Here is a 144,179-nt window from a genome sequence, read left to right on the forward strand (position 1 = left end):
ATGGGTGGAATGAGGTGTGGAAAGAGATGTGGAATGATGTGTGGAATGAGCTGTGGAATGAGGTGTGGAATGAGATGTGGAATGAAGCCTGGAATGATGCGTGGAATGATAAGTGGAATGAGGTGTGGAATGATATTTGGAATGCTGTGTGGAATGATTTGTGCAATGATGTGTGGAATAATGTGTGCAGTGCTTGTGGCATGATGTATTGAATGATGTGTGGAATGATGTGTGGCATGAGGTGAGGAATTATGTGTGAAATGAAGTGTGGAGTGATGTGTGGAATGTTGTGTGGAATGATGTGTGGAATGTTATGTGGAATGAGGTGTGGAATGATGTTTGGAATGATGTGTGGCATGATGTGTGGAAAGATGTGTGGAATGAGGTGTGGAATGAGGTATGGAATGATGTGTGGAATGATGTGTAGAATGATGTGTGGAATATTGAGGAATGTTGTGGAATGATGTGTGGGATGATGTGTGGAATGATGCGTGGAATGATATGTGGATTGATGTGTGGAATGAGGTTTGGAATGATGCGTGGAATGATCCGTGGAATGTGATGTGGAATGATGTTTGGAATGAAGTGTGGAAAGATGTGTGAAATGATGTGTCGAATGACATCTGGAATGATGTATGTAATGATGTGTGGAACGATGTTTGGAATGATGTGTGGAATGATGTGTGGAATGATGCGTGGAATGATGCGTGGAATGTGATGTGGAATGATGTTTGGAATGATGTGTGGAATGATGAGTGGAATGATGTGTGGAATGATTTGTGGAATGATGTGTGGAATGAGGTGTGGAATGAGGTGTGGAATGGTGTGTGGAATGATGTGTGGCGTGATGTGTGGAATGAGTTGTTCAATGAAGTGTGGAATGAGGGATGAAATGATGTGTGGATTGATGTGTGGAATGATGTGTTGAATGTTGTGGAATGATATGTGGAATGAGGTGTGGAATGGGGTGTGGAATGACGTGTGGAATGATGTGTTGAATGAGGTGTTCAATGAGGTGTGGAATGAGGGATAGAATGATGTGTGGATTAATGTGCGGAATGATGTGTTGAATGTTGTGGAATGATACGTGGAATGAGGTGTGGAATGGTGTGTGGAATGATGTCTGGATTGATATGTGCAATGATGTATGCAATGTTGTGTGGAATGAGGAGTGGAATGAGGGATGGAATGATGTGTCGAATGATGTGTGGAATAATATGTGGAATGATGTGTGGAATGATGTATTCAATGATGTGTGGAATGATGCATGGAATGATATGTGGAATGAGGTGTGGAATGATGTTTGGAATAATATGTGGAATGATGTGTGGAATGATGTGTGGAATGATGTGTGGAATGATGTGTTGGATGAGCTGTGGAATGAGCTGTGGACTGATGCGTGGAATGATGAGTGGAATGAGGTGTTTAAATGATGTGTGGAATGACGTGTGCAATGATGTGTTGAATGATTTGTGGAATGAGGTGTGGAATGATGTGTGGAATGAGATGTGGAATGTTATGAGGAATGAGGATTGGATGATATTTGGAATGTTGTGTGGAATGATGTGTGGAATACTGTTTGGAATGAGGTGTGGAATGAGGTGTGGAATGAGGTGTGGAATGATGTGTGCAATGATGTGTGGAATGCTGTGTGGAATTATGTGTGGAATGAGATGTGGAATGAAATATGGAATGCTGTGTGGAATGATGTGTGGAATGATGTGTGGAATGAGGTGTGGAATGAGGTGTGGAATGAAATTTGGAATGCTGTGTGGAATGATGTGTGGAATCACGTGTGGAATGAGGTGTGGAATGATGCGTGGAATGATCCGTGGAATGTGATGTGGAATGATGTTTGGAATGATGTGTGGAATGATGAGTGGAATGATGTGTGGAATGATTTGTGGAATGATGTGTGGAATGAGTTGTTCAATGAAGTGTGGAATGAGGGATGAAATGATGTGTGGATTGATGTGTGGAATGATGTGTTGAATGTTGTGGAATGATATGTGGAATGAGGTGTAGAATGGGGTGTGGAATGACGTGTGGAATGATGTGTGGAATGAGGTGTTTAATGAGGTGTGCAATGAGGGATAGAATGATGTGTGGATTAATGTGCGGAATGATGTGTTGAATGTTGTGGAATGCTACGTGGAATGAGGTGTGGAATGGTGTGTGGAATGATGTCTGGAATGATATGTGCTATGATGTATGCAATGCTGTGTGGAATGAGGTGTGGAATGAGGAGTGGAATGAGGGATGGAATGATGTGTCGAATGATGTGTGGCATAATATGTGGAATGATGTGCGGAATGATGTATTCAATGATGTGTGGAATGATGCATGGAATGATATGTGGAATGAGGTGTGGAATGATGTTTGGAATAATGTGTGGAATGATGTGTGGAATGATGTGTGGAATGATGAGTGGAATGAGGTGTTTAAATGATGTGTGGAATGACGTGTGCAATGATGTGTTGAATGATTTGTGGAATGAGGTGTGGAATGATGCGTGGAATGAGATGTGGAATGTTATGAGGAATGAGGATTGGATGATATTTGGAATGTTGTGTGGAATGATGTGTGGAATACTGTGTGGAATGATGTGTGGAATGAGGTGTGGAATGAGGTGTGGAATGATGTGTGCAATGATGTGTGGAATGCTGTGTGGAATTACGTGTGGAATGAGATGTGGAATGAAATTTGGAATGCTGTGTGGAATGATGTGTGGAATGATGTGTGGAATGAGGTGTGGAATGAGGTGTGGAATGAAATTTGGAATGCTGTGTGGAATGATGTGTGGAATCACGTGTGGAATGAGGTGTGGAATGAGGTGTAGAATGATGTGTGGAATGATGTGTGGAATGAGATGTGGAATGAGGTGTGGAATGATGTGTGGAATGATGTGTGGAATGAGATGTGGAATGATGCGTGGAATGATATGAGGAATGAGGTGTGGAATGATGTGTGGAATGATGTGTGGAATGATGTGTAGTATGATGTGTGGAATGATGTGTGGAATGATGTGTTGAATGATGTGTGGAAAGATGTGTGGAAAGATGTGTGGAATGATGTGTGGAAAGATGTGTGGAATGATGTGTGGAAAGAGATGTGGAATGATGTGTGGAATGATTTGTGGAATGAGGTGTGGAATGAAGTGTGGAGTGAGATGTGGAATGATGCGTGGAATGATGCGTGGAATGATATGTGGAATGAGGTGTGGAATGATATTTGGAATGCTGTGTGGAATGATGTGTGCAATGATGTGTGGAATGATGTATTGAATGATGTGTGGAATGATGTGTGGAATGTTATGTGGAATGAGGTGTGGAATGATGTTTGGAATGATGTGTGGCATGATGTGTGGAATGATGTGTGGACTGAGGTGTGGAATGAGGTATGGACTGATGTGTGGAATGATGTGTGCAATGATGTGTGGAATGTTGTGGAATGATGTGTGGAATGATCTGTGGAATGATGGGTGGAATGAGGTGTGGAATGAGGTGTGGAATGATGTTTGGAATGGTGTTTGGAATGATGTGTGGAATGATGTGTGGAATGATGTGGAATGTGATGTGGAATGATGTTTGGAATGATGTGTGGAATGATGTGTGGAATGATTTGTGGAATGAGGTGTGGAATGATGTGTGGAATGATGTGTGGAATGATGTGTGGAATGTTGTGGAATGTTGTGGAATGATGTGTGGAATGATGTGTGGAAAGATGGGTGGAATGAGGTGTGGAATGAGGTGTGGAATGAGCTGTGGAATGATGTGTGGAATGATGTGTGAAATGATGTGTGGAATGATGGATGTAGTGATGTTTGGAATGCTGTGTGGAATGATGCATGGATTATGGTGTGGAATGATCTGTGAAATGATGATTGGAATGATGTGTGGAATCATGTGTGGAATGATGTGTGGAATGAGGTGTGGAATGAGGTATGGACTGATGTATGGAATGATGTGTGGAATGAGGTGTGGAATGAGGTGTGGAATGATGTGTTGCATGATGTGTGGCATGATGTGTGGAATGAGTTGTTCAATGACGTGTGGAATGAGGGATGGAATGATGTGTGTATTGATGTGTGGAATGATGTGTTGAATGTTGTGGAATTATATGTGGAATGATGTGTGGAATGGTGGATGGAATGATGCGTGGAATGATTAGTGCAATGATGTATGCAATGTTGTGTGGAATGAGGTGTGGAATGAGGGATGGAATGATGTGTCGAATGATGAGTGGAATGATATGTGGAATGATGGCTGGAATGATGTGTGGAATGATGCGTGGAATGATATGTGGAATGAGGTGTGGAATGATGTTTGGAATAATGTGTGGAATGATGAGTGGAATGATGTGTGGAATGATGTGTGGAATGATGTGTGGAATGAGGTGTGGAATGAGTTGTGGAATGAGATGTGGAATGATGCATGGAATGATGCGTGGAATGATGTGTGGAATGATGCGTGGAATATGGTGTGGAATGAGGTGTTTAAATGACGTGTGGAATGATTTGTGGAATGATATTTGGAATGATATATCGAATGAGGTGTGGGACGAGGTGTCGAATGAGGTGTGGAATGACGTGTGGAATGATATTTGGAATGCTGTGTGGAATGATGTGTAGAATGATGTGTGGAATCACGTGTGGAATGAGGTGTGGAATGAAGTGTGGATTGAGGTGTGGAATGAGGTGTGTAATGATGTGTGAATTGATGTGAAGAATGATGTGTGTAATGCTGTGTGGATTGACGCGTTTAATTACGTGTGGAATGTGGTGTGGAATGAGGTGTGGAATGAGGTGTGGAATGGTATTTGGAATGCTGTGTGGAATGATGTGTGGAATGATGTGTGGAATGACGTGTGGAATGAGGTGTGGAATGATGTGTGGAATGATGTGTGGAATGAGATGTGGAATGATGAGTGGAATTATGTGTGGAATGATGTGTGGAATGACGTGTGGAATGATATGTGGAATGAGGTGTGGAATGATGTTTGGAATGATGTGTGGCATGATGTGTGGAATGATGTGTGGACTGAGGTGTGGAATGAGGTATGGACTGATGTGTGGAATGATGTGTGCAATGATGTGTGGAATGTTGTGGAATGATGTGTGGAATGATCTGTGGAATGATGGGTGGAATGAGGTGTGGAATGAGGTGTGGAATGATGTTTGGAATGGTGTTTGGAATGATGTGTGGAATGATGTGTGGAATGATGTGGAATGTGATGTGGAATGATGTTTGGAATGATGTGTGGAATGATGTGTGGAATGATTTGTGGAATGAGGTGTGGAATGATGTGTGGAATGATGTGTGGAATGATGTGTGGAATGTTGTGGAATGTTGTGGAATGATGTATGGAATGATGTGTGGAAAGATGGGTGGAATGAGGTGTGGAATGAGGTGTGGAATGAGGTGTGGAATGATGTTTGGAATGATGTGTGGAATGGGGTGTTCAATGAGTTGTGCAATGAGGGATGGAATGATGTGTGGATTAATGTATGGAATGATGTGTTGAATGTTGTGGAATGATACATGCAATAAGGTGTGGAATGGTGTGTGGAATGATGTGTGGAATGATTTGTGCAATGATGTATGCAATGTTGTGTGGAATGAGGTGTGGAATGAGGTGTGGAATGAGGGATGGAATGATGTGTCGAATGATGTGTGGAATGATATGTGGATTGATGTGTGCAATGATGTGTGGAATGAGGTGTGGAATGATGCGTGGAATGATATGTGGAATGAGGAGTGGAATGATGTTTGGAATAATGTGTGGAATGATGTGTGGAATGATGTATGGAATGATGTGTGGAATGATGTGTGGAATGAGGTGTGGAATGTGTTGTATAATTAGATGTGGAATGATGCATGGAATGATGCGTGGAATGATGCGTGGAATGATGACTGGAATGAGGTGTTTAAATGACGTGTGGAATGATTTGTGGAATGATGTGTGGAATGATGTTTGGAATTAAGTGTGCAATGATGTGTGGAATGAGGTGTGGAATGAGGTGTGTAATGAGGTGTGAATTGATGTGAAGAATGATGTGTGTAATGCTGTGTGGAATGCCGCGCTTAATTACATGTGGAATGTGGTGTGGAATGAGGTGTGGAATGAGGTGTGGAATGGTATTTGGAATGCTGTGTGGAATGATTTGTGGAATGATGTGTGGAATGACGTGTGGAATGAGGTGTGGAATGATGTGTGGAATGATGTGTGGAATGATATGTGGAATGATGCGTGGAATTATGTGTGCAATGATGTGTGGAATGATGTGTGCAATGATATGTGGAATGATGTATTGAATGAGGTGTGGAATGAAGTGTGGAATGAGGTGTGGAATGATGTGTGGAGTGATGTACGGAATGAGATGCGGAATGATGCGTGGAATGATATGAGGAATGAGTATTGGATGATATTTGGAATTTTGTGTGCAATGATGTGTGGAATGAGGCGTGGAATGATGTGTGGAATGATGTGTTGAATGATGTGTGGAAAGATGTGTGGAATGACGTAAGGAAAGATGTGTGGAATGATGTGTGGAAAGAGATGTGGAATGATGTGTGGAATGAGGTGTGGAATGATGTGTGGAATGTCGTGTGCAATGATGTGTGGAATGCTGTGTGGAATGATATGTGGAATGATGTATGGAATGACGTGCGGAATGACGTGTGGAATGAGGTGTGGATTGATGTGTGGAATGATGTGTGGAATTATGTGTGGAATGATGTGTGGAATGAGATGTGGAATGATGCGTGGAATGATATGTGGAATGAGGTGCGGAATGATATTTGGAATGCTGTGTGGAATGATGTGTGCAATGATGTGTGGAATGATGTGTGGAATGAGGTGTGGAATGATGTGTGGAATGATGTGTGGAATGATGTGTGGAATGTTGTGGAATGTTGTGGAATGATGTGTGGAATGATGTGTGGAAAGATGGGTGGAATGAGGTGTGGAATGAGGTGTGGAATGAGCTGTGGAATGATGTGTGGAATGATGTGTGAAATGATGTGTGGAATGATGGATGTAGTGATGTTTGGAATGCTGTGTGGAATGATGCATGGATTATGGTGTGGAATGATCTGTGAAATGATGATTGGAATGATGTGTGGAATCATGTGTGGAATGATGTGTGGAATGAGGTGTGGAATGAGGTATGGACTGATGTATGGAATGATGTGTGGAATGAGGTGTGGAATGAGGTGTGGAATGATGTGTTGCATGATGTGTGGCATGATGTGTGGAATGAGTTGTTCAATGACGTGTGGAATGAGGGATGGAATGATGTGTGGATTGATGTGTGGAATGATGTGTTGAATGTTGTGGAATTATATGTGGAATGATGTGTGGAATGGTGGATGGAATGATGCGTGGAATGATTAGTGCAATGATGTATGCAATGTTGTGTGGAATGAGGTGTGGAATGAGGGATGGAATGATGTGTCGAATGATGAGTGGAATGATATGTGGAATGATGGCTGGAATGATGTGTGGAATGATGCGTGGAATGATATGTGGAATGAGGTGTGGAATGATGTTTGGAATAATGTGTGGAATGATGAGTGGAATGATGTGTGGAATGATGTGTGGAATGATGTGTGGAATGAGGTGTGGAATGAGTTGTGGAATGAGATGTGGAATGATGCATGGAATGATGCGTGGAATGATGTGTGGAATGATGCGTGGAATATGGTGTGGAATGAGGTGTTTAAATGACGTGTGGAATGATTTGTGGAATGATATTTGGAATGATATATCGAATGAGGTGTGGGACGAGGTGTCGAATGAGGTGTGGAATGACGTGTGGAATGATATTTGGAATGCTGTGTGGAATGATGTGTAGAATGATGTGTGGAATCACGTGTGGAATGAGGTGTGGAATGAAGTGTGGATTGAGGTGTGGAATGAGGTGTGTAATGATGTGTGAATTGATGTGAAGAATGATGTGTGTAATGCTGTGTGGATTGACGCGTTTAATTACGTGTGGAATGTGGTGTGGAATGAGGTGTGGAATGAGGTGTGGAATGGTATTTGGAATGCTGTGTGGAATGATGTGTGGAATGATGTGTGGAATGACGTGTGGAATGAGGTGTGGAATGATGTGTGGAATGATGTGTGGAATGAGATGTGGAATGATGAGTGGAATTATGTGTGGAATGATGTGTGGAATGACGTGTGGAATGATATGTGGAATGAGGTGTGGAATGATGTTTGGAATGATGTGTGGCATGATGTGTGGAATGATGTGTGGACTGAGGTGTGGAATGAGGTATGGACTGATGTGTGGAATGATGTGTGCAATGATGTGTGGAATGTTGTGGAATGATGTGTGGAATGATCTGTGGAATGATGGGTGGAATGAGGTGTGGAATGAGGTGTGGAATGATGTTTGGAATGGTGTTTGGAATGATGTGTGGAATGATGTGTGGAATGATGTGGAATGTGATGTGGAATGATGTTTGGAATGATGTGTGGAATGATGTGTGGAATGATTTGTGGAATGAGGTGTGGAATGATGTGTGGAATGATGTGTGGAATGATGTGTGGAATGTTGTGGAATGTTGTGGAATGATGTATGGAATGATGTGTGGAAAGATGGGTGGAATGAGGTGTGGAATGAGGTGTGGAATGAGGTGTGGAATGATGTTTGGAATGATGTGTGGAATGGGGTGTTCAATGAGTTGTGCAATGAGGGATGGAATGATGTGTGGATTAATGTATGGAATGATGTGTTGAATGTTGTGGAATGATACATGCAATAAGGTGTGGAATGGTGTGTGGAATGATGTGTGGAATGATTTGTGCAATGATGTATGCAATGTTGTGTGGAATGAGGTGTGGAATGAGGTGTGGAATGAGGGATGGAATGATGTGTCGAATGATGTGTGGAATGATATGTGGATTGATGTGTGCAATGATGTGTGGAATGAGGTGTGGAATGATGCGTGGAATGATATGTGGAATGAGGAGTGGAATGATGTTTGGAATAATGTGTGGAATGATGTGTGGAATGATGTATGGAATGATGTGTGGAATGATGTGTGGAATGAGGTGTGGAATGTGTTGTATAATTAGATGTGGAATGATGCATGGAATGATGCGTGGAATGATGCGTGGAATGATGACTGGAATGAGGTGTTTAAATGACGTGTGGAATGATTTGTGGAATGATGTGTGGAATGATGTTTGGAATTAAGTGTGCAATGATGTGTGGAATGAGGTGTGGAATGAGGTGTGTAATGAGGTGTGAATTGATGTGAAGAATGATGTGTGTAATGCTGTGTGGAATGCCGCGCTTAATTACATGTGGAATGTGGTGTGGAATGAGGTGTGGAATGAGGTGTGGAATGGTATTTGGAATGCTGTGTGGAATGATTTGTGGAATGATGTGTGGAATGACGTGTGGAATGAGGTGTGGAATGATGTGTGGAATGATGTGTGGAATGATATGTGGAATGATGCGTGGAATTATGTGTGCAATGATGTGTGGAATGATGTGTGCAATGATATGTGGAATGATGTATTGAATGAGGTGTGGAATGAAGTGTGGAATGAGGTGTGGAATGATGTGTGGAGTGATGTACGGAATGAGATGCGGAATGATGCGTGGAATGATATGAGGAATGAGTATTGGATGATATTTGGAATTTTGTGTGCAATGATGTGTGGAATGAGGCGTGGAATGATGTGTGGAATGATGTGTTGAATGATGTGTGGAAAGATGTGTGGAATGACGTAAGGAAAGATGTGTGGAATGATGTGTGGAATGATGCGTGGAATGATATGTGGAATGAGGTGCGGAATGATATTTGGAATGCTGTGTGGAATGATGTGTGCAATGATGTGTGGAATGATGTGTGGAATGAGGTGTGGAATGATGTGTGGAATGATGTGTGGAATGATGTGTGGAATGTTGTGGAATGTTGTGGAATGATGTGTGGAATGATGTGTGGAAAGATGGGTGGAATGAGGTGTGGAATGAGGTGTGGAATGAGGTGTTTGGAATGATGTGTGTAATGATGTGTGGAATAATGCGTGGAATGAGGTGTGGAATGAGGTGTGGAATGAGCTGTGGAATGATGTGTGGAATGATGTGTGAAATGATGTGTGGAATGATGGATGTAATGATGTTTGGAATGCTGTGTGGAATGATGCATGGATTATGGTGTGGAATGATCTGTGAAATGATGATTGGAATGATGTGTGGAATCATGTGTGGAATGATGTGTGGAATGAGGTGTGGAATGAGGTATGGACTGATGTATGGAATGATGTGTGGAATGAGGTGTGGAATGAGGTGTGGAATGATGTGTTGCATGATGTGTGGCATGATGTGTGGAATGAGTTGTTCAATGACGTGTGGAATGAGGGATGGAATGATGTGTGGATTGATGTGTGGAATGATGTGTTGAATGTTGTGGAATTATATGTGGAATGATGTGTGGAATGGTGGATGGAATGATGCGTGGAATGATTAGTGCAATGATGTATGCAATGTTGTGTGGAATGAGGTGTGGAATGAGGGATGGAATGATGTGTCGAATGATGAGTGGAATGATATGTGGAATGATGGCTGGAATGATGTGTGGAATGATGCGTGGAATGATATGTGGAATGAGGTGTGGAATGATGTTTGGAATAATGTGTGGAATGATGAGTGGAATGATGTGTGGAATGATGTGTGGAATGATGTGTGGAATGAGGTGTGGAATGAGTTGTGGAATGAGATGTGGAATGATGCATGGAATGATGCGTGGAATGATGTGTGGAATGATGTGTGGAATATGGTGTGGAATGAGGTGTTTAAATGACGTGTGGAATGATTTGTGGAATGATATTTGGAATGATATATCGAATGAGGTGTGGGACGAGGTGTCGAATGAGGTGTGGAATGACGTGTGGAATGATATTTGGAATGCTGTGTGGAATGATGTGTAGAATGATGTGTGGAATCACGTGTGGAATGAGGTGTGGAATGAAGTGTGGATTGAGGTGTGGAATGAGGTGTGTAATGATGTGTGAATTGATGTGAAGAATGATGTGTGTAATGCTGTGTGGATTGACGCGTTTAATTACGTGTGGAATGTGGTGTGGAATGAGGTGTGGAATGAGGTGTGGAATGGTATTTGGAATGCTGTGTGGAATGATGTGTGGAATGATGTGTGGAATGACGTGTGGAATGAGGTGTGGAATGAGGTGTGGAATGATGTGTGGAATGAGATGTGGAATGATGAGTGGAATTATGTGTGGAATGATGTGTGGAATGACGTGTGGAATGATATGTGGAATGATGTATTGAATGAGGTGTGGAACGAGGTGTGGAATGAGGTGTGGAATGAGGTGCGGAATGATATTTGGAATGCTGTATGGAATGATGTGTAGAATGATGTGTGGAATCACGTGTGGAATAAGGTGTGGAATGATTTGTGGAATGATGTATGGAATGAGATGTGGAATGATGCGTGGAATGATATGAGGAGTGAGGATTGGATGATATTTGGAATGTTGTGTGGAATGATGTGTGGAATGAGGCGTGGAATGATGTGTTGAATGATGTGTTGAATGATGTGTGGAAAGATGTGTGGAATGATGTGTGGAAAGATGTGTGGAATGATGTGTGAAATGAGGTGTGGAATGATGTGTGGAATGTTGTGTGTAATGATGTGTGGAATGCTGTGTGGACTGATGTGTGGAAAGCTGTGTGGAATGATGTGTGGAATGATGTATTGAATGACGTGCGCAATGACGTGTGGAATGAGGTGTGGAATGCGGTGTGGAATGATGTGTGGAATGAAGTGTGCAATGATGTGTGGAATTCTTGTGGAATGATATGTGGAATGATGTGTGGAATGATGTGTGGAATGATATGTGGAATGATGTGTGGCATGATGTGTGGAATGATGTGTTGAATGAGGTGTGGAATGAGGTATGGAATGATGTGTGGAATGATGTGTGGAATGATGTGTGGAATGTTGATGAATGTTGTGGAATGATGTGTGGATTGATGTGTGGAATGAGGTGTGGAATGAGGTGTGGAATGGTGTGTGGAATGATGTGTGGCATGATGTGTGGAATGAGTTGTTCAATGAAGTGTGGAATGAGGGATGAAATGATGTGTGGATTGATGTGTGGAATGATGTGTTGAATGTTGTGGAATGATATGTGGAATGAGGTGTGGAATGGGGTGTGGAATGACGTGTGGAATGATGTGTTGAATGAGGTGTTCAATGAGGTGTGGAATGAGGGATAGAATGATGTGTGGATTAATGTGCGGAATGATGTGTTGAATGTTGTGGAATGATACGTGGAATGAGGTGTGGAATGGTGTGTGGAATGATGTCTGGATTGATATGTGCAATGATGTATGCAATGTTGTGTGGAATGAGGAGTGGAATGAGGGATGGAATGATGTGTCGAATGATGTGTGGAATAATATGTGGAATGATGTGTGGAATGATGTATTCAATGATGTGTGGAATGATGCATGGAATGATATGTGGAATGAGGTGTGGAATGATGTTTGGAATAATGTGTGGAATGATGTGTGGAATGATGTGTGGAATGATGTGTGGAATGATGTGTTGGATGAGCTGTGGAATGAGCTGTGGACTGATGCGTGGAATGATGAGTGGAATGAAGTGTGGAATGATTTGTGGAATGAGGTGTGGAATGATGTGTGGAATGATGTGTGGAATGATGTGTGGAATGATGTGTTGGATGAGCTGTGGAATGAGCTGTGGACTGATGCGTGGAATGATGAGTGGAATGAGGTGTTTAAATGATGTGTGGAATGACGTGTGCAATGATGTGTTGAATGATTTGTGGAATGAGGTGTGGAATGATGTGTGGAATGAGATGTGGAATGTTATGAGGAATGAGGATTGGATGATATTTGGGAATGTTGTGTGGAATGATGTGTGGAATACTGTTTGGAATGGGGTGTGGAATGAGGTGTGGAATGAGGTGTGGAATGATGTGTGCAATGATGTGTGGAATGCTGTGTGGAATTATGTGTGGAATGAGATGTGGAATGAAATATGGAATGCTGTGTGGAATGATGTGTGGAATGATGTGTGGAATAAGGTGTGGAATGAGGTGTGGAATGAAATTTGGAATGCTGTGTGGAATGATGTGTGGAATCACGTGTGGAATGAGGTGTGGAATGATGCGTGGAATGATCCGTGGAATGCGATGTGGAATGATGTTTGGAATGATGTGTGGAATGATGAGTGGAATGATGTGTGGAATTATTTGTGGAATGATGTGTGGAATGAGGTGTGGAATGAGGTGTGGAATAGTGTGTGGAATGATGTGTGGCATGATGTGTGGAATGAGTTGTTCAATGAAGTGTGGAATGAGGGATGAAATGATGTGTGGATTGATGTGTGGAATGATGTGTTGAATGTTGTGGAATGATATGTGGAATGAGGTGTAGAATGGGGTGTGGAATGACGTGTGGAATGATGTGTGGAATGAGGTGTTTAATGAGGTGTGCAATGAGGGATAGAATGATGTGTGGATTAATGTGCGGAATGATGTGTTGAATGTTGTGGAATGGTACGTGGAATGAGGTGTGGAATGGTGTGTGGAATGATGTGTGGAATGATGTGTGGAATGATATGTGGAACGATGAGTGGAATGAGGTGTTTAAATGATGTGTGGAATGACGTGTGCAATGATGTGTTGAATGATTTGTGGAATGAGGTGTGGAATGATGTGTGGAATGAGATGTGGAATGTTATGAGGAATGAGGATTGGATGATATTTGGAATGTTGTGTGGAATGATTTGTGGAATACTGTGTGGAATGATGTGTGGAATGAGGTGTGGAATGAGGTGTGGAATGATGTGTGCAATGATGTGTGGAATGCTGTGTGGAATTACGTGTGGAATGAGATGTGGAATGAAATTTGGAATGCTGTGTGGAATGATGTGTGGAATGATGTGTGGAATGAGGTGTGGAATGAGGTGTGGAATGAAATTTGGAATGCTGTGTGGAATGATGTGTGGAATTACGTGTGGAATGAGGTGTGGAATGAGGTGTGGAATGATGTGTGGAATGAGATGTGGAATGATGCGTGGAATGATATGAGGAATGAGGATTGGATGATATTTGGAATGCTGTGTGGAATGTAGTGTGGAATGAGGTGTGGAATGATGTGTGGAATGATGTGTGGAATGATGTGTAGTATGATGTGTGGAATGATGTGTGGAATGATGTGTTGAATGATGTGTGGAAAGATGTGTGGAAAGATGTGTGGAATGATGTGTGGAATGATGTGTGGAATGATGTGTGGAAAGAGATGTGGAATGATGTGTGGAATGATTTGTGGAATGAGGTGTGGAATGAAGTGTGGAATGAGATGTGGAATGGTGCGTGGAATGATGCGTGGAATGATATGTGGAATGAGGTGTGGAATGATATTTGGAATGATGTGTGGACTGAGGTGTGGAATGAGGTATGGACTGATGTGTGGAATGATGTGTGCAATGATATGTGGAATGTTGTGGAATGATGTGTGGAAAGATCTGTGGAATGATGGGTGGAATGAGGTGTGGAATGAGGTGTGGAATGATGTTTGGAATGGTGTTTGGAATGATGTGTGGAATGATGTGTGGAATGATGTGGAATGTGATGTGGAATGATGTTTGGGATGATGTGTGGAATGATGTGTGGAATGATTTGTGGAATGAGGTGTGGAATGATGTGTGGAATGATGTGTGGAATGATGTGTGGAATGTTGTGGAATGTTGTGGAATGATGTGTGGAATGATGTGTGGAAAGATGGGTGGAATTAGGTGTGGAATGAGGTGTGGAATGAGGTTTGGAATGATGTTTGGAATGATGTGTGGAATGGGGTGTTCAATGAGTTGTGCAATGAGGGATGGAATGATGTGTGGATTAATGTATGGAATGATGTGTTGAATGTTGTGGAATGATACATGCAATAAGGTGTGGAATGGTGTGTGGAATGATGTGTGGAATGATTTGTGCAATGATGTATGCAATGTTGTGTGGAATGAGGTGTGGAATGAGGTGTGGAATGAGGGATGGAATGATGTGTCGAATGATGTGTGGAATGATATGTGGATTGATGTGTGCAATGATGTGTGCAATGATGTGTGGAATGATGCGTGGAATGATATGTGGAATGAGGAGTGGAATGATGTTTGGAATAATGTGTGGAATGATGTGTGGAATGATGTATGGAATGATGTGTGGAATGATGTGTGGAATGAGGTGTCGAATGTGTTGTATAATGAGATGTGGAATGATGCATGGAATGATGCGTGGAATGATGCGTGGAATGAGGACTGGAATGAGGTGTGTAAATGACGTGTGGAATGATTTGTGGAATGATGTGTGGAATGATGTTTGGAATTAAGTCTGCAATGATGTGTGGAATGAGGTGTGGAATGAGGTGTGTAATGAGGTGTGAATTGATGTGAAGAATGATGTGTGTAATGCTGTGTGGAATACCGCGCTTAATTACATGTGGAATGTGGTGTGGAATGAGGTGTGGAATGAGGTGTGGAATGGTATTTGGAATGCTGTGTGGAATGATTTGTGGAATGATGTGTGGAATGACGTGTGGAATGAGGTGTGGAATGATGTGTGGAATGATGTGTGGAATGAGATGTGGAATGATGCGTGGAATTATGTGTGCAATGATGTGTGGAATGATGTGTGCAATGATATGTGGAATGATGTATTGAATGAGGTGTGGAATGAAGTGTGGAATGAGGTGTGGAATGATGTGTGGAGTGATGTATGGAATGATGTGTGGAAAGAGATGTGGAATGATGTGTGGAATGAGGTGTGGAATGATGTGTGGAATGTTGTGTGCAATGATGTGTGGAATGCTGTGTGGAATGATGTGTTGAATGATGTATGGAATGACGTGCGGAATGACGTGTGGAATGAGGTGTGGATTGATGTGTGGAATGATGTGTGGAATGATGTGTGGAATGATGTGTGGAATGAGATGTGGAATGATGCGTGGAATGATATGTGGAATGAGGTGTGGAATGATGTTTGGAATGATGTGTGGCATGATGTGTGGAATGATGTGTGGACTGAGGTGTGGAATGAGGTATGGACTGATGTGTGGAATGATGTGTGCAATGATGTGTGGAATGTTGTGGAATGATGTGTGGAATGATCTGTGGAATGATGGGTGGAATGAGGTGTGGAATGAGGTGTGGAATGATGTTTGGAATGGTGTTTGGAATGATGTGTGGAATGATGTGTGGAATGATGTGGAATGTGATGTGGAAAGATGTTTGGAATGATGTGTGGAATGATGTGTGGAATGATTTGTGGAATGAGGTGTGGAATGATGTGTGGAATGATGTGTGGAATGATGTGTGGAATGTTGTGGAATGTTGTGGAATGATGTATGGAATGATGTGTGGAAAGATGGGTGGAATGAGGTGTGGAATGAGGTGTGGAATGAGGTGTGGAATGATGTTTGGAATGATGTGTGGAATGGGGTGTTCAATGAGTTGTGCAATGAGGGATGGAATGATGTGTGGATTAATGTATGGAATGATGTGTTGAATGTTGTGGAATGATACATGCAATAAGGTGTGGAATGGTGTGTGGAATGATGTGTGGAATGATTTGTGCAATGATGTATGCAATGTTGTGTGGAATGAGGTGTGGAATGAGGTGTGGAATGAGGGATGGAATGATGTGTCGAATGATGTGTGGAATGATATGTGGATTGATGTGTGCAATGATGTGTGGAATGAGGTGTGGAATGATGCGTGGAATGATATGTGGAATGAGGAGTGGAATGATGTTTGGAATAATGTGTGGAATGATGTGTGGAATGATGTATGGAATGATGTGTGGAATGATGTGTGGAATGAGGTGTGGAATGTGTTGTATAATTAGATGTGGAATGATGCATGGAATGATGCGTGGAATGATGCGTGGAATGATGACTGGAATGAGGTGTTTAAATGACGTGTGGAATGATTTGTGGAATGATGTGTGGAATGATGTTTGGAATTAAGTGTGCAATGATGTGTGGAATGAGGTGTGGAATGAGGTGTGTAATGAGGTGTGAATTGATGTGAAGAATGATGTGTGTAATGCTGTGTGGAATGCCGCGCTTAATTACATGTGGAATGTGGTGTGGAATGAGGTGTGGAATGAGGTGTGGAATGGTATTTGGAATGCTGTGTGGAATGATTTGTGGAATGATGTGTGGAATGACGTGTGGAATGAGGTGTGGAATGATGTGTGGAATGATGTGTGGAATGATATGTGGAATGATGCGTGGAATTATGTGTGCAATGATGTGTGGAATGATGTGTGCAATGATATGTGGAATGATGTATTGAATGAGGTGTGGAATGAAGTGTGGAATGAGGTGTGGAATGATGTGTGGAGTGATGTACGGAATGAGATGCGGAATGATGCGTGGAATGATATGAGGAATGAGTATTGGATGATATTTGGAATTTTGTGTGCAATGATGTGTGGAATGAGGCGTGGAATGATGTGTGGAATGATGTGTTGAATGATGTGTGGAAAGATGTGTGGAATGACGTAAGGAAAGATGTGTGGAATGATGTGTGGAATGATGCGTGGAATGATATGTGGAATGAGGTGCGGAATGATATTTGGAATGCTGTGTGGAATGATGTGTGCAATGATGTGTGGAATGATGTGTGGAATGAGGTGTGGAATGATGTGTGGAATGATGTGTGGAATGATGTGTGGAATGTTGTGGAATGTTGTGGAATGATGTGTGGAATGATGTGTGGAAAGATGGGTGGAATGAGGTGTGGAATGAGGTGTGGAATGAGGTGTTTGGAATGATGTGTGTAATGATGTGTGGAATAATGCGTGGAATGAGGTGTGGAATGAGGTGTGGAATGAGCTGTGGAATGATGTGTGGAATGATGTGTGAAATGATGTGTGGAATGATGGATGTAATGATGTTTGGAATGCTGTGTGGAATGATGCATGGATTATGGTGTGGAATGATCTGTGAAATGATGATTGGAATGATGTGTGGAATCATGTGTGGAATGATGTGTGGAATGAGGTGTGGAATGAGGTATGGACTGATGTATGGAATGATGTGTGGAATGAGGTGTGGAATGAGGTGTGGAATGATGTGTTGCATGATGTGTGGCATGATGTGTGGAATGAGTTGTTCAATGACGTGTGGAATGAGGGATGGAATGATGTGTGGATTGATGTGTGGAATGATGTGTTGAATGTTGTGGAATTATATGTGGAATGATGTGTGGAATGGTGGATGGAATGATGCGTGGAATGATTAGTGCAATGATGTATGCAATGTTGTGTGGAATGAGGTGTGGAATGAGGGATGGAATGATGTGTCGAATGATGAGTGGAATGATATGTGGAATGATGGCTGGAATGATGTGTGGAATGATGCGTGGAATGATATGTGGAATGAGGTGTGGAATGATGTTTGGAATAATGTGTGGAATGATGAGTGGAATGATGTGTGGAATGATGTGTGGAATGATGTGTGGAATGAGGTGTGGAATGAGTTGTGGAATGAGATGTGGAATGATGCATGGAATGATGCGTGGAATGATGTGTGGAATGATGCGTGGAATATGGTGTGGAATGAGGTGTTTAAATGACGTGTGGAATGATTTGTGGAATGATATTTGGAATGATATATCGAATGAGGTGTGGGACGAGGTGTCGAATGAGGTGTGGAATGACGTGTGGAATGATATTTGGAATGCTGTGTGGAATGATGAGTAGAATGATGTGTGGAATCACGTGTGGAATAAGGTGTGGAATGAAGTGTGGATTGAGGTGTGGAATGAGGTGTGTAATGATGTGTGAATTGATGTGAAGAATGATGTGTGTAATGCTGTGTGGATTGACGCGTTTAATTACGTGTGGAATGTGGTGTGGAATGAGGTGTGGAATGAGGTGTGGAATGGTATTTGGAATGCTGTGTGGAATGATGTGTGGAATGATGTGTGGAATGACGTGTGGAATGAGGTGTGGAATGAGGTGTGGAATGATGTGTGGAATGAGATGTGGAATGATGAGTGGAATTATGTGTGGAATGATGTGTGGAATGACGTGTGGAATGATATGTGGAATGATGTATTGAATGAGGTGTGGAACGAGGTGTGGAATGAGGTGTGGAATGAGGTGCGGAATGATATTTGGAATGCTGTATGGAATGATGTGTAGAATGATGTGTGGAATCACGTGTGGAATAAGGTGTGGAATGATTTGTGGAATGATGTATGGAATGAGATGTGGAATGATGCGTGGAATGATATGAGGAGTGAGGATTGGATGATATTTGGAATGTTGTGTGGAATGATGTGTGGAATGAGGCGTGGAATGATGTGTTGAATGATGTGTTGAATGATGTGTGGAAAGATGTGTGGAATGATGTGTGGAAAGATGTGTGGAATGATGTGTGAAATGAGGTGTGGAATGATGTGTGGAATGTTGTGTGTAATGATGTGTGGAATGCTGTGTGGACTGATGTGTGGAAAGCTGTGTGGAATGATGTGTGGAATGATGTATTGAATGACGTGCGCAATGACGTGTGGAATGAGGTGTGGAATGCGGTGTGGAATGATGTGTGGAATGAAGTGTGCAATGATGTGTGGAATTCTTGTGGAATGATATGTGGAATGATGTGTGGAATGATGTGTGGAATGATATGTGGAATGATGTGTGGCATGATGTGTGGAATGATGTGTTGAATGAGGTGTGGAATGAGGTATGGAATGATGTGTGGAATGATGTGTGGAATGATGTGTGGAATGTTGATGAATGTTGTGGAATGATGTGTGGATTGATGTGTGGAATGATGTGTGGAATGAGGTGTGGAATGGTGTGTGGAATGATGTGTGGCATGATGTGTGGAATGAGTTGTTCAATGAAGTGTGGAATGAGGGATGAAATGATGTGTGGATTGATGTGTGGAATGATGTGTTGAATGTTGTGGAATGATATGTGGAATGAGGTGTGGAATGGGGTGTGGAATGACGTGTGGAATGATGTGTTGAATGAGGTGTTCAATGAGGTGTGGAATGAGGGATAGAATGATGTGTGGATTAATGTGCGGAATGATGTGTTGAATGTTGTGGAATGATACGTGGAATGAGGTGTGGAATGGTGTGTGGAATGATGTCTGGATTGATATGTGCAATGATGTATGCAATGTTGTGTGGAATGAGGAGTGGAATGAGGGATGGAATGATGTGTCGAATGATGTGTGGAATAATATGTGGAATGATGTGTGGAATGATGTATTCAATGATGTGTGGAATGATGCATGGAATGATATGTGGAATGAGGTGTGGAATGATGTTTGGAATAATGTGTGGAATGATGTGTGGAATGATGTGTGGAATGATGTGTGGAATGATGTGTTGGATGAGCTGTGGAATGAGCTGTGGACTGATGCGTGGAATGATGAGTGGAATGAAGTGTGGAATGATTTGTGGAATGAGGTGTGGAATGATGTGTGGAATGATGTGTGGAATGATGTGTGGAATGATGTGTTGGATGAGCTGTGGAATGAGCTGTGGACTGATGCGTGGAATGATGAGTGGAATGAGGTGTTTAAATGATGTGTGGAATGACGTGTGCAATGATGTGTTGAATGATTTGTGGAATGAGGTGTGGAATGATGTGTGGAATGAGATGTGGAATGTTATGAGGAATGAGGATTGGATGATATTTGGGAATGTTGTGTGGAATGATGTGTGGAATACTGTTTGGAATGGGGTGTGGAATGAGGTGTGGAATGAGGTGTGGAATGATGTGTGCAATGATGTGTGGAATGCTGTGTGGAATTATGTGTGGAATGAGATGTGGAATGAAATATGGAATGCTGTGTGGAATGATGTGTGGAATGATGTGTGGAATAAGGTGTGGAATGAGGTGTGGAATGAAATTTGGAATGCTGTGTGGAATGATGTGTGGAATCACGTGTGGAATGAGGTGTGGAATGATGCGTGGAATGATCAGTGGAATGCGATGTGGAATGATGTTTGGAATGATGTGTGGAATGATGAGTGGAATGATGTGTGGAATGATTTGTGGAATGATGTGTGGAATGAGGTGTGGAATGAGGTGTGGAATAGTGTGTGGAATGATGTGTGGCATGATGTGTGGAATGAGTTGTTCAATGAAGTGTGGAATGAGGGATGAAATGATGTGTGGATTGATGTGTGGAATGATGTGTTGAATGTTGTGGAATGATATGTGGAATGAGGTGTAGAATGGGGTGTGGAATGACGTGTGGAATGATGTGTGGAATGAGGTGTTTAATGAGGTGTGCAATGAGGGATAGAATGATGTGTGGATTAATGTGCGGAATGATGTGTTGAATGTTGTGGAATGGTACGTGGAATGAGGTGTGGAATGGTGTGTGGAATGATGTGTGGAATGATGTGTGGAATGATATGTGGAACGATGAGTGGAATGAGGTGTTTAAATGATGTGTGGAATGACGTGTGCAATGATGTGTTGAATGATTTGTGGAATGAGGTGTGGAATGATGTGTGGAATGAGATGTGGAATGTTATGAGGAATGAGGATTGGATGATATTTGGAATGTTGTGTGGAATGATGTGTGGAATACTGTGTGGAATGATGTGTGGAATGAGGTGTGGAATGAGGTGTGGAATGATGTGTGCAATGATGTGTGGAATGCTGTGTGGAATTACGTGTGGAATGAGATGTGGAATGAAATTTGGAATGCTGTGTGGAATGATGTGTGGAATGATGTGTGGAATGAGGTGTGGAATGAGGTGTGGAATGAAATTTGGAATGCTGTGTGGAATGATGTGTGGAATTACGTGTGGAATGAGGTGTGGAATGAGGTGTGGAATGATGTGTGGAATGAGATGTGGAATGATGCGTGGAATGATATGAGGAATGAGGATTGGATGATATTTGGAATGCTGTGTGGAATGTAGTGTGGAATGAGGTGTGGAATGATGTGTGGAATGATGTGTGGAATGATGTGTAGTATGATGTGTGGAATGATGTGTGGAATGATGTGTTGAATGATGTGTGGAAAGATGTGTGGAAAGATGTGTGGAATGATGTGTGGAATGATGTGTGGAATGATGTGTGGAAAGAGATGTGGAATGATGTGTGGAATGATTTGTGGAATGAGGTGTGGAATGAAGTGTGGAATGAGATGTGGAATGGTGCGTGGAATGATGCGTGGAATGATATGTGGAATGAGGTGTGGAATGATATTTGGAATGATGTGTGGACTGAGGTGTGGAATGAGGTATGGACTGATGTGTGGAATGATGTGTGCAATGATATGTGGAATGTTGTGGAATGATGTGTGGAAAGATCTGTGGAATGATGGGTGGAATGAGGTGTGGAATGAGGTGTGGAATGATGTTTGGAATGGTGTTTGGAATGATGTGTGGAATGATGTGTGGAATGATGTGGAATGTGATGTGGAATGATGTTTGGGATGATGTGTGGAATGATGTGTGGAATGATTTGTGGAATGAGGTGTGGAATGATGTGTGGAATGATGTGTGGAATGATGTGTGGAATGTTGTGGAATGTTGTGGAATGATGTGTGGAATGATGTGTGGAAAGATGGGTGGAATTAGGTGTGGAATGAGGTGTGGAATGAGGTTTGGAATGATGTTTGGAATGATGTGTGGAATGGGGTGTTCAATGAGTTGTGCAATGAGGGATGGAATGATGTGTGGATTAATGTATGGAATGATGTGTTGAATGTTGTGGAATGATACATGCAATAAGGTGTGGAATGGTGTGTGGAATGATGTGTGGAATGATTTGTGCAATGATGTATGCAATGTTGTGTGGAATGAGGTGTGGAATGAGGTGTGGAATGAGGGATGGAATGATGTGTCGAATGATGTGTGGAATGATATGTGGATTGATGTGTGCAATGATGTGTGCAATGATGTGTGGAATGATGCGTGGAATGATATGTGGAATGAGGAGTGGAATGATGTTTGGAATAATGTGTGGAATGATGTGTGGAATGATGTATGGAATGATGTGTGGAATGATGTGTGGAATGAGGTGTCGAATGTGTTGTATAATGAGATGTGGAATGATGCATGGAATGATGCGTGGAATGATGCGTGGAATGAGGACTGGAATGAGGTGTGTAAATGACGTGTGGAATGATTTGTGGAATGATGTGTGGAATGATGTTTGGAATTAAGTCTGCAATGATGTGTGGAATGAGGTGTGGAATGAGGTGTGTAATGAGGTGTGAATTGATGTGAAGAATGATGTGTGTAATGCTGTGTGGAATACCGCGCTTAATTACATGTGGAATGTGGTGTGGAATGAGGTGTGGAATGAGGTGTGGAATGGTATTTGGAATGCTGTGTGGAATGATTTGTGGAATGATGTGTGGAATGACGTGTGGAATGAGGTGTGGAATGATGTGTGGAAATGATGTGTGGAATGAGATGTGGAATGATGCGTGGAATTATGTGTGCAATGATGTGTGGAATGATGTGTGCAATGATATGTGGAATGATGTATTGAATGAGGTGTGGAATGAAGTGTGGAATGAGGTGTGGAATGATGTGTGGAGTGATGTATGGAATGATGTGTGGAAAGAGATGTGGAATGATGTGTGGAATGAGGTGTGGAATGATGTGTGGAATGTTGTGTGCAATGATGTGTGGAATGCTGTGTGGAATGATGTGTGGAATGATGTATGGAATGACGTGCGGAATGACGTGTGGAATGAGGTGTGGATTGATGTGTGGAATGATGTGTGGAATGATGTGTGGAATGATGTGTGGAATGAGATGTGGAATGATGCGTGGAATGATATGTGGAATGAGGTGTGGAATGATGTTTGGAATGATGTGTGGCATTATGTGTGGAATGATGTGTGGACTGAGGTGTGGAATGAGGTATGGACTGATGTGTGGAATGATGTGTGCAATGATGTGTGGAATGTTGTGGAATGATGTGTGGAATGATCTGTGGAATGATGGGTGGAATGAGGTGTGGAATGAGGTGTGGAATGATGTTTGGAATGGTGTTTGGAATGATGTGTGGAATGATGTGTGGAATGATGTGGAATGTGATGTGGAAAGATGTTTGGAATGATGTGTGGAATGATGTGTGGAATGATTTGTGGAATGAGGTGTGGAATGATGTGTGGAATGATGTGTGGAATGATGTGTGGAATGTTGTGGAATGTTGTGGAATGATGTATGGAATGATGTGTGGAAAGATGGGTGGAATGAGGTGTGGAATGAGGTGTGGAATGAGGTGTGGAATGATGTTTGGAATGATGTGTGGAATGGGGTGTTCAATGAGTTGTGCAATGAGGGATGGAATGATGTGTGGATTAATGTATGGAATGATGTGTTGAATGTTGTGGAATGATACATGCAATAAGGTGTGGAATGGTGTGTGGAATGATGTGTGGAATGATTTGTGCAATGATGTATGCAATGTTGTGTGGAATGAGGTGTGGAATGAGGTGTGGAATGAGGGATGGAATGATGTGTCGAATGATGTGTGGAATGATATGTGGATTGATGTGTGCAATGATGTGTGGAATGAGGTGTGGAATGATGCGTGGAATGATATGTGGAATGAGGAGTGGAATGATGTTTGGAATAATGTGTGGAATGATGTGTGGAATGATGTATGGAATGATGTGTGGAATGATGTGTGGAATGAGGTGTGGAATGTGTTGTATAATTAGATGTGGAATGATGCATGGAATGATGCGTGGAATGATGCGTGGAATGATGACTGGAATGAGGTGTTTAAATGACGTGTGGAATGATTTGTGGAATGATGTGTGGAATGATGTTTGGAATTAAGTGTGCAATGATGTGTGGAATGAGGTGTGGAATGAGGTGTGTAATGAGGTGTGAATTGATGTGAAGAATGATGTGTGTAATGCTGTGTGGAATGCCGCGCTTAATTACATGTGGAATGTGGTGTGGAATGAGGTGTGGAATGAGGTGTGGAATGGTATTTGGAATGCTGTGTGGAATGATTTGTGGAATGATGTGTGGAATGACGTGTGGAATGAGGTGTGGAATGATGTGTGGAATGATGTGTGGAATGATATGTGGAATGATGCGTGGAATTATGTGTGCAATGATGTGTGGAATGATGTGTGCAATGATATGTGGAATGATGTATTGAATGAGGTGTGGAATGAAGTGTGGAATGAGGTGTGGAATGATGTGTGGAGTGATGTACGGAATGAGATGCGGAATGATGCGTGGAATGATATGAGGAATGAGTATTGGATGATATTTGGAATTTTGTGTGCAATGATGTGTGGAATGAGGCGTGGAATGATGTGTGGAATGATGTGTTGAATGATGTGTGGAAAGATGTGTGGAATGACGTAAGGAAAGATGTGTGGAATGATGTGTGGAATGATGCGTGGAATGATATGTGGAATGAGGTGCGGAATGATATTTGGAATGCTGTGTGGAATGATGTGTGCAATGATGTGTGGAATGATGTGTGGAATGAGGTGTGGAATGATGTGTGGAATGATGTGTGGAATGATGTGTGGAATGTTGTGGAATGTTGTGGAATGATGTGTGGAATGATGTGTGGAAAGATGGGTGGAATGAGGTGTGGAATGAGGTGTGGAATGAGGTGTTTGGAATGATGTGTGTAATGATGTGTGGAATAATGCGTGGAATGAGGTGTGGAATGAGGTGTGGAATGAGCTGTGGAATGATGTGTGGAATGATGTGTGAAATGATGTGTGGAATGATGGATGTAATGATGTTTGGAATGCTGTGTGGAATGATGCATGGATTATGGTGTGGAATGATCTGTGAAATGATGATTGGAATGATGTGTGGAATCATGTGTGGAATGATGTGTGGAATGAGGTGTGGAATGAGGTATGGACTGATGTATGGAATGATGTGTGGAATGAGGTGTGGAATGAGGTGTGGAATGATGTGTTGCATGATGTGTGGCATGATGTGTGGAATGAGTTGTTCAATGACGTGTGGAATGAGGGATGGAATGATGTGTGGATTGATGTGTGGAATGATGTGTTGAATGTTGTGGAATTATATGTGGAATGATGTGTGGAATGGTGGATGGAATGATGCGTGGAATGATTAGTGCAATGATGTATGCAATGTTGTGTGGAATGACGTGTGGAATGAGGGATGGAATGATGTGTCGAATGATGAGTGGAATGATATGTGGAATGATGGCTGGAATGATGTGTGGAATGATGCGTGGAATGATATGTGGAATGAGGTGTGGAATGATGTTTGGAATAATGTGTGGAATGATGAGTGGAATGATGTGTGGAATGATGTGTGGAATGATGTGTGGAATGAGGTGTGGAATGAGTTGTGGAATGAGATGTGGAATGATGCATGGAATGATGCGTGGAATGATGTGTGGAATGATGCGTGGAATATGGTGTGGAATGAGGTGTTTAAATGACGTGTGGAATGATTTGTGGAATGATATTTGGAATGATATATCGAATGAGGTGTGGGACGAGGTGTCGAATGAGGTGTGGAATGACGTGTGGAATGATATTTGGAATGCTGTGTGGAATGATGTGTAGAATGATGTGTGGAATCACGTGTGGAATGAGGTGTGGAATGAAGTGTGGATTGAGGTGTGGAATGAGGTGTGTAATGATGTGTGAATTGATGTGAAGAATGATGTGTGTAATGCTGTGTGGATTGACGCGTTTAATTACGTGTGGAATGTGGTGTGGAATGAGGTGTGGAATGAGGTGTGGAATGGTATTTGGAATGCTGTGTGGAATGATGTGTGGAATGATGTGTGGAATGACGTGTGGAATGAGGTGTGGAATGATGTGTGGAATGATGTGTGGAATGAGATGTGGAATGATGAGTGGAATTATGTGTGGAATGATGTGCGGAATGACGTGTGGAATGATATGTGGAATGATGTATTGAATGAGGTGTGGAACGAGGTGTGGAATGAGGTGTGGAATGAGGTGCGGAATGATATTTGGAATGCTGTATGGAATGATGTGTAGAATGATGTGTGGAATCACGTGTGGAATAAGGTGTGGAATGATTTGTGGAATGATGTATGGAATGAGATGTGGAATGATGCGTGGAATGATATGAGGAGTGAGGATTGGATGATATTTGGAATGTTGTGTGGAATGATGTGTGGAATGAGGCGTGGAATGATGTGTTGAATGATGTGTTGAATGATGTGTGGAAAGATGTGTGGAATGATGTGTGGAAAGATGTGTGGAATGATGTGTGAAATGAGGTGTGGAATGATGTGTGGAATGTTGTGTGTAATGATGTGTGGAATGCTGTGTGGACTGATGTGTGGAAAGCTGTGTGGAATGATGTGTGGAATGATGTATTGAATGACGTGCGCAATGACGTGTGGAATGAGGTGTGGAATGCGGTGTGGAATGATGTGTGGAATGAAGTGTGCAATGATGTGTGGAATTCTTGTGGAATGATATGTGGAATGATGTGTGGAATGATGTGTGGAATGATATGTGGAATGATGTGTGGCATGATGTGTGGAATGATGTGTTGAATGAGGTGTGGAATGAGGTATGGAATGATGTGTGGAATGATGTGTGGAATGATGTGTGGAATGTTGATGAATGTTGTGGAATGATGTGTGGATTGATGTTTGGAATGAGGTGTGGAATGAGGTGTGGAATGGTGTGTGGAATGATGTGTGGCATGATGTGTGGAATGAGTTGTTCAATGAAGTGTGGAATGAGGGATGAAATGATGTGTGGATTGATGTGTGGAATGATGTGTTGAATGTTGTGGAATGATATGTGGAATGAGGTGTGGAATGGGGTGTGGAATGACGTGTGGAATGATGTGTTGAATGAGGTGTTCAATGAGGTGTGGAATGAGGGATAGAATGATGTGTGGATTAATGTGCGGAATGATGTGTTGAATGTTGTGGAATGATACGTGGAATGAGGTGTGGAATGGTGTGTGGAATGATGTCTGGAATGATATGTGCAATGATGTATGCAATGTTGTGTGGAATGAGGAGTGGAATGAGGGATGGAATGATGTGTCGAATGATGTGTGGAATAATATGTGGAATGATGTGTGGAATGATGTATTCAATGATGTGTGGAATGATGCATGGAATGATATGTGGAATGAGGTGTGGAATGATGTTTGGAATAATGTGTGGAATGATGTGTGGAATGATGTGTGGAATGATGTGTGGAATGATGTGTTGGATGAGCTGTGGAATGAGCTGTGGACTGATGCGTGGAATGATGAGTGGAATGATGTGTGGAATGATTTGTGGAATGAGGTGTGGAATGATGTGTGGAATGACGTGTGGAATGATGTGTGGAATGATGTGTTGGATGAGCTGTGGAATGAGCTGTGGACTGATGCGTGGAATGATGAGTGGAATGAGGTGTTTAAATGATGTGTGGAATGACGTGTGCAATGATGTGTTGAATGATTTGTGGAATGAGGTGTGGAATGATGTGTGGAATGAGATGTGGAATGTTATGAGGAATGAGGATTGGATGATATTTGGGAATGTTGTGTGGAATGATGTGTGGAATACTGTTTGGAATGGGGTATGGAATGAGGTGTGGAATGAGGTGTGGAATGATGTGTGCAATGATGTGTGGAATGCTGTGTGGAATTATGTGTGGAATGAGATGTGGAATGAAATATGGAATGCTGTGTGGAATGATGTGTGGAATGATGTGTGGAATAAGGTGTGGAATGAGGTGTGGAATGAAATTTGGAATGCTGTGTGGAATGATGTGTGGAATCACGTGTGGAATGAGGTGTGGAATGATGCGTGGAATGATCCGTGGAATGCGATGTGGAATGATGTTTGGAATGATGTGTGGAATGATGAGTGGAATGATGTGTGGAATGATTTGTGGAATGATGTGTGGAATGAGGTGTGGAATGAGGTGTGGAATAGTGTGTGGAATGATGTGTGGCATGATGTGTGGAATGAGTTGTTCAATGAAGTGTGGAATGAGGGATGAAATGATGTGTGGATTGATGTGTGGAATGATGTGTTGAATGTTGTGGAATGATATGTGGAATGAGGTGTAGAATGGGGTGTGGAATGACGTGTGGAATGATGTGTGGAATGAGGTGTTTAATGAGGTGTGCAATGAGGGATAGAATGATGTGTGGATTAATGTGCAGAATGATGTGTTGAATGTTGTGGAATGGTACGTGGAATGAGGTGTGGAATGGTGTGTGGAATGATGTGTGGAATGATGTGTGGAATGATATGTGGAACGATGAGTGGAATGAGGTGTTTAAATGATGTGTGGAATGACGTGTGCAATGATGTGTTGAATGATTTGTGGAATGAGGTGTGGAATGATGTGTGGAATGAGATGTGGAATGTTATGAGGAATGAGGATTGGATGATATTTGGAATGTTGTGTGGAATGATGTGTGGAATACTGTGTGGAATGATGTGTGGAATGAGGTGTGGAATGAGGTGTGGAATGATGTGTGCAATGATGTGTGGAATGCTGTGTGGAATTACGTGTGGAATGAGATGTGGAATGAAATTTGGAATGCTGTGTGGAATGATGTGTGGAATGATGTGTGGAATGAGGTGTGGAATGAGGTGTGGAATGAAATTTGGAATGCTGTGTGGAATGATGTGTGGAATTACGTGTGGAATGAGGTGTGGAATGAGGTGTGGAATGATGTGTGGAATGAGATGTGGAATGATGCGTGGAATGATATGAGGAATGAGGATTGGATGATATTTGGAATGCTGTGTGGAATGTAGTGTGGAATGAGGTGTGGAATGATGTGTGGAATGATGTGTGGAATGATGTGTAGTATGATGTGTGGAATGATGTGTGGAATGATGTGTTGAATGATGTGTGGAAAGATGTGTGGAAAGATGTGTGGAATGATGTGTGGAAAGATGTGTGGAATGATGTGTGGAAAGAGATGTGGAATGATGTGTGGAATGATTTGTGGAATGAGGTGTGGAATGAAGTGTGGAATGAGATGTGGAATGGTGCGTGGAATGATGCGTGGAATGATATGTGGAATGAGGTGTGGAATGATATTTGGAATGCTGCGTGGAATGATGTGTGCAATGATGTGTGGAATGATGTATTGAATGATGTGTGGAATGATGTGTGGAATGAGATGAGGAATTATGTGTGAAATGAAGTGTGGAATGATGTGTGGAATGATGTGTGGAATGATGTGTGGAATGTTATGTGGAATGATGTGTGGAATGATGTTTGGAATGATGTGTGGCATGATGTGTGGAATGATGTGTGGACTGAGGTGTGGAATGAGGTATGGACTGATGTGTGGAATGATGTGTGCAATGATATGTGGAATGTTGTGGAATGATGTGTGGAAAGATCTGTGGAATGATGGGTGGAATGAGGTGTGGAATGAGGTGTGGAATGATGTTTGGAATGGTGTTTGGAATGATGTGTGGAATGATGTGTGGAATGATGTGGAATGTGATGTGGAATGATGTTTGGGATGATGTGTGGAATGATGTGTGGAATGATTTGTGGAATGAGGTGTGGAATGATGTGTGGAATGATGTGTGGAATGATGTGTGGAATGTTGTGGAATGTTGTGGAATGATGTGTGGAATGATGTGTGGAAAGATGGGTGGAATTAGGTGTGGAATGAGGTGTGGAATGAGGTTTGGAATGATGTTTGGAATGATGTGTGGAATGGGGTGTTCAATGAGTTGTGCAATGAGGGATGGAATGATGTGTGGATTAATGTATGGAATGATGTGTTGAATGTTGTGGAATGATACATGCAATAAGGTGTGGAATGGTGTGTGGAATGATGTGTGGAATGATTTGTGCAATGATGTATGCAATGTTGTGTGGAATGAGGTGTGGAATGAGGTGTGGAATGAGGGATGGAATGATGTGTCGAATGATGTGTGGAATGATATGTGGATTGATGTGTGCAATGATGTGTGCAATGATGTGTGGAATGATGCGTGGAATGATATGTGGAATGAGGAGTGGAATGATGTTTGGAATAATGTGTGGAATGATGTGTGGAATGATGTATGGAATGATGTGTGGAATGATGTGTGGAATGAGGTGTCGAATGTGTTGTATAATGAGATGTGGAATGATGCATGGAATGATGCGTGGAATGATGCGTGGAATGAGGACTGGAATGAGGTGTGTAAATGACGTGTGGAATGATTTGTGGAATGATGTGTGGAATGATGTTTGGAATTAAGTCTGCAATGATGTGTGGAATGAGGTGTGGAATGAGGTGTGTAATGAGGTGTGAATTGATGTGAAGAATGATGTGTGTAATGCTGTGTGGAATACCGCGCTTAATTACATGTGGAATGTGGTGTGGAATGAGGTGTGGAATGAGGTGTGGAATGGTATTTGGAATGCTGTGTGGAATGATTTGTGGAATGATGTGTGGAATGACGTGTGGAATGAGGTGTGGAATGATGTGTGGAATGATGTGTGGAATGAGATGTGGAATGATGCGTGGAATTATGTGTGCAATGATGTGTGGAATGATGTGTGCAATGATATGTGGAATGATGTATTGAATGAGGTGTGGAATGAAGTGTGGAATGAGGTGTGGAATGATGTGTGGAGTGATGTATGGAATGATGTGTGGAAAGAGATGTGGAATGATGTGTGGAATGAGGTGTGGAATGACGTGTGGAATGTTGTGTGCAATGATGTGTGGAATGCTGTGTGGAATGATGTGTGGAATGATGTATGGAATGACGTGCGGAATGACGTGTGGAATGAGGTGTGGATTGATGTGTGGAATGATGTGTGGAATGATGTGTGGAATGATGTGTGGAATGAGATGTGGAATGATGCGTGGAATGATATGTGGAATGAGGTGCGGAATGATATTTGGAATGCTGTGTGGAATGATGTGTGCAATGATGTGTGGAATGATGTGTGGAATGAGGTGTGGAATGATGTGTGGAATGATGTGTGGAATGATGTGTGGAATGTTGTGGAATGTTGTGGAATGATGTGTGGAATGATGTGTGGAAAGATGGGTGGAATGAGGTGTGGAATGAGGTGTGGAATGAGGTGTTTGGAATGATGTGTGTAATGATGTGTGGAATAATGCGTGGAATGAGGTGTGGAATGAGGTGTGGAATGAGCTGTGGAATGATGTGTGGAATGATGTGTGAAATGATGTGTGGAATGATGGATGTAATGATGTTTGGAATGATGTGTGGAATGATGCATGGATTATGGTGTGGAATGATCTGTGAAATGATGATTGGAATGATGTGTGGAATCATGTGTGGAATGATGTGTGGAATGAGGTGTGGAATGAGGTATGGACTGATGTATGGAATGATATGTGGAATGAGGTGTGGAATGAGGTGTGGAATGATGTGTTGCATGATGTGTGGCATGATGTGTGGAATGAGTTGTTCAATGACGTGTGGAATGAGGGATGGAATGATGTGTGGATTGATGTGTGCAATGATGTGTTGAATGTTGTGGAATTGTATGTGGAATGATGTGTGGAATGGTGTGTGGAATGATGCGTGGAATGATTAGTGCAATGATGTATGCAATGTTGTGTGGAATGAGGTGTGGAATGAGGGATGGAATGATGTGTCGAATGATGTGTGGAATGATATGTGGAATGATGGCTGGAATGATGTGTGGAATGATGCTTGGAATGATATGTGGAATGAGGTGTGGAATGATGTTTGGAATAATGTGTGGAATGATGTGTGGAATGATGTGTGGAATGATGTGTGGAATGATGTGTGGAATGAGGTGTGGAATGAGTTGTGGAATGAGATGTGGAATGATGCATGGAATGATGCGTGGAATGATGCGTGGAATGATGCGTGGAATGATGAGTGGAATGAGGTGTTTAAATGACGTGTGGAATGATTTGTGGAATGATATTTGGAATGATATATCGAATGAGGTGTGGGACGAGGTGTCGAATGAGGTGTGGAATGACGTGTGGAATGATATTTGGAATGCTGTGTGGAATGATGTGTAGAATGATGTGTGGAATCACGTGTGGAATGAGGTGTGGAATGAAGTGTGGATTGAGGTGTGGAATGAGGTGTGTAATGATGTGTGAATTGATGTGAAGAATGATGTGTGTAATGCTGTGTGGATTGACGCGTTTAATTACGTGTGGAATGTGGTGTGGAATGAGGTGTGGAATGAGGTGTGGAATGAGATGTGGAATGATGAGTGGAATGAGATGTGGAATGAGATGTGGAATGATGAGTGGAATTATGTGTGGAATGATGTGTGGAATGACGTGTGGAATGAGGTGTGGAATGATGTGTGGAATGATGTGTGGAATGAGATGTGGAATGATGAGTGGAATTATGTGTGGAATGAGGTGCGGAATGATATTTGGAATGCTGTGTGGAATGATGTGTAGAATGATGTGTGGAATCACGTGTGGAATAAGGTGTGGAATGATGTGTGGAATGATGTGTGGAATGAGGTGTGGAATGAGTTGTGGAATGAGATGTGGAATGATGCATGGAATGATGTGTGGAATGAGGCGTGGAATGATGTGTTGAATGATGTGTTGAATGATGTGTGGAAAGATGTGTGGAATGATGTGTGGAAAGATGTGTGGAATGATGTGTGGAAAGAGATGTGGAATGATGTGTGGAATGAGGTGTGGAATGATGTGTGGAATGTTGTGTGTAATGATGTGTGGAATGCTGTGTGGACTGATGTGTGGAAAGCTGTGTGGAATGATGTGTGGAATGATGTATGGAATGACGTGCGCAATGACGTGTGGAATGAGGTGTGGAATGCGGTGTGGAATGATGTGTGGAATGAAGTGTGCAATGATGTGTGAAATTCTTGTGGAATGATATGTGGAATGATGTGTGGAATGATGTGTGGAATGATATGTGGAATGATGTGTGGCATGATGTGTGGAATGATGTGTTGAATGAGGTGTGGAATGAGGTATGGAATGATGTGTGGAATGATGTGTGGAATGATGTGTGGAATGTTGAGGAATGTTGTGGAATGATGTGTGGAATGATGTGTGGAATGAGGTGTGGAATGAGGTGTGGAATGATGTGTGAAATGCTGTGTGGAATAATGTGTGGAATGATGGATGTAATGATGTTTGGAATGATGTGTGGAATGATGCGTGGAATGATGTGTGGAATGATGTGTGGAATGATGTGTGGAATGATGTGGAATGTGATGTGGAATGATGTTTGGAATTATGTGTGGAATGATGTGTGGAATGAGGTGTGGAATGATGTGTGGAATGTTGTGGAATGTTGTGGAATGATGTGTGGAATGATGTTTCGAATGATGGGTGAAATGAGGTGTGGAATGAGATGTGGAATGAGGTGTGGAATGATATTTGGAATGATGTGTGTAATGATCTGTGAAATGATGCGTGGAATGATGTGTGGAATGATATTTGGAATGAGGTGTGGAATGAGGTGTGGAATGAGGTGTGGAATGACGTGTGGAATGATGTGTGAAATGCTGTGTGGAATGATGTGTGGAATGATGTATGTAATGATATTTGGAATGATGTGTGGAATGATGCATGGAATATGGTGTGGAATGATGTGTGGAATGAGGTGGAATGTGATGTGGAATGATGTTTGGAATGTTGTGTGGAATGATGTTTGGAATGGTATGTGGAATGATATATTGAATGATGTCGGGAATGAGGTGAGGAACGATATGTGGAATGAAGTGTGGAAAGATGTGTGGAATGATGTGTCGGATGCAATCTGGAATGGTGTATGGAATGATGTGTTGAATGATGTTTGGAATGATGTGTGGAATGATGCGTGGAATGTTATGTGGAATGTGATGTGGAATGATGTTTGGAATGATGTGTGGAATGATGTGTGGAATGATGTGTGGAATGAGGTGTGGAATTAGGTATGGACTGATGTGTGGAATGATGTGTATAATGATGTGTGGAATGAGGTGTGGAATGGTGTGTGGAATGATGTGTGGCATGATGTGTGGAATGAGTTGTTCAATGACGTGTGGAATGAGGGATGTAATGATATGTGGATTGATGTGTGGAATGATGTGTTGAATGTTGTGGAATGATATGTGGAATGAGGTGTGGAATTGGGTGTGGAATGATGTGTATAATGATGTGTGGAATGAGGGATGGAATTATGTTTGGTTAATGTGTGGAATGATGTGTTGAATGTTGAGGAATGATACGTGGAATGAGGTGTGGAATGGTGTGTGGAATGAGGTGTGGAATGATATGTGAAATGAGGTGTGGAATAATGTTTGGAATAATATGTGGAATAATGTGTGGAATGCTGTGTGGAATGAGGTGTGGAATGAAGTGTGGAATGATGTGAGCAAAGTTGTGTGAAATGCTGTGTGGAAATATGTGTGGAATGATGTGTGGAATGATATGTGGAATGATGTATTGAATGATGTGTGGAATGATGTGTGGAATGAGGTGAGGCATGATGTGTGCAATGATGTGTCGAATAATATCTGGAAGATGTGTGGAATAATGTGTGGACTGATGTTTGGAATGATGTGTGGAATGATGTGTGGAATGAGGTGTGGAATGTGTTGTGCAATGAGGTGTGGAATGGGGTGTGGAATGATGTGTGGCATGATGTGTGGAATGATGTGTGGAATGAGGTGTGGAATGATATGTGGAATGATGTATTGAATGATGTGTGGAAAGATGTGTGGAATGATGTGTGGAAAGATGTGTGGAATGATGTGTGGAATGAGATGTGGAATGATGTGTGGAATGAGGTGTGGAATGATGTGTGTAATGTTGTGTGCAATGATGTGTGGAATGCTGTGTGGACTGATGTGTGGAAAGCTGTGTGGAATGATGTGTGGAATGATGTATGGACTGACGTGCGGAATGACGTGTGGAATGACGTGTGGAATGCGGTGTGGAATGATGTGTGGAATGATGTGTGCAATGATGTGTGGAATGCTTGTGGAATGATATGTGGAATGATTTGTGGAATGATGTGTGGAATGCTATGTGGAATGATGTATTGAATGATGTGGAATGATGTGTAGAATGATGTGTGGAATGCTTGTGGAATGATATGTGGAATGAGGTGAGGAATGATGTGTGAAATGAAGTGTGGAATGATGTGTGGAATGATGTGTGGAATGTTCTGTGGAATGAGGTGTGGAATGATGTTTGGAATGATGTGTGGCATGATGTATGGAATGATGTGTTGAATGAGGTGTGGAATGAGGTAAGGGCTGATGTGTGGAATGATGTGTGGAATGATGTGTGGAATGTTGAGGAATGTTGTGGACTAATGTGTGGAATGATGTGTCAATGATGTGTGGAATGATGTGTGGAATGATGAGTGGAATATTATGGAATGATGTGTGGAATGAGGTATGGAATGATGTGTCAATGATGTGTGGAATGATGTGCGGAATGATGTGTGGAATGATGTGTGGAATAATGCGTGGAATGATGTGTGCAATGATGTTTGGAATGATGTGTGGTATGATAGTAGGAATGATGTGTGGATTGATTTGTGTAATGATGTGTGGAATGTTATGGAATGATGTGTGGAATGATGTGTGGAATGATGTTTGGAATGATGTGTGGTATGATAGTAGGAATGATGTGTGGATTGATGTGTGTAATGATGTGTGGAATGCTATGGAATGATGTGTGGAATGAGGTGTGAAATGAGGTGTCATTGATGTGTGGAATGATTTGGGGAATGATGTGTGGAATGATTTGTGGAGTTAGGTGTGGATTGATGTGTGGAATGATGTGTGGAATGAGGTGTGGAATGATGTGTGGAATGATGTGTAGTATGATGTGTGGAATGATGTGTGGAATGATGTGTGGAAAGATGTGTGGAATGATGTGTGGAATGCTGTGTGGAATGATGAGTGGAATGATGTATGGAATATGGTGTGGAATGATGCGTGGAATATGGTGTGGAATGATGTGTGGAATGATGTGTGGAATGATGTTTGGAATGATGTGTGGTATGATAGTAGGAATGATGTGTGGATTGATGTGTGTAATGATGTGTGGAATGCTATGGAATGATGTGTGGAATGAGGTGTGAAATGAGGTGTCATTGATGTGTGGAATGATTTGGGGAATGATGTGTGGAATGATTTGTGGAGTTAGGTGTGGATTGATGTGTGGAATGATGTGTGGAATGAGGTGTGGAATGATGTGTGGAATGATGTGTAGTATGATGTGTGGAATGATGTGTGGAATGATGTGTGGAAAGATGTGTGGAATGATGTGTGGAATGCTGTGTGGAATGATGAGTGGAATGATGTATGGAATATGGTGTGGAATGATGCGTGGAATATGGTGTGGAATGATGTGTGGAATGATGTGTGGAATGATGTGTGGAATGAAGTGTGGAAAGATTTGTGGAATGATGTGTGGAATGACATCTGGAATGATGTATGGAATGATGGGTTGAATGATGTTTGGAATAATGTGTGGAATGATGCGTGGAATGTTATGTGGAATGTGATGTGGAATGATGTTTGGAATAATGTGTGGACTGATGTGTGGAATGATGTGTGGAACGATGTGTGGAATGAAGTGTGGAATGAGATGTGGGATGTTGCGTGGAATGATATGTGGAATGAGGAGTGGATGATATTTGGAATGTTGCGTGGAATGATATGTGGAATGAGGAGTGGATGATATTTGGAAAGTTGTGTGGACTGTTGTGTTGAATGATGTGTGGAATGAGGTGTGGAATGAGGTGTGGAATGATGTGTGCAATTTTGTGTGCAATGTTGTGTGGAATGATGTGTGGAATGATGTGTGGAACGGTATGTGTAATGATGTATTGAATGATGTGTGGAATGAGGTGAGGTAAGATGTGTGGAATAAAGTGTGGAAAGATCTGTGGAATAATGTGTCGAATGACATCTGGAATGATGTATGGAATGATGTGTGGAATGACGTTTGGAATGAGTTGTTCAATAACATGTGGAATGAGGGATGGAATGATGTGTGGATTGATGTGTGGAATGATGTGTTGAATGTTGTGGAATGATATGTGGAATGCGGTGTGGAATGGGGTGTGGAATGAAGTGTGGAATGAGGTGTTCAATGAGGTGTGGAATGAGGTGTGGAATGAGGGATAGAATGATGTGTGGATTAATGTGTGGAATGATGTGTTGAATGTTGTGGAATGATACGAGGAATGAGGTGTGGAATGGTGTGTGGAATGATGTGTGGAATGATATGTGCAATGATGTATGCAATGTTGTGTGGAATGAGGTGTGGAATGAGGTGTGGAATGAGGGATGGAATGATGTGTCGAATCATGTGTGGAATGATATGTGGAATGATGTGTGGAATGATGTGTGGATTGATGTGTGGAATGATGCGTGGAATGATATGTGGAATGAGGTGTGGAATGATGTTTGGAATAATGTGTGGAATTATGTGTGGAATAATGTGTGCAATGATGTGTGGAATGATGTGTTGATTGAGTTGTGGAATGAGGTGTGGAATGAGGGATGGAATGATGTGTCGAATCATGTGTGGAATGATATGTGGAATGATGTGTGGAATGATGTGTGGATTGATGTGTGGAATGATGCGTGGAATGATATGTGGAATGAGGTGTGGAATGATGTTTGGAATAATGTGTGGAATGATGTGTGGAATAATGTGTGCAATGATGTGTGGAATGATGTGTTGATTGAGTTGTGGAATGAGGTGTGGAATGAGTTGTTGAATGATGCGTGGAATGATAGGAGGAATGAGGATTGGATGATAATAGGAATGTTGTGTGGAATGATGTGTGGAATGAGGTGTTGAATGAAGCGTGGAATGATGTGTGGAATGATGTGTAGTATGATGTGTGGAATGATGTGCGTAAAGATGTGTGGAATGATGCTTGGAAAGAGATGTGGAATGAAGTGTGGAATGAGGTGTGGAATGATGTGTGGAATGAGAGGTGGAATGTTGCGTGGAATGATATGTGAAATGAGGTGTGGAATGATATTTGGAATGCTGTGTGCAATGATGTGTGGAATGATGTGTGGAATGCGGTGTGAAATGATGTGTGGAATGATGTGTGCAATGCTTGTGCAATGCTTGTGGAATGATGTGTGGAATGATGTGTGGAATGATGAGTGGAATGAGGTGTGGAATGAGGTGTGGCATGAGGGATTGAATGATGTGTCGAATCATGTGTGGAATGATATGTGGAATGATGCGTGGAATGATATGTGGAATGAGGTGTGGAATGATGTTTGGACTAATGTGTGGAATGATGTGTGGAATGATGTGTGGAATGATGTGTGGAATGATGTGTGGAATGATGTGTTGATTGAGTTGTGGAATGAGGTGTGGAATAATGCGTGGAATGATGAGTGGAATGATATGAGGAATGAGGATTGGATGATATTTGGAATGTTGTGTGGAATGATGTGTGGAATGCTGTGTGGAATGATGTGTGGAATGAGGTGTGGAATGAGGTGTGGAATGATGTGTGGAATGATGTGTGCAATGATGTGTGGAATGATGTGTTGATTGAGTTGTGGAATGAGGTGTGGAATGATGCGTGGAATGATGAGTGGAATGATATGAGGTTTGAGGATTGGATGATATTTGGAATGTTGTGTGGAATGATGTGTTGAATGCTGTGCGGAATGATATGTGGAATGAGGTGTGGAATGAGGTGTGGAATGATGTGTGCAATGATGTGTGGAATGCTGTGTGGAATTATGTGTGGAATGATGTGTGGAATGAGATGTGGAATGATGTGTTGAATGATGTTTGGAATGATGTGTGGAAAGAGGCGTGGAATGATGCGTGGAATGATATTTGGAATGCTGTGTGGAATGATGTGTGGAATCACGTGTGGAATGAGGTGTGGAATGATGTGTGGAATGATGTGTGGAATGAGATGTGGAATGATGCGTGGAATGATATGAGGAATGAGGATTGGATGATAATAGGAATGTTGTGTGGAATGATGTGTGGAATGATGTGTGGAATGAAGCGTGGAATGATGTGTGGAATGATATGTAGTATGATGTGTGGAATAATGTGCGGAAAGATTTGTGGAATGATGCGTGGAAAGAGATGTGGAATGAAGTGTGGAATGAGGTGTGGAATGATGTGTGGAATGAGATGTGGAATGATGCGTGGAATGATATGTGGAATGAGGTGTGGAATGATATTTGGAATGCTGTGTGCAATGATGTGTGGAATGCGGTGTGGAATGATGTGTGGAATGATGTGTGCAATGCTTGCGGAATGATGTGTGGAATGATGTGTGGAATGATGTGTGGAATGATATGTGGAATGATGTATTGATTGAGTTGTGGAATGATGTGTGGAATGATGCCTGGAATGATGAGTGGAATGATATGAGGAATGAGGATTGGATGATATTTGGAATGTTGTGTGGAATGATGTGTGGAATGCTGTGTGGAATGATGTGTGGAATGAGGTGTGGAATGAGGTGTGGAATGATGTGTGCAATGATGTGTGGAATGCTGTGTGGAATTATGTGTGGAATGATGTGTGGAATGAGATGTGGAATGATGTGTCGAATGATATTTGGAATGCTGTGTGGAATGATGTGTGGAATCACGTGTGGAATGAGGTGTAGAATGATGTGTGGAATGATGTGTGTAATGAGATGTGGACTGATGCGTGGAATGATATGAGGAATGAGGATTGGATGATAATAGGAATGTTGTGTGGAATGATGTGTGGTATGATGTGTGGAATGATGTGTAGTATGATGTTTGTAATGATGTGCGGAAAGATGTGTGGAATGATGCGTGGAAAGAGATGTGGAATGATGTGTGGAATGAGGTGTGGAATGATGTATGGAATGATGTGTGGAATGAGGTGTGGAATGAGGTATGGACTGATATGTGGAATGTTGTGTGGAATGAGGTGTGGAATGAGGTGTGGAATGAGGGTTGGAATGGTGTGTGGAATGATGTGTGGCATGATGTGTGGAATGAGTTGTTCAATGTCGTGTGGAATGCTGGATGGAATGATGTGTGGATTGAGGTGTGGAATGGGGTGAGGAATGATGTGTGGAATGATGTGTGGAATGAGGTGTTCAATGATGTTTGGAATGAGGGATAGAATGATGTGTGGATTAATGTATGGAATGATGTGTTTAATGTGGAATGATACGTGGAATGAGGTGTGGAATGGTGTGAGGAATGATGTGTGGAATGATATGTGCAATGATGTATGCAATGTTGTGTGGAATGAGGTGTGGAATGAGGTGTGGAATGAGGGATGGAATGATGTGTCGAATCATGTGTGGAATGATATGTGGAATGATGTGTGGAATGATGTGTGGAATGATGTGTGGAATGATGTGTGGAATGATGCGTGGAATGATATGTGGAATGAGGTGTGGAATGATGTTTGGAATAATGTGTGGAATGATGTGTGGAATGATGTGTTGATTGAGTTGTGGAATGAGGTGTGGAATGAGGGATGGAATGATGTGTCGAATCATGTGTGGAATGATATGTGGAATGATGTGTGGAATGATGTGTGGATTGATGTGTGGAATGATGCGTGGAATGATATGTGGAATGAGGTGTGGAATGATGTTTGGAATAATGTGTGGAATGATGTGTGGAATCACGTGTGGAATGAGGTGTGGAATGATGTGTGGAATGATGTGTGGAATGAGATGTGGAATGATGCGTGGAATGATATGAGGAATGAGGATTGGATGATAATAGGAATGTTATGTGAATGATGTGTGGAATGATGTGTGGAATGAAGCGTGGAATGATGTGTGGAATGATATGTAGTATGATGTGTGGAATAATGTGCGGAAAGATTTGTGGAATGATGCGTGGAAAGAGATGTGGAATGAAGTGTGGAATGAGGTGTGGAATGATGTGTGGAATGAGATGTGGATTGATGCGTGGAATGATATGTGGAATGAGGTGTGGAATGATATTTGGAATGCTGTGTGCAATGATGTGTGGAATGCGGTGTGGAATGATGTGTGGAATGATGTGTGCAATGCTTGCGGAATGATGTGTGGAATGATGTGTGGAATGATGTGTGGAATGATATGTGGAATGATGTATTGATTGAGTTGTGGAATGATGTGTGGAATGATGCCGGGAATGATGAGTGGAATGATATGAGGAATGAGGATTGGATGATATTTGGAATGTTGTGTGGAATGATGTGTGGAATGCTGTGTGGAATGATGTGTGGAATGAGGTGTGGAATGAGGTGTGGAATGATGTGTGCAATGATGTGTGGAATGCTGTGTGGAATTATGTGTGGAATGATGTGTGGAATGAGATGTGGAATGATGTGTCGAATGATATTTGGAATGCTGTGTGGAATGATGTGTGGAATCACGTGTGGAATGAGGTGTAGAATGATGTGTGGAATGATGTGTGGAATGAGATGTGGACTGATGCGTGGAATGATATGAGGAATGAGGATTGGATGATAATAGGAATGTTGTGTGGAATGATGTGTGGTATGATGTGTGGAATGATGTGTAGTATGATGTTTGTAATGATGTGCGGAAAGATGTGTGGAATGATGCGTGTAAAGAGATGTGGAATGATGTGTGGAATGAGGTGTGGAATGATGTATGGAATGATGTGTGGAATGAGGTGTGGAATGAGGTATGGACTGATATGTGGAATGTTGTGTGGAATGAGGTGTGGAATGAGGTGTGGAATGAGGGTTGGACTGGTGTGTGGAATGATGTGTGGCATGATGTGTGGAATGAGTTGTTCAATGTCGTGTGGAATGATGGATGGAATGATGTGTGGATTGAGGTTTGAAATGGGGTGAGGAATGATGTGTGGAATGATGTGTGGAATGAGGTGTTCAATGATGTTTGGAATGAGGGATAGAATGATGTGTGGATTAATGTATGGAATGATGTGTTTAATGTGGAATGATACGTGGAATGAGGTGTGGAATGGTGTGAGGAATGATGTGTGGAATGATATGTGCAATGATGTATGCAATGTTGTGTGGAATGAGGTGTGGAATGAGGTGTGGAATGAGGGATGGAATGATGTGTCGAATCATGTGTGGAATGATATGTGGAATGATGTGTGGAATGATGTGTGGAATGATGTGTGGAATGATGTGTGGAATGATGCGTGGAATGATATGTGGAATGAGGTGTGGAATGATGTTTGGAATAATGTGTGGAATGATGTGTGGAATGATGTGTTGATTGAGTTGTGGAATGAGGTGTGGAATGAGGGATGGAATGATGTGTCGAATCATGTGTGGAATGATATGTGGAATGATGTGTGGAATGATGTGTGGATTGATGTGTGGAATGATGCGTGGAATGATATGTGGAATGAGGTGTGGAATGATGTTTGGAATAATGTGTGGAATGATGTGTGGAATCACGTGTGGAATGAGGTGTGGAATGATGTGTGGAATGATGTGTGGAATGAGATGTGGAATGATGCGTGGAATGATATGAGGAATGAGGATTGGATGATAATAGGAATGTTGTGTGAATGATGTGTGGAATGATGTGTGGAATGAAGCGTGGAATGATGTGTGGAATGATATGTAGTATGATGTGTGGAATAATGTGCGGAAAGATTTGTGGAATGATGCGTGGAAAGAGATGTGGAATGAAGTGTGGAATGAGGTGTGGAATGATGTGTGGAATGAGATGTGGATTGATGCGTGGAATGATATGTGGAATGAGGTGTGGAATGATATTTGGAATGCTGTGTGCAATGATGTGTGGAATGCGGTGTGGAATGATGTGTGGAATGATGTGTGCAATGCTTGCGGAATGATGTGTGGAATGATGTGTGGAATGATGTGTGGAATGATATGTGGAATGATGTATTGATTGAGTTGTGGAATGATGTGTGGAATGATGCCGGGAATGATGAGTGGAATGATATGAGGAATGAGGATTGGATGATATTTGGAATGTTGTGTGGAATGATGTGTGGAATGCTGTGTGGAATGATGTGTGGAATGAGGTGTGGAATGAGGTGTGGAATGATGTGTGCAATGATGTGTGGAATGCTGTGTGGAATTATGTGTGGAATGATGTGTGGAATGAGATGTGGAATGATGTGTCGAATGATATTTGGAATGCTGTGTGGAATGATGTGTGGAATCACGTGTGGAATGAGGTGTAGAATGATGTGTGGAATGATGTGTGGAATGAGATGTGGACTGATGCGTGGAATGATATGAGGAATGAGGATTGGATGATAATAGGAATGTTGTGTGGAATGATGTGTGGTATGATGTGTGGAATGATGTGTAGTATGATGTTTGTAATGATGTGCGGAAAGATGTGTGGAATGATGCGTGTAAAGAGATGTGGAATGATGTGTGGAATGAGGTGTGGAATGATGTATGGAATGATGTGTGGAATGAGGTGTGGAATGAGGTATGGACTGATATGTGGAATGTTGTGTGGAATGAGGTGTGGAATGAGGTGTGGAATGAGGGTTGGACTGGTGTGTGGAATGATGTGTGGCATGATGTGTGGAATGAGTTGTTCAATGTCGTGTGGAATGATGGATGGAATGATGTGTGGATTGAGGTTTGAAATGGGGTGAGGAATGATGTGTGGAATGATGTGTGGAATGAGGTGTTCAATGATGTTTGGAATGAGGGATAGAATGATGTGTGGATTAATGTATGGAATGATGTGTTTAATGTGGAATGATACGTGGAATGAGGTGTGGAATGGTGTGAGGAATGATGTGTGGAATGATATGTGCAATGATGTATGCAATGTTGTGTGGAATGAGGTGTGGAATGAGGTGTGGAATGAGGGATGGAATGATGTGTCGAATCATGTGTGGAATGATATGTGGAATGATGTGTGGAATGATGTGTGGAATGATGTGTGGAATGATGTGTGGAATGATGCGTGGAATGATATGTGGAATGAGGTGTGGAATGATGTTTGGAATAATGTGTGGAATGATGTGTGGAATGTAGTGTGGAATGTTGAGGAATGTTGTGGAATGATGTGTAGAATGATGTGTGGATTGATGGGTGGAATGAGGTGTGGAATGAGGTGTGGAATGAGGTGTGGAATGGTGTTGAGAATGATGTGTGGCATGATGTGTGGAATGAGTTGTTCAATAACATGTGGAATGAGGGATGGAATGATGTGTGGATTGATGTGTGGAATGATGTGTTGAATGTTGTGGAATGATATGTGGAATGCGGTGTGGAATGGGGTGTGGAATGAAGTGTGGAATGAGGTGTTCAATGAGGTGTGGAATGAGGTGTGGAATGAGGGATAGAATGATGTGTGGATTAATGTGTGGAATGTTGTGTTTAATGTTGTGGAATGATACGAGGAATGAGGTGTGGAATGGTGTGTGGAATGATGTGTGGAATGATATGTGCAATGATGTATGCAATGTTGTGTGGAATGAGGTGTGGAATGAGGTGTGGAATGAGGGATGGAATGATGTGTCGAATCATGTGTGGACTGATATGTGGAATGATGTGTGGAATGATGTGTGGATTGATGTGTGGAATGATGCGTGGAATGATATGTGGAATGAGGTGTGGAATGATGTTTGGAATAATGTGTGGAATGATGTGTGGAATAATGTGTGCAATGATGTATGGAATGATGTGTTGATTGAGTTGTGGAATGAGGTGTGGAATGATGCGTGGAATGATGAGTGGAATGGTATGAGGAATGAGGATTGGATGATATTTGGAATGTTGTATGGAATGATGTGTGGAATGCTGTGTGGAATGATGTGTGGAATGAGGTGTGGAATGAGGTGTGGAATGATGTGTGCAATGATGTGTGGAATGCTGTGTGGAATTATGTGTGGAATGATGTGTGGAATGAGATGTGGAATGATGTGTTGAATGATGTGTGGAATGATGTGTGGAATGAGGTGTGGAATGATGTGTGGAATTATATTTGGAAAGCTGTGTGGAATGATGTGTGGAATCACGTGTCGAATGAGGTGTGGAATGATGTGTGGAATGATGTGTGGAATGAGTTGTGGAATGATGCGTGGAATGATAGGAGGAATGAGGATTGGATGATAATAGGAATGTTGTGTGGAATGATGTGTGGAATGAGGTGTTGAATGAAGCGTGGAATGATGTGTGGAATGATGTGTAGTATGATGTGTAGAATGATGTGCGTAAAGATGTGTGGAATGATGCGTGGAAAGAGATGTGGAATGAAGTGTGGAATGAGGTGTGGAATGATGTGTGGAATGAGATGTGGAATGTTGCGTGGAATGATATGTGAAATGAGGTGTGGAATGATATTTGGAATGCTGTGTGCAATGATGTGTGGAATGATGTGTGGAATGCGGTGTGAAATGATGTGTGGAATGATGTGTGCAATGCTTGTGGAATGATGTGTGGAATGCTGTGTGGAATGATGAGTGGAATGATATGTGGAATGATGTATTGATTGATGTATGCAATGTTGTGTGGAATGAGGTGTGGAATGAGGTGTGGCATGAGGGATGGAATGATGTGTCGAATCATGTGTGGAATGATATGTGGAATGATGCGTGGAATGATATGTGGAATGAGGTGTGGAATGATGTTTGGACTAATGTGTGGAATGATGTGTGGAATGATGTGTGGAATGATGTGTGGAATGATGTGTTGATTGAGTTGTGGAATGAGGTGTGGAATGATGCGTGGAATGATGAGTGGAATGATATGAGGAATGAGGATTGGATGATATTTGGAATGTTGTGTGGAATGGTGTGTGGAATGCTGTGTGGAATGATGTGTGGAATGAGGTGTGGAATGAGGTGTGGAATGATGTGTGCAATGATGTGTGGAATGCTGTGTGGAATTATGTGAGGAATGATGTGTGGAATGAAATGTGGAATGATGTGTTGAATGATGTGTGGAATGATGTGTGGAATGAGGTGTGGAATGTGGTGTCGAATGATATTTGGAATGCTGTGTGGAATGTTATGTGGAATCACGTGTGGAATGAGGTGTAGAATGATGTGTGGAATGATGTGTGGAATTAGATGTGGAATGATGCGTGGAATGATATGTGGAATTAGGATTGGATGATAATAGGAATGTTGTGTGGAATGATGTGTGGTATGATGTGTGGAATGATGTGTAGTATGATGTGTGGAATGATGTGCGGAAAGATGTGTGGAATGATGCGTGGAAAGAGATGTGGAATGATGTGTGGAATGAGGTGTGGAATGATGCGTGGAATGATATGTGGAATGAGGTGTGGATGGTATTTGGAATGCTGTGTGGAATGATGTGAGCAATGATGTGTGGAATGATGTGTGGAATGATGTGTGCAATGCTTGTGGCATGTTGTGTGGAATGATGTGTGGAATGATGTGTGGAATGATATGTGGAATGAAGTTTTGATTGATGTGTGGAATGATGTTTGGAATGAGGTGAGGAATGATGTGTGAAATGAAGTGTGGAATGATGTGTGGAATGATGTGTGGAATGATATGTGGAATGTTATGTGTAATGAGGTGTGGAATGATGTTTGGAATGATGTGTGGCATGATGTGTGGAATGATTTGTGGAATGAGGTGTGGAATGAGGTATGGACTAATGTGTGGAATGATGTGTGGAATGTAGTGTGGAATGTTGAGGAATGTTGTGGAATGATGTGTAGAATGATGTGTGGATTGATGGGTGGAATGAGGTGTGGAATGAGGTGTGGAATGAGGTGTGGAATGGTGTGTGGAATGATGTGTGGCATGATGTGTGGAATGAGTTGTTCAATGACATGTGGAATGAGGGATGGAATGATGTGTGGATTGATGTGTGGAATGATGTGTTGACTGTTGTGGAATGATATGTGGAATGAGTTGTGTAATGGGGTGTGGAATGATGTGTGGAATGAGGTGTTCAATGAGGTGTGGAATGAGGTGTGGAATGAGGGATAGAATGATGTGTGGATTCATGTGTGGAATGATGTGTTGAATGTTGTGAAATGATACGAGGAATGAGGTGTGGAATGGTGTGTGGAATGATGTGTGGAATGATATGTGCAATGATGTATGCAATGTTGTGTGGAATGAGGTGTGGAATGAGGTGTGGAATGAGGGATGGAATGATGTGTCGAATCATGTGTGGAATGATATGTGGAATGATGTGTGGAATGATGTGTGGATTGATGTGTGGAATGATGCGTGGAATGATATGTGGAATGAGGTGTGGAATGATGTTTGGAATAATGTGTGGAATGATGTGTGGCATAATGTGTGCAATGATGTGTGGAATGATGTGTTGATTGAGTTGTGGAATGAGGTGTGGAATGATGCGTGGAATGATGAGTGGAATGATATGAGGTATGAGGATTGGATGATATTTGGAATGTTGTGTGGAATGATGTGTTGAATGCTGTGTGGAATGATGTGTGGAATGAGGTGTGGAATGAGGTGTGGAATGATGTGTGCAATGATGTGTGGAATGCTGTGTGGAATTATGCGTGGAATGATGTGTGGAATGAGATGTGGAATGATGTGTTGAATGATGTGTGGAATGATGTGTGGAATGAGGTGTGGAATGATGTGTGGAATGATATTTGGAATGCTGTGTGGAATGATGTGTGGAATCACGTGTGGAATGAGGTGTGGAATGATGTGTGGAATGATGTGTGGAATGAGATGTGGAATGATGCGTGGAATGATATGAGGAATGAGGATTGGATGATAATAGGAATGTTGTGTGGAATGATGTGTGGAATGAGGTGTGGAATGAAGCGTGGAATGACGTGTGGAATGATGTGTAGTATGATGTGTGGAAGGTTGTGCGGAAAGATGTGTGGAATGATGCGTGGAAAGAGATGTGGAATGAAGTGTGGAATGAGGTGTGGAATGATGTGTGGAATGCGATGTGGAATGATGCGTGGAATAATATGTGGAATGAGGTGTGGAATGATATTTGGAATGCTGTGTGCAATGATGTGTGGAATGATGTGTGGAATGCGGTGTGGAATGATGTGTGGAATGATGTGTGCAATGCTTGTGGAATGATGTGTGGAATGATGTGTGGAATGATGTATGGAATGATGTGTGAAATGATATGTGGAATGATGTATTGATTGATGTGTGGAATGATGTGTGGAATGAGGTGAGGAAAGATTTGTGAAATGTAGTGTTGAATGATGTGTGGAATGATGTGTGGAATGATATGTGGAATGTTATGTGGAATGAGGTGTGGAATTATGTTTGGAATGATGTGTGGCATGATGTGTGGAAAGATGTGTGGCATGAGGTGTGGAATGAGGTATGGACTGATGTGTGGAATGATGTGTGGAATGATGTCTGGAATGGTGAGGAATGTTGTGGAATGATGTGTGGAATGATGTTTGGAATGATGGGTGGAATGAGGTGTGGAATGAGGTGTGGAATGATGTTTGGAATGATGTGTGGAATGATGTGTGGAAAGATGCGTGGAATGGTGTATGTAATGATGTTTGGAATGATGTATGGAAAGATGCGTGGAATATGGTGTGGAATGATGTGTGGAATGATGTGGAATGTGATCTGGAATTATGTTTGGAATTATGTTTGGAATGATGTGTGGAATGATGTTTGGAATGAGGTGAGGAATGATGTGTGGAATGAAGTGTGGAGGGTTGTGTGGAATGATGTGTCGATTGACATCTGGAATGATGTATGGAATGATGTGTGGAATGATGTTTGGAATGATGTGTGGAATGATGCGTGGAATGTTATGTGGAATGTGATGTGGAATGAAGTTTGGAATGATCTGTGGACTGATGTGTGGAATGATGTGTGGAATGATGGGTGGAATGAAGTGTGGAATGAGGTGTGGAATGAGGTATTGTCTGATGTGTGGAATAATGTGTGGAATGATGTGTGGAATGAGATGTGGAATGGTATGTGGAATGATGCGTGGAATGATATGTGGAATGATGTGTGGAATGAGGAGTTGATGATATTTTGAATATTGTGTGGAATGATGTGTTGAATGATGTGTGGAATGAGGTGTGGAATGAGGTGTGGAATGATGTGTGCAATGATGTGTGGAATGAAGTGTGGAAAGATGTGTGGAATGATGTGTCGAATGACATCTGGATTGATGTATGGAATGATGTGTGGAAAGATGTTTGGAATGATGTGTGGAATGGTGTGTGGAATGATGTTTGGAATAATGTGTGGAATGTGGTGTGGAATGATGTGTGGAATGATGTGTGGAATGGTATGTGGAATGATGTATTGAATGATGTGTGGAATGAGGTGTGGAATGAGGTGTGGAATGATGTGTGCAATGATGTGTGGAATGTGGTGTGGAATGATGTGTGGAATGATGGGTGGAATGAAGTGTGGAATGAGGTGTGGAATGAGGTATTGTCTGATGTGTGGAATAATGTGTGGAATGATGTGTGGAATGAGATGTGGAATGGTATGTGGAATGATGCGTGGAATGATATGTGGAATGATGTGTGGAATGAGGAGTTGATGATATTTTGAATATTGTGTGGAATGATGTGTTGAATGATGTGTGGAATGAGGTGTGGAATGAGGTGTGGAATGATGTGTGCAATGATGTGTGGAATGAAGTGTGGAAAGATGTGTGGAATGATGTGTCGAATGACATCTGGATTGATGTATGGAATGATGTGTGGAAAGATGTTTGGAATGATGTGTGGAATGGTGTGTGGAATGATGTTTGGAATAATGTGTGGAATGTGGTGTGGAATGATGTGTGGAATGATGTGTGGAATGGTATGTGGAATGATGTATTGAATGATGTGTGGAATGAGGTGTGGAATGAGGTGTGGAATGATGTGTGCAATGATGTGTGGAATGTGGTGTGGAATGATGTGTGGAATGATGTGTGGAATGGTGTGTGGAATGATGTATTGAATGATATGTGGAATGAGCTGAGGAATGATGTGTGGAAAGAAGTGTGGAAAGATGTGTGGAATGATGTGTCGAATGACATCTGGAATGATGTATGGAATTATGTGTGGAATGATGTTTGGAATGATTTGTGGAATGATGCGTGGAATGTGATTTGGAATGATGTTTGGAATGATGTGTTGAATGATGAGTGGAATGATGTGTGGAATGATGTGTGGAATGATGTGTGGAATGAGGTGTGGAATGAGGTATGGACAGAACTGTGGAATGATGTGTGGAATGAGGTGTGGAATGAGATGTGGAATGATGTGTGGCATGATGTGTGGCATGAGTTGTTCAATGACGTGTGAAATGAGGGATGGAATGATGTGTGGATTGATGTGCGGAATGATGTGTTGAATGTTGTGGAATGATATGTGGAATGATGTGTGGAATGGGGTGTGGAATGATGTGTGGAATGATGTGTTTAATGATGTGTGGAATGAGGTTTTCAATGAGGTGTGGAATGAGGGATGGACTGATATGTGGAATGATCTGTGGAATGAGGTGTGGATTGAGGTGTGGAATGATGTGTGGCATGACGTGTGGCATGATGTGTGTAATGAGTTGTTCAATGACGTGTGGAATGAGGGATGGAATGATGTGTGGATTGATGTGTGGAATGATGTGTTGAATGTTGTGGAATGATATGTGGAATGAGGTGTGGAATGGGGTGTGGAATGGTGTGTGGATTGATGTGTGGAATGATGTGTTGAATGTTGTGGAATGATATGTGGAATGAGGTGTGGAATGGGGTGTGGAATGGTGTGTGGAATGATGTGTTGAATGTTGTGCAATGATACGTGGAATGAGGTGTGGAATGTCGGATGGAATGATGTGTCGAATGATGTGTGGAATGATATGTGGATTGATGTGTGGAATGATGTGTGGAATGATGTGTGGAATGATGCGTAGAATTATATGTGGAATGAGGTGTGGAATAATGTTTGGCATGATGTGTGGAATGATGTTTGGAATGATGTGTTGAATGATGCGTGGAATGATGCGTGGAATGATGAGTGGAATGAGGTGTTTAAATGACGTTTGTAATGACTTGTGCAATGATGTGTGGAATGATGTTTGGAATTAAGTGTGCAATGATGTGTGGAATGATGTGTGGAATGAGGAACGGAATGAGGTGTGTAATGAGGTGTGAATTGATGTGAAAAATTATGTGTGTAATGATGTGTGGAATGACGTGTGTAATTACGTGTGGAATGTGGTGTGGAATGAGGTGTGGAATGAGGTGTGGAATGGTATTTGGAATGCTGTTTGGAATGATGTGTGGAATGATGTGTGGAATGACGTGTGGAATGAGGTGTGGAATGATGTGTGGAATGATGTGTGGAATGAGATGTGGAATGATGCGTGGAATGATATGAGGAATGAGGATTGGATGATATTTGGAATGCTGTGTGGAATGATGTGTGGAATGATGTTTGGAATCACGTGTGGAATGAGGTGTGGAATGATGTGTGGAATGATGTTTGTAATGAGATGTGGAATGATGCGTGGAATGATATGAGGAATGAGGATTGGTTGATATTTGGAATGTTGTGTGGAATGATGTGTGGAATGAGGTGTGGAATGATGTGAGGAATGATGTGTAGTATGATGTGTGGAAAGATGTGTGGAAAGATGTGTGGAAAGATGTGTGGAATGAAGTGTGGAAAGAGTTGTGGAATGATGTGTGGAATGAGGTCTGGAATGATGTGTGGAATGTTGTGTGCAATTATGTGTGGAATGCTGTTTGGAATTATGTGTGGAAAGCTGTGTTGAATGATTTGTGGAATGATGTATGAAATGACGTGCGGAATGACGTGTGGAATGAGGTGTGGAATGATGTGTGGAATGATGTGTGGAATGAGATTTGGAATGATGCATGGAATGATATGTGGAATGAGGTGTGGAATGATATTTGGAATGCCGAGTGGAATGATGTGTGCAATGATGTGTGGAATGATGTGTGGAATGCGGTGTGGAATGATGTGTGGAATGATGTGTGGAATGCTTGTGGAATGATATGTGGAATGATGTGTGGAATGATGTGTGGAATGATATGTGGAATGATGTATTGAATGATGTGTGGAATGATGTGTGGAATGAGGTGAGGAATGGTTTGTGAAATGCAGTGTGGAATGATGTGTGGAATGATGTGTGGAATGTTATGTGGAATGAGGTGTGGAATGATGTTTGGAATGATGTGTGGCATGATGTGTGGAATGATGTGTGGAATGAGGAGTGGAATGTTGAGGAATGTTGTGGAATGATGTGTGGAATGATGTGTGGAATGATGGGTGGAATGAGGTGTGGAATGAGGTGTGGAATGATGTGTGGAATGATGTTTGGAATGATGTGTGGAATGATGTGTGGAATGATGCGTGGAATGATGTGTGGAATGAGGTGTGGAATGATGTGTGAAATGATGTTTGTAATGATGTGTGGAATGATGGATGTAATGATGTTTGGAATGATGTGTGAAATGATGCGTGGAATTATTTGTGGAATGATGTGTGGAATTATGTGTGGTATGATGTGGAATGTGATGTGGAATGATGTTTGTAATGATGTGTGGAATGATGTGTGGAATGAGGTATGGACTGATGTGTGGAATGATGTGTGGAATGATGTGTGGAATGTTGTGGAATGTTGTGGAATGATGTGTGGAATGATGTGTGTAAAGATGGGTGGAATGATGTGTGAAATGATGTGTCGAATAATGCGTGGAATGATATGTGGATTGAGGTGTGGAATGAGGTGTGGAATGAGGTGTGGAATGATGTGTGTAATAATGTGTGAAATGCTGTGTGGAATGATGTGTGGAATGATGGATGTAATGATGTTTGGAATGATGTGAGGAACGATGCATGGAATATGGTGTGGAATGATGTGTGGAATGATGTGGAATGTGAAGAGGAATGATGTTTGGAATGATGTGTGGAATGATGTGTGGAATGTTGTGTGGAATGATGTGTGGAATGAGGTGCGGAATGAGGTATGGACTGATGTGTGGACTGATATGTGGAATGATGTGTGGAACGATGTGTGGAATGTTGTGGAATGTTGTGGAATGATGTGTGGAAAGCTGTGTGGAATGATCGTTGGAATGAGGTGTGGAATGAGGTGTGCAATGAGGTGTGGAATGATGTTTGGAATGATGTGTGGAATGTTGTGTGGAATGTTGCGTGGCATGATGCGGGGAATGATATTTGGAATGAGGTGTGGAATGAGGTGTGGACTGATGTGTGAAATGCTGTGTGGAATGAGATTTGCAATGATGCGTGGAATGATATGTGGAATGAGGAGTGGATGATATTTGGAATATTGTGTGGAATGATGTGTTGAATGATGTGTGGAATGAGGTGTGGAATGATGTGTGCAATGATGTGTGGAATGTTTTGTGGAATGATGTGTGGAATGATGTGTGGAATGGTATGTGGAATGATGTATTGAATGATGTGTCGAATGAGGTGAGGAATGATGTGTGGAATGAAGTGTGGAAAGATGTGTGGAATGATGTGTCGAATGACATTTGGAATGATATATGGAATGATGTGTGGAATGATGTTTGGAATGATGTGTGGAATGATGCGTGGAATGATGTGTGGAATGACGTGTGGAATGAGGTGTGGAATGAGGTGTGGACTGATGTGTGGAATGATGTGTGTCATGATGTGTGGCATGATGTGTGAAATGAGTTGTTCAATGACGTGTGGAATGAGGGATGGAATGATGTGTGGATTGATGTGTGGAATGATGTGTTGAATGTTGTGGAATGATTTGTGGAATGAGGTGTGGAATCAGGTGTGGAATGATGTGTGTAATGATGTGTGCAATGAGGTTTTCAAGGAGGTGTTGAATGAGGGGTGGAATGAAGTTTGGATTGATGTGTGGAATTATGTGTTGAATGTTGTGGAATGATACGTGGAATGAGGTGTGGAATGGCGTGTGGAATGATGTGTGGAATGAAATGTGCAATGATGTATGCAATGATGTATGGAATGAGGTGTGGAATGAGGTGTGGAATGAGGTGTGGAATGAGGTGTGGAATGAGGGATGGACTGATGTGTGGAATGAAATGTGGAATGATATGTGGAATGATGTGTGGAATGATGTGTGGAATGATGTGTGGAATGATGCGTGGAATGATATGTGGAATGAGGTGTGGAATGATGTTTGGAATAATGTGTGGAATGATGTGTGGAATGGTGTGTGGACTGATGTGTGGAATGATGTGTTGAATGAGTTGTGGAATGAGGTGTGGAATGATTCGTGGAATGATGAGTGGAATGAGGTTTTAAATGACGTGTGGAATGATTTGTGGAATGATGTATGGAATGATGTTTGGAATGATGTGTGCAATGATGTGTGGAATGAAGTGTGGAATGAGGTGTGGAATGAGGTGTGGAATGAGGTGTGAATTGATGTGAAGAATGATGTGTGTAATGCTGTGTGGAATGACGCGTGGAATTACGTGTGGAAGGATGTGTGGAATGAGGTGTGGAATGAGGTGTGGAATGATATTTGGAATGCTGTGTGGAATGATGTGTGGAATTATGTGTGGAATGACCTGTGGAATGAGGTGTGGAATGATGTGTGGAATGATGTGTGGAATGAGATGTGGAATGATGCGTGGAATGATATGAGGAATGAGGATTGGATGATATTTGGAATGTTGTGTGTAATGATGTGTGGAATGTTATGGAATGATGTGTGGAATGAGGTGTGGAATGATGTGTGGAATGATGTGTGGAATGAGGTGTGGAATGAGGTGTGGAATGATGTGTGCAATAATGTGTGGAATGCTGTGTGGAATTATGTGTGGAATGATGCGTGGAATGATGTGTGGAATGATATGTGAATTATGTATTGAATGATGTGAGGAATGATGTGTGGAAAGAGGTGTGGAATGATGTGTGGAATGATGTGTGGAATGATGTGTGGATTGAAGTGTGGAATGATGTGTGAAATGTTGTGGGATGATGTGTGGAATGAGGTGTGAAATGATGTGTGGAATGATGTGTGGAATGATGGGTGGAATGATGTCTCAATGATGTGTGGAATAATGTGTGGAATGTTGAGTGGAATGTTATGGAATGATGTGTGGAATGAGGTATGCAATGATGTGTCAATGATGTGTGGAATGATGTGTTGAATGATGTATGAAATGATGTGTGGAATAATGTGTGGAATGATGTGTGGCATGGTGTGTGGAATGATGTTTGGAATGAGGTATGGAATGATGGGTCAATGATGTGTGGAATGATGTGTGTAATGATGTGTGTAATGTGATGGAATGATGTGTGGAATGAGGTGTGGAATGATGTGTGGAATGGGGTGAAGAATGAGGTATGGACTGATGTGTGGAATGAAGTGTGGAATGTTGTGGAATGATGTGTGGAATGTTGTTTGGAATGATGTGTTGAATGATGTGTGGAAGGAGGTGTGGAATAATGTGTGCAATGATGTGTGTAATGATGTGTGGAATGATATGTGGAATGGTGAATTGAATGATTTGTGGAATGATGTGTGGAATGATGTTTGGAATGATGTGTGGAATGATGTCTGGAATGAAGTATTGAATGATGTGTGGAATGATGTGTGGCATGATGTTTGGAATGATGTGTGGAATGCTGTGTGGAATGATGTGTGGAATGAGGTGTGAATTGTTATGGAATGATGTCTGGAATAAGGTATGGAATGATGTGTCAATGATGTGTGGAATGATGTGTGTAATGATGTGTGGAATGTTATGGAATAATGTGTGGAATGAGGTGTGGAATGATGTATCAATGATGTGTGGAATGATTTGTGGAATGATGTGTGGAATGATTTGTGGAATGATTTGTGGAATGAGGTGTGGAATGATGTGTGGAATGATGTGTGGAATGAGGTGTGGAATTATGTGTGGAAAGAGATGTAGAATGATGTGTGGAATGATGTGTGGAATGCTATGTGGAATGATGTGTGGAATGCTGTGTGGAATGATGTGTGGAATGATGTATGGAATGACGTAAGGAATGATGTGTGGAATGCTGTGTGGAATGAGATGTGGAATGATGCGTGGAATGATATGTGGAATGAGGTGTGGAAAGATATTTGGAATGCTGTTTGGAATGATGTGTGCAATGATGTGTGGAATGATGTGTGAAGTGCGGTGTGGAATGATGTGTGGAACGATGTGTGCAATGCTGTGTGGAATGCTTGTGGAATGATGTGTGGAATGATGTGTGGAATGATATGTGGAATGATGTATTGAATGATGTGTGGAATGATGTGTGGAATGAGGTGAGGAATGGTGTGTGAAATGAAGTGTGGAATAATGTGTGGAATGATGTGTGGAATGTTATGTGGAATGAGGTGTGGAATGATATTTGGAATGAAGTTTGGAATGATGTGTGGAATGATGTGTGGAATGATGTGTGGAATGATGTTTGGAATGATGTGTGGAATGAGGTGAAGAATGAGGTATGGACTGATGTGTGGAATGAAGTGTGGAATGTTGTGGAATGATGTGTGGAATGATGTGTGGAATGAGGTGTGGAATGAGGTGTGGAATGATGTGTGGAATGATGTGTGGAATGATGCGTGGAATGAGGTGTGGAATGATATGTGGAATGAGGTGTGGAATGATGTGTGGACTGATGTGTGAAATGCTGTGTGGAATGAGATTTGGAATGATGCGTGGAATGAGGTGTGGAATGATGTTTGGAATGATGTGTGGAATGATGCGTGAAATGTTATGTGGAATGTGATGTAGAATGAAAATTGGAATGATGTGTGGAATGATGTGTGGAATGATGTGTGGAATGATGTGTCGAATGACATTTGGAATGATATATGGAATGATGTGTGGAATGATGTTTGGAATGATGTGTGGAATGATGCGTGAAATGTTATGTGGAATGTGATGTAGAATGAAAATTGGAATGATGTGTGGAATGATGTGTGGAATGATGTGTGGAATGATGTGTGGAATGAGGTGTGGAATTTGGTGTGGAATGAGGTTTGGAATGACGTGTGGAATGATTTGTGGAATGATGTGTGGCATGATGTGTGGAATGAGTTGTTCAATGATGTGTGGAATGAGGGAAGGAATGATGTGTCGATTGACGTGTGGAATGAGGTGTGGAATTATGTGTGGAAAGAGATGTGGAATGATGTGTGGAATGAGGTGTGGAATGATGTGTGGAATGTTGTGTGCAATGATGTGTGGAATGCTGTGTGGAATGATGTGTGGAATGCTGTGTGGAATGATGTGTGGAATGATGTATGGAATGACGTGCGGACTGATGTGTGGAATGATGTGTGGAATGAGATGTGGAATGATGCGTGGAAGATATGTGGAATGAGGTGTGGAAAGTTATTTGGAATGCTGTGTGGAATGATGTGTGCAATGATGTGTGGAATGATGTGTGAAATGTGGTGTGGAATGATGTGTGGAATGATGTGTGCAATGCTGTGTGGAATGCTTGTGGAATGATGTGTGGAATGATGTGTGGAATGATATGTGGAATGATGTTTTGAATGATGTGTGGAATGATGTGTGGAATGAGTTGAGGAATGGTGTGTGAAATGAAGTGTGGAATGATGTGTGGAATGATGTGTGGAATGTTATGTGGAATGAGGTGTGTAATGATATTTGGAATGAAGTTTGGAATGATGTTTGGAATGATGTGTGGAATGATGTGTGGAATGAGGTGTGGACTGATGTGTGGAATGATGTGTGGAATGATGTTTGGCATGATGTGTGGAATGATGTGTGGAATGATGCGTGGAATGATATGTGGATTGAGGTGTGGAATGAGGCGTGGAATGAGGTGTGGAATGATGTGTGGAATGATGTGTGGAATGATGTGTGGAATGAAGGATGTAATGATGTTTGGAATGATGTGTGGAATGATGCGTGGAATATGGTGTGGAATGATGTGGAATGTAATGTGTAATGACGTTTGGAATGATGTGTGGAATGATTTGTGGAATGAGGTGTGGAATGGGGTGTGGAATGATGTGTGGAATGATGTGTGTAATGAGGTTTTCTAGGAGGTGTGGAATGAGGGGTGGAATGAAGTTTGGATTGATGTGTGGAATTATGTGTTCAATGTTGTGGAATGATACGTGGAATGAGGTGTGCAATGAGGTCTGGAATGAGGTGTGGAATGAGGGATGGACTGATGTGTGGAATGATATGTGGAATGATATGTGGAATGATGTGTGGAATGATGTGTGGAATGATGTGTGGAATGATGCGTGGAATGATGTGTGGAATGATGTGCGGAATGATGTGTTGAATGTGTTGTGGAATGAGGTGTGGAACGATGCGTGGAATGATGAGTAGAATGAGGTGTTTAAATGACGTGTGTAATGATTTGTGGAATGATGTATGGAATGATGTTTGGAATGATGTGTGCAATGATGTGTGGAATGATGTGTGGAATGAGGTGTGGAATGAGGTGTGGAATGTGGTGTAAATTGATGTGAAGAATGATGTGTGTAATGCTGTGTGGAATGACGCGTGGAATTACGTGTGGAATGATGTGTGGAATGAGGTGTGGAATGAGGTGTGGAATGATATTTGGAATGCTGTGTGGAATGATGTATGGAATGATGTGTGGAATGACGTGTGGAATGAGGTGTGGAATGATGCGTGGAATGATGTGTGGAATGAGATGTGGAATGATGCGTGGAATGATATGAGGAATGAGGATTGGATGATATTTGGAATGTTGCGTGGAATGATGTGTGGAATGTTGTGTGGAATGATGTGTGGAATGAGGTGTGGAATGAGGTGTGGAATGATGTGTGCAATGATGTGTGGAATGCTGTGTGGAATTATGTGTGGAATGATGTGTGGAATGATGTGTGGAATGATATGTGGAATGATGAATTGAATGATGTGTGGAATGATGTGTGGAATGAGGTGTGGAATGATGTGTGGAATGATGTGTGGAATGATGTGTGGATTCATGTGTGGAATGATGTTTGGCATGAAGTGTGGAATGATGTGTGGAATGATGCGTGGAATGATATGTGGATTGAGGTGTGGAATGAGGCGTGGAATGAAGTGTGGATTGATGTGTGGAATGATGTGTGGAATGATGAATGTAATGATGTTTGGAATGATGTGTGGAATGATGCGTGGAATATGGTGTGGATAGATGTGGAATGTAATGTGGAATGACGTTTGGAATGATGTGTGGAATGATGTGTGGAATGATGTGAAGAATGAGGTATGGACTGATGTGTGGAATGAATTGTGCAATGTTGTGGAATGATGTGTGGAATGATGTTTGGAATGAGGTGTGGAATGAGGTGTGGAATGAGGTGTGGAATGAAGTGTGGAATGAGGTGTGGAATGATGTGTGGAATGATGTGTGGAATGATGCGTGGAATGAGGTGTGGAATGATATGAGGAATGAGGTGTGGAATGATGTGTGGACTGATGTGTGAAATGCTGTGTGGAATGAGATTTGGAATGATGCGTGGAATGATATGTGGAATGAGGAGTGGATGATATTTGGAATGTTGTGTGGAATGATGTGTTGAATGATGTGTGGAATGAGGTGTGGAATGATGTGTGCAATGATGTGTGGAATGTTGTGTGGAATGATGTGTGGAATGATGTGTGGAATGGTATGTGGAATGATATATTGAATGATGTGTGGAATGAGGTGAGGAATGATGTGTGGAATGAAGTGTGGAAAGATGTGTGGAATGATGTGTCGAATGACATTTGGAATGATATATGGAATGATGTGTGGAATGATGTTTGGAATGATGTGTGGAATGATGCGTGGAACGTTATGTGGAATGTGATGTCGAATGAACATTGGAATGATGTGTGGAATGACGTGTGGAATGATGTGTGGAATGATGTGTGGAATGATGTGTGGAATGAGTTGTTCAATGACGTGTGGAATGAGGGATGGACTGATGTGTGGAATGAAGTGTGGCATGGTGTGTGGCATGATGTGTGGAATGAGTTGTTCAATGATGTGTGGACTGAGGGATGGAATGATGTGTGGATTGATGTGTGGTATGAGGTGTGGAATAATGTGTGGAAAGAGATGTGGAATGATGTGTGGAATGAGGTGTGGAATGATGTGTGGAATGTTGTGTGCAATGATGTGTGGAATGCTGTGTGGAATAATGTGTGGAATGCTGTGTGGAATGATGTGTGGAATGATGTATGGAATGACGTGCGGACTGATGTGTGGAATGATGTGAGGAATGAGATGTGGAATGATGCGTGGAATGATATGTGGAATGAGGTGTGGAAAGATATTTGGAATGCTGTGTGGAATGATGTGTGCAATGATGTGTGGAATGATGTGTGAAATGCGGTGTGGAATGATCTGTGGAATAATGTGTGCAATGCTGTGTGGAATGCTTGTGGAATGATGTGTGGAATGATGTGTGGAATGATATGTGGAATGATGTATTGAATGATGTGTGGAATGATGTGTGGAATGAGGTGAGGAATGGTGTGTGAAATGAAGTGTGGAATGATGTGTGGAATGATGTGTGGAATGTTATGTGGAATGAGGTGTGGAATGATATTTGGAATGAAGTTTGGAATGATGTGTGGAATGATGTGTGGATTCATGTGTGGAATGATGTTTGGCATGATGTGTGGAATGATGTGTGGAATGATGCGTGGAATGATATGTGGATTGAGGTGTGGAATGAGGCGTGGAATGAGGTGTGGAATGATGTGTGGAATGATGTGTGGAATGATGAATGTAATGATGTTTGGAATGATGTGTGGAATGATGCGTGGAATATGGTGTGGATAGATGTGGAATGTAATGTGGAATGACGTTTGGAATGATGTGTGGAATGATGTGTGGAATGATGTGAAGAATGAGGTATGGACTGATGTGTGGAATGAATTGTGCAATGTTGTGGAATGATGTGTGGAATGATGTTTGGAATGAGGTGTGGAATGAGGTGTGGAATGAGGTGTGGAATGAAGTGTGGAATGAGGTGTGGAATGATGTGTGGAATGATGTGTGGAATGATGCGTGGAATGAGGTGTGGAATGATATGAGGAATGAGGTTTGGAATGATGTGTGGACTGATGTGTGAAATGCTGTGTGGAATGAGATTTGGAATGATGCGTGGAATGATAAGTGGAATGAGGAGTGGATGATATTTGGAATGTTGTGTGGAATGATGTGTTGAATGATGTGTGGAATGAGGTGTGGAATGATGTGTGCAATGATGTGTGGAATGTTGTGTGGAATGATGTGTGGAATGATGTGTGGAATGGTATGTGGAATGATATATTGAATGATGTGTGGAATGAGGTGAGGAATGATGTGTGGAATGAAGTGTGGAAAGATGTGTGGAATGATGTGTCGAATGACATTTGGAATGATATATGGAATGATGTGTGGAATGATGTTTGGAATGATGTGTGGAATGATGCGTGGAATGTTATGTGGAATGTGATGTCGAATGAAAATTGGAATGATGTGTGGAATGATGTGTGGAATGATGTGTGGAATGATGTGTGGAATGATGTGTGGAATGAGTTGTTCAATGACGTGTGGAATGAGGGATGGACTGATGTGTGGAATGAAGTGTGGCATGGTGTGTGGCATGATGTGTGGAATGAGTTGTTCAATGATGTGTGGACTGAGGGATGGAATGATGTGTGGATTGATGTGTGGTATGAGGTGTGGAATAATGTGTGGAAAGAGATGTGGAATGATGTGTGGAATGAGGTGTGGAATGATGTGTGGAATGTTGTGTGCAATGATGTGTGGAATGCTGTGTGGAATAATGTGTGGAATGCTGTGTGGAATAATGTGTGGAATGATGTATGGAATGACGTGCGGACTGATGTGTGGAATGATGTGAGGAATGAGATGTGGAATGATGCGTGGAATGATATGTGGAATGAGGTGTGGAAAGATATTTGGAATGCTGTGTGGAATGATGTGTGCAATGATGTGTGGAATGATGTGTGAAATGCGGTGTGGAATGATCTGTGGAATAATGTGTGCAATGCTGTGTGGAATGCTTGTGGAATGATGTGTGGAATGATGTGTGGAATGATATGTGGAATGATGTATTGAATGATGTGTGGAATGATGTGTGGAATGAAGTGAGGAATGGTGTGTGAAATGAAGTGTGGAATGATGTGTGGAATGATGTGTGGAATGTTATGTGGAATGAGGTGTGGAATCATATTTGGAATGAAGTTTGGAATGATGTGTGGAATGATGTGTGGAATGATGTGTGGAATGATGTGTGGAATAATGTGTGGAATGATGTGTGGAATGTTGAGGAATGTTGTGGAATGATGACTGGAATGAAGTGTGGAATGATGGGTGGAATGACGTGTGGAATGATGTGTGGAATGATGTTTGGCATGATATGTGGAATGATGTGTGGAATGATGCGTGGAATGGTATGTGGATTGAGGTGTGGAATGAGGTGTGGAATGAGGTGTGGAATGATGTGTGGAATGATGTGTGGAATGATGGATGTAATGATGTTTGGAATGATGTGTGGAATGATGCGTGGAATATGGTGTGGAATGATGTGGAATGTAATGTGGAATGATGTTTGGAATGATGTGTGGAATGATTTGTGGAATGAGGTGTGGAATGATGTTTGGAATGATGTGTGGAATGATATTTGGAATGCTGTGTGGAATGATGTGTGGAATGATGTGTGGAATGACGTGTGGAATGAGGTGTGGAATGATGTGTGGAATGATGTGTGGAATGAGATGTGGAATGATCCGTGGAATGATATGAGGAATGAGCATTGTATGATATTTGGAATGTTGTGTGGAATGATGTGTGGAATGCTGTGTGGAATGATGTGTGGAATGATGCGTGGAATGAGGTGTGGAATGATATGTGGAATGAGGTGTGGAATGATGTGTGGACTGATGTGTGAAATGCTGTGTGGAATGAGATTTGAAATGATGCGTGGAATGATATGTGGAATGAGGAGTGGATGATATTTGGAATGATGTGTGGAATGATGTGTTGAATGATGTGTGGAATGAGGTGTGGAATGATGTGTGCAATAATGTGTGGAATGTTGTGTGGAATGATGTGTGGAATGATGTGTGGAATGGTATGTGGAATGATATATTGAATGATGTGTGGAATGAGGTGTGGAAAGATGTGTGGAATGATGTGTCGAATGACATTTGGAATGATATATGGAATGATGTGTGGAATGATGTTTGGAATGATGTGTGGAATGATGCGTGGAATGTTATGTGGAATGTGATGTAGAATGAAAATTGGAATGATGTGTGGAATGATGTGTGGAATGATGTGTGGAATGAGGTGTGGAATGAGGTTTGGAATGATGTGTGGAATGATGTGTGGAATGAGTTGTTCAATGACGTGTGGAATGAGGGATGGACTGATGTGTGGAATGAAGTGTGGCATGGTGTGTGGCATGATGTGTGGAATGAGTTGTTCAATGATGTGTGGACTGAGGGATGGAATGATGTGTGGATTGATGTGTGGAATGAGGTGTGGAATTATGTGTGGAAAGAGAAGTGGAATGATGTGTGGAATGAGGTGTGGAATGATGTGTGGAATGTTGTGTGCAATGTGTGGAATGCTGTGTGGAATAATGTGTGGAATGCTGTGTGGAATGATGTGTGGCATGATGTATGGAATGACGTGCGGACTGATGTGTGGAATGATGTGAGGAATGAGATGTGGAATGATGCGTGGAATGCTATGTGGAATGAGGTGTGGAAAGATATTTGGAATGCAGTGTGGAATGATGTGTGCAATGATGTGTGGAATGATGTGTGAAATGCGGTGTGGAATGATCTGTGGAATAATGTGTGCAATGCTGTGTGGAATGCTTGTGGAATGATGTTTGGAATGATGTGTGGAATGATATGTGGAATGATGTATTGAATGATGTGTGGAATGATGTGTGGAATGAGGTGAGGAATGGTGTGTGAAATGAAGTGTGGAATGATGTGTGGAATGATATGTGGAATGTTATGTGGAATGAGGTGTGGAATGATATTTGGAATGAAGTTTGGAATGATGTGTGGAATGATGTGTGGAATGATGTGTGGAATGAAGGATGTAATGATGTTTGGAATGATGTGTGGAATGATGCGTGGAATATGGTGTGGAATGATGTGGAATGTAATGTGTAATGACGTTTGGAATGATGTGTGGAATGATTTGTGGAATGAGGTGTGGAATGGGGTGTGGAATGATGTGTGGAATGATGTGTGTAATGAGGTTTTCAAGGAGGTGTGGAATGAGGGGTGGAATGAAGTTTGGATTGATGTGTGGAATTATGTGTTCAATGTTGTGGAATGATACGTGGAATGAGGTGTGCAATGAGGTTTGGAATGAGGTGTGGAATGAGGGATGGACTGATGTGTGGAATGATATGTGGAATGATATGTGGAATGATGTGTGGAATGATGTGTGGAATGATGTGTGGAATGATGCGTGGAATGATGTGTGGAATGATGTGCGGAATGATGTGTTGAATGTGTTGTGGAATGAGGTGTGGAACGATGCGTGGAATGATGAGTAGAATGAGGTTTTTAAATGACGTGTGTAATGATTTGTGGAATGATGTATGGAATGATGTTTGGAATGATGTGTGCAATGATGTGTGGAATGATGTGTGGAATGAGGTGTGGAATGAGGTGTGGAATGTGGTGTAAATTGATGTGAAGAATGATGTGTGTAATGCTGTGTGGAATGACGCGTGGAATTACGTGTGGAATGATGTGTGGAATGAGGTGTGGAATGAGGTGTGGAATGATATTTGGAATGCTGTGTGGAATGATGTATGGAATGATGTGTGGAATGACGTGTGGAATGAGGTGTGGAATGATGCGTGGAATGATGTGTGGAATGAGATGTGGAATGATGCGTGGAATGATATGAGGAATGAGGATTGGATGATATTTGGAATGTTGCGTGGAATGATGTGTGGAATGTTGTGTGGAATGATGTGTGGAATGAGGTGTGGAATGAGGTGTGGAATGATGTGTGCAATGATGTGTGGAATGCTGTGTGGAATTATGTGTGGAATGATGTGTGGAATGATGTGTGGAATGATATGTGGAATGATGAATTGAATGATGTGTGGAATGATGTGTGGAATGAGGTGTGGAATGATGTGTGGAATGATGTGTGGAATGATGTGTGGATTCATGTGTGGAATGATGTTTGGCATGAAGTGTGGAATGATGTGTGGAATGATGCGTGGAATGATATGTGGATTGAGGTGTGGAATGAGGCGTGGAATGAAGTGTGGATTGATGTGTGGAATGATGTGTGGAATGATGAATGTAATGATGTTTGGAATGATGTGTGGAATGATGCGTGGAATATGGTGTGGATAGATGTGGAATGTAATGTGGAATGACGTTTGGAATGATGTGTGGAATGATGTGTGGAATGATGTGAAGAATGAGGTATGGACTGATGTGTGGAATGAATTGTGCAATGTTGTGGAATGATGTGTGGAATGATGTTTGGAATGAGGTGTGGAATGAGGTGTGGAATGAGGTGTGGAATGAAGTGTGGAATGAGGTGTGGAATGATGTGTGGAATGATGTGTGGAATGATGCGTGGAATGAGGTGTGGAATGATATGAGGAATGAGGTGTGGAATGATGTGTGGACTGATGTGTGAAATGCTGTGTGGAATGAGATTTGGAATGATGCGTGGAATGATATGTGGAATGAGGAGTGGATGATATTTGGAATGTTGTGTGGAATGATGTGTTGAATGATGTGTGGAATGAGGTGTGGAATGATGTGTGCAATGATGTGTGGAATGTTGTGTGGAATGATGTGTGGAATGATGTGTGGAATGGTATGTGCAATGATGTGTGGAATGATGTGTGGAATGAGGTGTGGAATGAGGTGTGGAATGTGGTGTAAATTGATGTGAAGAATGATGTGTGTAATGCTGTGTGGAATGACGCGTGGAATTACGTGTGGAATGATGTGTGGAATGAGGTGTGGAATGAGGTGTGGAATGATATTTGGAATGCTGTGTGGAATGATGTATGGAATGATGTGTGGAATGACGTGTGGAATGAGGTGTGGAATGATGCGTGGAATGATGTGTGGAATGAGATGTGGAATGATGCGTGGAATGATATGAGGAATGAGGATTGGATGATATTTGGAATGTTGCGTGGAATGATGTGTGGAATGTTGTGTGGAATGATGTGTGGAATGAGGTGTGGAATGAGGTGTGGAATGATGTGTGCAATGATGTGTGGAATGCTGTGTGGAATTATGTGTGGAATGATGTGTGGAATGATGTGTGGAATGATATGTGGAATGATGAATTGAATGATGTGTGGAATGATGTGTGGAATGAGGTGTGGAATGATGTGTGGAATGATGTGTGGAATGATGTGTGGATTCATGTGTGGAATGATGTTTGGCATGAAGTGTGGAATGATGTGTGGAATGATGCGTGGAATGATATGTGGATTGAGGTGTGGAATGAGGCGTGGAATGAAGTGTGGATTGATGTGTGGAATGATGTGTGGAATGATGAATGTAATGATGTTTGGAATGATGTGTGGAATGATGCGTGGAATATGGTGTGGATAGATGTGGAATGTAATGTGGAATGACGTTTGGAATGATGTGTGGAATGATGTGTGGAATGATGTGAAGAATGAGGTATGGACTGATGTGTGGAATGAATTGTGCAATGTTGTGGAATGATGTGTGGAATGATGTTTGGAATGAGGTGTGGAATGAGGTGTGGAATGAGGTGTGGAATGAAGTGTGGAATGAGGTGTGGAATGATGTGTGGAATGATGTGTGGAATGATGCGTGGAATGAGGTGTGGAATGATATGAGGAATGAGGTGTGGAATGATGTGTGGACTGATGTGTGAAATGCTGTGTGGAATGAGATTTGGAATGATGCGTGGAATGATATGTGGAATGAGGAGTGGATGATATTTGGAATGTTGTGTGGAATGATGTGTTGAATGATGTGTGGAATGAGGTGTGGAATGATGTGTGCAATGATGTGTGGAATGTTGTGTGGAATGATGTGTGGAATGATGTGTGGAATGGTATGTGGAATGATATATTGAATGATGTGTGGAATGAGGTGAGGAATGATGTGTGGAATGAAGTGTGGAAAGATGTGTGGAATGATGTGTCGAATGACATTTGGAATGATATATGGAATGATGTGTGGAATGATGTTTGGAATGATGTGTGGAATGATGCGTGGAACGTTATGTGGAATGTGATGTCGAATGAAAATTGGAATGATGTGTGGAATGACGTGTGGAATGATGTGTGGAATGATGTGTGGAATGATGTGTGGAATGAGTTGTTCAATGACGTGTGGAATGAGGGATGGACTGATGTGTGGAATGAAGTGTGGCATGGTGTGTGGCATGATGTGTGGAATGAGTTGTTCAATGATGTGTGGACTGAGGGATGGAATGATGTGTGGATTGATGTGTGGTATGAGGTGTGGAATAATGTGTGGAAAGAGATGTGGAATGATGTGTGGAATGAGGTGTGGAATGATGTGTGGAATGTTGTGTGCAATGATGTGTGGAATGCTGTGTGGAATAATGTGTGGAATGCTGTGTGGAATGATGTGTGGAATGATGTATGGAATGACGTGCGGACTGATGTGTGGAATGATGTGAGGAATGAGATGTGGAATGATGCGTGGAATGATATGTGGAATGAGGTGTGGAAAGATATTTGGAATGCTGTGTGGAATGATGTGTGCAATGATGTGTGGAATGATGTGTGAAATGCGGTGTGGAATGATCTGTGGAATAATGTGTGCAATGCTGTGTGGAATGCTTGTGGAATGATGTGTGGAATGATGTGTGGAATGATAAGTGGAATGATGTATTGAATGATGTGTGGAATGATGTGTGGAATGAGGTGAGGAATGGTGTGTGAAATGAAGTGTGGAATGATGTGTGGAATGATGTGTGGAATGTTATGTGGAATGAGGTGTGGAATGATATTTGGAATGAAGTTTGGAATGATGTGTGGAATGATGTGTGGATTCATGTGTGGAATGATGTTTGGCATGATGTGTGGAATGATGTGTGGAATGATGCGTGGAATGATATGTGGATTGAGGTGTGGAATGAGGCGTGGAATGAGGTGTGGAATGATGTGTGGAATGATGTGTGGAATGATGAATGTAATGATGTTTGGAATGATGTGTGGAATGATGCGTGGAATATGGTGTGGATAGATGTGGAATGTAATGTGGAATGACGTTTGGAATGATGTGTGGAATGATGTGTGGAATGATGTGAAGAATGAGGTATGGACTGATGTGTGGAATGAATTGTGCAATGTTGTGGAATGATGTGTGGAATGATGTTTGGAATGAGGTGTGGAATGAGGTGTGGAATGAGGTGTGGAATGAAGTGTGGAATGAGGTGTGGAATGATGTGTGGAATGATGTGTGGAATGATGCGTGGAATGAGGTGTGGAATGATATGAGGAATGAGGTTTGGAATGATGTGTGGACTGATGTGTGAAATGCTGTGTGGAATGAGATTTGGAATGATGCGTGGAATGATAAGTGGAATGAGGAGTGGATGATATTTGGAATGTTGTGTGGAATGATGTGTTGAATGATGTGTGGAATGAGGTGTGGAATGATGTGTGCAATGATGTGTGGAATGTTGTGTGGAATGATGTGTGGAATGATGTGTGGAATGGTATGTGGAATGATATATTGAATGATGTGTGGAATGAGGTGAGGAATGATGTGTGGAAGGAAGTGTGGAAAGATGTGTGGAATGATGTGTCGAATGACATTTGGAATGATATATGGAATGATGTGTGGAATGATGTTTGGAATGATGTGTGGAATGATGCGTGGAATGTTATGTGGAATGTGATGTCGAATGAAAATTGGAATGATGTGTGGAATGATGTGTGGAATGATGTGTGGAATGATGTGTGGAATGATGTGTGGAATGAGTTGTTCAATGACGTGTGGAATGAGGGATGGACTGATGTGTGGAATGAAGTGTGGCATGGTGTGTGGCATGATGTGTGGAATGAGTTGTTCAATGATGTGTGGACTGAGGGATGGAATGATGTGTGGATTGATGTGTGGTATGAGGTGTGGAATAATGTGTGGAAAGAGATGTGGAATGATGTGTGGAATGAGGTGTGGAATGATGTGTGGAATGTTGTGTGCAATGATGTGTGGAATGCTGTGTGGAATAATGTGTGGAATGCTGTGTGGAATAATGTGTGGAATGATGTATGGAATGACGTGCGGACTGATGTGTGGAATGATGTGAGGAATGAGATGTGGAATGATGCGTGGAATGATATGTGGAATGAGGTGTGGAAAGATATTTGGAATGCTGTGTGGAATGATGTGTGCAATGATGTGTGGAATGATGTGTGAAATGCGGTGTGGAATGATCTGTGGAATAATGTGTGCAATGCTGTGTGGAATGCTTGTGGAATGATGTGTGGAATGATGTGTGGAATGATATGTGGAATGATGTATTGAATGATGTGTGGAATGATGTGTGGAATGAGGTGAGGAATGGTGTGTGAAATGAAGTGTGGAATGATGTGTGGAATGATGTGTGGAATGTTATGTGGAATGAGGTGTGGAATCATATTTGGAATGAAGTTTGGAATGATGTGTGGAATGATGTGTGGAATGATGTGTGGAATGATGTGTGGAATAATGTGTGGAATGATGTGTGGAATGTTGAGGAATGTTGTGGAATGATGACTGGAATGAAGTGTGGAATGATGGGTGGAATGACGTGTGGAATGATGTGTGGAATGATGTTTGGCATGATATGTGGAATGATGTGTGGAATGATGCGTGGAATGGTATGTGGATTGAGGTGTGGAATGAGGTGTGGAATGAGGTGTGGAATGATGTGTGGAATGATGTGTGGAATGATGGATGTAATGATGTTTGGAATGATGTGTGGAATGATGCGTGGAATATGGTGTGGAATGATGTGGAATGTAATGTGGAATGATGTTTGGAATGATGTGTGGAATGATTTGTGGAATGAGGTGTGGAATGATGTTTGGAATGATGTGTGGAATGATATTTGGAATGCTGTGTGGAATGATGTGTGGAATGACGTGTGGAATGAGGTGTGGAATGATGTGTGGAATGATGTGTGGAATGAGATGTGGAATGATCCGTGGAATGATATGAGGAATGAGCATTGTATGATATTTGGAATGTTGTGTGGAATGATGTGTGGAATGCTGTGTGGAATGATGTGTGGAATGATGCGTGGAATGAGGTGTGGAATGATATGTGGAATGAGGTGTGGAATGATGTGTGGACTGATGTGTGAAATGCTGTGTGGAATGAGATTTGAAATGATGCGTGGAATGATATGTGGAATGAGGAGTGGATGATATTTGGAATGATGTGTGGAATGATGTGTTGAATGATGTGTGGAATGAGGTGTGGAATGATGTGTGCAATAATGTGTGGAATGTTGTGTGGAATGATGTGTGGAATGATGTGTGGAATGGTATGTGGAATGATATATTGAATGATGTGTGGAATGAGGTGAGGAATGATGTGTGGAATGAAGTGTGGAAAGATGTGTGGAATGATGTGTCGAATGACATTTGGAATGATATATGGAATGATGTGTGGAATGATGTTTGGAATGATGTGTGGAATGATGCGTGGAATGTTATGTGGAATGTGATGTAGAATGAAAATTGGAATGATGTGTGGAATGATGTGTGGAATGATGTGTGGAATGAGGTGTGGAATGAGGTTTGGAATGATGTGTGGAATGATGTGTGGAATGAGTTGTTCAATGACGTGTGGAATGAGGGATGGACTGATGTGTGGAATGAAGTGTGGCATGGTGTGTGGCATGATGTGTGGAATGAGTTGTTCAATGATGTGTGGACTGAGGGATGGAATGATGTGTGGATTGATGTGTGGAATGAGGTGTGGAATTATGTGTGGAAAGAGAAGTGGAATGATGTGTGGAATGAGGTGTGGAATGATGTGTGGAATGTTGTGTGCAATGTGTGGAATGCTGTGTGGAATAATGTGTGGAATGCTGTGTGGAATGATGTGTGGCATGATGTATGGAATGACGTGCGGACTGATGTGTGGAATGATGTGAGGAATGAGATGTGGAATGATGCGTGGAATGCTATGTGGAATGAGGTGTGGAAAGATATTTGGAATGCAGTGTGGAATGATGTGTGCAATGATGTGTGGAATGATGTGTGAAATGCGGTGTGGAATGATCTGTGGAATAATGTGTGCAATGCTGTGTGGAATGCTTGTGGAATGATGTTTGGAATGATGTGTGGAATGATATGTGGAATGATGTATTGAATGATGTGTGGAATGATGTGTGGAATGAGGTGAGGAATGGTGTGTGAAATGAAGTGTGGAATGATGTGTGGAATGATATGTGGAATGTTATGTGGAATGAGGTGTGGAATGATATTTGGAATGAAGTTTGGAATGATGTGTGGAATGATGTGTGGAATGATGTGTGGAATGATGTGTGGAATAATGTGTGGAATGATGTGTGGAATGTTGAGGAATGTTGTGGAATGATGACTGGAATGCTTGTGGAATGATGTGTGGAATGTTATGTGGAATGAGGTGTGGAATGATATTTGGAATGAAGTTTGGAATGATGTGTGGAATGATGTGTGGAATGATGTGTGGAATGAGGTGTGGAATGATGTGTGGAATGATGTGTGGAATAATGTGTGGAATGATGTGTGGAATGTTGAGGAATGTTGTGGAATGATGACTGGAATGAAGTGTGGAATGATGGGTGGAATGAGGTGTGGAATTATGTGTGGAATGATGTTTGGCATGATGTGTGGAATGATGTGTGGAATGATGCGTGGAATGATATGTGGATTGAGGTGTGGAATGAGGCGTGGAATGAGGTGTGGAATGATGTGTGGAATGATGTGTGGAATGATGTGTGGAATGAAGGATGTAATGATGTTTGGAATGATGTGTGGAATGATGCGTGGAATATGGTGTGGAATGATGTGGAATGTAATGTGAAATGACGTTTGGAATGATGTGTGGAATGATTTGTGGAATGAGGTGTGGAATGGGGTGTGGAATGATGTGTGGAATGATGTGTGTAATGAGGTTTTCAAGGAGGTGTGGAATGAGGGGTGGAATGAAGTTTGGATTGATGTGTGGAATTATGTGTTCAATGTTGTGGAATGATACGTGGAATGAGGTGTGGAATGGCGTGTGGAATGATGTGTGGAATGATATGTGCAATGATGTATGCAATGATGTGTGGAATGAGGTGTGCAATGAGGTCTGGAATGAGGTGTGGAATGAGGGATGGACTGATGTGTGGAATGATATGTGGAATGATATGTGGAATGATGTGTGGAATGATGTGTGGAATGATGTGTGGAATGATGCGTGGAATGATGTGTGGAATGATGTGCGGAATGATGTGTTGAATGTGTTGTGGAATGAGGTGTGGAACGATGCGTGGAATGATGAGTAGAATGAGGTGTTTAAATGACGAGTGTAATGATTTGTGGAATGATGTATGGAATGATTTTTGGAATGATGTGTGCAATGATGTGTGGAATGATGTGTGGAATGAGGTGTGGAATGAGGTATGGAATGTGGTGTGAATTGATGTGAAGAATGATGTGTGTAATGCTGTGTGGAATGACGCGTGGAATTACGTGTGGAATGATGTGTGGAATGAGGTGTGGAATGAGGTGTGGAATGATATTTGGAATGCTGTGTTGAATGATGTATGGAATGATGTGTGGAATGACGTGTGGAATGAGGTGTGGAATGATGCGTGGAATGATGTGTGGAATGAGATGTGGAATGATGCGTGGAATGATATGAGGAATGAGGATTGGATGATATTTGGAATGTTGCGTGGAATGATGTGTGGAATGTTTTGTGGAATGATGTGCGGAATGAGGTGTGGAATGAGGTGTGGAATGATGTGTGCAATGATGTGTGGAATGCTGTGTGGAATTATGTGTGAAATGATGTGTGGAATGATGTGTGGAATGATATGTGGAATGATGAATTGAATGATGTGTGGAATGATGTGTGGAATGAGGTGTGGAATGATGTGTGGAATGATGTGTGGAATGATGTGTGGATTCATGTGTGGAATGATGTTTGGCATGATGTGTGGAATGATGTGTGGAATTATGCGTGGAATGATATGTGGATTGAGGTGTGGAATGAGGCGTGGAATGAGGTGTGGAATGATGTGTGGAATGATGCGTGGAATATGGTGTGGATAGATGTGGAATGTAATGTGGAATGACGTTTGGAATGATGTGTGGAATGATGTGTGGAATGATGTGAAGAATGAGGTATGGACTGATGTGTGGAATGAATTGTGCAATGTTGTGGAATGATGTGTGGAATGATGTTTGGAATGAGGTGTGGAATGAGGTGTGGAATGAGGTGTGGAATGAAGTGTGGAATGAGGTGTGGAATGATGTGTGGAATGATGCGTGGAATGAGGTGTGGAATGATATGTGGAATGAGGTGTGGAAAGATGTGTGGACTGATGTGTGAAATGCTGTGTGGAATGAGATTTGGAATGATGCGTGGAATGATATGTGGAATGAGGAGTGGATGATATTTGGAATGTTGTGTGGAATGATGTGTTGAATGAAGAGTGGAATGAGGTGTGGAATGATGTGTGCAATGATGTGTGGAATGTTGTGTGGAATGATGTGTGGAATGATGTGTGGAATGGTATGTGGAATGATATATTGAATGATGTGTGGAATGAGGTGAGGAATGATGTGTGGAATGAAGTGTGGAAAGATGTGTGGAATGATGTGTCGAATGACATTTGGAATGATATATGGAATGATGTGTGGAATGATGTTTGGAATGATGTGTGGAATGATGCGTGGAATGTTATGTGGAATGTGATGTCGAATGAAAATTGGAATGATGTGTGGAATGATGTGTGGAATGATGTGTGGAATGATGTGTGGAATGAGGTGTGGAATGAGGTTTGGAATGATGTGTGGAATGATGTGTGGAATGATGTGTGGAATGAGTTGTTCAATGACGTGTGGAATGAGGGATGGACTGATGTGTGGAATGAAGTGTGGCATGGTGTGTGGCATGATGTGTGGAATGAGTTGTTCAATGATGTGTGGACTGAGGGATGGAATGATGTGTGGATTGATGTGTGGAATGAGGTGTGGAATTATGTGTGGAAAGAGATGTGGAATGATGTGTGGAATGAGGTGTGGAATGATGTGTGGAATGTTGTGTGCAATGATGTGTGGAATGCTGTGTGGAATAATGTGTGGAATGCTGTGTGGAATGATGTGTGGAATGATGTATGGAATGACGTGCGGACTGATGTGTGGAATGATATGAGGAACGAGATGTGGAATGATGCGTGGAATGATATGTGGAATGAGGTGTGGAAAGATATTTGGAATGCAGTGTGGAATGATGTGTGCAATGATGTGTGGAATGATGTGTGAAATGCGGTGTGGAATGATCTGTGGAATAATGTGTGCAATGCTGTGTGGAATGCTTGTGGAATGATGTTTGGAATGATGTGTGGAATGATATGTGGAATGATGTATTGAATGATGTGTGGAATGATGTGTGGAATGCGGTGAGGAATGGTGTGTGAAATTAAGTGTGGAATGATGTGTGGAATGATGTGTGGAATGTTATGTGGAATGAGGTGTGGAATGATATTTGGAATGAAGTTTGGAATGATGTGTGGAATGATGTGTGGAATGATGTGTGGAATGATGTGTGGAATAATGTGTGGAATGATGTGTGGAATGTTGAGGAATGTTGTGGAATGATGACTGGAATGAAGTGTGGAATGATGGGTGGAATGAGGTGTGGAATGATGTGTGGAATGATGTTTGGCATGATATGTGGAATGATGTGTGGAATGATGCGTGGAATGGTATGTGGATTGAGGTGCGGAATGAGGTGTGGAATGAGGTGTGGAATGATGTGTGGAATGATGTGTGGAATGATGGATGTAATGATGTTTGGAATGATGTGTGGAATGATGCGTGGAATATGGTGTGGAATGATGTGGAATGTAATGTGGAATGATGTTTGGAATGATGTGTGGAATGATTTGTGGAATGAGGTGTGGAATGGGGTGTGGAATGATGTTTGGAATGATGTGTGGAATGATATTTGGAATGCTGTGTGGAATGATGTGTGGAATGATGTGTGGAATGACGTGTGGAATGAGGTGTGGAATGATGTGTGGAATGATGTGTGGAATGAGATGTGGAATGATCCGTGGAATGATATGAGGAATGAGGATTGTATGATATTTGGAATGTTGTGTGGAATGATGTGTGGAATGCTGTGTGGAATGATGTGTGGAATGATGCGTGGAATGAGGTGTGGAATGATATGTGGAATGAGGTGTGGAATGATGTGTGGACTGATGTGTGAAATGCTGTGTGGAATGAGATTTGGAATGATGCGTGGAATGATATGTGGAATGAGGAGTGGATGATATTTGGAATGTTGTGTGGAATGATGTGTTGAATGATGTGTGGAATGAGGTGTGGAATGATGTGTGCAATAATGTGTGGAATGTTGTGTGGAATGATGTGTGGAATGATGTGTGGAATGGTATGTGGAATGATATATTGAATGATGTGTGGAATGAGGTGAGGAATGATGTGTGGAATGAAGTGTGGAAAGATGTGTGGAATGATGTGTCGAATGACATTTGGAATGTTATATGGAATGATGTGTGGAATGATGTTTGGAATGATGTGTGGAATGATGCGTGGAATGTTATGTGGAATGTGATGTAGAATGAAAATTGGAATGATGTGTGGAATGATGTGTGGAATGAGGTGTGGAATGAGGTTTGGAATGATGTGTGGAATGATGTGTGGAATGATGTGTGGAATGAGTTGTTCAATGTCGTGTGGAATGAGGGATGGACTGATGTGTGGAATGAAGTGTGGCATGGTGTGTGGCATGATGTGTGGAATGAGTTGTTCAATGATGTGTGGACTGAGGGATGGAATGATGTGTGGATTGATGTGTGGAATGAGGTGTGGAATTATGTGTGGAAAGAGATGTGGAATGATGTGTGGAATGAGGTGTGAAATGATGTGTGGAATGTTGTGTGCAATGATGTGTGGAATGCTGTGTGGAATAATGTGTGGAATGCTGTGTGGAATGATGTGTGGAATGATGTATGGAATGACGTGCGGACTGATGTGTGGAATGATGTGAGGAATGAGATGTGGAATGATGCGTGGAATGATATGTGGAATGAGGTGTGGAAAGATATTTGGAATGCAGTGTGGAATGATGTGTGCAATGATGTGTGGAATGATGTGTGAAATGCGGTGTGGAATGATCTGTGGAATAATGTGTGCAATGCTGTGTGGAATGCTTGTGGAATGATGTTTGGAATGATGTGTGGAATGATATGTGGAATGATGTATTGAATGATGTGTGGAATGATGTGTGGAATGAGGTGAGGAATGGTGTGTGAAATGAAGTGTGGAATGATGTGTGGAATGATGTGTGGAATGTTATGTGGAATGAGGTGTGGAATGATATTTGGAATGAAGTTTGGAATGATGTGTGGAATGATGTGTGGAATGATGTGTGGAATGATGTGTGGAATAATGTGTGGAATGATGTGTGGAATGTTGAGGAATGTTGTGGAATGATGACTGGAATGAAGTGTGGAATGATGGGTGGAATGAGGTGTGGAATGATGTGTGGAATGATGTTTGGCATGATGTGTGGAATGATGTGTGGAATGATGCGTGGAATGGTATGTGGATTGAGGTGTGGAATGAGGTGTGGAATGAGGTGTGGAATGATGTGTGGAATGATGTGTGGAATAATGGATGTAATGATGTTTGGAATGATGTGTGGAATGATGCATGGAATATGGTGTGGAATGATGTGGAATGTAATGTGGAATGATGTTTGGAATGATGTGTGGAATGATTTGTGGAATGAGGTGTGGAATGGGGTGTGGAATGATGTTTGGAATGATGTGTGGAATGATATTTGGAATGCTGTGTGGAATGATGTGTGGAATGATGTGTGGAATGACGTGTGGAATGAGGTGTGGAATGATGTGTGGAATGATGTGTGGAATGAGATGTGGAATGATCCGTGGAATGATATGAGGAATGAGGATTGGATGATATTTGGAATGTTGTGTGGAATGATGTGTGGAATGCTGTGTGGAATGATGTGTGGAATGATGTATTGAATGATGTGTGGAATGATGTGTGGAATGAGGTGTGGAATGATGTGTGGAATGATGTGTGGAATAATGTGTGGAATGATGTGTGGAATGTTGAGGAATGTTGTGGAATGATGACTGGAATGATGGGTGGAATGTTGGGTGGAATGAGGTGTGGAATGATGTGTGGAATGATGTTTGGCATGATGTGTGGAATGATGTGTGGAATGATGCGTGGAATGATATGTGGATTGAGGTGTGGAATGAGGCGTGGAATGAGGTGTGGAATGATGTGTGGAATGATGTGTGGAATGAAGGATGTAATGATGTTTGGAATGATGTGTGGAATGATGCGTGGAATATGGTGTGGAATGATGTGGAATGTAATGTGTAATGACGTTTGGAATGATGTGTGGAATGATTTGTGGAATGAGGTGTGGAATGGGGTGTGGAATGATGTGTGGAATGATGTGTGTAATGAGGTTTTCAAGGTGGTGTGGAATGAGGGGTGGAATGAAGTTTGGATTGATGTGTGGAATTATGTGTTGAATGTTGTGGAATGATACGTGGAATGAGGTGTGGAATGGCGTGTGGAATGATGTGTGGAATGATATGTGCAATGATGTATGCAATGATGTGTGGAATGAGGTGTGCAATGAGGTCTGGAATGAGGTGTGGAATGAGGGATGGACTGATGTGTGGAATGATATGTGGAATGATATGTGGAATGATGTGTGGAATGATGTGTGGAATGATGTGTGGAATGATGCGTCAAATGATATGTGGAATGAGTTATGGAATGGTGTTTGGAATAATGTGTGGAATGATGTGTGGAATGATGTGCGGAATTATGTGTTGAATGTGTTGTGGAATGAGGTGTCGAACGATGCGTGGAATGATGAGTAGAATGAGGTGTTTAAATGACTTGTGTAATGATTTGTGGAATGATGTATGGAATTATGTTTGGAATGATGTGTGCAATGATGTGTGGAATGATGTGTGGAATGAGGTGTGGAATGAGGTGTGGAATGACGCGTGGAATTACGTGTGGAATGATGTGTGGAATGAGGTGTGGAATGTTGCGTGGAATGAGGTGTGGAATGATGTGTTGAATGATGTGTGGAATGAGGTTTGGAATGATGTGTGCAATGAAGTGTGGAAAGATGTGTGGAATGATGTGTCGAATGACATTTGGAATGATATATGGAATGATGTGTGGAATGATGTTTGGAATGATGTGTGGAATGATGCGTGGAATGTTATGTGGAATGTGATGTAGAATGAAAATTGGAATGATGTGTGGAATGATGTGTGGAATGATGTGAGGAATGATGTGTGGAATGAGGTGTGGAATGAGGTTTGGAATGATGTGTGGAATGATGTGTGGAATGATGTGTGGAATGAGTTGTTCAATGACGTGTGGAATGAGGGATGGACTGATGTGTGGAATGAAGTGTGGCATGGTGTGTGGCATGATGTGTGCAATGAGTTGTTCAATGATGTGTGGACTGAGGGATGGAATGATGTGTGGATTGATGTGTGGAATGAGGAGTGGAATTATGTGTGGAAAGTGATGTGGAATGATGTGTGGAATGAGGTGTGGAATGATGTGTGGAATGTTGTGTGCAATGATGTGTGGAATGCTGTGTGGAATAATGTGTGGAATGCTGTGTGGAATGATGTGTGGAATGATGTATGGAATGACGTGCGGACTGATGTGTGGAATGATGTGAGGAATGAGATGTGGAATGATGCGTGGAATGATATGTGGAATGAGGTGTGGAAAGATATTTGGAATGCTGTGTGGAATGATGTGTGCAATGATGTGTGGAATGATGCGTGGAATATGGTGTGGAATGATGTGGAATGTAATGTGTAATGACGTTTGGAATGATGTGTGGAATGATTTGTGGAATGAGGTGTGGAATGGGGTTTGGAATGATGTGTGGAATGATGTGTGTAATGAGGTTTTCAAGGAGGTGTGGAATGAGGGGTGGAATGAAGTTTGGATTGATGTGTGGAATTATGTGTTGAATGTTGTGGAATGATACGTGGAATGAGGTGTGGAATGGCGTGTGGAATGATGTGTGGAATGATGTGTGGAATGATGCGTCAAATGATATGTGGAATGAGTTATGGAATGGTGTTTGGAATAATGTGTGGAATGATGTGTGGAATGATGTGTGGAATGATGTGCGGAATGATGTGTTGAATGTGTTGTGGAATGAGGTGTGGATCGATGCGTGGAATGATGAGTAGAATGAGGTGTTTAAATGACGTGTGTAATCATTTGTGGAATGATGTGTGGAATTATGTTTGGAATGATGTGTGCAATGATGTGTGGAATGATGTGTGGAATGAGGTGTGGAATGAGGTGTGGAATGTGGTGTGAATTGATGTGAAGAATGATGTGTGTAATGCTGTGTGGAATGACGCGTGGAATTACGTGTGGAATGATGTGTGGAATGAGGTGTGGAATGAGGTGTGGAATGATATTTGGAATGCTGTGTGGAATGATGTATGGAATGATGTGTGGAATGACGTGTGGAATGAGGTGTGTAATGATGCGTGGAATGATGTGTGGAATGAGATGTGGAATGATGCGTGGAATGATATGAGGAATGAGGATTGGATGATATTTGGAATGTTGCGTGGAATGATGTGTGGAATGCTGTGCGGAATGATGTGTGGAATGAGGTGTGCAATGAGTTGTGGAATGATGTGTGCAATGATGTGTGGAATGCTGTGTGGAATTATGTGTGGAATGATGTGTGGAATGATGTGTGGAATGATATGTGGAATGATGAAATGAATGATGTGTGGAATGATGTGTGGAATGAGGTGTGGAATGATGTGTGGAATGATGTGTGGAATGATGTGTGGATTCATGTGTGGAATGAGGCGTGGAATGAGGTGTGGAATGATGTGTGGAATGATGTGTGGAATGATGGATGTAATGATGTTTGGAATGATGTGTGGAATGATGCGTGGAATATGGTGTGGAATGATGTGGAATGTAATGTGGAATGACGTCTGGAATGATGTGTGGAATGATGTGTGGAATGATGTGAAGAATGAGGTATGGACTGATGTGTGGAATGAAGTGTGCAATGTTGTGGAATGATGTGTGGAATGATGTTTGGAATGAGGTGTGGAATGAGGTGTGGAATGAGGTGTGGAATGAAGTGTGGAATGAGGTGTGGAATGATGTGTGGAATGATGTGTGGAATAATGCGTGGAATGAGGTGTGCAATGATATGTGGAATGAGGTGTGGAATGATGTGTGGACTGATGTGTGAAATGCTGTGTGGAATGAGATTTGGAATGATGCGTGGAATGATATGTGGAATGAGGAGTGGATGATATTTGGAATGTTGTGTGGAATGATGTGTTGAATGATGTGTGGAATGAGGTGTGGAATGATGTGTGCAATGATGTGTGGAATGTTGTGTGGAATGATGTGTGGAATGATGTGTGGAATGTTATGTGGAATGATATATTGAATGATGTGTGGAATGAGGTGAGTAATGATGTGTGGAATGAAGTGTGGAAAGATGTGTGGAATGATGTGTCGAATGACATTTGGAATGATATATGGAATGATGTGTGGAATGTTGTTTGGAATGATGTGTGGAATGATGCGTGGAATGTTATGTGGAATGTGATGTAGAATGAAAATTGGAATGATGTGTGGAATGATGTGTGGAATGATGTGTGGAATGATGTGTGGAATGAGGTGTGGAATGAGGTTTGGAATGATGTGTGGAATGATGTGTGGAATGATGTGTGGAATGAGTTGTTGAATGACGTGTGGAATGAGGGATGGACTGATGTGTGGAATGAAGTGTGGCATGGTGTGTAGCATGATGTGTGGAATGAGTTGTTCAATGATGTGTGGACTGAGGGATGGAATGATGTGTGGATTGAGGTGTGGAATGAGGTGTGGAATTATGTGTGGAAAGAGATGTGGAATGATGTGTGGAATGATGTGTGGAATGATGTATGGAATGACGTGCGGACTGATGTGTGGAATGATGTGAGGAATGAGATGTGGAATGATGCGTGGAATGATATGTGGAATGAGGTGTGGAAAGATATTTGGAATGCTGTGTGGAATGATGTGTGCAATGATGTGTGGAATGATGAGTGAAGTGCGGTGTGGAATGATCTGTGGAATAATGTGTGCAATGCTGTGTGGAATGCATGTGGAATGATGTGTGGAATGATGTGTGGAATGATATGTGGAATGATGTATTGAATGGTGTGTGGAATGATGTGTGGAATGAGGTGAGGAATGGTGTGTGAAATGAAGTGTGGAATGATGTGTGGAATGATGTGTGGAATGTTATGTGGAATGAGGTGTGGAATGATATTTGGAATGAAGTTTGGAATGATGTGTGGAATAATGTGTGGAATGATGTGTGGAATGATGTGTGGAATAATGTGTGGAATGATGTGTGGAATGTTGAGGAATGTTGTGGAATGATGTGTGGAATGATGTTTGGCATGATGTGTGGAATGATGTGTGGAATGATGCGTGGAATGGTATGTGGATTGAAGTGTGGAATGAGGTGTGGAATGAGGTGTGGAATGATGTGTGGAATGATGTGTGGAATGATGGATGTAATGATGTTTGGAATGATGTGTGGAATGATGCGTGGAATATGGTGTGGAATGATGTGGAATGTAATGTGGAATGATGTTTGGAATGATGTGTGAAATGATTTGTGGAATGAGGTGTGGAATGGGGTGTGGAATGATGTTTGGAATGATGTGTGGAATGATATTTGGAATACTGTGTGGAATGATGTGTGGAATGATGTGTGGAATGACGTGTGGAATGAGGTGTGGAATGATGTGTGGAATGATGTGTGGAATGATATGAGGAATGAGGATTGGATGATATTTGGAATGTTGTGTGGAATGATGTGTGGAATGCTGTGTGGAATGATGTTTGGAATGATGTATTGAATGATGTGTGGAATGATGTGTGGAATGAGGTGTGGAATGATGTGTGGAATGATGTGCGGAATGATATGTGGATTGATGTGTGGAATGATGTGTGAAATGTTGTGGGATGATTTGTGTAATGAGGTGTGAAATGATTTGTGGAATGATGTGCGGAATGATGTGTGGAATGATGGCTCAATGATGTGTGGAATGATGTGTGGAATGATATGTGGATTGATGTGTGGAATAATGTGTGAAATGTTGTGGGATGATTTGTGTAATGAGGTGTGAAATGATGTGTGGAATGATGTGCGGAATGATGTGTGGAATGATGGCTCAATGATGTGTGGAATGATGTGTGGAATGATATGTGGATTGATGTGTGGAATAATGTGTGAAATGTTGTGGGATGATTTGTGTAATGAGGTGTGAAATGATGTGTGGAATGATGTGCGGAATGATGTGTGGAATGATGTATTGAATGATGTGTGGAATGATTTGTGGAATGATGTTTGGAATGAGGTATGGAATGATGTGTCAATGATGTTTGGAATGATGTGTTGAATGATATGTGGAATGAGGTGTGGAATGATGTGTGCAATGATGTGTGGAATGTTGTGTGGAATGATGTGTGGAATGATGTGTGGAATGGTATGTGGAATGATGTATTGAATGATGTGTGGAATGATGTGTGGAATGATGTGTGGAATGGTATGTGGAATGATGTATTGAATGATGTGTGGAATGAGGTGAGGAATGATGTGTGGAATGAAGTGTGGAAAGATGTGTGGAATGATGTGTCGAATGACATTTGGAATGATATATGGAATGATGTCTGGAATGATGTTTGGAATGAGTTGTGGAATGATGCGTGGAATGTTATGTGGAATGTGATGTAGAATGAAAATTGGAATGATGTGTGGAATGATGTGTGGAATGATGTGTGGAATGAGGTGTGGAATGAGGTGTGGAATGAGGTTTGGAATGAGGTAGGACTGATGTGTGGAATGATGTGTGGAATGATGTGTGGAATGATGTGTGGAATGATGTGTGGAATGATGTGTGGAATGAGTTGTTCAATGACGTGTGGAATAAGGGATGGACTGATGTGTGGAATGATGTGTGGCATGATGTGTGGCATGATGTGTGGAATGAGTTGTTCAATGACGTGTGAAATGAGGGATGGAATGATGTGTGGATTGATGTGTGGAATAATGTGTTGAATGTTGTGGAATGATTTGTGGAATGAGGTGTGGAATGGGGTGTGGAATGATTTGTGGAATGATGTGTCTAATGAGGTTTTCAAGTAGATTTGGAATGAGGGATGGAATGAAGTTTGGATTGATGTGTGGAATTATGTGTTGAATGTTGTGGAATGATACGTGGAATGAGGTGTGGAATGGCGTGTGGAATGATGTGTGGAATGATATGTGCAATGATGTATGCAATGATGTGTGGAATGAGGTGTGGAATGAGGTCTGGAATGAGCTGTGGAATGAGGGATGGACTGATGTGTGAAATGATATGTGGAATGATATGTGGAATGATGTGTGGAATGATGTGTGGAATGATGTGTGGAATGATGCGTGGAATGATATGTGGAATGCGGTGTGGAATGATGTTTGGAATGCTGTGTGGAATGATGTGTGGAATGAGGTGTGGAATGAGGTGTGGAATGATATTTGGAATGCTGTGTGGAATGATGTCTGGAATGATGTGTGGAATGATGTGTGGAATGATGTGTGGAATGATGTGTGGATTGACGTGTGGAATGATGTATGAAATGTTGTAGAATGATGTGTGGAATGATGTGTGGAATGATGTCTCTATGATGTGTGGAATAATGTGTGGAATGTTGAGTGGAATGTGATGGAATGATGTGTGGAATAAGGAATGCAATGATGTGTCAATGATGTGTGGAATGATGTGTGGAATGATGTGTGGAATGTTATGTGGAATGAGGTGTGGAATGATATTTGGAATGAAGTTTGGAATGATGTGTGGAATGATGCGTGGAATGATGTGTGGAATGAGGTGTGGACTGGTGTGTGGAATGATGTGTGGAATAATGTGTGGAATGATGTGTGGAATGTTGAGGAATGTTGTGGAATGATGACTGGAATGAAGTGTGGAATGATGGGTTGATTGAGGTGTGGAATGATGTGTGGAATGATGTTTGGCATGATGTGTGGAATGATGTGTGGAATGATGCGTGGAATGATATGTGGATTGAGGTGAGGAATGAGGCGTGGAATGAGGTGTGCAATGATGTGTGGAATGATGTGTGGAATGATGGATGTAATGATGTTTGGAATGATGTGTGGAATGATGCGTGGAATATGGTGTGGAATGATGTGGAATGTAATGTGGAATGATGTTTGGAATGATGTGTGGAATGATTTGTGGAATGAGGTCTGGATTGGGGTGTGGAATGATGTTTGGAATGATGTGTGGAATGATATTTGGAATGCTGTGTGGAATGATGTGTGGAATGATATGTGGAATGACGTGTGGAATGAGGTGTGGAATGATGCGTGGAATGATGTGTGGAATGAGATGTGGAATGATGCGTGGAATGATATGAGGAATGAGGATTGGATGATATTTGGAATGTTGTGTGGAATGCTGTGTGGAATGATGTGTGGAATGATGTATTGAATGATGTGTGGAATGATGTGTGGAATGAGGTGTGGAATGATGTGTGGAATGATGTGTGGAATGATATGTGGATTGATGTGTGGAATGATGTGTGAAATGTTGTGGGATGATTTGTGTAATGAGGTGTGAAATGATGTGTGGAATGATGTGCGGAATGATGTGTGGAATGATGTCTCAATGATGTGTGGAATGATGTGTGGAATGATATGTGGATTGATGTGTGGAATGATGTGTGAAATGTTGTGGGATGATTTTTGTAATGAGGTGTGAAATGATGTGTTGAATGATGTGCGGAATGATGTGTGGAATGATGTCTCAATGATGTGTGGAATAATGTGTGGAATGTTGAGTGGAATGTTATGGAATGATGTGTGGAATGAGGTATGCAATGATGTGTCAATGATGTGTGGAATGATGTGTTGAATGATGTATGGAATGATATGTGGAATAATGTGTGGAATGATGTGTGGAATGATGTGTGGAATGATGTTTGGAATGCGTTATGGAATGATGTGTCAATGATGTGTGGAATTATGTGTTGAATGATATGTGGAATGAGGTGTGGAATGATGTGTGCAATGATGTGTGGAATGTTGTGTGGAATGATGTGTGGAATTATGTGTGGAATGGTATGTGGAATGATGTATTGAATGATGTGTGGAATGATGTGTGGAATGTTGTGTGCAATGGAATGTGGAATGATGTATTTGAATGATGTGTGGAATTGAGGTGAGGAATGAGGTGAGGAATGGTGTGTGAAATGAAGTGTGGAATGATGTGTGGAATGATGCGTGGAATGTTATGTGGAATGTGATGTCGAATGAAAATTGGAATGATATGTGGAATGATGTGTGGAATGAGGTGTGGAATGAGGTTTGGAATGAGGTAGGACTGATGTGTGGAATGATGTGTGGAATGATGTGTGGAATGATGTGTGGAATGATGTGTGGAATGATGTGTGGAATGAGTTGTTCAATGACGTGTGTAATAAGGGATGGACTGATGTGTGGAATGATGTGTGGCATGATGTGTGGCATGATGTGTGGAACGAGTTGTTCAATGACGTGTGAAATGAGGGATGGAATGATGTGTGGATTGATGTGTGGAATAATGTGTTGAATGTTGTGGAATGATTTGTGGAATGAGGTGTGGAATGGGGTGTGGAATGATTTGTGGAATGATGTGTGTAATGAGGTTTTCAAGTAGGTGTGGAATGAGGGATGGAATGAAGTTTGGATTGATGTGTGGAATTATGTGTTGAATGTTGTGGAATGATACGTGGAATGAGGTGTGGAATGGCGTGTGGAATGATGTGTGGAATGATATGTGCAATGATGTATGCAATGATGTTTGGAATGAGGTGTGGAATGAGGTCTGGAATGAGCTGTGGAATGAGGGATGGACTGATGTTTGGAATGATATGTGGAATGATATGTGGAATGATGTGTGGAATGATGTGTGGAATGATGTGTGGAATGATGCGTGGAATGATATGTGGAATGAGGTGTGGAATGATGTTTGGAATGCTGTGTGCAATGATGTGTGGAATGAGGTGTGGAATGAGGTGTGGAATGATATTTGGAATGCTGTGTGGAATGATGTGTGGAATGATGTGTGGAATGACGTGAGGAATGAGGTGTGAAATGATGTGTGGAATGATGTGTGGAATGAGATGTGGAATGATGCGTGGAATGATATGAGGAATGAGGATTGGATGATATTTTGAATATTGTGTGGAATGATGTGTGCAATGCTGTGTGGAATGCTGTGTGGAATTATGTGTGGAATGATGTGTGGAATGATGTGTGGAATGATATGTAGAATGATGTATTGAATGATGTGTGGAATGATGTGTGGAATGATGTGTGGAATGATGTGTGGATTGACGTGTGGAATGATGTATGAAATGTTGTGGAATGATGTGTGGAATGATGTCTCTATGATGTGTGAAATAATGTGTGGAATGTTGAGTGGAATGTGATGGAATGATGTGTGGAATGAGGAATGCAATGATGTGTCACTGATGTGTGGAATGATGTGTGGAATGATGTGTGGAATGTTATGTGGAATGAGGTGTGGAATGATATTTGGAATGAAGTTTGGAATGATGTGTGGAATGATGCGTGGAATGATGTGTGGAATGAGGTGTGGACTGATATGTGGAATGATGTGTGGAATAATGTGTGGAATGATGTGTGGAATGATGAGGAATGTTGTGGAATGATGACTGAAATGAAGTGTGGAATGATGGGTGGAATGAGGTGTGGATTGAGGTGTGGAATGAGGCGTGGAATGAGGTGTGGAATGATGTGTGGAATGATGTGTGGAATGATGGATGTAATGATGTTTGGAATGATGTGTGGAATGATGCGTGGAATATGGTGTGGAATGATGTGGAATGTAATGTGGAATGATGTTTGGAATGATGTGTGGAATGATTTGTGGAATGATGTGTGGAATGATGTGTGGAATGATGTTTGGAATGATGTGTGGAATGATATTTGGAATGCTGTGTGGAATGATGTGTGGAATGATGTGTGGAATGACGTGTGGAATGAGGTGTGGAATGATGCGTGGAATGATGTGTGTAATGAGATGTGGAATGATGCGTGGAATGATATGAGGAATGAGGATTGGATGATATTTGGAATGTTGTGTGGTAATGATGTGTGGAATGCTGTGTGGAATGATGTGTGGAATGATGTATTGAATGATGTGTGGAATGAGGTGTGGAATGAGGTGTGGAAAGATGTGTGGAATGATGTGTGGAATGATATGTGGATTGATGTGTTGAATGATGTGTGAAATGTTGTGGGATGATTTGTGTAATGAGGTGTGAAATGATGTGCGGAATGATGTGCGGAATGATGTGTGGAATGATGTCTCAATGATGTGTGGAATGACGTGTGGAATGATATGTGGATTGATGTGTGGAATGATGTGTGAAATGTTGTGGGATGATTTTTGTAATGAGGTGTGAAATGATGTGTTGAATGATGTGCGGAATGATGTGTGGAATGATGTCTCAATGATGTGTGGAATAATGTGTGGAATGTTGAGTGCAATGTTATGGAATGATGTGTGGAATGAGGTATGCAATGATGTGTCAATGATGTGTGGAATGATGTGTGGAATGATGCGTGGAATGATATGTGGAATGAGGTGTGGAATGATGTTTGGAATGCTGTGTGGAATGATGTGTGGAATGAGGTGTGGAATGAGGTGTGGAATGATATTTGGAATGCTGTGTGGAATGATGTGTGGAATGATGTGTGGAATGACGTGAGGAATGAGGTGTGGAATGATGTGTGGAATGATGTGTGGAATGAGATGTGGAATGATGCGTGGAATGATATGAGGAATGAGGATTGGATGATATTTTGAATGTTATGTGGAATGATGTGTGGAATGCTGTGTGGAATGATGTGTGGAATGAGGTGTGGAATGAGGTGTGGAATGATGTGTGCAATGATGTGTGGAATGCTGTGTGGAATTATGTGTGGAATGATGTGTGGAATGATGTGTGGAATGATATGTGGAATGATGTATTGAATGATGTGTGGAATGATGTGTGGAATGATGTGTGGAATGATGTGTGGATTGACGTGTGCATTGATGTATGAAATGTTGTAGAATGATGTGTGGAATGATATGTGGAATGATGTCTCTATGATGTGTGGAATAATGTGTGGAATGTTGAGTGGAATGTGATGGAATGATGTGTGGAATAAGGAATGCAATGATGTGTCAATGATGTGTGGAATGATGTGTGGAATGATGTGTGGAATGTTATGTGGAATGAGGTGTGGAATGATATTTGGAATGAAGTTTGGAATGATGTGTGGAATGATGCGTGGAATGATGTGTGGAATGAGGTGTGGACTGATGTGTGGAATGATGTGTGGAATAATGTGTGGAATGATGTGTGGAATGTTGAGGAATGTTGTGGAATGATGACTGTAATGAAGTGTGGAATGATGGGTTGAATGAGGTGTGGAATGATGTGTGGAATGATGTTTGGCATGATGTGTGGAATGATGTGTGGAATGATGCGTGGAATGATATGTGGATTGAGGTGTGGAATGAGGCGTGGAATGAGGTGTGGAATGATGTGTGGAATGATGTGTGGAATGATGGATGTAATGATGTTTGGAATGATGTGTGGAATGATTTGTGGAATGAGGTGTGGATTGGGGTGTGGAATGATGTTTGGAATGATGTGTGGAATGATATTTGGAATGCTGTGTGGAATGATGTGTGGAATGATGTGTGGAATGACGTGTGGAATGAGGTGTGGAATGATGCGTGGAATGATGTGTGGAATGAGATGTGGAATGATGCGTGGAATGATATGAGGAATGAGGATTGGATGATATTTGGAATGTTGTGTGGAATGATGTGTGGAATGCTGTGTGGAATGATGTGTGGAATGATGTATTGAATGATGTGTGGAATGATGTGTGGAATGAGGTGTGGAGTGATGTGTGGAATGATGTGTGGAATGATATGTGGATTGATGTGTGGAATGATGTGTGAAATGTTGTGGGATGATTTGTGTAATGAGGTGTGAAATGATGTGTGGAATGATGTGCGGAATGATGTGTGGAATGATGTCTCAATGATGTGTGGAATGATGTGTGGAATGATATGTGGATTGATGTGTGGAATGATGTGTGAAATGTTGTGGGATGATTTTTGTAATGAGGTGTGAAATGATGTGTTGAATGATGTGCGGAATGATGTGTGGAATGATGTCTCAATGATGTGTGGAATAATGAGTGGAATGTTGAGTGGAATGTTATGGAATGATGTGTGGAATGAGGTATGCAATGATGTGTCAATGATGTGTGGAATGATGTATTGAATGATGTATGGAATGATATGTGGAATAATGTGTGAAATGTTGTGTGGAATGATGTGTGGAATGATGTTTGGAATGCGTTATGGAATGATGTGTCAATGATGTGTGGAATGATGTGTTGAATGATATGTGGAATGAGGTGTGGAATGATGTGTGCAATGATGTGTGGAATGTTGTGTGGAATGATGTGTGGAATTATGTGTGGAATGGTATGTGGAATGATGTATTGAATGATGTGTGGAATGATGTGTGGAATGTTGTGTGGAATGGTATGTGGAATGATGTATTGAATGATGTGTGGAATTGAGGTGAGGAATGAGGTGAGGAATGGTGTGTGAAATGAAGTGTGGAATGATGTGTGGAATGATGCGTGGAATGTTATGTGGAATGTGATGTAGAATTAAAATTGGAATGATATGTGGAATGATGTGTGGAATGAGGTGTGGAATGAGGTTTGGAATAAGGTAGGACTGATGTGTGGAATGATGTGTGTAATGATGTGTGGAATGATGTGTGGAATGATGTGTGGAATGATGTGTGGAATGACTTGTTCAATGACGTGTGGAATAAGGGATGGACTGATGTGTGGAATGATGTGTGGCATGATGTGTGGCATGATGTGTGGAATGAGTTGTTCAATGACGTGTGAAATGAGGGATGGAATGATGTGTGGATTGATGTGTGGAATAATGTGTTGAATGTTGTGGAATGATTTGTGGAATGAGGTGTGGAATGGGGTGTGGAATGATTTGTGGAATGATGTGTGTAATGAGGTTTTCAAGTAGGTGTGGAATGAGGGATGGAATGAAGTTTGGATTGATGTGTGGAATTATGTGTTGAATGTTGTGGAATGATACGTGGAATGAGGTGTGGAATGGCGTGTGGAATGATGTGTGGAATGATATGTGCAATGATGTATGCAATGATGTGTGGAATGAGGTGTGGAATGAGGTCTGGAATGAGCTGTGGAATGAGGGATGGACTGATGTGTGGAATGATATGTGGAATGATATGTGGAATGATATGTGGAATGATGTGTGGAATGATGTGTGGAATGATGCGTGGAATGATATGTGGAATGAGGTGTGGAATGATGTTTGGAATGCTGTGTGGAATGATGTGTGGAATGAGGTGTGGAATGAGGTGTGGAAAGATATTTGGAATGCTGTGTGGAATGATGTGTGGAATGATGAGTGGAATGACGTGAGGAATGAGGTGTGAAATTATGTGTGGAATGATGTGTGGAATTAGATGTGGAATGATGCGTGGAATGATATGAGGAATGAGGATTGGATGATATTTTGAATGTTGTGTGGAATGATGTGTGGAATGCTGTGTGGAATGATGTGTGGAATGAGGTGTGGAATGAGGTGTGGAATGATGTGTGCAATGATGTGTGGAATGCTGTGTGGAATTATGTGTGGAATGATGTGTGGAATGATGTGTGGAATGATATGTAGAATGATGTATTGAATGATGTGTGGAATGATGTGTGGAATGATGTGTGGAATGATGTGTGGATTGACGTGTCGAATGATGTATGAAATGTTGTGGAATGATGTGTGGAATGATGTGTGGAATGATGTCTCTATGATGTGTGGAATAATGTGTGGAATGTTGAGTGGAATGTGATGGAATGATGTGTGGAATGAGGAATGCAATGATGTGTCAATGATGTGTGGAATGATGTGTGGAATGATGTGTGGAATGTTATGTGGAATGAGGTGTGGAATGATATTTGGAATGAAGTTTGGAATGATGTGTGGAATGATGCGTGGAATGATGTGTGGAATGAGGTGTGGACTGATGTGTGGAATGATGTGTGGAATAATGTGTGGAATGATGTGTGGAATGTTGAGGAATGTTGTGGAATGATGACTGAAATGAAATGTGGAATGATGGGTGGAATGAGGTGTGGAATGATGTGTGGAATGATGTTTGGCATTATGTGTGGAATGATGTGTGGAATGATGCGTGGAATGATATGTGGATTGAGGTGTGGAATGAGGCGTGGAATGAGGTGTGGAATGATGTGTGGAATGATGTGTGGAATGATGGATGTAATGATGTTTGGAATGATGTGTGGAATGATGCGTGGAATATGGTGTGGAATGATGTGGAATGTAATGTGGAATGATGTTTGGAATGATGTGTGGAATGATTTGTGGAATGAGGTGTGGATTGGGGTGTGGAATGATGTTTGGAATGATGTGTGGAATGATATTTGGAATGCTGTGTGGAATGATGTGTGGAATGATGTGTGGAATGACGTGTGGAATGAGGTGTGGAATGATGCGTGGAATGATGTGTGGAATGAGATGTGGAATGATGCGTGGAATGATATGAGGAATGAGGATTGGATGATATTTGGAATGTTGTGTGGAATGATGTGTGGAATGCTGTGTGGAATGATGTGTGGAATGATGTATTGAATGATGTGTGGAATGAGGTGTGGAATGAGGTGTGGAAAGATGTGTGGAATGATGTGTGGAATGATATGTGGATTGATGTGTGGAATGATGTGTGAAATGTTGTGGGATGATTTGTGTAATGAGGTGTGAAATGATGTGCGGAATGATGTGCGGAATGATGTGTGGAATGATGTCTCAATGATGTGTGGAATGATGTGTGGAATGATATGTGGATTGATGTGTGGAATGATGTGTGAAATGTTGTGGGATGATTTTTGTAATGAGGTGTGAAATGATGTGTTGAATGATGTGCGGAATGATGTGTGGAATGATGTCTCAATGATGTGTGGAATAATGTGTGGAATGTTGAGTGGAATGTGATGGAATGATGTGTGGAATGAGGAATGCAATAATGTGTCAATGATGTGTGGAATGATGTGTTGAGTGATGTATGGAATGATATGTGGAGTAATGTATGGAATGATGTGTGGAATGATGTTTGGAATGAGTTATGGAATGATGTGTCAATGCTGTGTGGAATGATGTGTTGAATGATATGTGGAATGAAGTGTGGAATGATGTGTGCAATGTGTGTGGAATGTTGTGTGGAATGATGTGTGGAATGATGTGTGGAATGGTATGTGGAATGATGTATTGAATGATGTGTGGAATGATGTGTGGAATGTTGTGTGGAATGGTATGTGGAATGATGTATTGAATGATGTGTGGAATGAGGTGAGGAATGATGTGTGGAATGAAGTGTGGAAAGATGTGTGGAATGATGTGTCGAATGACATTTGGAATGATATATGGAATGATGTCTGGAATGATGTTTGGAATGATGTGTGGAATGATGCGTGGAATGTTAAGTGGAATGTGATGTAGAATGAAAATTGGAATGATGTGTGGAATGATGTGTGGAATGATGTGTGGAATGATGTGTGGAATGATGCGTGGAATGATATGTGGAATGTGGTGTGGAATGATGTTTGGAATGCTGTGTGGAATGATGTGTGGAATGAGGTGTGGAATGAGGTGTGGAATGATATTTGGAATGCTGTATGGAATGATGTGTGGAATGATGTGTGGAATGACGTGAGGAATGAGGTGTGGAATGATGTGTGGAATGATGTGTGGAATGAGATGTGGAATGATGCTTGGAATGATATGAGGAATGAGGATTGGATGATATTTTGAATGTTGTGTGGAATGATGTGTGGAATGCTGTGTGGAATGATGTGTGGAATGAGGTGTGGAATGAGATGTGGAATGATGTGTGCAATGATGTGTGGAATGCTTTGTGGAATTATGTGTGGAATGATGTGTGGAATGATATGTGGAATGATATGTGGAATGATGTATTGAATGATGTGTGAAATGATGTGTGGAATGAGGTGTGGAATGATGTGTGGAATGATGTGTGGAATGATGTGTGGATTGATGTGTGGAATGATGTATGAAATGTTGTGGAATGATGTGTGGAATGATGTGTGGAATGATGTCTCTATGATGTGTGGAATAATGTGTGGAATGTTGAGTGGAACGTGATGGAATGATGTGTGGAATGAGGAATGCAATGATGTGTCAATGATGTGTGGAATGATGTGTTGAATGATGTATGGAATGATGTGTGGAATAATGTGTGGAATGATGTGTGGAATGACGTGTGGAATGATGTTTGGAATGAGGTATGGAATGATGTGTCAATGATGTGTGGAATGATGTGTGTAATGATGTGTGGAATGTTATGGAATGATGTGTGGAATGAGGTGTGGAATGATGTGTAAATGAAATGTTGAATGAGGTGTGGAATGATGTGTGGAATGTTGTTTGCAATGATGTGTGGAATGCTGTGTGGAATGATGTGTGGAATGCTGTGTGGAATGATGTGTGGAATGATGTATGGAATGACGTGCGGAATGATGTGTGGAATGATGTTTGGAATTAGATGTGGAATGATGCGTGGAATGCTATGTGGAATGAGGTATGCAATGATGTGTCAATGATGTGTGGAATGATGTGTTGAATGATGTATGGAATGAGGTGTGGAATAATGTGTGGAATGATGTGTGGAATGATGTGTGGAATGATGTTTGGAATGAGGTATGGAATGATGTGTCAATGATGTGTGGAATGATGTGTGTAATGATGTGTGAAATGTTATGGAATGTTGTGTGGAATGAGGTGTGGAATGATGTGTAAATGATATGTGGAATGATGTTTGGAATGATGTGTGGAATGATGTGTGGAATGAGGTGAAGAATGACGTATGGACTGATGTGTGGAATGAAGTGTGGAATGTTGTGGAATGATGTGTGGAATGATGTGTGGAATGAGGTGTGGAATAAGGTGTGGAATGAGGTGTGGAATGAGGTGTGGAATGAGGTGTGGAATGATGTGTGGAATGATGTGTGGAATGCTGTGTGGAATGAGATTTGGAATGATGCGTGGAATGATATGTGGAATGAGGAGTGGATGATATTTGGAATGTTGTATGGAATGATGTATTGAATGATGTGTGGAATGAGGTGAGGAATGATGTGTGGAATGAATTGTGGAAAGATGTGTGGAATGATGTGTCGAATGACATTTGGAATGATATATGGAATGATGTGTGGAATGATGTTTGGAATGATGTGTGGAATGATGCGTGAAATGTTATGTGGAATGTGATGTAGAATGAAAATTGGAATGATGTGTGGAATGATGTGTGGAATGATGTGTGGAATGATGTGTGGAATGAGGTGTGGAATGAGGTGTGGAATGAGGTGTGGAATGAGGTGTGGAATGATGTGTGGAATGATGTGTGGAATGCTGTGTGGAATGAGATTTGGAATGATGCGTGGAATGATATGTGGAATGAGGAGTGGATGATATTTGGAATGTTGTATGGAATGATGTATTGAATGATGTGTGGAATGAGGTGAGGAATGATGTGTGGAATGAATTGTGGAAAGATGTGTGGAATGATGTGTCGAATGACATTTGGAATGATATATGGAATGATGTGTGGAATGATGTTTGGAATGATGTGTGGAATGATGCGTGAAATGTTATGTGGAATGTGATGTAGAATGAAAATTGGAATGATGTGTGGAATGATGTGTGGAATGATGTGTGGAATGATGTGTGGAATGAGGTGTGGAATGAGGTGTGGAATGAGGTTTGGAATGATGTGTGGAATGATGTGTGGAATGATGTGTGGCATGATGTGTGGAATGAGTTTTTCAATGATGTGTGGAATGAGAGATGGAATGATGTGTGGATTGATGTGTGGAATGAGGTGTGGAATTATGTGTGGAAAGAGATGTGGAATGATGTGTGGAATGAGGTGTGGAATGATGTGTGGAATGTTGTGTGCAATGATGTGTGGAATGCTGTGTGGAATGATGTGTGGAATGCTGTGTGGAATGATGTGTGGAATGATATATGGAATGACGTGCGGACTGATGTGTGGAATGATGTGTGGAATGAGATGTGGAATGATGCGTGGAATGATATGTGGAATGAGGTGTGGAAAGATATTTGGAATGCTGTGTAGAGTGATGTGTGCAATGATGTGTGGAATGATGTATGAAATGCGGTGTGGAATGATGTGTGGAATGATGTGTGCAATGCTGTGTGGAATGCTTGTGGAATGGTGTCTGGAATGATGTGTGGAATGATATGTGGAATGATGTATTGAATGATGTGTGGAATGATGTGTGGAATGAGGTGAGGAATGGTGTGTGAAATGAAGAGTGGAATGATGTGTGGAATGATGTGTGGAATTTTATGTGGAATGAGGTGTGGAATGATATTTGGAATGAAGTTTGGAATGATGTGTGGAATGATGTGTGGAATGATGTGTGGAATGAGGTGTGGACTGATGTGTGGAATGATGTGTGGAATAAAGTGTGGAATGATGTGTGGAATGTTGAGGAATGTTGTGGAATGATGACTGGAATGAAGTGTGGAATGATGGGTGGAATGAGGTGTGGAATGATGTGTGGAATGATGTTTGGCATGATGTGTGGAATGATGTGTGGAATGATGCGTGGAATGATATGTGGATTGAGGTGTGGAATGGGGCGTGGAATGAGGTGTGGAATGATGTGTGGAATGATGTGTGGAATGAAGGATGTAATGATGTTTGGAATGATGTGTGGAATGATGCGTGGAATATGGTGTGGAATGATGTGGAATGTAATGTGTAATGATGTTTGGAATGATGTGTGGAATGATTTGAGGAATGAGCTGTGGAATGGGGTGTGGAATGATGTGTGGAATGATGTGTGTAATGAGGTTTTCAAGGAGGTGTGGAATGAGGGGTGGAATGAAGTTTGGATTGATGTGTGGAATTATGTGTTGAATGCTGTGGAATGATACGTGGAATGAGGTGTGGAATGGCGTGTGCAATGATGTGTGGAATGATATGTGCAATGATGTGTGCAATGATGTGTGGAATGAGGTGTGGAATGAGGTCTAGAATGAGGTGTGGAATGAGGGATGGACTGATGTGTGGAATGATATGTGGAATCATATGTGGAATGATGTGTGGAATGATGTGTGGAATGATGTGTGGAATGATGCGTGGAATGATATGTGGAATGAGGTGTGGAATGGTGTTTGGAATAATGTGTGGAATGATGTGTGGAATGATGTGTGGAATGATGTGCGGAATGATGTGTGCAATGATGTGTGGAATGATGTGTGGAATGAGGTGTGGAATGAGGTGTGGAATGATATTTGGAATGCTGTGTGGAATGATGTATGGAATGATGTGTGGAATGACGTGTGGAATGAGGTGTGGAATGATGCGTGGAATGTTGTGTGAAATGAGATGTGGAATGATGCGTGGAATGATATGAGGAATGAGGATTGGATGATATTTGGAATGTTGTGTGGAATGATGTGTGGAATGCTGTGTGGAATGATGTGTGGAATGAGGTGTGGAATGAGGTGTGGAATGATGTGTGCAATGATGTGTGGAATGCTGTGTGGAATTATGTGTGGAATGATGTGTGGAATGATGTGTGGAAAGATATGTGGAATGATGTATTGAATGATGTGTGGAATGATGTGTGGAATGAGGTGTGGAATGATGTGTGGAAAGATGTGTGGAATGATGTGTGGATTCATGTGTGGAATGATGTTTGGCATGATGTGTGGAATGATGTGTGGAATGATGCGTGGAATGATATGTGGATTGAGGTGTGGAATGAGGCGTGGAATGAGGTGTGGAATGATGTGTGGAATGATGTGTGGAATGATGGATGTAATGATGTTTGGAATGATGTGTGGAATGATGCGTGGAATATGGTGTAGAATGATGTGGAATGTAATGTGGAATGATGTTTGGAATGATGTGTGGAATGATGTGTGGAATGATGTGAAGAATGAGGTATGGACTGGTGTGGGGAATGAAGTGTGCAATGTTGTGGAATGATGTGTGGAATGATGTTTGGAATGAGGTGTGGAATGAAATGTGGAATGAGGTGTGGAATGAAGTGTGGAATGAGGTGTGGAATGATGTGTGGAATGATGTGTGGCATGATGTGTGGAATGAGGTGTGGAATTATGTGTGGAAAGAGATGTGGAATGATGTGTGGAATGAGGTGTGGAATGATGTGTGGAATGTTGTGTGCAATGATGTGTGGAATGCTGTGTGGAATGATGTGTGGAATGCTGTGTGGAATGATGTGTGGAAATATATATGGAATGACGTGCGGACTGATGTGTGGAATGATGTGTGGAATGAGATGTGGAATGATGCGTGGAATGATATGTGGAATGAGGTGTGGAAAGATATTTGGAATGCTGTGTGGAGTGATGTGTGCAATGATGTGTGGAATGATGTATGAAATGCGGTGTGGAATGATGTGTGGAATGATGTGTGCAATGCTGTGTGGAATGCTTGTGGAATGGTGTGTGGAATGATGTGTGGAATGATATGTGGAATGATGTATTGAATGATGTGTGGAATGATGTGTGGAATGAGGTGAGGAATGGTGTGTGAAATGAAGAGTGGAATGATGTGTGGAATGATGTGTGGAATTTTATGTGGAATGAGGTGTGGAATGATATTTGGAATGAAGTTTGGAATGATGTGTGGAATGATGTGTGGAATGATGTGTGGAATGAGGTGTGGACTGATGTGTGGAATGGTGTGTGGAATAATGTGTGGAATGATGTGTGGAATGTTGAGGAATGTTGTGGAATGATGACTGGAATGAAGTGTGGAATGATGGGTGGAATGATGCGTGGAATGATATGTGGATTGAGGTGTGGAATGGGGCGTGGAATGAGGTGTGGAATGATGTGTGGAATGATGTGTGGAATGAAGGATGTAATGATGTTTGGAATGATGTGTGGAATGATGCGTGGAATATGGTGTGGAATGATGTGGAATGTAATGTGTAATGATGTTTGGAATGATGTGTGGAATGATTTGAGGAATGATCTGTGGAATGGGGTGTGGAATGATGTGTGGAATGATGTGTAATGAGGTTTTCAAGGAGGTGTGGAATGAGGGGTGGAATGAAGTTTAGATTGATGTGTGGAATTATGTGTTGAATGTTGTGGAATGATACGTGGAATGAGGTGTGGAATGGCGTGTGCAATGATGTGTGGAATGATATGTGCAATGATGTGTGCAATGATGTGTGGAATGAGGTGTGGAATGAGGTCTAGAATGAGGTGTGGAATGAGGGATGGACTGATGTGTGGAATGATATGTGGAATGATATGTGGAATGATGTGTGCAATGATGTGTGGAATGATGTGTGGAATGATGCGTGGAATGATATGTGGAATGAGGTGTGCAATGGTGTTTGGAATAATGTGTGGAATGATGTGTGGAATGATGTGTGGAATGATGTGCGGAATGATGTGTTGAATGAGTTGTGGAATGAGGTGTGGAACGATGCGTGGAATGATGAGTAGAATGAGGTGTTTAAATGATGTGTGGAATTATTTGTGGAATGATGTATGGAATGATGTTTGGAATGATGTGTGCAATGATGTGTGGAATGATGTGTGGAATGAGGTGTGGAATGAGGTGTGGAATGTGGTGTGAATTGATGTCAAGAATGATGTGTGTAATGCTGTGTGGAATGACGCGTGGAATTACGTGTGGAATGATGTGTGGAATGAGGTGTGGAATGAGGTGTGGAATGATATTTGGAATGCTGTGTGGAATGATGTATGGAATGATGTGTGGAATGACGTGTGGAATGAGGTGTGGAATGATGCGTGGAATGATGTGTGGAATGAGATGTGGAATGATGCGTGGAATGATATGAGGAATGAGGATTGGATGATATTTGGAATGTTGTGTGGAATGATGTGTGGAATGCTGTGTGGAATGATGTGTGGAATGAGGTGTGGAATGAGGTGTGGAATGATGTGTGCAATGATGTGTGGAATGCTGTGTGGAATTATGTGTGGAATGATGTGTGGAATGATGTGTGGAATGATATGTGGAATGATGTATTGAATGATGTGTGGAATGATGTGTGGAATGAGGTGTGGAATGATGTGTGGAAAGATGTGTGGAATGATGTGTGGATTCATGTGTGGAATGATGTTTGGCATGATGTGTGGAATGATGTGTGGAATGATGCGTGGAATGATATGTGGATTGAGGTGTGGAATGAGGCGTGGAATGAGGTGTGGAATGATGTGTGGAATGATGTGTGGAATGATGGATGTAATGATGTTTGGAATGATGTGTGGAATGATGCGTGGAATATGGTGTAGAATGATGTGGAATGTAATGTGGAATGATGTTTGGAATGATGTGTGGAATGATGTGTGGAATGATGTGAAGAATGAGGTATGGACTGGTGTGGGGAATGAAGTGTGCAATGTTGTGGAATGATGTGTGGAATGATGTTTGGAATGAGGTGTGGAATGAAATGTGGAATGAGGTGTGGAATAAAGTGTGGAATGAGGTGTGGAATGATGTGTGGAATGATGTGTGGCATGATGTGTGGAATGAGTTGTTCAATGATGTGTGGAATGAGGGATGGAATGATGTGTGGATTGATGTGTGGAATGAGGTGTGGAATTATGTGTGGAAAGAGATGTGGAATGATGTGTGGAATGAGGTGTGGAATGATGTGTGGAATGTTGTGTGCAATGATGTGTGGAATGCTGTGTGGAATGATGTGTGGAATGCTGTGTGGAATGATGTGTGGAATGATATATGGAATGACGTGCGGACTGATGTGTGGAATGATGTGTGGAATGAGATGTGGAATGATGCGTGGAATGATATGTGGAATGAGGTGTTGAAAGATATTTGGAATGCTGTGTGGAGTGATGTGTGCAATGATGTGTGGAATGATGTATGAAATGCGGTGTGGAATGATGTGTGGAATGATGTGTGCAATGCTGTGTGGAATGCTTGTGGAATGGTGTGTGGAATGATGTGTGGAATGATATGTGGAATGATGTATTGAATGATGTGTGGAATGATGTGTGGAATGAGGTGAGGAATGGTGTGTGAAATGAAGAGTGGAATGATGTGTGGAATGATGTGTGGAATTTTATGTGGAATGAGGTGTGGAATGATATTTGGATAGAAGTTTGGAATGATGTGTGGAATGATGTGTGGAATGATGTGTGGAATGAGGTGTGGACTGATGTGTGGAATGATGTGTGGAATAATGTGTGGAATGATGTGTGGAATGTTGAGGAATGTTGTTGAATGATGACTGGAATGAAGTGTGGAATGATGGGTGGAATGAGGTGTGGAATGATGTGTGGAATGATGTTTGGCATGATGTGTGGAATGATGTGTGGAATGATGCGTGGAATGATATGTGGATTGAGGTGTGGAATGGGGCGTGGAATGAGGTGTGGAATGATGTGTGGAATGATGTGTGGAATGAAGGATGTAATGATGTTTGGAATGATGTGTGGAATGATGCGTGGAATATGGTGTGGAATGATGTGGAATGTAATGTGTAATGATGTTTGGAATGATGTGTGGAATGATTTGAGGAATGAGCTGTGGAATGGGGTTTGGAATGATGTGTGGAATGATGTATGTAATGAGGTTTTCAAGGAGGTGTGGAATGAGGGGTGGAATTAAGTTTGGATTGATGTGTGGAATTATGTGTTGAATGTTGTGGAATGATACGTGGAATGAGGTGTGGAATGGCGTGTGCAATGATGTGTGGAATGATATGTGCAATGATGTATGCAATGATGTGTGGAATGAGGTGTGGAATGAGGTCTAGAATGAGGTGTGGAATGAGGGATGGACTGATGTGTGGAATGATATGTGGACTGATATGTGGAATGATGTGTGGAATGATGTGTGGAATGATGTGTGGAATGATGCGTGGAATGATATGTGGAATGAGGTGTGGAATGGTGTTTGGAATAATGTGTGGAATGATGTGTGGAATGATGTGTGGAATGATGTGCGGAATGATGTGTTGAATGAGTTGTGGAATGAGGTGTGGAACGATGCGTGGAATGATGAGTAGAATGAGGTGTTTAAATGATGTGTGGAATGATTTGTGGAATGATGTATGGAATGATGTTTGGAATGATGTGTGCAATGATGTGTGGAATGATGTGTGGAATGAGGTGTGGAATGAGGTGTGGAATGTGGTGTGAATTGATGTGAAGAATGATGTGTGTAATGCTGTGTGGAATGACGCGTGGAATTACGTGTGGAATGATGTGTGGAATGAGGTGTGGAATGAGGTGTGGAATGATATTTGGAATGCTGTGTGGAATGATGTATGGAATGATGTGTGGAATGACGTGTGGAATGAGGTGTGGAATGATGCGTGGAATGATGTGTGGAATGCGATGTGGAATGATGCGTGGAATGATATGAGGAATGAGGATTAGATGATATTTGGAATGTTGTCTGGAATGATGTGTGGAATGCTGTGTGGAATGATGTGTGGAATGAGGTGTGGAATGAGGTGTGGAATGATGTGTGCAATGATGTGTGGAATGCTGTGTGGAATTATGTGTGGAATGATGTGTGGAATGATGTGTGGAATGATATGTGGAATGATGTATTGAATGATGTGTGGAAAGATGTGTGGAATGAGGTGTGGAATGATGTGTGGAATGATGTGTGGAATGATGTGTGGATTCATGTGTGGAATGATGTTTGGCATGATGTGTGGAATGATGTGTGGAATGATGCGTGGAATGATATGTGGATTGAGGTGTGGAATGAGGCGTGGAATGAGGTGTGGAATGATGTGTGGAATGATGTGTGGAATGATGGATGTAATGATGTTTGGAATGATGTGTGGAATGATGCGTGGAATATGGTGTAGAATGATGTGGAATGTAATGTGGAATGATGTTTGGAATGATGTGTGGAATGATGTGTGGAATGATGTGAAGAATGAGGTATGGACTGGTGTGGGGAATGATGTGTGCAATGTTGTGGAATGATGTGTGGAATGATGTTTGGAATGAGGTGTGGATTGAAATGTGGAATGAGGTGTGGAATGAAGTGTGGAATGAGGTGTGGAATGATGTGTGGAATGATGTGAGGAATGATGCGTGGAATGAGGTGTGGAATGATATGTGGAATGAGGTGTGGAATGATGTGTGGACTGATGTGTGAAATGCTGTGTGGAATGAGATTTGGAATGATGCGTGGAATGATATGTGGAATGAGGAGTGGATGATATTTGGAATGTTTTGTGGAATGATATGTTGAATGATGTGTGGAATGAGGTGTGGAATGATGTGTGCAATGATGTGTGGAATGTTGCGTGGAATGATGTGTGGATTGATGTGTGGAATGGTATGTGGAATGATATATTGAATGATGTGTGGAATGAGGTGAGGAATGATGTGTGGAATGAAGTGTGGAAAGATGTGTGGAATGATGTGTCCAATGACATTTGGAAAGATATATGGAATGATGTGTGGAATGATGTTTGGAATGATGTGTGGAATGATGCGTGGAATGTTATGTGGAATGTGATGTAGAATGAAAATTGGAATGATGTGTGGAATGATGTGTGGAATGATGGATGTAATGATGTTTGGAATGATGTGTGGAATGATGCGTGGAATATGGTGTAGAATGATGTGGAATGTAATGTGGAATGATGTTTGGAATGATGTGTGGAATGATGTGTGGAATGATGTGAAGAATGAGGTATGGACTGGTGTGGGGAATGATGTGTGCAATGTTGTGGAATGATGTGTGGAATGATGTTTGGAATGAGGTGTGGAATGAAATGTGGAATGAGGTGTGGAATGAAGTGTGGAATGAGGTGTGGAATGATGTGTGGAATGATGTGAGGAATGATGCGTGGAATGAGGTGTGGAATGATATGTGGAATGAGGTGTGGAATGATGTGTGGACTGATGTGTGAAATGCTGTGTGGAATGAGATTTGGAATGATGCGTGGAATGATATGTGGAATGAGGAGTGGATGATATTTGGAATGTTTTGTGGAATGATGTGTTGAATGATGTGTGGAATGAGGTGTGGAATGATGTGTGCAATGATGTGTGGAATGTTGCGTGGAATGATGTGTGGATTGATGTGTGGAATGGTATGTGGAATGATATATTGAATGATGTGTGGAATGAGGTGAGGAATGATGTGTGGAATGAAGTGTGGAAAGATGTGTGGAATGATGTGTCCAATGACATTTGGAATGATATATGGAATGATGTGTGGAATGATGTTTGGAATGATGTGTGGAATGATGCGTGGAATGTTATGTGGAATGTGATGTAGAATGAAAATTGGAATGATGTGTGGAATGATGTGTGGAATGATGTGTGGAATGATGTGTGGAATGATGTGTGGAATGAGGTTTGGCATGATGTGTGGAATGATGTGTGGAATGATGTGTGGAATGAGTTGTTCAATGACGTGTGGAATGAGGGATGGACTGATGTGTGGAATGAAGTGTGGCATGATGTGTGGCATGATGTGTGGAATGAGTTGTTCAATGATGTGTGGAATGAGGGATGGAATGATGTGTGGATTGATGTGTGGAATGAGGTGTGGAATTATGTGTGGAAAGAGATGTGGAATGATGTGTGGAATGAGGTGTGGAATGATGTGTGGAATGTTGTGTGCAATGTTGCGTGGAAAGCTGTTTGGAATGATGTGTGGAATGCTGTGTGGAATGATGTGTGGAATGATGTATGGAATGACGTGCGGACTGATGTGTGGAATGATGTGAGGAATGAGATGTGGAATGATGCGTGGAAAGACATCTGGAATGAGGTGTGGAAAGATATTTGGAATGCTGTGTGGAATGATGTGTGCAATGATGTGTGGAATGATGTGTGAAATGCGGTGTGGAATGATCTGTGGAATAATGTGTGCAATGCTGTGTGGAATGCTTGTTGAATGATGTGTGGAATGATGTGTGGAATGATATGTGGAATGATGTATTGAATGATGTGTGGAATGATGTGTGGAATGAGGTGAGGAATGGTGTGTGAAATGAAGTGTGGAATGATGTGTGGAATGATGTGTGGAATGTCATGTGGAATGAGGTGTGGAATGATATTTGGAATGAAGTTTGGAATGATGTGTGGAATGATGTGTGGAATGATGTGTGGAATGAGGTGTGGACTGATGTGTGGAATGATGTGTGGAATAATGTGTGGAATGATGTGTGGAGTGTTGAGGAATGTTGTGGAATGATGACTGGAATGAAGTTTGGAATGATGGGTGGAATGAGGTGTGGAATGATGTGTGGAATGATGTGTGGAATGATGTGTGGAATGATGTGTGGAATGATGTGTGGAATGATGTGTGGAATGAGTTGTTCAATGACGTGTGGTATACGGGATGGACTGATGTGTGGAATGATGTGTGGCATGATGTGTGGCATGATGTGTGGTATGAGTTGTTCAATGACGTGTGGAATGAGGGATGGAATGATGTGTGGATTGATGTGTGGAATGATGTGTTGAATGTTTTGGAATGATACGTGGAATGAGGTGTGGAATGGCGTGTGGAATGATGTGTGGAATGATATGTGCAATGATGTATGCAATGATGTGTGGAATGAGGTGTGGAATGAGGTCTGGAATGAGATGTGGAATGAGTAATGGACTGATGTGTGGAATGATATGTGGAATGATATGTGGAATGCTGTGTGGAATGATGTGTGAAATCATGTGTGGAATGATGCCTGGAATGATATGTGGAATGAGGTGTGGCATGATGTTTGGAATGCTGTGTGGAATGATGTGTGGAATGAGGTGTGGAAGGAGGTGTGGAATGATATTTGGAATGCTTTATGGAATGTTGTGTGGAATGATGTGTGGAATGACGTGAGGAATGAGGTGTGGAATGATGTGTGTAATGATGTGTGGAATGAGATGTGGAATGATGCGTGGAATGATATGAGGAATGAGGATTGGATGATATTTTGAATGTTGTGTGGAATGATGTGTGGAATGCTGTGTGGAATGATGTGTGGAATGAGGTGTGGAATGAGGTGTGGAATGATGTGTGCAATGATGTGTGGAATGCTGTGTGGAATTATGTGTGGAATGATGTGTGGAATGATGTGTGGAATGATATGTGGAATGATGTATTGAATGATGTGTGGAATGATGTGTGGAATGAGGTGTGGAATGATGTGTGGAATGATGTCTGGAATGATGTGTGGATTTATGTGTGGAATGATGTATGAAATGTTGTGGAATGATGTGTGGAATGATGTGTGGAATGATGACTCTATGATGTGTGGAATAATGTGTGGAATATTGAGTGGAATGTGATGGAATGATGTGTGGAATGAGGAATGCAATGATGTGTCAATGATGTGTGGAATGATGTGTTGAATGATGTATGGAATGATGTGTGGAATAATGTGTGGAATGATGTGTGGAATGATGTGTGGAATGATGTTTGGAATGAGGTATGGAATGATGTGTCAATGATGTGTGGAATGATGTGTGTAATGATGTGTGGAATGTTGTGGAATGATGTGTGGAATGAGGTGTGGAATGATGTGTAAATGAAATGTGGAATGAGGTGTGGAATGATGTGTGGAATGTTGTGTGCAATGATGTGTGGAATGCGGTGTGGAATGATGTGTGGAATGCTGTGTGGAATGATGTGTGGAATGATGCATGGAATGACGTGCGGAATGATGTGTGGAATGATGTGTGGAATTAGATGTGGAATGATGCGTGGAATGATATGTGGAATGAGGTGTGGAATGAGGTATGCAATGATGTGTCAATGATGTGTGGAATGATGTGTTGAATGATGTATGGAATGAGGTGTGGAATAATGTGTGGAATGATGTGTGGAATGATGTGTGGAATGATGTTTGGAATGAGGTATCGAATGATGTGTGTAATGATGTGTGGAATGTTATGGAATGTTGTGTGGAATGAGGTGTGGAATGATGTGTAAATGATATGTGGAATGATGTTTGGAATGATGTGTGGAATGATGTGTGGAATGAGGTGAAGAATGAGGTACGGACTGATGTGTGGAATGAAGTGTGGAATGTTGTGGAATGAGGTGTGGAATGAGGTGTGGAATGAGGTGTGGAATGATGTGTGGAATGATGTGTGGAATGATGCGTGGAATGAGGTGTGGAATGATATGTGGAATGAGGTGTGGAATTATGTGTGGACTGATGTGTGAAATGCTGTGTGGAATGAGACTTGGAATGATGCGTGGAATGATATGTGGAATGAGGAGTGGATGATATTTGGAATGTTGTATGGAATGATGTATTGAATGATGTGTGGAATGAGGTGAGGAATGATGTGTGGAATGAATTGTGGAAAGATGTGTGGAATGGTGTGTCGAATGACATTTGGAATGATATATGGAATGATGTGTGGAATGATGTTTGGAATGATGTGTGGAATGATGTGTGGAATGAGGTGTGGAATGAGGTGTGGAATGAGGTTTGGAATGATGTGTGGAATGATGTATGCAATGATGTGTCAATGATGTGTGGCATGATGTGTGGAATGAGTTGTTCAATGATGTGTGGAATGAGGGATGGAATGATGTGTGGATTGATGTGTGGAATGAGGTGTGGAATTATGTGTGGAAAGAGATGTGGAATGATGTGTGGAACGAGGTGTGGAATGATGTGTGGAATGTTGTGTGCAATGATGTGTGGAATGCTGTGTGGAATGATGTGTGGAATGCTGTTGGAATGATGTGTGGAATGATGTATGGAATGACGTGCGGACAGATGTGTGGAATGATGTGTGGAATGAGATGTGGAATGATGCGTGGAATGATATCTGGAATGAGGTGTGGAAAGATATTTGGAATGCTGTGTGTAATGATGTGTGCAATGATGTGTGGAATGATGTGCGAAATGCGGTGTGGAATGATGTGTGGAATGATGTGTGCAATGCTGTGTGGAATGCTTGTGGAATTGTGTGTGGAATGATGTGTGGAATGATATGTGGAATGATGTATTGAATGATGTGTGGAATGATGTGTGGAATGAGGTGAGGAATGGTGTGTGAAATGAAGTGTGGAATGATGTGTGGAATGATGTGTGGAATGTTATGTGGAATGAGGTCTGGAATGATATTTGGAATGAAGTTGGAATGATGTGTGGAATGATGTGTGGAATGATGTGTGGAATGAGCTGTGGACTGATGTGTGGAATGATGTGTGGAATAATGTGTGGAATGATGTGTGGAATGTTGAGGAATGTTGTGGAATGATGACTGGAATAAAGTGTGGAATGATGGGTGGAATGAGGTGTGGAATGATGTGTGGAATGATGTTTGGCATAATGTGTGGAATGATGTGTGGAATGATGCGTGGAATGATATGTGGATTGAGGTGTGGAATGAGGCGTGGAATGAGGTGTGGAATGATGTATGGAATGATGCGTGGAATATGGTGTGGAATGATGTGGAATGTATTGTGTAATGATGTTTGGAATGATGTGTGGAATGATTTGTGGAATGAGGTGTGGAATTCGGTGTGGAATGATGTGTGGAATGATATGTGTAATGAGGTTTTCAAGGAGGTGTGGAATGAGGGGTGGAATGAAGTTTGGATTGATGTGTGGAATTATGTGTTGAATGTTGTGGAATGCTACGTTGAATGAGGTGTGGAATGGCGTGTGGAATGATGTGTGGAATGATATGTGCAATGATGTATGCAATGATGTGTGGAATGAGGTGTGGAATGAGGTCTGGAATGAGGTGTGGAATGAGGGATGGACTGATGTGTGGAATGAAATGTGGAATGATATGTGGAATGATGTGTGGAATGACGTGTGGAATGATGTGTGGAATGATGCGTGGAATGATATGTAGAATGAGGTGTGGAATGGTGTTTGGAATAATGTGTGGAATGATGTGTGGAATGATGTGTGGAATCATGTGCGGAATGATGTGTTGAATGAGTTGTGCAATGAGGTGTGGAACGATGCGTGGAATGATGAGTAGAATGAGGTGTTTAAATGACGTGTGGAATGATTTGTGGAATGATGTATGGAATGATGTTTGGAATGATGTGTGGAATGATGTGTGGAATGATGTGTGGAATGAGGTGTGGAATGAGGTGTGGAATGTGGTGTGAATTGATGTAAAGAATGATGTGTGTAATGCTGTGTGGAATGACGCGTGGAATTACGTGTGGAATGATGTATGGAATGAGGTGTGGAATGAGGTGTGGAATGATATTTGGAATGCTGTGTGGAATGATGTATGGAATGATGTGTGGAATGACGTGAGGAATGAGGTGTGGAATGATGCGTGGAATGATATGAGGAATGATGATTGGATGATATTTGGAATGTTGTGTGGAATGATGTGTGGAATGCTGTGTGGAATGATGTGTGGAATGAGGTGTGGAATGAGGTGTGGAATGATGTGTGCAATGATGTGTGGAATGCTGTGTGGAATTATGTGTGGAATGATGTGTGGAATGATGTGTGGAATGATATGTGGAATGATGTATTGAATGATGTGTGGAATGATGTGTGGAATGAGGTGTGGAATGATGTGCGGAATGATGTGTGGAATGATGTGTGGATTCATGTGTGGAATGATGTTTGGCATGATGTGTGGAATGATGTGTGGAATGATGCGTGGAATGATATGTGGATTGAGGTGTGGAATGAGGCGTGGAATGAGGTGTGGAATGATGTGTGGAATGATGTGTGGAATGATGGATGTAATGATGTTTGGAATGATGTGTGGAATGATGCGTGGAATATGGTATGGAATGATGTGGAATGTAATGTGGAATGATGTTTGGAATGATGTGTGGAATGATGTGTGGAATGATGTGTGCAATGTTGTGGAATGATGTGTGGAATGATGTTTGGAATGAGGTGTGGAATGAGGTGTGGAATGAGGTGTGGAATGAAGTGTGGAATGAGGTGTGGAATGATGTGTGGAATGATGTGTGGAATGATGCGTGGAATGAGGTGTGGAATGATATGTGGAATGAGGTGTGGAATGATGTGTGGACTGATGTGTGGACTGATGTGTGAAATGCTGTGTGGAATGAGATTTGGAATGATGCGTGGAATGATATGTGGAATGAGGAGTGGATGATATTTGGAATGTTGTGTGGAATGATGTGTTGAATGATGTGTGGAATGAGGTGTGGAATGATGTGTGCAATGATGTGTGGAATGTTGTGTGGAATGATGTGTGGAATGACGTGTGGAATGGTATGTGGAATGATATATTGAATGATGTGTGGAATGAGGTGAGGAATTATGTGTGGAATGAAGTGTGGAAAGATGTGTGGAATGATGTGCCGAATGACATTTGGAATGATATATGGAATGATGTGTGGAATGATGTTTGGAATGATGTGTGGAATGATGTGTGGAATGATGTGTGGAATGAGGTGTGGAATGAAAATTGGAATGATGTGTGGAATGATGTGTGGAATGATGTGTGGAATGAGTTGTTCAATGACGTGTGGAATGAGGGATGGACTGATGTGTGGATTGATGTGTGGAATGAGGTGTGGAATTATGTGTGGAAAGAGATGTGGAATGATGTGTGGAATGAGGTGTGGAATGATGTGTGGAATGTTGTGTGCAATGATGTGTGGAATGCTGTGTGGAATGATGTGTGGAATGCTGTGTGGAATGATGTGTGGATGATGTATGGAATGACGTGCGGACTGATGTGTGGATTGATGTGTGGAATGAGATGTGGAATGAAGCTTGGAATGATATCTGGAATGAGGTGTGGAAAGATATTTGGAATGCTGTGTGGAATGATGTGTGCAATGATGTGTGGAATGATGTGTGAAATGCGGTGTGGAATGATCTGTGGAATAATGTGTGCAATGCTGTGTGGAATGCTTGTGGAATGATGTGTGGAATGATGTGTGGAATGATATGTGGAATGATGTATTGAATGATGTGTGGAATGAGGTGTGGAATGAGGTGAGGAATGGTGTGTGAAATGAAGTGTGGAATGATGTGTGGAATGATGTGTGGAATGTTATGTGGAATGAGGTGTGGAATGATATTTGGAATGAAGTTTGGAATGATGTGTGGAATTATGTGTGGAATGATGTGTGGAATGAGGTGTGGACTGATGTGTGGAATGATGTGTGGAATAATGTGTGGAATGATGTGTGGAATTTTGAGGAATGTTGTGGAATGATGACTGGAATGAAGTGTGGAATGATGGGTGGAATGAGTTGTGGAATGATGTGTGGAATGATGTTTGGCATGATGTGTGGAATGATGTGTGGAATGATGCGTGGAATGATATGTGGATTGAGGTGTGGAATGAGGCGTGGAATGAGGTGTGGAATGATGTGTGGAATGATGGATGTAATGATGTTTGGAATGATGTGTGGAATGATGCGTGGAATATGGTGTGGAATGATGTGGAATGTAATGTGGAATGAGGTTTGGAATGATGTGTGGAATGATTTGTGGAATGAGGTGTGGAATGGGGTGTGGAATGATGTTTGGAATGATGTGTGGAATGATATTTGGAATGCTGTGTGGAATGATGTGTGGAATGATGTGTGGAATGACGTGTGGAATGAGCTGTGGAATGATGCGTGGAATGATGTGTGGAATGAGATGTGGAATGATGCGTGGAATGATATGAGGAATGAGGATTGGATGATATTTGGAATGCCGTGTGGAATGATGTGTGGAATGCTGTGTGGAATGATGTGTGGAATGATGTATTGAATGATGTGTGGAATGATGTGTGTAATGAGGTGTGGAATGATGTGTGGAATGATGTGTGGAATGATATGTGGATTGATGTGTGGAATGATGTGTGAAATGTTGTGGGATGATTTGTGTAATGAGGTGTGAAATGATGTGTGGAATGATGTGCGGAATGATGTGTGGAATGATGTCTCAATGATGTGTGGAATGATGTGTGGAATGATATGTGGATTGATGTGTGGAATGATGTGTGAAATGTTGTGGGATGATTTGTGTAATGAGGTGTGAAATGATGTGTGGAATGATGTGCCGAATGATGTGTGGAATGATGTCTCAATGATGTGTGGAATAATGTGTGGAATGTTGAGTGGAATGTCATGGAATGATGTGTGGAATGAGGTATGCAATGATGTGTCAATGATGTGTGGAATGATGTGTTGAATGATGTGTGGAATGATATGTGGAATAATCTGTGGAATGATGTGTGGAATGATGTGTGGAATGATGTTTGGAATGAGTTATGGAATGATGTGTCAATGATGTGTGGAATGATGTTTTGAATGATATGTGGAATGAGGTGTGGAATGATGTGTGCAATGATGTGTGGAATGTTGTGTGGAATGTTGTGTGGAATGATGTGTGGAATGGTATGTGGAATGATGTATTGAATGATGTATGGAATGAGGTGAGGAATGATGTGTGGAATGAAGAGTGGAAAGATGTGTGGAATGATGTGTCGAATGGCATTTGGAATGATATAAGGAATGATGTCTGGAATGATGTTTGGAATGATGTGTGGAATGATGCGTGGAATGTTATGTGGAATGTGATGTAGAATGAAAATTGGAATGATGTGTGGAATGATGTGTGGAATAATGTGTGGAATGAGGTGTGGAATGAGGTTTGGAATGAGGTAGGACTGATGTGTGGAATGATGTGTGGAATGATGTGTGGAATGATGTGTGGAATCATGTGTGGAATGAGTTGTTCAATGACGTGTGGAATAAGGGATGGACTGATGTGTGGAATGATGTGTGGCATGATGTGTGGCATGATGTGTGGAATGAGTTGTTCAATGACGTGTGGAATGAGGGATGGAATGATGTGTGGATTGATGTGTGGAATGATCCGTTGAATGTTGCGGAATGATTTGCGGAATGAGGTGTGGAATGGGGTGTGGAATGATTTGTGGAATGATGTGTGTAATGAGGTTTTCAAAGAGGTGTGGAATGAGGGATGGAATGAAGTTTGGATTGATGTGTGGAATTATGTGTTGAATGTTGTGGAATGATACGTGGAATGAGGTGTGGAATGGCGTGTGGAATGATGTGTGGAATGATATGTGCAATGATGTATGCAATGATGTGTGGAATGAGGTGTGGAATGAGGTCTGGAATGAGCTGTGGAATGAGGGATGGACTGATGTGTGGAATGATATGTGGAATGATATGTGGAATGATGTGTGGAATGATGTGTGGAATGATGTGTGGAATCATGCGTGGAATGATATGTGGAATGAGGTGTGGAATGATGTTTGGAATGTTGTGTGGAATGATGTGTGGAATGAGGTGTGGAATGAGGTGTGAAATGATATTTGGAATGCTGTGTGGAATGATGTGTGGAATGATGTGTGGAATGACGTGAGGAATGAGGTGTGGAATGATGTGTGGAATGATGTGTGGAATGAGATGTGGAATGATGCGTGGAATGATATGAGGAATGAGGATTGGATGATATTTTGAATGTTGTGTGGAATGATGTGCGGAATGCTGTGTGGAATGATGTGGGGAATGAGGTGTGGAATGAGGTGTGGAATGATGTGTGCAATGATGTGTGGAATGCTGTGTGGAATTATGTGTGGAATGATGTGTGGAATGATGTGTGGAATAATATGTGGAATGATGTATTGAATGATGTGTGGAATGATGTGTGGAATGAGGTGTGGAATGATGTGTGGAATGATGTGTGGAATGATGTGTGGATTGATGTGTGGAATGATGTATGAAATGTTGTGGAATGATGTTTGGAATGATGTGTGGAATGATGTCTCTATGATGTGTGGAATAATGTGTGGAATGTTGAGTGGAATGTGATGGAATGATGTGTGGAATGAGGAATGGAATGATGTGTCAATGATGTGTGGAATGATGTGTTGAATGATGTATGGAATGATGTGTGGAATAATGTGTGGAATGATGTGTGGAATGACGTGTGGAATGATGTTTGGAATGAGGTATGGAATGATGTGTCAATGATGTGTGGAATGATGTGTGTAATGATGTGTGGAATGTTATGGAATGATGTGTGGAATGACGTGTGGAATTATGTGTAAATTAAATGTGGAATGAGGTGTGGAATGATGTGTGGAATGTTGTGTGCAATGATGTGTGGAATGCTGTGTGGAATGATGTGTGGAATGCTGTGTGGAATGATGTGTGGAATGATGTATGGAATGACGTGCGGAATGATGTGTGGAATGATGTGTGGAATTAGATGTGGAATGTTGCGTGGAATGATATGTGGAATGAGGTGTGGAATGAGGTATGCAATGATGTGTCAATGATGTGTGGAATGATGTGTTGAATGATGTATGGAATGAGGTGTGGAATAATGTGTGGAATGATGTGTGGAATGATGTGTGGAATGATGTTTGGAATGAGGTATGGAATGATGTGTCAATGATGTGTGGAATGATGTGTGTAATGATGTGTGGAATGTTATGGAATGTTGTGGGGAATGAGGTATGGAATGATGTGTAAATGATATGTGGAATGATGTTTGGAATGATGTGTGGAATGATGTGTGGAATGAGGTGAAGAATGAGGTATGGACTGATGTGTGGAATGAAGTGTGGAATGTTGTGGAATGATGTGTGGAATGAGGTGTGGAATGAGGTGTGGAATGAGGTGTGGAATGAGGTGTGGAATGAGGTGTGGAATGAGGTGTGGAATGAGGTGTGGAATGATGTGTGGAATGATGTGTGGAATGATGCGTGGAATGAGGTGTGGAATGATATGTGGAATGAGGTGTGGAATTATGTGTGGACTGATGTGTGAAATGCTGTGTGGAATGAGATTTGGAATGATGCGTGGAATGATATGTGGAATGAGGAGTGGATGATATTTGGAATGTTGTATGGAATGATGTGTTGAATGATGTGTGGAATGAGGTGTGGAATGATGTGTGCAATGATGTGGAATGTTGTGTGGAATGATGTGTGGAATGATGTGTGGAATGGTATGTGGAATGATGTATTGAATGATGTGTGGAATGAGGTGAGGAATGATGTGTGGAATGAAGTGTGGAAAGATGTGTGGAATGATGTGTCGAATGACATTTGGAATGATATATGGAATGATGTGTGGAATGATGTGTGGAATGTTGCGTGGAATGATATGTGGAATGTGATGTAGAATGAAAATTGGAATGATGTGTGGAATGATGTGTGGAATGATGTGTGGAATGAGTTGTTCAATGACGTGTCGAATGAGGGATGGAATGATGTGTGGATTGATGTGTGGAATGATGTGTTGAATGTTGTGGAATGATTTGCGGAATGAGGTGTGGAATGGGGTGTGGAATGATGTGTGTGGAATGATGTGTGTAATGAGGTTTTCAAGAAGGTGTGGAATGAGGGATGGAATGAAGTTTGGATTGATGTGTGGAATTATGTGTTGAATGTTGTGGAGTGATACGTGGAATGATGTTTGGAATGGCGTGTGGAATGATGTTTGGAATGAGATGTGCAATGATGTATGCAATGATGTGTGGAATGAGGTGTGGAATGAGGTCTGGATTGAGGTGTGGAATGATGTGTGGAATGAAGTGTGGAATGATGTGTTGAATGAGTTGTGGAATGAGGTGTGGAATGATGCGTGGAATGATGAGTGGAATGAGGTGTTTAAATGACGTGTGGAATGATTTGTGGAATGATGTATGGAATGATGTTTGGAATGATGTGTGCAATGATGTGTGGAATGATGTGTGGAATGAGGTGTGGAATGAGGTGTGGAATGAGGTGTGAATTGATGTGAAGCATGATGTGTGTAATGCTGTGTGGAATGACGCGTGGAATTACGTTTGGAATGATGTGTGGAATGAGGTGTGGAATGAGGTGTGGAATGATATTTGGAATGCTGTGTGGAATGATGTGTGGAATGATGTGTGGAATGACGTGTGGAATGAGGTGATGAATGATATGTGGAATGATGTCTGGAATGAGATGTGGAATGATGCGTGGAATGATATGAGGAATGATGATTGGATGATATTTGGAATGTTGTGTGGAATGATGTGTGGAATGCTGTGTGGAATGATGTGTGGAATGAGGTGTGGAATGAGGTGTGGAATGATGTGTGCAATGATGTGTGGAATGCTGTGTGGAATGCTGTGTGGAATGATGTGTGGAATGATGTGTGGAATGATATGTGGAATGATGTATTGAATGATGTGTGGAATGATGTGTGGAATGAGGTGTGGAATGATGTGTGGAATGATGTGTGGAATGATGTGTGGATTGATGTGTGGAATGATGTGTGAAATGTTGTGGAATGATGTGTGCAATGAGGTGTGAAATGATGTTAGGAATGATGTGTGGAATGATATGTGGAATGATGTCTCAATGATGTGTGGAATAATGTGTGGAATGTTGAGTGGAATGTTAAGGAATGATGCGTGGAATGAGGTATGCAATGACGTGTCAATGATGTGTGGAATGATGTGTTGAATGATGTATGGAATTACGTGTCGAATAATGTGTGGAATGATGTGTGGAATGATGTGTGGAATGATGTTTGGAATGAGGTATGGAATGATGTGTCAATGATGTGTGGAATGCTGTGAGTAATGATGTGTGGAATGTTATGGAATGATGTGTGGAATGAGGTGTGGAATGATGTGTAAATGATATGTGGAGGATGTTGGAATGATGTGTGGAATGATGTGTGGAATGAGGTGAAGAATGAGGTATGGACTGAGGTGTGGAATGAAGTGTGGAATGTTGTGGAATGATGTGTAGAATGATCTGTCGAATGAGGTGTGGAATGAGGTGTGGAATGAGGTGTGGAATGATGTGTGGAATGCTGTGTGGAATGATGTGTGGCATGCGGTGTGGAATGATGTGTGGAATGATGTTTGGAATGACGTGCGGAATGAAGTGTGGAATGATGTGTGGAATTAGATGTGGAATGATGCGTGGAATGATATGTGGAATGAGGTATGGAATGAGGTATGCAATGATGTGTCAATGATGTGTGGAATTATGTGTTGAATGATGTATGAAATGAGGTGTGGAATAATGTGTGGAATGATGTGTGAAATGATGTGTGGAATGATGTTTGGAATGAGGTATGGAATGATGTGTTAATGATGTGTGGAATGGTGTGTGTAATGATGTGTGGAATGTTATGGAATGATGTGTGGAATGAGGTGTGGAATGATGTGTAAATGGTATGTGGAGGATGTTGGAATGATGTGTGGAATGATGGGTGGAAAGAGGTGAAGAATGAGGTATGGACTGATGTGTGGAATGAAGTGTGGAATGTTGTGCAATGATGTGTTGAATGATCTGTGGAATGAGGTGTGGAATGAGGTGTGGAATGAGGTGTGGAATGAGGTGTGGAATGAGGTGTGGAATGATGTGTGGAATGATGTGTGGAATGATGCGTGGAATGAGGTGTGGAATGATATGTGGAATGAGGTGTGGAATGATGTGTGGATTGATGTGTGAAATGCTGTGTGGAATGAGATTTGGAATGATGCGTGGAATGATATGTGGAATGAGGAGTGGATGATATTTGGATGTTGTGTGGAATGATGTGTTGAATGATGTGTGGAATGAGGTGTGGAATGATGTGTGCAATGCTGTGTGGAATGTTGTGTGGAATTATGAGTGGAATGATGTGTGGAATGGTATGTGGAATGATGTATTGAATGATGTGTGGAATGTTATGTGGAATGTGATGTAGAATGAAAATTGGAACGATGTGTGGAATGATGTGTGGAATGAGGTTTGGAATGAGGTAGGACTGATGTGTGGAATGATGTGTGGAATGATGTGTGGAATGATGTGTGGAATGATGTGTGGAATGATGTGTGGAATGAGTTGTTCAATGACGTGTGGAATAAGGGATGGACTGATGTGTGGAATGATGTGTGGCATGATGTGTGGCATGATGTGTGGAATGAGTTGTTCAATGACGTGTGGAATGAGGGATGGAATGATGTGTGGATTGATGTGTGGAATGATGTGTTGAATGTTGTGGAATGATTTGTGGAATGAGGTGTGGAATGATGTGTATAATGATGTGTGGAATGATGTGTGTAATGAGGTTTTCAAGGAGGTGTGGAATGAGGGATGGAATGAAGTTTGGATTGATGTGTGGAATTATGTGTTGAATGTTGTGGAATGATACGTGGAATGAGATGTGGAATGGCGTGTGGAATGATGTGTGGAATGATATGTGCAATGATGTATGCAATGATGTGTGGAATGAGGTGTGGAATGAGGTCTGGAATGAGCTGTGGAATGAGGGATGGACTGATGTGTGGAATGATATGTGGAATGATATGTGGAATGATGTGTGGAATGATGTATGGAATGATACGTGGAATGATGTGTGGAATGATATGTGGAATGAGGTGTGGAATGATGTTTGGAATAATGTGTGGAATGATGTGTGGAATGATGTGTGGAATGATGTGTGGAATGATGTGTTGAATGAGTTGTGGAATGAGGTGTGGAATTATGCGTGGAATGATGAGTGGAATGAGGTGTTTAAATGACGTGTGGAATGATTTGTGGAATGATGTATGGAATGATGTTTGGAATGATGTGTGCAATGATCTGTGGAATGATGTGTGGAATGAGGTGTGGAATGAGGCGTGGAATGAGGTGTGGAATGATATTTGGAATGCTGTGTGGAATGATGTGTGGAATGATGTGTGGAATGACATGAGGAATGCGGTGTGGAATGATGTGTGGAATGATGTGTGGAATGAGATGTGGAATGATGCGTGGAATGATATGAGGAATGAGGATTGGATGATATTTTGAATGTTGTGTGGAATGATGTGTGGAATGCTGTGTGGAATTATGTGTGGAATGAGGTGTGGAATGAGGTGTGGAATGATGTGTGCAATGATGTGTGGAATGCCGTGTGAAATTATGTGTGGAATGATGTGTGGAATGATGTGTGGAATGAGGTGTGGAATGATGTGTGGAATGATGTGTGGAATGATGTGTGGATTGATGTGTGGAATAATGTGTGGAATGTTGAGTGGAATGTAATGGAATGATGTGTGGAATGAGGTATGCAATGATGTGTCAATGATGTGTGGAATGATGTGTTGAATGATGTATGGAATGAGGTGTGGAATAATGTGTGGAATGATGTGTGGAATGATGTGTGGAATGATGTGTGGAATGATGTGTTGAATGAGTTGTGGAATGAGGTGTGGAATGATGCGTGGAATGATGAGTGGAATGAGGTGTTTAAATGACGTGTGGAATGATTTTTGGAATGATGTATTTAATGATGTTTGGAATGATGTGTGCAATGATGTGTGGAATGGTGTGTGGAATGAGGTGTGGAATGAGGTGTGGAATGAGGTGTGGATTGATTTGAAGATTGATGTGTGTAATGCTGTGTGGAATGACACGTGGAATTACGTGTGGAATGATGTGTGGAATGAGGTGTGGAATGAGGTGTGGAATGATATTTGGAATGCTGTGTGGAATGACGTGTGGAATGATGTGTGGAATGACGTGAGGAATGAGGTGTGGAATGATGTCTGGAATGATGTGTGGAATGAGATGTGGAATGATGCGTGGAATGATATGAGGAATGAGGATTGGATGCTATTTTGAATGTTGTGTGGAATGATGTGTGGAATGCTGTGTGGAATGATGTGTGGAATGAGGTGTGGAATGAGGTGTGGAATGATGTGTGCAATGATGTGTGGAATGCTGTGTGGAATTATGTGTGGAATGATGTGTGGAATGATGTGTGGAATGATATGTATAATGATGTATTGAATGATGTGTGGAATGATGTGTGGAATGAGGTGTGGAATGATGTGTGGAATGATGTGTGGAATGATGTGTGGATTGATGTGTGGAATGATATATGAAATGTTGTGGAATGATGTGTGGAATGATGTCTCTATGATGTGTGGAATAACGTGTGGAATGTTGAGTGGAATGTGATGGAACGATGTGTGGAATGAGATATGCAATGATGTCTCAATGATGTGTGGAATGATGTGTTGAATGATGTATGGAATGATGTGTGGAATAATGTGTGGAATGATGTCTGGAATGATGTGCGAAATGATGTTTGGAATGAGGTATGGAATGATGTGTCAATGATGTGTGGAATGATGTGTGTAATTATGTGTGGAATGTTATGAAATGATGTGTGGAATGAGGTGTGGAATGATGTGTAAATGAAATGTGGAATGAGGTGTGGAATGATGTGTGGAATGTTGTGTGCAATGATGTGTGGAATGCTGTGTGGAATGATGTGTGGAATGATGTGTGGAATGATGTGTGGAATGATGTATGGAATGTCGTGCGGAATGATGTGTGGAATGATGTGTGAAATTAGATGTGGAATGATGCGTGGAATGATATGTGGAATGAGGTGTGGAATGAGGTATGCAATGATGTGTCAATGATGTGTGGAATGATGTGTTGAATGATGTATGGAATGAGGTGTGGAATAATGTGTGGAATGATGTGCGGAATGATGTGTGGAATGATGTTTGGAATGAGGTATGGAATGATGTGTCAATGATGTGTGGAATGATGTGTGTAATGATGTGTGGAATGTTATGGAATGATATGTGGAATGAGGTGTGGAATGATGTGTAAATGATATGTGGAATGATGTTTGGAATGATGTGTGGAATGATGTGTGGAATGAGGTGAAGAATGAGTTATGGACTGATGTGTGGAATGAAGTGTGGAGTGTTGTGGAATGATGTGTGGAATGATGTGTGGAATGAGGTGTGGAATGATGTGTAAATGAAATGTGGAATGAGGTGTGGAATGATGTGTGGAATGTTTTGTGCAATGATGTGTGGAATGTTGTGTGGAATGATGTGTGGAATGATGTGTGGAATGATGTGTGGAATGATGTGTGGAATGTCGTGCGGAATGATGTGTGGAATGATGTGTGGAATTAGATGTGGAATGATGCGTGGAATGATATGTGGAATGAGGTGTGGAATGAGGTATGCAATGATGTGTCAATGATGTGTGGAATGATGTGTTGAATGATGTATGGAATGAGGTGTGGAATAATATGTGGAATGATGTGTGGAATGATGTGTGGAATGATGTTTGGAATGAGGTATGGAATGATGTGTCAATGATGTGTGGAATGATGTGTGTAATGATGTGTGGAATGTTATGGAATGATGTGTGGAATGAGGTGTGGAATGATGTGTAAATGATATGTGGAATGATGTTTGGAATGATGTGTGGAATGATGTGTGGAATGAGGTGAAGAATTAGTTATGGACTGATGTGTGGAATGAAGTGTGGAGTGTTGTGGAATGATGTGTGGAATGATGTGTGGAATGAGTTGTGGAATGAGGTGTGGAATGAGGTGTGGAATGAGGTGTGGAATGATGTGTGGAATGATGTGTGGAATGATGCGTGGAATGAGGTGTGGAATGATATGTGGAATGAGGTGTGGAATTATGTGTGGACTGATGTGTGAAATGCTGTGTGGAATGAGATTTGGAATGATGCGTGGAATGATATGTGGAATGAGGAGTGGATGATATTTGGTATGTTGTATGGAATGATGTGTTGAATGATGTGTGGAATGAGGTGTGGAATGATGTGTGCAATGATGTGTGGAATGTTGTGTGGAATGATGTGTGGAATGATGTGTGGAATGGTATGTGGAATGATGTATTGAATGATGTGTGGAATGAGGTGAGGAATGATGTGTGGAATGAAGTGTGGAAAGATGTGTGGAATGATGTGTCGAATGACATTTGGAATGAGGTATGGAATGATGTGTCAATGATGTGTGGAATGATTTGTGTAATGATGTGTGGAATGTTATGGAATGATGTGTGGAATGAGGTGTGGAATGATGTGTAAATGATATGTGGAATGATGTTTCGAATGATGTGTGGAATGATGTGTGGAATGAGGTGAAGAATGAGTTATGGACTGATGTGTGGAATGAAGTGTGGAGTGTTGTGGAATGATGTGTGGAATGATGTGTGGAATGAGGTGTGGAATGATGTGTAAATGAAATGTGGAATGAGGTGTGGAATGATGTGTGGAATGTTGTGTGGAATGATGTGTGGAATGATTTGTGGAATGATGTGTGGAATGATGCGTGGAATGATATGTGGAATGAGGTGTGGAATGAGGTATGCAATGATGTGTCAATGATGTGTGGAATGATGTGTTGAATGATGTATGGAATGAGGTGTGGAATAATATGTGGAATGATGTGTGGAATGATGTGTGGAATGATGTTTGGAATGAGGTATGGAATGATGTGTCAATGATGTGTGGAATGATGTGTGTAATGATGTGTGGAATGTTATGGAATGATGTGTGGAATGAGGTGTGGAATGATGTGTAAATGATATGTGGAATGATGTATGCAATGATGTGTGGAATGATGTGTGGAATGAAGTGAAGAATGAGTTATGGACTGATGTGTGGAATGAAGTGTGGAGTGTTGTGGAATGATGTGTGGAATGATGTGTGGAATGAGTTGTGGAATGAGGTGTGGAATGAGGTGTGGAATGAGGTGTGGAATGATGTGTGGAATGATGTGTGGAATGATGCGTGGAATGAGGTGTGGAATGATATGTGGAATGAGGAGTGGAATTATGTGTGGACTGATGTGTGAAATGCTGTGTGGAATGAGATTTGGAATGATGCGTGGAATGATATGTGGAATGAGGAGTGGATGATATTTGGTATGTTGTATGGAATGATGTGTTGAATGATGTGTGGAATGTTGTGTGGAATGATGTGTGGATTGGTATGTGGAATGATGTATTGAATGATGTGTGGAATGAGGTGAGGAATGATGTGTGGAATGAAGTGTGGAAAGATGTGTGGAATGATGTGTCGAATGATATTTGGAATGATATATGGAATGATGTGTGGAATGATGTGTGGAATGTTGCGTGGAATGTTATGTGGAATGTGATGTAGAATGAAAATTGGAATGATGTGCGGAATGATGTGTGGAATGATGTGTGGAATGAGTTGTTCAATGACGTGTGGAATGAGGGATGGAATGATGTGTTCATTGATGTGTGGAATGATGTGTTGAATGTTATGGAATGATTTGTGGAATGAGGTGTGGAATGCGGTGTGGAATGATGTGTGTGGAATGATGTGTGTAATGACGTTTTCAAGGAAGTGTGGAATGAGGGATGGAATGAAGTTTGGATTATGTGTGGAATTATGTGTTGAATGTCGTGGAATGATACGTGGAATGAAGTGTGGAATGGCGTGTGGAATGATGTGTGGAATGATATGTGCAATGATGTCTGCAATGATGTGTGGAATGTGGTGTGGAATGAGGTTTGGAATGAGGTGTGGAATGATGTGTGGAATGATGTGTGGAATGATGTGTGGAATGATGTGTTGAATGAGTTGTGGAATGATGTGTGGAATGATGTGTGGAATGATGTCTGGAATGATGTGTTGAATGAGTTGTGGAATGAGGTGTGGAATGATGCGTGGAATGATGAGTGGAATGAGGTGTTTAATTGACGTGTGGAATGATTTGTGGAATTATGTATGGAATGATGTTTGGAATGATGTGTGCAATGATGTGTGGAATGATGTGTGGAATGAGGTGTGGAATGAGGTGTGGAATGAGGTGTGAATTGATGTGAAGAATGATGTGTGTAATGCTGTGTGGAATGACGCGTGGAATTACGTGTGGAATGATGTGTGGAATGAGGTGTGGAATGAGGTGTGGAATGATATTTGGAATGCTGTGTGGAATGACGTGTGGAATGATGTGTGGAATGGCGTGTGGAATGAGGTGTGGAATGATGTGTTGAATGATGTCTGGAATAAGATGTGGAATGATGCGTGGAATGATATGAGGAATGAGGATTGGATGATATTTGGAATGTTGTGTGGAATGATGTGTGGAATGCTGTGTGGAATGATGTGTGGAATGAGGTGTGGAATGAGGTGTGGAATGATGTGCGCAATGATGTGTTAAATGCTGTGTAGAATGCTGTGTGGAATGATGTGTGGAATGATGTGTGGAATGATGTGTGGAATGAGGTGTGGAATGAGGCGTGGAATGATGTGTGCAATGAAGTGTGTTATGCTGTGTGGAATTATGTGTGTATTGATGTGTGGAATGATGTGTGGAATGATATCTGGGATGATGTATTGAATGATGTGTGGAATGATGTGTGGAATGAGGTGTGGAATGATGTGTGGAAAGATGTGTGGAATGATGTGTGGATTGATGTGTGGAATGATGTATGAAATGTTGTGGAATGAGGTGTGGAATGATGTGTGGAATTATGTCTCTATGATGTGTGGAATAATGTGTGGAATGTTGAGTGGAATGTGATGGAATGATGTGTGGAATGAGGTATGCAATGATGTTTCAATGATGTGTGGAATGATGTGTTGAATGATGTTTGGAATGATGTGTGGAATAATGTGTGGAATGATGTGTGGAATGATGTGTGGAATGATGTTTGGAATGAGGTATGGAATGATGCGTCAATGATGTGTGGAATGATGTGTGTAATGATGTGTGGAATGATATGGAATGATGTGTGGAATGATGTGTGGAATGTTGTGTGCAATGATGTGTGGAATGCTGTGTGGAATGATGTGTGGAATGCTGTGTGGAATGATGTGTGGAATGATGTATGGAATGACGTGCGGAATGATCTGTGGAATGATGTGTGGAATTACATGTGGAATGATGCGTGGAATGATAAGTGGAATGAGGTGTGGAATGAGGTATGCAATGATGTGTCAATGATGTGTGGAATGATGTGTTGAATGATGTATGGAATGAGGTGTGGAATAATGTGTGGAATGATGTGTGGAATGATGTGTGGAATGATGTTTGGAATGAGGTATGGAATAATGTGTCAATGATGTGTGTAATGATGTGTGGAATGTTATGGAATGATGTGTGGAATGAGGTGTGTAATGATGTGTAAATGATATGTGGAATGATGTTTGGAATGATGTGTGGAATGATGTCTGGAATGACGTGAAGAATGAGGTATGGACTGATGTGTGGAATGAAGTGTGGAATGTTGTGGAATGATGTGTGGAATGATGTGTGGAATGAGGAGTGGAATGAGGTGTGGAATGAGGTGTGGAATGAGGTGTGGAATGAGGTGTGGAATGATGTGTGGAATGATGTGTGGAATGATGCGTAGAATGAGGTGTGGAATGATATGTGGAATGAGGTGTGGAATGTTGTGTGGAATGATGTGTGGAATGATGTGTGGAATGGTATGTGGTATGATGTATTGAATGATGTGTGGAATGAGGTGAGGAATGATGTGTGGAATGAAGTGTGGAAAGATGTGTGGAATGATGTGTCGAATGACATTTGGAATGATATATGGAATGATGTGTGGAATGATGTGTGGAATGTTGCGTGGAATGAGTTGTTCAATGACGTGTGGAATGAGGGATGGAATGATGTGTGGATTGATGTGTGGAATGATGTGTTGAATGTTATGGAATGATTTGTGGAATGAGGTGTGGAATGGGGTGTGGAATGATGTGTGTGGAATGATGAGTGTAATGAGGTTTTCAAGGAATGAGGGATGAGGGATGGAATGAAGTTTGGATTGATGTGTGGAATTATGTGTTGAATGAGTTGTGGAATGAGGTGTGGAATGATGCGTGGAATGATGAGTCGAATGAGGTGTGGAATGAGGTCTGGAATGAGGTGTGGAATGATGTGTGGAATGATGTGTGGAATGATGTGTGGAATGATGTGTTGAATGAGTTGTGGAATGAGGTGTGGAATGATGCGTGGAATGATGAGTGGAATGAGGTGTGGAATGATGTTTGGAATAAAGTGTGGTATGATGTGTGGAATGATGTGTGGAATGATGTGTGGAATGATGTGTTGAATGAGTTGTGGAATGAGGTGTGGAATGATTTGTGGAATGATGTATGGAATGATGTTTGGAATGATGTGTGCAATGATGTGTGGAATGATGTGTGGAATGAGGTGTGGAATGAGGTGTGGAATGAGGTGTGAATTGATGTAAAGAATGACGTGTGTAATGCTGTGTGGAATGACGCGTGGAATTACGTGTGGAATGATGTGTGGAATGAGGTGTGGAATGATATGAGGAATGATGATTGGATGATATTTGGAATGTTGTGTGGAATGATGTGTGGAATGCTGTGTGGAATGATGTGTGGAATGAGGTGTGGAATGAGGTGTGGAATGTTGTGTGCAATGATGTGTTGAATGCTGTGTGGAATGCTGTGTGGAATGAAGTGTGGAATGATATGTGGAATGATGCATTGAATGATGTGTGGAATGATGTGTGGAATGAGGTGTGGAATGAGGTGTGGAATGTTGTGTGCAATGATGTGTTGAATGCTGTGTGGAATGCTGTGTGGAATGAAGTGTGGAATGATATGTGGAATGATGCATTGAATGATGTGTGGAATGATGTGTGGAATGAGGTGTGGAATGATGTGTGGAATGCTGTGTGGAATGATGTGTGGATTGATGTGTGGAATGATGTGTGAAATGTTGTGGAATGATGTGTGCAATGAGGTGTGAAATGATGTGTGGAATGATGTGTGGAATGATGTGTGGAATGATGTCTCAATGATGTGTGGAATAATGTGTGGAATGTTGAGTGGAATGTTAAGGAATGATGTGTGGAATGAGGTATGCAATGATGTGCCAATGATGTGTGGAATGATGTGTTGAATGATGTATGGAATGACGTGTGGAATAATGTGTGGAATGATGTGTGGAATGATGTGTGGAATGATGTTTAGAATGAGGTGTGGAATGAGGTGTGGAATGATGTGTGCAATGATGTGTGGAATGCTGTGTGGAATGATGTGTGGAATGATATTTGGAATGCTGTGTGGAATGATGTGTGGAATGATGTGTGCAATGAGGTGTGAAATGATGTGTGGAATGATGTGTGGAATGATGTGTGGAATGATGTCTCAATGATGTGTGGAATAATGTGTGGAATGTTGAGTGGAATGTTAGGGAATGATGTGTGGAATGAGGTATACAATGATGTGCCAATGATGTGTGGAATGATGTGTTGAATGATGTATGGAATGACGTGTGGAATAATGTGTGGAATGAGGTGTGAATTGATGTAAAGAATGATGTGTGTAATGCTGTGTGGAATGACGCGTGGAATTACGTGTGGAATGATGTGTGGAATGAGGTGTGGAATGAGGTGTGGAATGATATTTGGAATGCTGTGTGGAATGATGTGTGGAATGATGTGTGGAATGACGTGTGGAATGAGGTGTGGAATGATGTGTGGAATGATGTCTGGAATGAGATGTGGAATGATGCGTGGAATGATATGAGGAATGATGATTGGATGATATTTGGAATGTTGTGTGGAATGATGTGTGGAATGTTGTGTGGAATGATGTGTGGAATGAGGTGTGGAATGAGGTGTGGAATGTTGTGTGCAATGATGTGTTGAATGCTGTTTGGAATGCTGTGTGGAATGATGTGTGGAATGAAGTGTGGAATGATATGTGGAATGATGCATTGAATGATGTGTAGAATGATGTGTGGAATGATGTGTTGAATGATGTGGGGAATGATGTGTGGGATGAGTTGTGGAATGAGGTTTAGAATGATGTGTGGAATGAGTTGTGGAATGACGTGTGGAATGATGTTTGGAATGATGTTTGGAATGATGTATGCAATGATGTTTGGAATTATGTGTGGAATGAGTTGTGGAATGTGGTGTGGAATAATATGTGGAATGATGTGTGGAATGATCTGTGGAATGATGTGTGGAATGAGTTGTGATATGAGGTGTGGAATAATGTGTGGAATGATGTGTGGAATGAGTTGTGGAATGATGTGTGGAATGAGGTATGGAATGACTTGTGGAATGATGTATGAAATGATGTGTGGAATGATGTGTGAAATGAGGTTTGTAACGATGTGTAGAATGATGTGTGGAATGATGTGTTGAATGATGTGTGGAATGATGTGTGGGATGAGTTGTGGAATGAGGAATGGAATGATGTGTGGAATGATGTACGGAATGAGGTGTGGAATGGTGTGTGGAATGAGGTTATGAATGACTTGTGGAATAATGTATGAAATGATGTGTGGAATGATATGTGGAATGATGTGTGGAATGATGTGTTGAATGATATGTGGAATGATGTGTGAAATGATGTGGGGAATGATGCGTGGAATGATATGTGGAATGAGGTGTGGAATGATGTTTGGAATGATGTGTAGAATTATATGTGGAATATTGCGTGGAATGATATGTGGAATCAGGTGTGGAGTGATGTGTGGAATGAGGTGTGGAATGATGTGTGGAATGAGGTGTGGAATGGTGTGTGGAATGATGTGTGGAATGATGTGTGGAATGAGGTGTGGAATGATGTGTGGAATGATGTCTGTAATTATGTGTGGAATGATGTGTGGAATAAAGTGTGGAATATGATGTGGAATGATGTGTGGAATGATGTTTGGAATGATGTGTGGAATGATGTGTGGAATGAGTTGTGGAATGATGTGTGAAATGAGGTTTGGAATGATGTGTGGAATGATGTGTGGAATGAGGTGTGGAATGACATGTGGAATGAAGTGTAGAATGATGTGTGGAATGATGTGTTGAATGATGTGGGGAATGATGTGTGGGATGAGTTGTGGAATGAGGTTTAGAATGATGTGTGGAATGAGTTGTGGAATGACGTGTGGAATGATGTTTGGAATGATGTTTGGAATGATGTATGCAATGATGTTTGGAATTATGTGTGGAATGAGTTGTGGAATGTGGTGTGGAATAATATGTGGAATGATATGTGGAATGATTTGTGGAATGATGTGTGGAATGAGTAGTGGAATGAGGTGTGGAATGATGTGTGGAATGATGTATGGAATGAGGTGTGGAATGATCTGTGGAATGAGTTGTGGAATGATGTGTGGAATGAGGTTTGGAATGACTTGTGGAATGATGTATGAAATGTTGTGTGGAATGATATGTGGAATGATGTGTGGAATGATGTGTTGAATAATATGTTGAATAATGTGTGAAATAATGTGGGGAATGATGCGTGGAATGACATGTGGAATGAGGTGTGAAATGATGTTTGGAATGATGTGTAGAATTATGTTAGGAATGATGCGTGGAATGATATGTGGAATCAGGTGTGGAATGATATGTGGAATGAGTTGTGGAATGATGTGTGGAATGATGTGTCAAATGCTGTGTAGAATGTTGTGTGGAATGATGTGTGGAGTGATGTGTTGAATGATGTATGGAATGAGATGTGGAATGATGCGTGGAATGGTACGTGGAATGACGTTTGGAATAATGTGTGAAATGATGTGTGGAATGAGGTGCGGAATGATGTGTGGAATGATGTGTGGAATGATGCGTGAATGAGTTGCGGAATGAGGTGTGGAATGAAGTGTGGAATGATGTGTGGAATGAGGTGTGGAATGATGTTTGGAATGATGAATAGAATTAAGTGTGGAATGATGTGCTAATGATGTGTGGAATGATATTTGGAATGTTATCTGGAATGATGTGTGGAATGATGTGTGGATTGATGTGTGGAATGACGTTTGGAATAATGTGTGAAATGATGTGTGGAATGAGGTGCGGAATGATGTGTGGAATGATGTGTGGAATGATGCGTGAATGAGTTGCGGAATGAGGTGTGGAATGAAGTGTGGAATGATGTGTGGAATGAGGTGTGGAATGATGTTTGGAATGATGAATAGAATTAAGTGTGGAATGATGTGCTAATGATGTGTGGAATGATATTTGGAATAAGTTGTGGAATGCGGTGTGGAATGATGTGTGGAATGAGGTGTGGAATGATGTGTGGAATGATGTGTGGAATGATGTGTTGAATGATGAATGTAAAGATGTTTGGAATTATGTTTGGAATGATGTCTCAATGATGTGTGGAATAATGTGTGGAATGTTGAGTGGAATGTTAAGGAATGATGTGTGGAATGAGGTATGCAATGATGTGTCATTGATGTGTGGAATGATGTGTTGAATGATGTATGGAATGACGTGTGGAATAATGTGTGGAATGATGTGTGGAATGATGTGTGGAATGATGTTTGGAATGAGGTATGGAATGATGTGTCAATGATGTGTGGAATGCTGTGTGTAATGATGTGTGGAATGTTATGGAATGAAGTGTGGAATGAGGTGTGGAATGATGTGTAAATGAAATGTGGAATGAGGTGTGGAATGATGTGTGGAATGTTGTGTGCAATTATGTGTGGAATGCTGTGTGGAATGATGTGTGGAATGCTGTGTTGAATGATGTGTGGAATGATGTTTGGAATGACGTGCGGAATGAAGTGTGGAATGATGTGTGGAATTAGATGTGGAATGATGCGTGGAATTAGATGTGGAATGAGGTATGGAATGAGGTATGCAATGTTGTGTCAATGATGTGTGGAATTATGTGTTGAATGATGTATGAAATGAGGTGTGGAATAATGTGTGGAATGATGTGTGGAATGATGTGTGGAATGATGTTTGGAATGAGGTATGGAATGATGTGTCAATGATGTGTGGAATGATGTGTGTAATGATGTGTGGAATGTTATGGAATGATGTGTGGAATGAGGTGTGGAATGATGTGTAAATGATATGTGGATGATGTTGGAATGATGTGTGGAATGATGTGTGGAATGAGGTGAAGAATGAGGTATGGACTGATGTGTGGAATGAACTGTGGAATGTTGTGGAATGATGTGTAGAATAATGTGTGGAATGATGTGTGAAATGAGGTGTGGAATGAAGTGTGGAATGAGGTGTGGAATGAGGTGTGGAATGATGTGTGGAATGATGTGTGGAATGATACGTGTTATGAGGTGTGGAATGATATGTGGAATGAGGTGTGGAATGATGTGTGGATTGATGTGTGAAATGCTGTGTGGAATGAGATTTGGAATGATGCGTGGAATGATATGTGGAATGAGGAGTGGATGATATTTGGAATGTTGTGTGGAATGATGTGTGGAATGCTGTGTGGAATGATGTGTGGAATGAGGTGTGGAATGAGGTGTGGAATGAGGTGTGAATTGATGTAAATAATGATGTGTGTAATGCTGTGTGGAATGACGCGTGGAATTACGTGTGGAATGATGTGTGGAATGAGGTGTGGAATGAGGTGTGGAATGATATTTGGAATGCTGTGTGGAATGATGTGTGGAATGATGTGTGGAATGACGTGTGGAAGGGGATGTGGAATGATGTGTGGAATGATGTCTGGAATGAGATGTGGAATGATGCGTGGAATGATATGAGGAATGATGATTGGATGATATTTGGAATGTTGTGTGGAATGATGTGTGGAATGCTGTGTGGAATGATGTGTGGAATGAGGTGTGGAATGAGGTGTGGAATGTTGTGTGCAATGATGTGTTGAATGCTGTGTGGAATGCTGTGTGGAATGATGTGTGGAATGAGGTGTAGAATGATATGTGGAATGAGGTGTGGAATTATGTGTGGACTGATGTGTGAAATGCTGTGTGGAATGAGATTTGGAATGATGCATGGAATGATATGTGGAATGAGGAGTGGATGATATTTGGAATGTTGTGTGGAATGATGTGTTGAATGATGTGTGGAATGAGGTGTGGAATGATGTGTGCAATGATGTGTGGAATGTTGTGTGGAATGATGTGTGGAATGATGTGTGGAATGGTATGTGGAATGATGTATTGATGGATGTGTGGAATGAGGTGAGGAATGATGTGTGGAATGAAGTGTGGAAAGATGTGTGGAATGATGTGTCGAATGACATTTGGAATGATATATGGAATGATGTGTGGAATGATGTGTGGAATGTTGCGTGGAATGTTATGTGGAATATGATGTAGAATGAAAATTGGAATGATGTTTGGAATGATGTGTGGAATGATGTGTGGAATGAGTTGTTCAATGACGTGTGGAATGAGGGATGGAATGATGTGTGGATTGATGTGTGGAATGATGTGTTGAATGTTGTGGAATGATTTGTGGAATGAGGTGTGGAATGGGGTGTGGAATGATGTATGTAATGATGTGCGTAATGATGTTTTCAAGGAGGTGTGGAATGAGGGATGGAATGAAGTTTGGATTGATGTGTGGAATTATGTGTTGAATGATGTGTGGAATGAGGTGTGGAATGATGTGTGGAATGAAGTGTGGAAAGATGTGTGGAATGATGTGTCGACTGACATTTGGAATGATATATGGAATGATGTGTGGAATGATAATTGGAATGATGTGTGGAATGATGCGTGGAATGTTATGTGGAATGTGATGTAGAATGAAAATTGGAATGATGTGTGGAATGATGTGTGGAATGATGTGTGGAATGAGGTGTGGAATGAGGTGTGGAATGAGGTTTGGAATGAGGTATGGACTGATGTGTGGAATGATGTTTTGAATGATGTGTGGAATGATGTGTGGAATGATGTGTGGAATGATGTGTGGAATGAGTTGTTCAATGACGTGTGGAATAAGGGATGGACTGATGTGTGGAATGATGTGTGGCATGATGTGTGGAATGAGTTGTTCAATGACGTGTGGAATGAGGGATGGAATGACGTGTGGATTGATGTGTGGAATGATGTGTTGAATGTTGTGGAATGATTTGTGGAATGAGGTGAGGAATTGGGTGTGGAATGATGTGTGGAATGATGTGTGTAATGAGGTTTTCAAGGAGGTGTGGAATGAGGGATGGAATGAAGTTTGGATTGATGTGTGGAATTATGTGTTGAATGTTGTGGAATGATACGTGGAATGAGGTGTGGAATGGCGTGTGGAATGATGTGTGGAATGATATGTGCAATGATGTTTGCAATGATGTGTGGAATGAGGTGTGGAATGAGGTCTGGAATGAGGTGTGGAATGAGGGATGGACTGATATGTGGAATGATATGTGGAATGATATGTGGAATGATGTGTGGAATGATGTGTGGAATGATGTGTGGAATGATGTGTTGAATGAGTTGTGGAATGAGGTGTGGAATGTTGCGTAGAATGATGAGTGGAATGAGGTGTTTAAATGACGTGTGGAATGATTTGTGGAATGATGTATGGAATGATGTTTGGAATGATGTGTGGAATGATGTGTGGAATGATGTGTGGAATGAGGTGTGGAATGAGGTGTGGAATGAGGTGTGAATTGATGTGAAGAATGATGTGTGTAATGCTGTGTGGAACGACGCGTGGAATTACATGTGGAATGATGTGTGGAATGAGGTGTGGAATGAGGTGTGGAATGATATTTGGAATGCTGTGTGGAATGATGTGTGGAATGATGTGTGGAATGACGTGTGGAATGAGGTGTGGAATGATGTGTGGAATGATGTCTGGTATGAGATGTGGAATGACGCGTGAAATGATATGAGGAATGAGGATTGGATGATATTTGGAATGTTGTGTGGAATGATGTGTGGAATGCTGTGTGGAATGATGTGTGGAATGAGGTGTGGAATGAGGTTTGGAATGATGTGTGCAATGATGTGCGGAATGCTGTGTGGAATTATGTGTGGAATGATGTGTGGAATGATGTGTGGAATGATATGTGGAATGATGTATTGAATGATGTGTGGAATGATGTGTGGAATGAGGTGTGGAATGATGTGTGGAATGATGTATGGAATGATATGTGGAATGAGGTGTGGAATTATGTGTGGACTGATGTGTGAAATGCTGTGTGGAATGAGATTTGGAATGATGCGTGGAATGATATGTGGAATGAGGAGTGGATGATATTTGGAATGTTGTGTGGAATGATGTGTTGAATGATGTGTGGAATGAGGTGTGGAATGATGTGTGCAATGATGTGTGGAATGTTGTGTGGAATGATGTGTGGAATGATGTGTGGAATGGTATGTGGAATGATGTATTGAATGATGTGTGGAATGAGGTGAGGAATGATGTGTGGAATGAAGTGTGGAAAGATGTGTGGGATGATGTGTCGAATGAAATTTGGAATGATATATGGAATGATGTGTGGAATGATGTGTGGAATGTTGCGTGGAATGTTATGTGGAATATGATGCAGAATGAAAATTGGAATGATGTTTGGAATGATGTGTGGAATGATGTGTGGAATGAGTTGTTCAATGACCTGTGGAATGAGGGATGGAATGATGTGTGGAATGATGTGTGGAATGAGTTGTTCAATGAAGTGTGGAATAAGGGATGGACTGATGTGTGGAATGATGTGTGGCATGATGTGTGGAATGAGTTGTTCAATGACGTGTGGAATGAGGGATGGAATGACGTGTGGATTGATGTGTGGAATGATGTGTTGAATGTTGTGGAATGATTTGTGGAATGAGGTGAGGAATTGGGTGTGGAATGATGTGTGGAATGATGTGTGTAATGAGGTTTTCAAGGAGGTGTGGAATGAGGGATGGAATGAAGTTTGGATTGATGTGTGGAATTATGTGTTGAATGTTGTGGAATGATACGTGGAATGAGGTGTGGAATGGCGTGTGGAATGATGTGTGGAATGATATGTGCAATGATGTATGCAATGATGTGTGGAATGAGGTGTGGAATGAGGTCTGGAATGAGGTGTGGAATGAGGGATGGACTGATATGTGGAATGATATGTGGAATGATATGTGGAATGATGTGTGGAATGATGTGTGGAATGATGTGTGGAATGATGCGTGGAATGATATGTGGAATGAGGTGTGGAATGATGTTTGGAATAATGTGTGGAATGATGTGTGGAATGATGTGTGGAATGATGTGTGGAATCATGTGTTGAATGAGTTGTGGAATGAGGTGTGGAATGTTGCGTAGAATGATGAGTGGAATGAGGTGTTTAAATGACGTGTGGAATGATTTGTGGAATGATGTATGGAATGATGTTTGGAATGATGTGTGCAATGATATGTGGAATGATGTGTGGAATGAGGTGTGGAATGAGGTGTGGAATGAGGTGTGAATTGATGTGAAGAATGATGTGTGTAATGCTGTGTGGAACGACGCGTGGAATTACATGTGGAATGATGTGTGGAATGAGGTGTGGAATGAGGTGTGGAATGATATTTGGAATGCTGTGTGGAATGATGTGTGGAATGATGTGTGGAATGACGTGTGGAATGAGGTGTGGAATGACGCGTGAAATGATATGAGGAATGAGGATTGGATGATATTTGGAATGTTGTGTGGAATGATGTGTGGAATGCTGTGTGGAATGATGTGTGGAATGAGGTGTGGAATGAGGTTTGGAATGATGTGTGCAATGATGTGCGGAATGCTGTGTGGAATTATGTGTGGAATGATGTGTGGAATGATGTGTGGAATGATATGTGGAATGATGTATTGAATGATGTGTGGAATGATGTGTGGAATGCGGTGTGGAATGATGTGTGGAATGATGTATGGAATGATATGTGGAATGATGTGTGGAATTATGTGTGGACTGATGTGTGAAATGCTGTGTGGAATGAGATTTGGAATGATGCGTGGAATGATATGTGGAATGAGGAGTGGATGATATTTGGAATGTTGTGTGGAATGATGTGTTGAATGATGTGTGGAATGAGGTGTGGAATGATGTGTGCAATGATGTGTGGAATGTTGTGTGGAATGATGTGTTGAATGATGTGTGGAATAGTATGTGGAATGATGTATTGAATGATGTGTGGAATGAGGTGAGGAATGATGTGTGAAATGAAGTGTGGAAAGATGTGTGGGATGATGTGTCGAATGACATTTGGAATGATATATGGAATGATGTGTGGAATGATGTGTGGAATGTTGCGTGGAATGTTATGTGGAATATGATGTAGAATGAAAATTGGAATGATGTTTGGAATGATGTGTGGAATGATGTGTGGAATGAGTTGTTCAATGAAGTGTGGAATAAGGGATGGACTGATGTGTGGAATGATGTGTGGCATGATGTGTGGAATGAGTTGCTCAATGACGTGTGGAATGAGGGATGGAATGACGTGTGGATTGATGTGTGGAATGATGTGTTGAATGTTGTGGAATGATTTGTGGAATGAGGTGAGGAATTGGGTGTGGAATGATGTGTGGAATGATGTGTGTAATGAGGTTTTCAAGGAAGTGTGGAATGAGGGATGGAATGAAGTTTGGATTGATGTGTGGAATTATGTGTTGAATGTTGTGGAATGATACGTGGAATGAGGTGTGGAATGGCGTGTGGAATGATGTGTGGAATGATATGTGCAATGATGTATGCAATGATGTGTGGAATGAGGTGTGGCATGAGGTCTGGAATGAGGTGTGGAATGAGGGATGGACTGATATGTGGAATGATATGTGGAATGATATGTGGAATGATGTGTGGAATGATGTGTGGAATGATGTGTGGAATGATGCGTGGAATGATGTTTGGAATGATGTTTGGAATGATGTATGCAATGATGTTTGGAATTATGTGTGGAATGAGTTGTGGAATGTGGTGTGGAATAATATGTGGAATGATATGTGGAATGATTTGTGGAATGATGTGTGGAATGATGTGTTGAATGATGTGGGGAATGATGTGTGGGATGAGTTGTGGAATGAGGTTTAGAATGATGTGTGGAATGAGTTGTGGAATGACGTGTGGAATGATGTTTGGAATGATGTTTGGAATGATGTATGCAATGATGTTTGGAATTATGTGTGGAATGAGTTGTGGAATGTGGTGTGGAATAATATGTGGAATGATATGTGGAATGATTTGTGGAATGATGTGTGGAATGAGTAGTGGAATGAGGTGTGGAATGATGTGTGGAATGATGTATGGAATGAGGTGTGGAATGATCTGTGGAATGAGTTGTGGAATGATGTGTGGAATGAGGTTTGGAATGACTTGTGGAATGATGTATGAAATGTTGTGTGGAATGATATGTGGAATGATGTGTGGAATGATGTGTTGAATAATATGTTGAATAATGTGTGAAATAATGTGGGGAATGATGCGTGGAATGACATGTGGAATGAGGTGTGAAATGATGTTTGGAATGATGTGTAGAATTATGTTAGGAATGATGCGTGGAATGATATGTGGAATCAGGTGTGGAATGATATGTGGAATGAGTTGTGGAATGATGTGTGGAATGATGTGTCAAATGCTGTGTAGAATGTTGTGTGGAATGATGTGTGGAGTGATGTGTTGAATGATGTATGGAATGAGATGTGGAATGATGCGTGGAATGGTACGTGGAATGACGTTTGGAATAATGTGTGAAATGATGTGTGGAATGAGGTGCGGAATGATGTGTGGAATGATGTGTGGAATGATGCGTGAATGAGTTGCGGAATGAGGTGTGGAATGAAGTGTGGAATGATGTGTGGAATGAGGTGTGGAATGATGTTTGGAATGATGAATAGAATTAAGTGTGGAATGATGTGCTAATGATGTGTGGAATGATATTTGGAATGTTATCTGGAATGATGTGTGGAATGATGTGTGGATTGATGTGTGGAATGACGTTTGGAATAATGTGTGAAATGATGTGTGGAATGAGGTGCGGAATGATGTGTGGAATGATGTGTGGAATGATGCGTGAATGAGTTGCGGAATGAGGTGTGGAATGAAGTGTGGAATGATGTGTGGAATGAGGTGTGGAATGATGTTTGGAATGATGAATAGAATTAAGTGTGGAATGATGTGCTAATGATGTGTGGAATGATATTTGGAATAAGTTGTGGAATGCGGTGTGGAATGATGTGTGGAATGAGGTGTGGAATGATGTGTGGAATGATGTGTGGAATGATGTGTTGAATGATGAATGTAAAGATGTTTGGAATTATGTTTGGAATGATGTCTCAATGATGTGTGGAATAATGTGTGGAATGTTGAGTGGAATGTTAAGGAATGATGTGTGGAATGAGGTATGCAATGATGTGTCATTGATGTGTGGAATGATGTGTTGAATGATGTATGGAATGACGTGTGGAATAATGTGTGGAATGATGTGTGGAATGATGTGTGGAATGATGTTTGGAATGAGGTATGGAATGATGTGTCAATGATGTGTGGAATGCTGTGTGTAATGATGTGTGGAATGTTATGGAATGAAGTGTGGAATGAGGTGTGGAATGATGTGTAAATGAAATGTGGAATGAGGTGTGGAATGATGTGTGGAATGTTGTGTGCAATTATGTGTGGAATGCTGTGTGGAATGATGTGTGGAATGCTGTGTTGAATGATGTGTGGAATGATGTTTGGAATGACGTGCGGAATGAAGTGTGGAATGATGTGTGGAATTAGATGTGGAATGATGCGTGGAATTAGATGTGGAATGAGGTATGGAATGAGGTATGCAATGTTGTGTCAATGATGTGTGGAATTATGTGTTGAATGATGTATGAAATGAGGTGTGGAATAATGTGTGGAATGATGTGTGGAATGATGTGTGGAATGATGTTTGGAATGAGGTATGGAATGATGTGTCAATGATGTGTGGAATGATGTGTGTAATGATGTGTGGAATGTTATGGAATGATGTGTGGAATGAGGTGTGGAATGATGTGTAAATGATATGTGGATGATGTTGGAATGATGTGTGGAATGATGTGTGGAATGAGGTGAAGAATGAGGTATGGACTGATGTGTGGAATGAACTGTGGAATGTTGTGGAATGATGTGTAGAATAATGTGTGGAATGATGTGTGAAATGAGGTGTGGAATGAAGTGTGGAATGAGGTGTGGAATGAGGTGTGGAATGATGTGTGGAATGATGTGTGGAATGATACGTGTTATGAGGTGTGGAATGATATGTGGAATGAGGTGTGGAATGATGTGTGGATTGATGTGTGAAATGCTGTGTGGAATGAGATTTGGAATGATGCGTGGAATGATATGTGGAATGAGGAGTGGATGATATTTGGAATGTTGTGTGGAATGATGTGTGGAATGCTGTGTGGAATGATGTGTGGAATGAGGTGTGGAATGAGGTGTGGAATGAGGTGTGAATTGATGTAAATAATGATGTGTGTAATGCTGTGTGGAATGACGCGTGGAATTACGTGTGGAATGATGTGTGGAATGAGGTGTGGAATGAGGTGTGGAATGATATTTGGAATGCTGTGTGGAATGATGTGTGGAATGATGTGTGGAATGACGTGTGGAAGGGGATGTGGAATGATGTGTGGAATGATGTCTGGAATGAGATGTGGAATGATGCGTGGAATGATATGAGGAATGATGATTGGATGATATTTGGAATGTTGTGTGGAATGATGTGTGGAATGCTGTGTGGAATGATGTGTGGAATGAGGTGTGGAATGAGGTGTGGAATGTTGTGTGCAATGATGTGTTGAATGCTGTGTGGAATGCTGTGTGGAATGATGTGTGGAATGAGGTGTAGAATGATATGTGGAATGAGGTGTGGAATTATGTGTGGACTGATGTGTGAAATGCTGTGTGGAATGAGATTTGGAATGATGCATGGAATGATATGTGGAATGAGGAGTGGATGATATTTGGAATGTTGTGTGGAATGATGTGTTGAATGATGTGTGGAATGAGGTGTGGAATGATGTGTGCAATGATGTGTGGAATGTTGTGTGGAATGATGTGTGGAATGATGTGTGGAATGGTATGTGGAATGATGTATTGATGGATGTGTGGAATGAGGTGAGGAATGATGTGTGGAATGAAGTGTGGAAAGATGTGTGGAATGATGTGTCGAATGACATTTGGAATGATATATGGAATGATGTGTGGAATGATGTGTGGAATGTTGCGTGGAATGTTATGTGGAATATGATGTAGAATGAAAATTGGAATGATGTTTGGAATGATGTGTGGAATGATGTGTGGAATGAGTTGTTCAATGACGTGTGGAATGAGGGATGGAATGATGTGTGGATTGATGTGTGGAATGATGTGTTGAATGTTGTGGAATGATTTGTGGAATGAGGTGTGGAATGGGGTGTGGAATGATGTATGTAATGATGTGCGTAATGATGTTTTCAAGGAGGTGTGGAATGAGGGATGGAATGAAGTTTGGATTGATGTGTGGAATTATGTGTTGAATGATGTGTGGAATGAGGTGTGGAATGATGTGTGGAATGAAGTGTGGAAAGATGTGTGGAATGATGTGTCGACTGACATTTGGAATGATATATGGAATGATGTGTGGAATGATAATTGGAATGATGTGTGGAATGATGCGTGGAATGTTATGTGGAATGTGATGTAGAATGAAAATTGGAATGATGTGTGGAATGATGTGTGGAATGATGTGTGGAATGAGGTGTGGAATGAGGTGTGGAATGAGGTTTGGAATGAGGTATGGACTGATGTGTGGAATGATGTTTTGAATGATGTGTGGAATGATGTGTGGAATGATGTGTGGAATGATGTGTGGAATGAGTTGTTCAATGACGTGTGGAATAAGGGATGGACTGATGTGTGGAATGATGTGTGGCATGATGTGTGGAATGAGTTGTTCAATGACGTGTGGAATGAGGGATGGAATGACGTGTGGATTGATGTGTGGAATGATGTGTTGAATGTTGTGGAATGATTTGTGGAATGAGGTGAGGAATTGGGTGTGGAATGATGTGTGGAATGATGTGTGTAATGAGGTTTTCAAGGAGGTGTGGAATGAGGGATGGAATGAAGTTTGGATTGATGTGTGGAATTATGTGTTGAATGTTGTGGAATGATACGTGGAATGAGGTGTGGAATGGCGTGTGGAATGATGTGTGGAATGATATGTGCAATGATGTTTGCAATGATGTGTGGAATGAGGTGTGGAATGAGGTCTGGAATGAGGTGTGGAATGAGGGATGGACTGATATGTGGAATGATATGTGGAATGATATGTGGAATGATGTGTGGAATGATGTGTGGAATGATGTGTGGAATGATGTGTTGAATGAGTTGTGGAATGAGGTGTGGAATGTTGCGTAGAATGATGAGTGGAATGAGGTGTTTAAATGACGTGTGGAATGATTTGTGGAATGATGTATGGAATGATGTTTGGAATGATGTGTGGAATGATGTGTGGAATGATGTGTGGAATGAGGTGTGGAATGAGGTGTGGAATGAGGTGTGAATTGATGTGAAGAATGATGTGTGTAATGCTGTGTGGAACGACGCGTGGAATTACATGTGGAATGATGTGTGGAATGAGGTGTGGAATGAGGTGTGGAATGATATTTGGAATGCTGTGTGGAATGATGTGTGGAATGATGTGTGGAATGACGTGTGGAATGAGGTGTGGAATGATGTGTGGAATGATGTCTGGTATGAGATGTGGAATGACGCGTGAAATGATATGAGGAATGAGGATTGGATGATATTTGGAATGTTGTGTGGAATGATGTGTGGAATGCTGTGTGGAATGATGTGTGGAATGAGGTGTGGAATGAGGTTTGGAATGATGTGTGCAATGATGTGCGGAATGCTGTGTGGAATTATGTGTGGAATGATGTGTGGAATGATGTGTGGAATGATATGTGGAATGATGTATTGAATGATGTGTGGAATGATGTGTGGAATGAGGTGTGGAATGATGTGTGGAATGATGTATGGAATGATATGTGGAATGAGGTGTGGAATTATGTGTGGACTGATGTGTGAAATGCTGTGTGGAATGAGATTTGGAATGATGCGTGGAATGATATGTGGAATGAGGAGTGGATGATATTTGGAATGTTGTGTGGAATGATGTGTTGAATGATGTGTGGAATGAGGTGTGGAATGATGTGTGCAATGATGTGTGGAATGTTGTGTGGAATGATGTGTGGAATGATGTGTGGAATGGTATGTGGAATGATGTATTGAATGATGTGTGGAATGAGGTGAGGAATGATGTGTGGAATGAAGTGTGGAAAGATGTGTGGGATGATGTGTCGAATGACATTTGGAATGATATATGGAATGATGTGTGGAATGATGTGTGGAATGTTGCGTGGAATGTTATGTGGAATATGATGCAGAATGAAAATTGGAATGATGTTTGGAATGATGTGTGGAATGATGTGTGGAATGAGTTGTTCAATGACCTGTGGAATGAGGGATGGAATGATGTGTGGAATGATGTGTGGAATGAGTTGTTCAATGAAGTGTGGAATAAGGGATGGACTGATGTGTGGAATGATGTGTGGCATGATGTGTGGAATGAGTTGTTCAATGACGTGTGGAATGAGGGATGGAATGACGTGTGGATTGATGTGTGGAATGATGTGTTGAATGTTGTGGAATGATTTGTGGAATGAGGTGAGGAATTGGGTGTGGAATGATGTGTGGAATGATGTGTGTAATGAGGTTTTCAAGGAGGTGTGGAATGAGGGATGGAATGAAGTTTGGATTGATGTGTGGAATTATGTGTTGAATGTTGTGGAATGATACGTGGAATGAGGTGTGGAATGGCGTGTGGAATGATGTGTGGAATGATATGTGCAATGATGTATGCAATGATGTGTGGAATGAGGTGTGGAATGAGGTCTGGAATGAGGTGTGGAATGAGGGATGGACTGATATGTGGAATGATATGTGGAATGATATGTGGAATGATGTGTGGAATGATGTGTGGAATGATGTGTGGAATGATGCGTGGAATGATATGTGGAATGAGGTGTGGAATGATGTTTGGAATAATGTGTGGAATGATGTGTGGAATGATGTGTGGAATGATGTGTGGAATCATGTGTTGAATGAGTTGTGGAATGAGGTGTGGAATGTTGCGTAGAATGATGAGTGGAATGAGGTGTTTAAATGACGTGTGGAATGATTTGTGGAATGATGTATGGAATGATGTTTGGAATGATGTGTGCAATGATATGTGGAATGATGTGTGGAATGAGGTGTGGAATGAGGTGTGGAATGAGGTGTGAATTGATGTGAAGAATGATGTGTGTAATGCTGTGTGGAACGACGCGTGGAATTACATGTGGAATGATGTGTGGAATGAGGTGTGGAATGAGGTGTGGAATGATATTTGGAATGCTGTGTGGAATGATGTGTGGAATGATGTGTGGAATGACGTGTGGAATGAGGTGTGGAATGACGCGTGAAATGATATGAGGAATGAGGATTGGATGATATTTGGAATGTTGTGTGGAATGATGTGTGGAATGCTGTGTGGAATGATGTGTGGAATGAGGTGTGGAATGAGGTTTGGAATGATGTGTGCAATGATGTGCGGAATGCTGTGTGGAATTATGTGTGGAATGATGTGTGGAATGATGTGTGGAATGATATGTGGAATGATGTATTGAATGATGTGTGGAATGATGTGTGGAATGCGGTGTGGAATGATGTGTGGAATGATGTATGGAATGATATGTGGAATGAGGTGTGGAATTATGTGTGGACTGATGTGTGAAATGCTGTGTGGAATGAGATTTGGAATGATGCGTGGAATGATATGTGGAATGAGGAGTGGATGATATTTGGAATGTTGTGTGGAATGATGTGTTGAATGATGTGTGGAATGAGGTGTGGAATGATGTGTGCAATGATGTGTGGAATGTTGTGTGGAATGATGTGTTGAATGATGTGTGGAATAGTATGTGGAATGATGTATTGAATGATGTGTGGAATGAGGTGAGGAATGATGTGTGAAATGAAGTGTGGAAAGATGTGTGGGATGATGTGTCGAATGACATTTGGAATGATATATGGAATGATGTGTGGAATGATGTGTGGAATGTTGCGTGGAATGTTATGTGGAATATGATGTAGAATGAAAATTGGAATGATGTTTGGAATGATGTGTGGAATGATGTGTGGAATGAGTTGTTCAATGAAGTGTGGAATAAGGGATGGACTGATGTGTGGAATGATGTGTGGCATGATGTGTGGAATGAGTTGCTCAATGACGTGTGGAATGA

The sequence above is a fragment of the Pristiophorus japonicus genome, chromosome 25 (genome assembly GCF_044704955.1).
Source record: "Pristiophorus japonicus isolate sPriJap1 chromosome 25, sPriJap1.hap1, whole genome shotgun sequence".
NCBI classification, from domain to species: domain Eukaryota; kingdom Metazoa; phylum Chordata; class Chondrichthyes; family Pristiophoridae; genus Pristiophorus; species Pristiophorus japonicus.